Source organism: Vulpes lagopus, chromosome 1 (assembly GCF_018345385.1).
Source record: "Vulpes lagopus strain Blue_001 chromosome 1, ASM1834538v1, whole genome shotgun sequence".
NCBI classification, from domain to species: domain Eukaryota; kingdom Metazoa; phylum Chordata; class Mammalia; order Carnivora; family Canidae; genus Vulpes; species Vulpes lagopus.
Window position 1 is genome coordinate 127753207 of NC_054824.1, and position 144179 is coordinate 127897385.

A 144179-nucleotide genomic window follows, 5' to 3' on the forward strand; every position below is an offset into this window, starting at 1 on the left:
ATATAACAGAATTCCTCGGAAATGATATATAATCTTTCTGAATCAAGAGGGTGTGAGGAAGTGAGGGCCTCTTGTAAAGAATACAGTGTTTTGAAAACTGGACTAGAAATCGTATTTTTGCTTCACTCTGAGACACATTGCCCTGGTGGATCAGATGCATCCAGCCTCACCAAGTTAGAATCACAGAACAGAAATGTGACTAACCTGGTTTGATTCCAATAAAATTCACATCAGTTTTTTTTTCTTCTACTTTTTGCTCTCCCTTTGCCTAACATACTTGAGGCCATACTTGCCTCTCCCCAAGTAACCTTATATAGTTATATATTTGCTTTAACTTGTCTGTGATGATCCATATTGAGAAAAAAAAAGAAACAAATTTCAGTGAGAAATTGAAATTAGGAATTTCTGTGAAATGCCCTTTAGCTTGGAACCTGTCACATCCTGTCAGAGAAAACTTGCATAGTCTATGAGCCAGAATGCCAGTCTCAGCAGAACTCTATAACCAGTATGCACTTTAACTCCACAGATTCAGGTTTACTTCTACACAGGAAGTGAATCTATTAAAGTTCAAATGTAAATCGATCTTTTAATAAATGAAATGTAAATACACTAACATCACGCAGCATATATTTCCCTTAATGTACATTGAAAAGAAAACAAGGAACCCAATACAAATTATGTGGGAATTTAACAGTTTAGTAATTTATTCAGGTGTCTGCGGGCATCATATTGTATCTGTTCGCTTCCAGGGATGTGAACTACTGGCTCAAAATGATCACAGTGCAGATTAACCTCCCACTGTGCTTGCACAGTACACAGGAGACAGAGAACGATTGTGGACGAGATAGGCTGCAGGTTTTCTGCCAATGTTGGGCTTTTTTCAAAACTGGCTTCCAAAGATCCTTCTGCTCTTGGAGTCACATGGACAACAGCAGTGCCAGAGCCTGGCACTGGCCACATGTTTGTGCAGCCCCAGTGTCTCTACCTGCTCACGCTCAAGCACAGCTTAAGGGCGCGTCCTCCACGCTCCTCCACGCGAAGGAAGCAAGGCACTGGGAGCTGGGGAGGTGCAGGCAAGGGCACCCAGCGCCTCCCACCTCGAGGACTTCTGGCAACGCCCAAAGAACACTGCAAAACCAGTTTATCTTGAAGGGAACTATTTTCCTTTTATTGGTGTTATTTTCCATTGTGGTGAAACACACTTAACCTGAGACCTGCCCTCAACCAAGGTTGGCGCACCCAGGACGGTGTTAACCATAAGCACGGCGTCGCGTCCTCATCGTACATGACAAACTATCCATGTGGAACAGTGACTCCCCGGTCCCCCCACCCAGCCCCTGGCAACCACCATTCTCCTGCCTGCTGATTAGTGGTTGCCAAGAGCAAAGGGAGTGGGGAAAGGGGAAAGGCAGCTTAAAAGGTTTGCTTCTTGGAAACTGAAGGATAAAAACGTTCTGCTTGCACAGCGTTCCGAATGAATGTCACTGAACTGTACACTTTCAAATGGTTTAAGTAGAGGCACCTGGCTGGCTGGGCCCCTGCAGCAATGCGACTCTTGATCTCAGGGTTGTATATTTGAGCCCCACGTTGGGTAGAGATTACTTAAAAATCGAATTGTTAAAATGGCTTGAGCAGGTGAATTTTATGCTATGTGAACTTTACCATAATTGAAGGGAAAACAGCAGGAAAGAGGAAACAAAAATCCTGAGGCTCAAATTGATGGCATCAAAATAAGCAATCGGAATAGTGAGACCTGCAAACTTAATCTGGATCCTATTCATTTAAGTCACTGGCCATCTTGTTTTCTGTCCATGCAGCCAACCTTAATCCTAATACAAGAGCCATAAAGAAGTTGTCTGGAGCCAGGATTAACCCTTAAAAAATTTTTAAAATGTTATCACTGCTCATCATAGAAAATGAATACAAAATACAAATCTACCATAATCCATTATCTGAAAAGAATCTGTTCAGATCTTATATATATATATATATATATATATATATATATATATATATATGCATAAACTCTTCCCTAAAGACAGATTGGTGTTACAGTATATTCAACTACATGATTTTATTGCCTATATACCTGAAACATATCTTTTACTATGTATAGGCAGTATTCTATGTGCTATAAATATAGTAACTCACTTAATCATGCCAACAATCCCTTGAGATTGGTACTGTTATTTAATTTTAAAGATGGAAAGATTCAGACTAAGAACGGTAATAAGTAGCCTTTCTAAAGTCACACAGATAGTAAGTGGCCGAGCCAGGATTCAAACGCAAACAGTCTGACTCTAGACTAGACCGTTTCCCTTCTCAACCGCTATGAGCCAATATTTAATCAAGTCAATTCTCCTGGATGCTTGGAATTTTCTGAATTGTTTGATATCAGAAACAAAATTTCAATAAACATTTCTAAAACAAATATTTAGACATAAAAACAATAATCACAATAAAAGTTCCTGAAATTGAGATTGTTGTTCAAGTTACATTACAATGTAAAGCTTTTGATACACGTCTATTTTGAAATGGGTCAGCAGCCTTACCTTTGTGGGAAAGCACTCACACACCCAGGGAAAAGATTCACTGTGAAATACACAGCACCATAATTTGGTTGTGAACACAGTTAAAAGGTCATATATTCTGTAAGTGACAGAACAAAGACTGGAATACCTCTTGCCCTTTTTTTTTGTTGTTGTTGTTAACTCCTAATGTTTCCCCTTGAATATGCTGCTCCAAGTAAGAATGCTATGACAGCATTTTATTTCTGGAACACTCTACAATTGCAACTACCTTCCAATACTTCTTTACCCAATAAAAATCAGACAGAGAGAGAGATACAGATTTTTGATATAATTTGGAAAGCTGTGCCCCAAATAGTGATATCCCCCCACACATAGTTTAATATATAGATAATGTTGACAACTTGGTAATGATTCATTCTCTAAAATATTCCCCAGGAATATAAGGAAGACATTATCAAGGATCTATTTTCCTGCCAGTCTTAAGCACAATTTTATAACAGTTCATCTTGGAATCATTTAATCATTAAAGATAGCAAAGACAAGATATGGAGTTAACAGTTTTATTACATCCTGTGTCTGCATCTATTACTTTACACATCCCCTTTTTACTTATTTTAACCTGCCAGGTTTCTTTAAAAGCAAAGTAACTTCTCTTAATAGCACACTTAAAGTTCTATTAAAAATGCTGCAAACCAAACCTCACTGCATTTTAGACATTTAACTGCTTCCTTATAAAAATATGAAAAAACAACCTGTACATTTACATTAAAAATTCAAGAATATTCACTGGAAAAAATGAAAGCTATTTTCACACTGAAATAACATAATTTCCCCCTTACACATAAAAGGAAAGAATACCACATGTTAAAAATGTTTACATTAAACATAAGACTTTAAAAGGAAAAGCACCCTTTTAAAAGCCTAGGTCTGAAAATCTAGATTTCAGGGGGAAAATTAGAAAACAGGAAATGTGGCATCAGGTAAACAATTTAGATACACACTTAACTGAACACCTTCTATCTCAGTGCCCAGAGGACTGCATAAGGAAGAAAGTATTCCCCATGAATGCCTTGATTGTTCTGCACAGCCAGTTCGGGCCCATCCTGTAAATGCCTGCAGATGCATCACGCAGTCATGCAAGCCCTTCCCTTGATTCCACACTCCAAATAAGGTGAGGTATGGAGAAAGGGTTGGTGATATTCCCCTAAATTCAAATGGGAGCTGCCTTTGGCCTGAGAAAAGAAGCAAAAGGGAGGGACTGGCCTAAGAAAACTTAAGTAGCAGTGTTGTCTTTACTACCAGTGTCCCTTTGTTGGCTCTCTACTTGCCCTTCAAGGCCTGGGTTTTCATGTTGCTGACTGTCCAAATATCCTACTTGGGCTTGCACTCTCCCCAAGCTCCCTGTGTTCTCAAATGATGACTAAGTTTTTTCTTTCCTGTATTCAAAATGCCTGTTTCTTCTATTAACTTGAAAAATCCTTGTAAGAAAGAAATCGCATAAAAATTAAGTCAAACTATAGGGTGATTGACAGCCTGGATCATTTGCCACCTAAGTGTTACTGGCAACACTGGGAGAGAGGTTAAAGAAAGGGGACTGATGGGAGGGCTAGATGTCTTTGATTCACTATGCCAGTTTAAAACAGGGAAGTGAGTGGGGAAATGGCATTTTACAATTTCCAGGCTCAAATTAGAACACAGCAAATGGCAAGGAGTCTTAGGATGGTCATGCCCCTCTCAGTCCCTTTAGTAAGATTTTTGCTCTCACCCTGTTCCCTTTATCCCCTGAAATCTGACCAGCGGAATATGGCTATTTGGCTCTGAATTTTTAAAATGTTGGTAGATAAGAGAGAAAAAGAAAATGGTGATAGAATCCTTTTTCCAGAATTGGGTTTTAAAAAGCTTTCAGTATTAGCTCCAAGAAAAGCACTGCATCTCTGGAACTTTGCCACTGGAAGTCAGGCAGCCCTAGCTCTAACAGCTTTTGCCAGTTTGTGCATGCAGAACCAAACTGCAAAGCAAAGCTACTGTTCCACCTACTTGCCTCCTTCCTTTCCACTGAAACCAGAGAAGGTTAATTAGCTGTATACGATTTTAAAGAAATTATGCAAATGTACATGAACTATCTTCTGATATGCTCAGCTCTGCAGCACAGACCAAAGGCTAAGAGGCTCTCTTAAAATCCTGGATTCCTACTGTAGGACACATCTACCTTATTTTATCAGATTCCCCTTTGGTTTTCATTTTATTTTAAACGTTGCACTAATAGTTTTATATAAATATATATTTATTTATTTGTGTGCATGTGTGTGTGTGTGTTTACCCTTATAGCATTTCTGTGAAAACTTTCTAAGCCAAAATGGCAGAGAGCAAAGAAGCAATCACCATTCATTTATATGGAAATCTTTTTAGTGTTGTCAGATCCAAAAATTAACCATTCTTCGACTTTTCTGATACCTTAGGACACATTTTACTAAGGGATGCACAAAATAAATGGAGATCAAGCACAGATGCTTGCAGACGTCATTCAAAGCCCTGGCAATGGATGCTGAGAAACAGTACAGTTCCTGGGGAAGGCGCTTGGCAAGGCGGCTCTCTGCTCCGGGTGCACGCTGCCTCCCTAAGGCTCACTGCAAGACAATCCCTAAATGCTATTTTCACTTTTTGCCTTTATTCATATAAGTGTAAATCTTCTTCAGGTATCATCAGGTTAGCAAAAACAGTTGCTAATGTAGGTCTTTGTGAAACACAAACTTTTGAAAAGCAGGGGATACCACTGTCTCTCTCTCTCTCTCTCTCTATATATATATATATATGTATATATATATATAGAAAGAGAAAGAAAAAGTCAGGTAAGCCTATATTCATATTGAACATTGTCCCCCATTCTTTATTTGACTGTGAGGCTCACTGTGTGAGTTAGCCCATGTAGTGGCAATGTCACAATTCGTCACAGCTGCAAAATTTTTAAGTTAATTTAGCTTTGTTTCTCTTCCAAAATTTTCTTCAATTGGTGATACATAATATTTCTTCTCTATTTTTTAAACTAACGCATGAAGTGAGTATACAACAATGTGATATGAGATTCTGCATAAGATTAGGTGTTAATTATTTTAAGTTTAAACACCCTCTCTTTAGGGTTTTTTTGCAAGTCCTTTGCAGGGGCTCTATCACATGAACAAATCTGAGCAGCACAAAATTTTAAGCAACAGTTTGAAAGATATTAAAATGATCCGAGGGGTTCTTTAGATTGTTTATAGCATTTTAAAATATTTATCTGCTTTAATAAGGAGCAATTTATGTGAAAATGATAGTGAAAGGAAATGCACACTCAGCCCTCACTGCTACGCATAACTATGACAAGGTCTGTTTCTTCAGAATGTGTGGCGCGGCATACTCCATCTAAGGAGAACATATTCTAATTGCAAATAACTACTATTGAGAGAAAATAAAAAGCCAGATGTGCTAAACTTGCAAATAAAAACATGAAAGTATGATATTAAAAAGAAGAAAAACAACTTTTTCTCAGCATAATGTTCATCACTGCACATTACCAATAGTAGTCCTGAATCTCAGGGAAAAAGATGTTAAGACTTGTGATTACAATCTCAATAGGTCTTTGGTATTTTTCATTAAAAATATGATTACAGTGTAGTCTAACATCATATTTTTTAAGACCTTATTGGGGCAGTCAAGTAGATAGACCTGCTCTTCATGATCTAGTTGCTAGCCAGAAGGAAAATGAAATTCTAGTACTCTCTGGAACTACCAACTTGGTGGTACTGATTCTTTAAAGAGCTAAAAAATGTGACATAATTTAACAAAATGTTTGATATAATCCTATTCGACTTAAATCTAAATCTGGAAAAAGAACAGAATTTCTAGCCCACATAGCTATTCTATATTCAATCAAGTACAGCTTAGCTATCATTGGACTAATATTAACCTAACACATTTATTGGTAAAGTGTCTATGAAGAATGGCAGGTCCTTTATAGACCTTAATTCAAATGCTACAGCATGAGATCTGCTAGCTGTCTATTTACTTGGCAGTAAAGAAGACAAGAGACATTTTAACATTTCAAATTCCTTGGAAAACATTAGCAACAAATTGCTATAAAAATACAACTTGGTAAATAGTACAATCCAAAATTTAGAAAGTTATATACTTTTTTCTAATGTATAGATATATTAGAAATATATCTATATGTATCTTTATATATATTAGAAATTGAAATTGAACTTTACAATATCCCTTTGCTTTTGGAAACCTCCAGAATGTTTGGCAAATACAGGTCTAATTGTAGCACTTTAACATTATCTCTTTGTGCATGTCTCTGCTAATGTAGTAAATTTGGCTCCCAAATTATTTAAAAAGTCAAGGCCATCTTCTTCCTGTTTTTCACTGCAGCAACCCACAGAACCAGCTGGAGATCCTCTTCCTTCATAGTTATATGTAAGGACATAATCTTGAGATGGCACGTGGTCTTCATTCTGGTTACACAGATGCAATTTCTATAAAATAAAAAAAAAAGGATTCTATTATTGTTTTAAACACTCTTAAACATATGAACATAAAATTTATTTTTTTATTTACCTTTTATGTTTAATTTCTAACCAGTGTGTCCTCTAATGGAGTCCTACATACAAAAAATGCACATGATTGGTTGATATCACAACCGTACCAGAAAGTCAGTATATTTTACATTTCTAGTAATCAATATAAATTTTAAAAATTACATATATACAAATGTTATATTTAAGTACATTTAAATTACCATTAAATGCTTAATCTAAATTTTGTACCGAGAGGTGAGGCTAACCCACAAAATGGTGACAGTATGCATGGCAGGCAGTTAAGAATTTGATTCTGGATATTTGAACAGTCCTGACTCTGAGTCATATCTCTGCTTAATCACTATGTATATGACTTTGGGCAAGTTACTACACATCTTGAAGTCTTACTTCTAACTCTCCTTATGTCTAAAACAGGAATATAAAAAAAAAAAAAATAAAAAAATAAAACAGGAATATACACAGTGACTATCTCACAATACGGATGAAATAGAATACTCTTATTTTGCCCAGCACATAGTAAATATTCAATAAACGTGCAATTAATAAAGTAGGCAAGAATTACCACATTGGCTTCAGAATCAAGTTTCCAAGACAGCCCAAACGTGACAAAAGTAGAGAGATGCACAAAGCATTTCAGTGAAATTACAAAGAATCAACATCACTCACGTTGCAAAAACCAGGCCTTGGGAATGGAGTGGACAAGCATTCAGCTACAGCCATCCTCACTGGCTGCTACCCACCTCTCTGCCAACCTATCAAACTCCTTCGGCTCCTTCCTCCTCACTCCCTCCCTAACTACAGTTTTTCTTTCTTTGGCTTATGTTACCAAGTGCCTTTCTTCACAACCATTCCAGCCTCATATCCCATTACCTGCTGTGCACATTAAAAGACACCCTTAAGAGCACTTCTTAGGCTCCACTATTTCCCAACCTGACCTTACATGAATATTGAATAGAAACTTTTAGAAAAGAGATGAACACTTGAATTTGATGGGGAAAAAAATGCTATGGACATGTGATAAAGCCACAGCTGCAGCACAGAATGATGCTATCTGCAGTCCATTAAAGGATTAAGGGTTCTGGTCCACTGTAGGTGTTACAATAGTATCAGTACACTCTGATAAAAAGAAAACTTAGTCCCAGATAGAATATTTAATCCAGTGCTTTCTCTACCCAGGTGGTACATGTGCATCACCTGAGGAGCTTTAAAAATAATAATAATAATAATAATAATAATAATAATAAAAAGCCAAACCAATTAAATGCAAATCTTTCAAGGTGGAGCATTTAAAAGCTTCCCAGGGGATTTTGATGTGTTGCCAGGACAAAATCCATGATTTAATCCCTCTTTTCTTTTATATCCTTGTTTTCCCCTGAATAAAAACACTTTATATTTGAATAGTGCTTTTTACATTAAGTATAGTTCCTATAACTCATATTACTTAACATACCCCCTAGAATTGTGTACGGACGTTTTGTTTTCAGAGAGAAATGCAGATTTGATTGGGGGAGTTTTGTGATTAGAGGGAATGAGATTTTTTTTCACATTTCTCTATATTAAAATAGTTCAGGAGGTAAACAACATCTATAAACAGCATGCAACTTTAGTGGTGATATTAGAAATTTCCAATTCTCATGAGATTTTAGAAATTAAAAGAAACGGGACAGATGGGATTAGATCTCTCTTATGTTAAACAATGTGACAACATCGAAGCACAGTTGGTGGGGGCCATGCAGGGAATGACCAGAGAGTGGAAGAGAAAGGATACATTGAAAAATATGCAAAAACATCTGTGGAAACTCTTATGTCAACTTCAATTTCCTATTGTTCATTTAAATTGCAGATGCAAAACATTCAGGAAAACTCACTTCACCAAGACGGGGCTGAGTGAAACTATGCCACTCGGAGTAGGTGTATCTGCAGTTGTCCACCTCTGTGGGTCCTCCTCTGCAGGAATCCAGGGTGTGATGATGCCCGGTTCCCCGGCAAGATTCCAGTGTCTGGTGTCCACCTTTCACCATTTCAATGGTCTCCTGACCTCCATTTTTCACTCCTGATCCCATAGTACCGCAAAAGCCTTGGCCAGAGTTGTTGACTGTCTGGGTCATAAACCCATTGGCAGAACACTGAAATGAAATAAAATAAGACCATTTGTATTGAGGAAACGGATTCCAAATAAAATTATAAGAAGACAAGGGAGAGAGGATGTTTATTTAGCCTTTTATTGATTCATCCATTCATTAACAGACATTTTTGTTTTCTAATTATGTGCCCAGTGTAGGATGCAAAGATGGACATGATACCTCAGTGGCTCCAAGAAGTTCTTCTTCCAATGAGGCAGAAAAACAGATAATTACTTTAAATACACACACACACACACACACACACACACACACACACACACATACAAACACAGAGTGCTATAGGAACACAGAAGAAGAGCCTTAAAATCCAAGCCCTGGGAAGCCCAGGTGGCTCAGCAGTTTAGTGCTACCTTCAGCTCAGGGTGTGATCCTGGAGACCCGGGATTGAGTCCCACATTGGGCTCCCTGCATGGAGCCTGGTTCTCCCTCTGCCTGTGTCTCTGCCTCTCTCTCTCTGGTATCTCATGAATAAATAAATAAAACCTTTAAAAAAAAATCCAAGCCCAGAGAGAATAAGTGGAGAAGACTAGAAAATACTACACTGAGGGACTTCTGGACTCCTACTTGAGAAATGGGAAAAAGAAAGCACTATCTGCAGGAAGGCCTACACGTAAAGGCAATGGAGTACTTTGGGGGCCTTCAACTTTCAACCTGTTGAGAATGGCTACCACATAGAGTTCACAGTGAGAGAGAAAGTGGAGAGGTCACAAAAGGCCAGAGAACATAAAGATCCATATGCCATGCAAAAATTTAGACTATCCTGAAGATCATGGGGACTCAAAGAAGGATTTTAATAACAGGTAAGGGACATATTTTTTACAATAATTCTGGGCAATAATGTAAAAGACTAATAAGAAGACAAGTTGAATATCATGGATACCAGAGAGGTTTCACTAGGTGAAACATGATAAGGACCAAGCCAAAGTAGAAGCAATGATGATTCAAAGTAGTTGGATCCCATACAAAGTTTACTGGTGGTGAGATGGGTGAAACAGCAAAGGGAAGAGTCAGGAATTATTACTGAGTGCTCTGCTTGCTTGTGCAACTAGACAGATGGTATAAATCACTATACCATGTAGTGATGAAGGATGCACTCATGGGTGAGAGGAGGGTGAACAATTCAGTTTTAAACATAATTACTTTAAGAAATTTGAGAAACCTATGGATGCCCAAAATAAGTACATGGATATGAATTGATGAATCAGTAATGATGAATATGTGAGCCTGGAGTTCGGGTGGGGGAGCTGAGCTGGAGCTATAATACCGGAAGTCATCACCATTTAGGAGGTAGTTGAAGCCATGGGAAGAAATTATAACTCCCAGAGAAAATGGTAGACTAAACAAAAAGAAGGCTAAGAATAGAACTACAATCATGAAATGGGCAAAAGACATGAACAGAAATCTCACAGAGGAAGACATAGACATGGCCAAAATGCACATGAGAAAATGCTCTGCATCACTTGCCATCAGGGAAACACAAACAAAACCACAATGAGATACCACTTCACATCAGTGAGAATGGGGAAAATTAACAAGACAGGAAATCACAAATGTTGGAGAGGATGTGGAGAAAGGGGAACCCTCTTACACTGTTGGTGGGAATGTGAACTGGAGGTTCCTCAAAGAGTTAAAAATAGATCTGCCCTACGACCCAGCAATTGCACTGCTGGGGATAGATACAGATGCAGTGAAACACCGGGACACCTGCACCCTGATGTTTATAGTAGCAATGTCCACAATAGCCAAACTGTGGAAGGAGCCCCAGTCCATCGAAAGATGAATGGATAAAGAAGCTGTGGTCTATGTATACAATGGAATATTACTCAGCCATTAGAAACGACAAATACCCACCATTTGCTTCGATGTGGATGGACCTGGAGGGTATTATGCTGAATGAAGTAAGTCAATCAGAAAAGGACAAACATTATATGGTCTCATTCATTTGGGGAATATAAAAATTAGTGAAAGGGAATAAAGGGAAATGAGAGAAAATGAGTGAAAATATCAGAAAGGGTGACAAAACATGAGAGACTCCTAACTCTGGGAAACGAACAAGGGGTAGTAGAAGGGGAGGTCGGCAGGGGGTTGGGGTAACTGGGTGATGGGCACTGAGGGGGGCACTTGGCAGGATGAACACTGGGTGTTATGCGGTATGTTGGCAAATTGAACTCTAATAAAAAAAAATTTTAAAAAAAGAATAGAACCACAAGGAAAACAAAACAAAACAAAACAAAACATGTTTTAAGGGTGGATAAGCGAATTAGAGGACAGAACTGATCTGAAATAGCTATTGAGAGAACAGAGGAACCCAAGAGGCACAACTCTGAAGTCATGCAGAGAGGATTAGCGTAAGGAGAAAACATCAAAGTAGTTTAAGAACTGGTTCAAATAAAGTAATCCACCTATTAGATTCAAGTAAAAAGGTGGCCATTGGTGACCTCTGTCAAAAGAATTTCCAAGAAGTGCTGAATGAACAGGAAGTAATGCCATGGACAAATCAAGTATAATCTCTCAAAAAGCTGTTTCAAAGAAAAAGAGATAAGAAGGGAACTAGAGGAGAACAGAGTCAAGGGAATGTTTGAAGATAAAAAGACTTGGCTAAGCATCGACGAAGGCCGGAACCTTATATGGAACTCTGGGCTGTAGGTGGGAAGTCTAGTTAGAGCGGTAACCTCAAGCATGTCAATTCTAATTATAAACTATTACTTTCAGACAAGACGTCCATTAAAATCAGGCTCCATTGTGCCATCTTCTTACCAATTTGCTTTTCTTCTATTTAATATGCAGAATCTCGAACTAAACTGGAAGATTTTCAATTTCAGATGATCTGGAGTTTTGGATATTTCAGAATCTGAAATGTCCCTATAGATGTCATACATAATGTCTCACTGCCTTAGAAAATTATACCAGAGAAGAGAACTGAAAGTAGCCATTTGGTGGCACTGCTACCCCATATTTTTTGCTTGGATTGCTCCTACAGTGAAATTCTATTAACAAAAGAAAAAAAAAAATAATCCTGATTATCAAATCTCCTTGATGGTATAGTTTTTGTCATTATACATACATGCTCAGAGATCATGCAAGCTAATACCAGGAGAATTCAAACTAAACTAAAACCAAGGCCTAGCCCACAATGCCATGTTTCACATTCTATTTTCTGTTCCTTCCTGTCACCATGTGCATTCTCACAGGGTATCATATACTCCTTTTCCACACCCATGATTTCCAGATTTAACTTCTCCAGTCCTGACTTTTCAACCAGCGCCTAACCTCTTCTGAACCCCTTTGACTTCAACTTAAGTCCAGAACTAAAGTCATCACCTGTACTCACTGTACAAAAATGAGCTTACACATTCACTATGAAATTCTGTTACATTTTGTAAAAATATACCTAAATCAAACTGCAGTATAAATTAATAATTCTGAGAATTTTGAAAAGTGTTCCTAACAGAGAACAGGCAAAGGTAGGTCTGAGTATGTTATGGTGAAATTACCAATTAATGCCAGCAGCTCTAGTATCAAATGGCAAAGAACAAGTATTACAAATATCTCCATCATTCCCTTCTCAGGTATAAGATAAGAATTTACTAGGAGTTAAAGACTATCAAGGGACTCAATGTATTTTCTGAATGGAGAAATAATTACAAGGTTCCACATGGAGGCATGTCAAGCATAGTGGGCTATGATTTTATGTGATGGTGGGAGGAGGTGAAAGAGGCAAAGTCCTTAAGAAAGGTATCCCAACACAGAGATACAGAAAAGGCTTGAAAGGCTTAATATAAAGTCCTTGTCCTTGGTTATGGCCTCTGTTGCTTTGACTTCATTTTTTATTTTGTTACTCAAAAGCTAACAACCTTATCATTTACACATTTAAAATATTTATTATCCTTATTTTAATTTTCCAGTGACCATTATCCATTCTTGTAGAGTTACCTCCTGCTTCAACTATTGAAAGATTCTAATCCTTTCTCTTTCCTATCCCTAATATCTTCCTCTTCTCACTGATCATCCTACTGACTCAGCATCACACTGCTCCCATTATGCCACTTCTGTGCAGAAAAACCATCGCCTGCTCTTCCTTACCAAGAGAATAAATCCCAAGTCCTTAACAATAGCCCCATCTCCTACTCCTCTCTTCCAAATGCCTAACGAGTTTCAAGCTTCTACTGCAAAACAGCATTTCTTCCATTTCAAATCAATTTCTTTACTATTTGTTGAAGAATCCCTAAACTTTGTCATCTCCTTTTTTTTATTCTTAAGGCTGTTTTCCACCTCTATAGCTATTCCCACCATCTTTCTACTTTCAAACCCTTCCTATTCTTTAAGTTACCAAGGCTTTCACCAAGTCTTTCCAGTTGATCCAGACAACACGAATGCACTTAAGTATCACAAGCACCTTTGAAAGACAACAGTTTTCTATCATATTGGTGCTAACGGTTTACTGGCATGTTCCTACTTATTTTTCCCATAAAAATAGATTCCATTTCTCATCAATACTTTGAAATCTTTTTGAGGGAAGAACATGCCTTGTAAGAACTTTTTAAATATACATCTCCCCAGACAAGAAGCCTAGTACAAAACACCTCAGCAGTCTCAAGAAATCTATATGGAAAGAAAGTGGCAATAATCTTCCAAGTAATCTATCCTCCCCCCACATACTTTTATTAAAAATATGTATCTCTTTGGTATTTTCTTAGTTGATCTTGAAAACTTTTAGTAAGGTTTTTTTTTTCCTATTATCAGTGGTCAAGAGTCAGAAAAACAAATAATATCTGGAAATGTACATTGTGGAGAACAGCTAGAAAATTGGTATTATAATAATTTCACATCAAAGAGCAAGTTTTAAATCATAACACTAGAGAGTGGAAGAATAAGAATGAAAACAACGCATCTGATTTAAGAAGTTCAATAAATGCCACCTACATAAATATTTGAATATTGACAGATAAAATACTTATGCCTATAAAATCTGACCAAACTAAAAATATAAATATTAACTCCTAAATTAAAAAATAACTTCATGAGAATCAGTACAAGAAATTAAGGGAGATACTCAGAGATAAATACTCATTTTAAAAAATTACTTACCACCTTATCATCTCCAGGAGCTTCTGTGTTTGATATAATTAAGTTTTGCTGTGCTAAATCTTCAGGAAAACCTTTTCTTTTTTTGGCACCAACAACTCCACATACCAAAGTTAGCAATACAGCTGCATTGAAAAAAAAGTTTAACAAAATAATCATCTCTTATTTTTTTATTACCTCAGCTACACAGGAGGAAAACCAAGCCAGTAAACATGGTCTTGTGAATTACCTTGGCCTTTCTAAATTAATAGGCTGTGATTTAGCTTAGACTTTCAAATCTGAATTATATGTATATTTTTATTATAGCTCTTTTTAAGAGTTTGAATTCAATCCATAATTTTAAAATATTTACAATTGTAAGTCATACATTTTCAAAAAATTCAATGACATTTATTTAAGACAGAGACTTTAAAGAGATTTACTGATTCCCAAAACACTGATTTGCCTATATGAAAACATGACAGACTTTTCTCCCCAGAACAGATTTATCTCCAAGTATCTTCATTAAAACTACTCTGTATTTTGTCTATTCAAAATTTTCTTTCTAAAAAGAAAATTCAGCATACCTGTGGGAGGTTTAAATATGTGATAATTAAATTAGCAGTAATAATAACGATAGTTCTCACAATGTCCTACAAGCCCCTCTATCAAGGGTGGCCAAACTACAGCCCCAAATCCAGCCCACCACATGTTTTTGTATCATTCATGAATTATGGTTTTTAAAATCAAAAGAATAGAAGTTCAGTGCATGTGAAAATAGTACGACATTCAAATTTTAGCCTCCATAACATTCTACCGGAGCCCAGCCATGCCCATCACTGAAATGTTTTCTGTGGCTACTTTCCTACTAGAAGGGTAGATTTCATTGGTTACAAGTGAAATCACAGGGTCTGCAAAATATAAAATATATACTAACTAGCGCTTGACAGAAAAAGGGTGCCAATCCCCGCCTCCTCTATGTGGTCCCTTGTTACCTTTCTGGTTCCATGTCCAACCCCACTCTCCTGATCCACTCCAGTCCAGCCACACTGGCATCCCTGTCATGCCTTGACTTCTCCAGCCTCCCTTTCACCTAAGAGCCTTCGAGCTGATTTTCTCCTCTGAATGAAAACCTTTCCCCCAAGTACTGTACTTGGCTGACTCTTTCACCCTTCCCCCAAATCGTCAGACAGCCTTGTCAGTTAGCCCTAACCAAACCATCCGCAGACAGCTGCTGTCACTTGCACTGATCCCTCATACTCACTCACATGTGCTCCACAGCACTACAGCTCCTAATTCTTTTGCTCTATTTTTCCCTCCACGGCATTTCATTTATTTATTAGTTCACTGTCACAAGGCACACTGTTTGCATTTGGTTTTGTCTGTTTTGTTCTCTGATGACTCCCAACACCTAGCCAGTTTCTGGCATATAGTGGCATATTTATTTTGTTGACTTGCAGAAAAATATTGAACACTGTACTATTCTAAGCTCTTCACATGCGTTAAAGCAATTAATGCTCAGTGCTGCCCCCTAACGTAGGCTACTCCAATTATTCCCTCTTATAGCTGAGGAAACTGAAGCACCATTAAGTAACTCGTCCCAGGGTGCATGGGTTGCAAATGGTAGAGCAGGGTTACAAATCCAGATAATTTGGTTCCAGAGTCTTGCTCTTAACCCTAGGGCTATCACAGAACAAAGAAACCATTGGTCATCTAGACTGTAGGAGTGGATGGAAATGGAGGGAAAAATATGGTGCCATTGGGAACTACACAACTGGCAAGGAGAGGGTTAAAAGAATTCAAAACAGACAAGATACACGCAAGATGGGATATTGCTGTGATCTGGGTGATTCCCAGAAGCCCTGGGCTGAATGGCGAGAAGAGGTCACAGTGGCTCATAGTGGACTTTTATATTGCAAAAGTTTTGATTGTTTTATTTAGCCCTAATAGGGGTAGTACCAGGACCAAGAAATGAAAACTATTTATTGACAGATTTGGTACGGTCTAAGGAATTTTAAACAGCTCTGTCCAAGTATGAAATCATATCTCAAAAAGGCTCTAGCTTCTCCCACTCCCCAAAAATATTCCATCAGAACTCAGGTAACACAAAAGCAATTTATAAAGAGGACACTCCTGATGGATAGTTGGACAAGATTACTTTTTTTTTTTTTTTACAAGATTACTTTTTAAAGAACTTTTCCTGCACTCACATATTTATGATCCATTTTAACTTTCAGTAAGTAAAAGGACTTACAAAATAGTAATGCTATACCCAGCAGTATTGCTAGGATCGCCCATTTTCCGAGTATTACTCCTGCACTCCTTCGAGCTGCCCGACATTGACTTGGATGAGTACAATCACACAGATTAACTGTCAGGATTTTTGTTGTAGATTGACCTTCTCTATCCTTTACAGTAATAGGAACACTATATTCCTGAAATTCAGCATTTTTCCAATATGAAAGACGAGCAGCTGTATCTGAAAGAAAATGAAAGAATTATATCTTTAATGGACATGTATTTCTCTCTTACCATTTGTTTTGCCACACTTGCTTCTAAACATATTATTCTCAAGGAACCACCTGCCACATGAAAATGAATAAAAATGGACAACTGCCTACAACCTTTTCAGCAAGAACACTACCATGTATGTGTTGTCCATTGTAACTTTTTGCACAAAAGGATTAAAGACATAATTTGACATCGGAGTGACCCAGTAGCATTTCAGTAATATTTAACATTCCTTTACTTTTCCCTTATCTGTAAACCAATGATGCTAGATTGGCCCCTGACATGCACTTCAAGCATTTTTCTACAGTACCAGTTTTTGGTATTCATAAAGAATTAATGCCAATTGTTAGGCACAAAGTATGTCTTAAGTTGACCTTCTCTTATCTATTTACTTTCTGGTATCTGTCCGTTATCTTTTTTTTTTTAACAATTTTATTTATTTATTCATGAGAGACACACACACAGAGAGGCAGAAACACAGGCAGAGGGAGAAGCAAGCTCCATGCAGGAAGCCCGACGTGGGACTCGATCCCGGGACTCCAGGATCACACCCTGGGCTGAAGGCAGGTGCTAAACTGCTGAGCCATCCAGGGATCCCCCCATTATCTTTACATATAAAGTAAATTTTCAAAATACAATAGGCCCTTTGTTATTCTGCCTTCCCTACAGAAGTGATCTCAATACCAGAAAGCTAATTAATGTCACCCAAGCTAGGTATAAGGTTTACATAAAAACAAATGTATCTGTATCATAAAAAAACATTTTTATCAACTATATTTCCCCAGTAGTCTTTATACCTATTTTAATGACTTGATTATCAACTGACCAAAAGCTCTGCCCACTTTTAATGCCAATTACAGCCTTCTGAGTTTTGCAGTAAGTGAAATGACAAAGTAGCACAATGCATATCCTGGAAGTCATCTGTAACTTTTAAGCCTTTCTTAAATGTACTGTTACAACTGATGAGAACTTCAGACTTTTGGCTGCACTTCAAATGCAAAGCTCCCTGGAGGAATGTGGATTACTACTAAGGTTTAGACGGAACCCTCCCAGATCATATTGTGGTTAAGGTAAAATCCTTCAAATTTCTCTCTTCCCTCAAGACATGCTCAGCTCTGGTCACATCTTGTTTGTTCATACAAGTGCAGCAGCCTCTGATAACCCTGCCATTCAACTCTTGCCCTCCTCAATCCTGTCACCAGTGTCACCTTGTTAAGACACAAATCTGGGCACAGCATCCCTTACTGGCACACTCCCAGTGCACACCTGCTGTCACCTACTGAATATAAGTCAGTCTCTTCAGTCATAGATAGGCCCTGCATCCCCAAACTGCACCCATTATCCCACCCAATCTCTCAGCAGTTCTGCTAAAACCTGAACTCTAACAGCACCAGTTTACTTATTCCTCTAGAATTTTCCTTCTTTGTGCAAATATACTAATCAATTATTGATTAAACAAACACTTACTAAGCAGTTAGTATCAACTAAGCTCTAGGCTATGTGCTGGAAATACACAGAAGAATCACAAATATACTGAGAAACTCATATATTGGAGGAGAAAGGTAAACAGATGATAATACAACATGAAAGAAGCCATAATAAAGGTAGAAAAGGTCATGGTGCTACTCCTATTTTGAAAAGGGCTTCATTGACGTGAGCAACCGAGCTGCAGTCATGTCTGTCTTGTTAATCTCTACATACATACCCAGGGTTAGAACAATGCATGATAGATGGCAGGTGCTCCCCAAGTATCATGAATTAGTATCGAACTATGAAATGGGAAAAGTATTCAGAGCAGAAGGGTCAGCATACACAAAATTCCACTTACATGAAAGAGCATAATACAGTAACAAAACAGCAGTGAATGGTGGCTAAAATATAGAATATTCTATTCCCCCAGAAACCACTATCATAGGAGGCTGTCCTGATTGCTCCAATGCTACACCCCTGTCCATACCCCAATATGTTTCCTTCCAGAATACTATTGAGTCCTTGTCTCATACAGCCAGATTCCTCATTTCCAGTTTGCTTATACTAAAATATAAACTAAAATTTATACTAAAATTTAAACTGTCCATCTCTGTTCTCCCCTCACCTCACTGGAGTCACTTTAAAAATACATCAGGGGGGGATCCCTGGGTGGCACAGTGGTTTAGCGCCTGCCTTTGGCCCAGGGCGCGATCCTGGAGACCCAGGATTGAATCCCACGTCAGGCTCCCGGTGCATGGAGCCTGCTTCTCCCTCTGCCTATGTCTCTGCCTCTCTCTCTCTCTCTCTCTCTCTCTGTGTGTGACTATCATAAATAAACAAAAATAAAATAAAATAAAATAAAAATAAAAAAAATACATCAGAGGAACCTGGGTGGCTCAGTGAATTACATTGGACTCTGGATTTTAGCTCAGCTCATGATCTCAGGGTCATGAGAGGCCCACATTGATCTCCATGCTGGGCTACACACTGGGCATGGAGTCTGCTTAAGATTCTCTCCTTCCCTCTACCCCTACCCCATCCTCTTTCTCTTAAAAAAAATAATAATACACCAAAAACAATTTATCTTAATGATAAGCTGCCCAATATTTTAACAAAGCTTTGTCTTTGTTGTAAATGGAAGTTTGCCTTAATAAAAATTTTTTTCATTTTTTATGCAATAAATAACACAGACCACATACAGTATTTGTAAAAGACTGAGTTAGGCTTCTAAAATATATTAATGAGACTATTACAACTAAACAACAAAATCTACTCTCAGTTATTTTAGAGCATGTAAAGCATTACTTTTTATTAAATACTTCAGTGTGCCTGGGTGGCTCAGTTAAGTATCTGACTCTTGGTTTCAGCTCATGTCATGATCTCACGGGTCGTGAGATCCAGCTCTATGTGAGGGCTCTGTGCTCAGTGGGGAATCTGCTTAAAGATTCTCTCCCTCTGACCCTCCCCTCACCTACACACACATGTGCTCTCTCCCTCTCAGCTCTCTCTCTCTCTCTCGAAAGAAAGAAAGAAAGAAAGAAAGAAAGAAAGAAAGAAAGAAAGAAATCTTTAAAAATAAATAAATACCATTAACTTTGGTGAGGGTCCATATTTTGTTCGTTTCTGGAGAAGTGTTTGCCAAGCTGAAATAAAATGGAGCACCATGGATAGGTTCATCAGGATCAACAGCTGAAATGTCTGTATACTTCATCTTGGGTTTGCAAACTGTTACATAACTTTGAAGTACTTCTGGTGGATTATCATTCATATCTTCAATGCTAACAGCAAGTGTTCCAGTACATGATTTACCATCTATGAAAGAAGGAAAAAAAGCTTAGCATAGTTTTTTGCATTCTCTTACAGTTTTCCAATAAAATTAACTACATTCTACATAAGATATATGTTTTCTTAAATAAGCTGATTATTACAGAAAATAGGATGTAAGAATGTAGAAGGATACGTGAAACCTGCAGATCATCTAAAATGAGTACCGTCATGGACAATATCAGCTACAACTGCCAATAAACCCAATAAACCTTACGCCAGGATTATTATCAAATAATAAAAATCAATGTGTGAATTTCAAGCTCTGTATTTTGGGGGAGTTCCTTCTGGTGCAGATGTTAATGAGCAGTAAAGAGGCTACAAAGAGTTATTCCAATCCTGATACATATTTAGGGAGTATTTAGGGGTATGATATATACACTTAGGGAGATTTTCAAAATATATGATGCTCAAGTCCCCAATCCAGGATTCTGATTCAGTGTGTCTAAGTCACATCTACAAAATGATTTTTTAAGTGCCCCAAATTAATTATTATTATTCTAATCATGAATTATTCTAATAATAATTTGAAGCCTGAGTAGAACCCCTGGGTTGTTTTAAGGAACAGAATTCAAGGAAAGGACCACTTTGCCCTAATAATCAGCTGAGTTATTTAAAGATTCTATTTTAAGTGGAATAAAGAGATGTAGAAGAGCCTGGTGAGAACATTTCATCTGATCCCAAACTTAAGTTTCATCTTTGCCGTCTAACACAGGCATCTATAGGCATTTGACGTTCCCCCATACTGCGGATATAAAGATAAATATGACATGGCTTCTTGTTGCTGTGAAAGTTCACCTTGTTAGACAATCAAGAGAAATAGGTAGCCTCCAAAATAATTCCTAACAATTCCAAATACTTATCATAAAAATTCTGCACAATAATAAATGCAGTTTATTTTCCAATTACTTTCTAAAATATCATATTAAAACTTAAAAATAAATGTTTTTTTTTTTCTTTTTACCTTGGTCTATTGCCAGGACTGTAATATTATATAAGTCATTTCTGGGAGCCATGGCCTCCCGGTCCAGGATTTTGGAAGTTATGATCGACCCTGATATCTCATCAATGGTGATCCATCCTTTAGGATCATTCAATTTTTTGTACCTGTTAATATAAAATGAAAAGTCTTTAGTGATACAAAATGTATAAAAATAAATTACTATCTCAACTATCACAAACACATTATCTGTATGTGGTTACAGACTTCTCCGTACCTTAAGTGGTTGCTACTTTTAGTTTCAGGGTCATACGCCTTATAGCCATTGATCTTTGACCCCACTGCTGCATTTTCTGTAATCCGTATGTACTGGGCTGCAGGGCTGCATTCAGGTCCTTCATCCTGATCTCTCACATGAACTGTCACCAAGGCTCTATTCATGGTTGTCATTCTGAGTGCGACATCTCTGGTAAATGGAGCTTCGTTGCCTACTCCAATTTCCAGAATCACCTGATGGTTTTCTTCATAATTCAGTGGCTTTTTAAAGAAGCACATGTATAACAGTATCAGTGTAAAATACATTTGGCATTTCAAATAGCAAGGGACCTTCTTTTTTTGGGGGGGGGACCTTCTTTAAATAAGAACAGTGCTGCATGAGTTCTCTCTTCCTTTTCAATCAGTACTGACTTCAACCCTTTGCTAAAGAGAGAGGGGATTCTTCACTAAGCCTTTAGCAAGAGTGATCTGAAAGTTTCTGCAGGTGGTTTTATGGAGTTGTAGAAAACAATTCCTAAAATATTTCTATTGTTCATTCTTACTGAGGAAAATTATTCTGAATCTGGAGATAATGTAAAAAGATAACAGTGTTTTTACGGCCCTGTCTTATAGCACTGAAGGACCAGCCTGAGGGGCATCTAACTCCAAATGAATCCAATTTTGTTTGACTTACTAACAATGACTTCCTATTGACTATGTCCATTTCCTCAACCACTGTACTATAATCCCCCTGCTACACAATTCTACTTAAATGATTCATCAGCCTCCAAAAATATTTAAGTGAATCCTTTGATTATAATTGATTTTCAGACAACAAATCAAGCAAAACCCATAAAGACATTATTTCACACTGTACTGCAAATTGGAAGCATTTTTTTTCCTTGATTCTCTTTCTGCTTATCAAAATCATCATTGGCTGACCATTGAACGAAATGAAAACAGATGAGTAAAAATTTTACTTTAAACCTTTCCCCATACCTAGCTATTATCAAGCTGAGATATAGTATCATGAGTCCATTAAGGAATGAATCATAATCCACAAAATGTCTGTGAAATTCTTTTTTAGTTTTTATAAACATTCCTGAAAATGGAGGGTCAAGGGGGAAAATGAATTAATATCTGTTTATCTATTGCTAATGAACACTACCTCACAAATTACATGTGTTGGTATGAACATGTAGAGAATGAGAGTATCCACTGGCAATGAGCCATGGATGGAAATTCACAAAACAGCTGCTGCTCTGGAGGAGGTGCAGTTATTCCATCCAGGGCCACTTGCTAAAAAGCTTTAGAATTTCTTTATGTAATTTTTCAAGGCTTATACTGGATATTGCTTTAGAGGCTAAAACTCCACAAGACTGAAAATCTGGTGGGATGTGAAATCAATGATTAATGAAAAAACAAGAATTCTCTTCCACCATAGGGTAAGCTTTATGTTTTAATTATTTTTTTAAAAGTGCAAAAATATCCTATATCTGCACTGAGACGCTATGAACTCCCTAGAAGATGAAGTGCTGCTTTGTGGTGGACCTTCTACATTGAGAATGACCAACAACAATATCTTCTTCACTCAAACCAATGTGCACTACTGCTGCTGCTCAAATGGAAATGAAATGTAGGGATGTCACCCAGGATTGAGCTACTAAAGACTGTATCAGCTCATGCTCTACAGTTCCAGAAAAGCTATCCAATATAGAAAATTGTAACACTAGCCCCACACACATGTAAGACTTCTAAAAATATAATAATAATATCCTATAGTTTACCAAGTGTTTTCATTTTCATTGTTATAATTGAATAGCTATTAGGGAGACAGAGAGAAGTATTTATGATTTATAGATAATACAGAGGCTAACTTTCCATCACATAACTATGCAAAGCAATTTAACATGGTGCTTAAGAGCGTGGTACTTGGAATAAAAGAGATCTAGGTTCAGATCCTGTCCTACTGCATCCTAGCTGCATCACTTTGGGTAAGTGTCTTAATCTCTCTGAAACTCAGTTTTGTCTTCTGCACAACTGTTACAAGAACAAGATTTAATATTGTAAGCCCATAGTGAGTGCTTTATACTATAGGATATAATAATCTCTCAGGCTGCCACACAGACAATTGAAAGAAAACAGTGACATTTTTTGTTAACAGCCAATTTAATGCAATAATAGGAGACATCAACTAGCAAGGCAATGTTTGGAAGCTTTGTTCAGATAAAAGAAGTACATATAAGCAATCTTTGGTTTAACTTCTGATTCTTTAACTCTTTTTGGTATAAATGAATAAAAAAAGTTCATTCCCAGCCATCATTATGTAAGTAGCCTACTGAAAGAATGATGGATTTCAAAATGCCTTGATTATACAGTGTTTGATTTTAAAATAAAAGATGCCTCATCAAGGTTAGAAAGTACTTAAAGATATAACTTAGGTACACAAACACAAATCTTGAGCACGGAAAAGGATTAAGATATCTTTAAAGACCAGTGTGGCTACCAAAGGAGCTATGTGATGAATTCAAGTTTTCTAAGGGTTTGCATAAAATATAGAAAGGAAAGTATACCATGGAAAACGCATATTTTATTGACCAACACGTTAGAGACTATTATGAATGGCTCAAAGAAAGAGAGAAGGTAAAATTCTGAGAGGAGCTAAAAGGAGAGATGAAGAGAGGAAGGAGATAACTTAAGAAATAAAAACATAGAAATAGAAATTAATTCAAGTTTAAAAGAAAATACCCCCTTGTGCAAGTCATGGTTTTATCAAGCTAAGTAACCCACATATGGAAAAGAGGAGAGAGAAAGGGAATGTGACCCAAGAGTCTCCAGCTGGAAGAGCAGTACAGTGGTTGTGAGGAAGGGTTCTGCTTCAGGAATGTCTGAGTTGGCATCTTGGTTCTATCACTTCCTATCTATATGAACTGGGGCAGGTGACTTCACTTCTTTCGACTTAGCCTCCTCATCTGGAAATGGGAAGAATGAGAGGAACAACCACAGGGTTGTTAGAAAGGTTAAAAATAAATCTTTTGAATCTAGCATTTTTTGTTTTGTTTACAATTTCAAAATGTGGGAAAAGAAACAAAATAAATTATTTTTATAAGCCAAGTCAAATACCAATATAAAAACTTAATAGGAATTGTGCAAAAGAAGAAAATTATAAGTATCTTTATAAGTTGTAAAATGGGGATAATAATAATATCTTATCCTAAAGAGGATGCAACAATTAGTTATAAACTACATAAGGTACTTATGTCATTCCCTTGACATGAAAGGTGATCAGTACTTGATAATTGCTTTTAAAATTCTGAAAACACTTCCTAGATATAAGAACTAGGATGTAATTATAAAATATAAGTGCAACTATCTTCTGTTTAAAGATAATGGGAATAAATGTACATAAATTTTATGGTGGGGATTTTCTTTATTCTTCATATGTGAAATTAACTTAAGCTGAACCAAAGACAAAAAAGTAAAGTATCACCATATAATTGCTCTCCCTACTGGGGAATCCTGAGATGGTAACCAGAAGTTGTTCATCAAAAATAAAACAGATTGGGGGGAGGGGGGGCAGCCCGGGTGGCTCAGCGGTTTAGCGCCGCCTTTGGGCCAGGGCCTGATCCTGGAGACCCAGGATCGAGTCCCAAGTCGGGTTCCCTGCATGGGGCCTGCTTCTCCCTCTGCCTGTGCTTCTGCCTCTCTCTCCTCTCTCTGTGTCTCTCATGAATAAATAAATAAAATCTTTAAAAAATAATAATAAAAATAAAACATGTTTATTAGTCACCCAGAGTGGGAAATATTCTAGGATATTATAGGCTATAATTTCTGAAAATATTTGGAAACATTTTTCTTAATGTGATCAACATTCTTTGAGGGGGAAAAAAATCCACTCTGAATATGAAAAAATGGAATGTACTACATTTTTTAGAATATATTCTTTTGAGAAAGTTTATTAAAATTCATTTTGTATTGCTTTAAAAAAACTCAAAAAATTTAATTCCCAGTGTTACTTAAATTTTGCCTTCCAAAGCAAGATGAAATCACTGATTTAAAAATAATAATAATAGGACTTTAATAATGGACTTGAATGAGAGAGAAGTGAGGACTAGTCTTCTAATCAAGCAGCAGATACAGAACATTCTAAAAGGTCTGAGCTTGGGTCTTTGACTTGAGCTACTGCAGTTGGCATAATCTTTCCATCTTAGAATTCAAACTACTCCTTTGACTTACTTCTAGAAAGAAGTTAAGATGGCGGTGAGGGGGGCAAAAGAGGTGTCCAGGAGAAATATTTTACAGAGTATCTGTTGCCAAACACATCAAAATTGATGCCTGACTACATAGGTATGCCTAACTTTGCAAATTGATGCATAGCAGCACTTTTCATAAGAATTATACACCACAGACCTTTAGCCTACCCAACTTCAGCTGCAGCTGTGGTGGACACTCCCCCATTTATGCTGATAGACTCACATCTCAAGCACACAAAGATTCAGCTCTTCACATTCAAAGTCTCTCCAAAGCCAGAGTGCTCTCCCCCTAGCAGACACAGCCAAGCCCAGAAGTGCAGGAAGCGCTGAGGTTCCCTAAAGGCAGCCTTCCACCAATGAGGCATGGGTATCAATGGAGTTGAAGGATAAATGTTCCAGATACCACTTTTGGAGGAGATAATTCTGAAGTACATTCTACGTGGTTTATTGTATGACTGAACACCAGAGGGGACTAGGTCAATAATGCAGACTTGATTGGCTTTTCATTCTTTCCTGTCTTACTTTTCCATTTTTACTCTGGCTTCCTGGAATCCACTTCCTAAATAATTCCTTTCATTGAGGTACCTGTCTTGGGTTCTGCTTTCTGGAGAGTCCAAATAAAACTGGATTGAGGTGTACCAATGAAGAGGAACAATGATCAGTATCATCTGCTTATTTCTTTTCCTACTATTATCAGTTAAAAGTTTCATTTTTCTTAAGTACTTGGTTTTAGTATTCAATTTGAGCATATCATATTAGAGAAAACTGAAATAGAAGTTTAATGTTGAGAGTAATTTGGAACAAATACATTTGACTATTCACATCCAAGTAGAACTTGCCAAGTCTTATTATGTAATCTCTGGAAATTTTTACAGAGCAAATAATTATAACTAGATATTTATGTATCAAAGTCTCCACATTGTTGTTGGCAGGAAAACTTCCTTTATTCAATGGATGACTGCTTCACCTGTCCATAGGACATTTCCTTTCTTATTCTGGGTTACATAGTAAAACCAAGGGTCCTTCCCAAATAGGGCCTTTTCTGCCCTCATAACCTGGACCCTAGAATAAAACAATGCAACCAAAAATATATATACAGGATAAAGAGTCAGCTCCTTCAGTGCTGTCTGATATAACACTATATTTCACCCTCAATTATCACCTATAAAAGATCAGATACAACCAGGCATATATTCCAGAGAAAGAGAGAGAGAGAGAAAGAGAGAGAAGATTATGGGCTTCTAAATTATGTCATGCAAGGAATAAAGGAATTAGGAATATTTATCGTAGAGAAGATAAGTTTCAAATGAAAATAGCAATCTTTTCAAACGAATTCTAGTTCTTCCATTAGCGATGGAACCTAGACCATTAAAGGCAGAATCCAGCCATGGAATATATATATATGGAGAATAATTTGGGGAATATATATATATGGAGAATAATCTGGGCACGGTAGAAATAAGGACTTGTAAGAATGAGAGCTCTCCAAATATGGAATCAGCTGCCAATGGAGATATAGAGATCCTTAGAACTAAGAATGTTCAAGCATAAGCTAGGTGACTAATGACTGGCAGCAAAATTATAGAAGAAAGACTGCATTAGATAGGAACAGTTGGACTAAACAAAGCTCTATTCCAACTTGTGGAGTCTTTGATCTGAAACTATTTAGTTGATTAAACCATTAGGTGAACAGAACTTGTTAGCCTGCCAAGTTGTCAATTATTATTACTGTACCTTTACAACATACAAGACACCTTCATTAGTCTCTTTGTCTGTGCTGATTTTGAAATGTTCATTTTCATTGCCCTTCAAAATGGTAAAATTGGCTCTCCAATTGGCAGTGTTAATTAAATCCTTATCTTCTATAGGTATTCGTAATATCTCCACATTGTACGCATTTTCCTCTACTGATGCTTCATACTGAAACAGAAAGAACTCATTAAAAACTTACTTTATAAAGAGAACTTCTACAAAGAAAGTAAAATATTTTTTCCACTCCAAGAGTATTGGTTCTTACACTTTTTATCTAGTTTATTTTAAAGCCATAAATCACAAGTACTGTCTCATTAAGGGTTATCTTTGAAATGAAAGAACTTCATTATAAATGAGGGCAAATGTTGTTTGTCTTCGACAAGAAGGAGATAATATAAATACTACAATGAATAAGTAAAAGAAATTTCAATGTCAGCCATTTAATTTTATTTATAAAATAAACATACATACCTCAAAGTATGGGATGTATTTTATTAATTCATATTAAATAACCAATCCTGGTTAACAAGAGATAGATTTTGAAACTGTGCACTTACAGTATTTTGTTTGAAAGTAGGTGCGTTGTCATTTGAATCTTTTACCGTTATGATGCAAGTTGATGTACCCACCAATCCAAAATTCTGACCATCCATGTCTTGTACTTTCATTATCAGTGAGTACTTATCTACAGTCTGAAAACAAAACAAGTATTTAATTAGTTTCAAAAACATTTGCTTTGACTCACAAATGAATTTTTTTAAGATTTTATTTATCTATTCATGAAAGGCAGAGAGAGAGAGAGAGAGAGAGAGAGAGAGAGAGAAGCAGAGACACAGGCAGAGGGAGAAGCAGGCTCCATGCAGGGAGCCTGATGCCAGACTTGATCCTGATGCGAGACTTGATCCTTGACTCCAGGATCACGCCCTGAGCCAATGGCAGGCGCTAAACCGCTGAGCCACCCAGGGATCTCCACAAATGAAATTTCAATTGTACCCTCTTCTATTTATGTGTATCCATGCTTTTATTTGATTCTATATTTGCATACTATTTTAAGAATTTGGTAGACAGGGAGAAGCCAAAAAGGTAAACAGAGGTTAAATTACAAAGAGCCATACTAAGAATTTAGATTTATATGTTAAGTAGCAGGTAATAAGGAAAAGTTTTATGGGAGTCATGGGGAGGGGCAGAAAATAAGAACACCTAAGTGTTAAAAAGAAGTTTCTTAAAGAAGATTTACCATAATTTGCAGTAAACTGAGCTGAAAGTCAAAGAAATCAGTTAAAGAACTCTTGAAATGGTGTGAGACAGTTGATGCAAATCTGACACAATGGCCATGAGGACACAGAGAAAGGGTAACAGGCAAGTTCCCTGGGCGTTAACATTTAATAAGATATGATGGTAGATTCTATATAAAATTTAAGAGAAAAGACAGAGCTGAGAATGATGCTTAGCCATCCTATTTGAATAGGCAGAGGATGTATTATCAATCATTGCAGCAAATGCAGAAGGAGAGCCAGTTCTCTGAGGAAGTGAACACTAGCAAAATTAGGAAGCAGGGTCAAAAGGAATGACTTGTGTTTGGGATATACTGGATTGTATGTGCCCATGGCAAATCTAAGGAGAAAGGTTCAGAAGGCACTTGGATGTTTGGCCCCATACTACAAGAGAGTTCATAGCCAGAAATACCAATCTGGGGGTCATTAGTATGTAGATGGTGGTTGAAATTACAGCAGGAATCACATTATCTAGAAGAGGTTAAAGGATGAGGAGAGCTGAAGATTTAAGAACAGCAGCATTTCAAGCATGGGGAAGTAAGACTAGGAAATGACACAAAAAAAGAAAGACCAAAGAAACAGGAACAGAACCAAGGAAAAGATGAGTTTTAGTTAAGTGCCAACAATAGACAGAGGCTTCAGGCAACAGGTGAATGTGGCAATTAAGAGGTCACTATTGACTTCAGTGAAGAGAGTTTTTGCAAATGGTAGAGTGATGATGAAATGAACTCATTATGTTATGACACAATTACCTGTGTTGCCCTTCTCTTCTATTTTTAAGCCACTCCTTTTGTTTTTGCTTTTTTTACTTTTCTCCATTTTCAACTTCCTATTTCTTCCTCCAGTGTTCATTTTCCCCATCACCCTTCCACATTGGCAACAAATATTCCCACCCTGAAATGCTCCTCTTTTAGGCTCACTCACTGATATCTTTCTTTCTCTTCCTCTAAATACACTGTTTTGTTTTGGTTTTTTATCTCCCTTGTTCATTTATTTCCTGTGTTGTCCCCACAACACACTTTGTGGTTGTTCCTTGAAAAATCCTGTTGACTTTTTTTGATCAGGAAAACAGACATGGGGACACCTGAGTGGCTCAGTGGTTGAGCATCTGCCTTCTGCTCAGGGCATGATCCTGGAATCCTGGGATCAAGTCCCATATCGTGTTCCCCATGCGGATGGGGAGCTTCTCCCTCTACTTGTGTCTCTGCCCCTCTCTCTCTGCGTCTCTCATGAATAAAAGGCATAAAATCTTAAAAAAAAAAAAAGGAAAAGAGACGTGGGTCTGACCACAAATCTATACAAGTTGTATATTCTCAAAGTATTTATTTTCTAAGCCTCATTTGTCAGTGTGTAAAAAATGAGGGAAAATGCTTGTTTTCATTTGATTAACTACATACTCTACCTATTGCACATATACAAAAACACACTCATACAGGCCCTCCCTCAATCTCTCCCATTTATTATTACCATCATGTGCTTTCTCACCTAAAATATCCTGACCACACAAACAAATTAAAAAAAATGACAAATAAAACCTTTGTACAAATTTTTATCCCTTTTTATGGGTTCTCATCATCCTTTCCTTTTCTTTGGCTTCAAATTCCACGGATTTCTTCTGTACATTATTTCTCCAAGTCATATTGATCCCTTTATTTGTGTTATTCTAGTTGCAGTGGGAACCACTGAGGTGTTCTAAAAGAGCTATTTTGTACACATGAAATTGATTAACCTGCCTCAGTCAATAGTTCAGGGCTCTGAGTTAAACATAGGCTGACAAAAAAGAGCAACAATAACAAAAATTAGGAGATTCAGTGCATTAATTTGACTTAGGTGAGTTAATCAAGCTTTCTGTCATGTTTGTCCTCTATAGATTGGATGGAATACCCATCTAGTCAAACGAGGAAATTATATAGACCAAATACAATTATGCATAAAGAATTTGAACATAAAGTGCTATATACCTGACAATATTCTAGTACTATCATCCAAACAGTGTTATAGATTTCATAATAATTCATCAACTCATTCATTCCTGATAAAAAACACATATCAATAACTAAATAGGGATCAGTGTATGATCTGAACTCTGAAACAAGGAAATTAATTGTCCCACATGAGAACTGAAGCCTTCACTGAACTGGAATCAACTAGCCACATGTAACAATAGAATAATATTTAACAATAGCAACTTTCATAAGAAATATATATTGTTCCCATTCCTTCTAAACACCAATCTTTAAAAAATAATAATAAAATAAAAAATAAATTAAATTTTTTAAAAAAACAATAGGTAATGTTACCAGAAGTCTTATTGTCTTACACCTAAATAAAATAAAATAAAATAGAAATGCCTAAGACTAAAGGAGAGCAAACTACAGTAAATGGGGTATGGGTCTCAGCTCCCGGAAAAATGATGTTCTATGGAATGGAAAGCTACCTCTCTGTCCAAATAATGAGTGACTGTGGTGATGACACCTGTGCTGGGATGCACAGAGAAGAGCCCAGGGGATCTAGGGGTCTGCTCCAAAATGCTGTACTTCAGGCGTGTATGCATCGTGTCCGGTTCATCTCTGTCTGTGGCACAAACCACTCCCACTGTAGTACCTACATGTTTAAAAAGAGAAAAAAGAGTCTTTAATTTCCAGAAGTGCAAAATACATTTAGGAGTATTACATTTTACAAATTTTAAAAGATTTTATTTATTTATTCATGAGAGACACATACAGAGAAGCAGAGACATAGGCAGAGAGAGAAGTAGGCTCCCTGCAGAGAGCCTGATGTGAGACTTGATCCCAGAACCTCAGGGTAACAATCTGAGCCAAAGGTAGACACACTCAACCACTGAGCCTCCCAGGCACCCTTATTTTTCAAATTTTAACAATGACAGTGGCAATATAATTTTAAATGTTATTTCTTCTCGGAGGTGTTCCATCTTTAGATAGCATCAATGAAGAAGACTTCAAATTTATAATTTAAAACACTATGATGCTGGGAATCAAGGTACACCTTTACTTTGCTCACTGTTAAGAACGTCTGATACTGGGGCACCTGGGTGGCTTAGTTGGCTAAGCGTCTGCCTTCAGCTCAGGTCCTAATCCTAGGGTCCTGGGATGGAGCCCTTTGTCAGGCTCCCTGCTCAGCAGGGAACCTGCTTCTCTCTCTCCCTCTGCCCCTCCCTGCTCATGTAAGCACTCTCTCTCTCTCTCTCTCTCTATCTCTGTCAAATAAATAAATAAATAAACAAATAAATAAATAAATCTTTAAAAAAATGTTTGATAGTAAATCCTAAAAACTTATTTAAATGGCAATCAAGAATAATTACAATACATATATTTGTTGAAATACTGTATTTAAAGGAAATAAAAACCAATTAATGCAAGAAAATATTAGTTTTAAATAATTTTTCACCATAACGTGTCTTTAATATATGTATATATGTATGTGTCTAAATAAATGAATATATATATATACACATATATATAAAAAGAAAGAGAGAATGTCCAATTAGATATTTATAATTATCTAATGACAAGATTTTTGCAGTGGATCAATATGAAGACATGAAGTAATCATGTAATGGTAAGAAAACAAATGATATTCATCTATGTTCGCATAAAAAAAGTTACCGATCTTTGTAAGGCAGAGTATCTTCTTTCTGAAATTTTACCAACAGGACACAAACATTATTTTAATTCTCTGGATAAGAACTGCTTTACTTATCACAGAAAATCTTCCTAAAATCTTGACTTCAGAACCTTTTATGAGTACTATACTTAAATGTTAGTTGAACACCCTTTGTCCAAACTTTTGTGTGTGAGTTATGGCAAATTCAAGCACACCTAGTAGTCCAGAGTATCACAGCCCAAACTGGTCTGAACCTTCTTACATGGGATGCTTCCAGTGCCTCCGGTTAGTCAGGGCATCAAAGTATTTGCCCTGGATTATTGTCTGTCATGATCACAGAGAACAGAATCCTCAAGAAAGACTTTAAAACCAATGATCTCTCTTTGAAAAAAAGAAAAGTTGTACAAGAGTCATAGTCGCTGTGAAGCTAAAAATATTATAGGTCATCTAATGCAATTAACTCCTTTTACAGGCCAGGGAACTCAAAGGGACTGCCACCATTTCCCACAGTGAATTAATAACAGACCCCAAATCAAAAACTAGGTTTCTTAAACTCCAAATGCACAACTTTTATTTTTTTAATTGTACCATATGAGTAATAAAGAGGCTAACATCTCTCACATCAAATCATCAATGTCAAATATAAAGGGGAATAGCAGATATTAAAATCTAGTGAAGATCTAAGTAACTACTAGAAATTTTAATAGGCAAGTGACCAAAACCATCCTTTATGAATGAGTTCACATTCTTTCAACTTTATGTGAATGGTTATTTTCCATTTTTTTAAGTCTCAGAAGACATCATGTATGCCACCATTTTAAGGGCCAACTAACCTGAACACTTGGTTTTCCAAGTGTCTGAACAAGTGTGATGTGTTTCTAAATTTATCCCTGTATTCATTCTAAATTGGAAGCAGTAAAGTGGTAGTTTTAAGAAAAAAAATAATACAAATAAGAGCTTTAAAAAAATTATATTTTCAGTAATGTTGTTTAACACCTCTCTAAAGAAAACCTAATAAAAATATCAGTATTGATTTTAATTTTATTATAATTCTATTCTGTATTCTGTAATTCTATTCTGTCCTCTCTAAGAGATGAGAACAGTGACAAACCCACAAAATGATAAAGTATATAAACTAAATATAATTCAAAGCTTGAAAAACTGTTACCTGCTTGTATAATTAATTGGTATCATATTGACAACACCAAATTCCTGTAATAATCTGTAGGTTATACTCTGTTTGGACATGATAGGATAAGTGTATTCTGGTAAATAGATACTGACTGGTTCAATATCATCAGGACAATCTGGTCTTGGGCATAAAAAAATCCAATGTCTCAAAAAATGTACACAAACATACTTAACATAAGACACTTTATTTTTGAAAGTTTCCTTACCATAAAGTATGAAAGGAAAAGACCACTATGAGTCTAGTAAGGATAGATTTAACTAAATGCAAGTCCTGAGCTTCTTTACCTCAAAAAGTAGCTTTAAGAAAACTGAAAAGTGACAATACACTGTGAAAATATTTGCAGTGTAACAATAGGTTAGTATCCTTAATATGTAAAAAGCATTTTTAAGTAGATTTAAAAAAAACAGTTAAGAGCAAGATAAACACCAAGGAAAGTGAAAACAAAGGAAATGAATATACATTTCCTAGAAGAAAAAATACAAATAACAAAAAAAAGGAAAATACATGCAAAAAAGTTCAATTTAAAAAAATGGTCTTACCAAGTTTGCTACTTTCTGGAACTTCAAAATTATAAATAGCTTCTGTGAAAATAGGGTGGTTGTCATTTTCATCCTCCACTCTGATGGGCAGTGGAAGAGGTAAGTCTGCTGAATACCCATCTGCAGTTGAGGCATAAGCAATCAACTGGAAAACAGGAAAAAGCAAGACCAATAGTTGACTGATATTATATTTTAGCAAGAGGGAACTCTGTGTTTCATCTGCTACCTTCTTTGAAAATCTTTTCAGTAATTGACCACTTAAAATTTCTATTAAATTATTTTTAATCATCAAAGCATCAAATTGAAAAACACTGAAAACGCAGTAAGAGGCATCCAGCATTTGGTAGAAATGGCTACACTTCAAATAAAACTCCAGAGTACAGTAAAGTCAGAGACAACTCTGTCCATTAGACTCAGATTATAGTCCTTATTCTCTCCATAATCAGAAAGCTATATTGGGGAGAATAATTAAACTCACTGCAATTGGAAAGATCCCTACTACATCATCTACTTAGAGCCATAATTCTCCATCCTGTAACTAACAAGCCCTTTTAATTGTTTTACCTCATAGATCACATATTTGTAAGAGATTTTTCTAACAAAACATGTTTACCAGTTTCTGCATTGCCAATTAATCAAAGGGCAATGTAATGGCAAACAGAATGTACTTCTATTCAGCATGTGATTACAACACCAAGTTGAAAATTTTCCACTCAAAATCAATGAAATGTCATGTGGTAAACATCAGTCATATTTGCTGACCAGCATTTCTTCCTTCTTCTAAGAAGAGAATCCCTCTTTCTTATGGAGAAACATCACCCCCCTGTACCACTGGGATGACCACATGACCCCAGAGAATCTACCATATTACACTGAAAACTGAGTTATTCCTCATTGACCATAAGCTAGCTTATCCATATCAGAAGGCTGGCTTATTGACCTTGTTTGGGTTTGGTCTCCCACTTTTGTTTCCTTATTTAGTTCTCAGAAATGATCAGAGGATCACACAAATGGAAGGAAGAACAACAACAAAAACAACAAAAATTAAAGAAAAAACCCAGAGCAGAAGAGGGAAGAAGACCCATCTAATCAATGGTGGCTACATCCTGGAAAAAAATATAGCATGACCAGGGAGAGAAAGTACCTCATAAACAAAACCAACTCTTGGAAATGTACTAGAATTTACATACAAATGCAAATAAACCTCTCTGCTTCATTTTAGGCATATCTAACAGAAGTTAAGATAAAGAGCAGACCAAATATTCCAAAATAGCACAATCTATTTCCTTTGAGTCTAAGAAAAGAATGTAAGAATATAGGAAAGAGTCCATGGAGTAGCAAAAGAAACATAGCTTAATCATTTAAAATCATGTATATCAGTAAAGCTCCTACATCAAAAACATCATATTCTTCACGGTCCACAGGCCGGGTACAATACAGATTTCCAGTGTCTCTTTCTATGAAGAATAAATTTAAAGGTTCTTGGTCAACTCCACGCCCACTTATTGAGTAGAAGATAGTATAGTTCTGTGCTGCATCAGATTGAACCTAAAAGGAAAAGAATATATATGTAAAAATTTTAAGTTAAAATCTGTTAAAATGCTATTTTTTAAAAAATGTAGCTTGTGCATTTATAGTTTTTACTTTTTTTTAATTTTACTAAAGAGCCTTTAGTAAAATTAGAATCACATTTATCACTTCATCAACACCCAAAACAATAAGGAGCATTTGGCAAAAGATTTTTTAAACTGCTCAGATTTAAAGAAAATAATGTTCAACAGAAAGAGTAACCAAAGGAAATGTAATTAAAAACAATAAACCATAATTTCCCATCTAGAGATTTGGCAAAGATACAAAAGAATAATAATACCCATTGTTAGCAGGAGCCATGCCATGTAGGACTCTCATATACTGGTAAAGGAAATACTAATTTGAATGTTCCTTAGAGAGGAAAACTGGCAAAAATTAAAAGAATGACACAGAAGAATAAACAAGGAAGACTCTTCCTGGCCGAGGAAACAAAGTTTTGCCTGGAGTGTTCAAGGAGCAGTAAAGAGGCCACTGTGGTTGGAGCAGAGAAAGCTAGCAGGCAAGAAGTAGGAGATGAGGCCACATCATGTAAGTGATTCCAATGGTGTTGACTATTCCCTGTAGTCAGGTGGGAATCCATTGGAAAATTGAGACCAGAGTAAAATATGTAACTGATATTTTAAAATGATAATACTTGGTGTTTTGTTAAGACTAAAAATGGGTGGATGGGTAAGCAAAAATGCAGAAGGAAGACCATTAGTTACTGCAAGAATTCATGGCAGCAGTAGAGGTGGTGAGAAATGCTTAGATTCTGGATATAATTTGAAGGTACAGCCAGCAGGATTTGCTGATGGGCTGGATGTGTGCTATGAAGATGACATTATGTCAGAGAGTGCGAGTATCTCCTAATATCTACTCTTCCCATGTTCCTTTGTATTAGAATTTATAGCTGAGTGCATGATTGCCCAAAAGAAAGACATTTCTCAGGTTCCTTTACAATTAGGTATGGCACATGAAAAGACTGGGTCAATGGGATATGAGCAAAAATTATATATGCAAGATCTAGACTGTACCCTGGAAAGTGAACTCAGTCAAAAGTTGTGAATAAAAAAGATAAAAGGAAGAATCATCAAGGAAAAGACAAACCTCTCACAGTATCACTCAAAGATTTTCAATCTGAAGATCACATTAGTAAAAAGACTGAGGAAGTAGTTCTGAAAGATGGAAGAATTGAAAGACTAAAGTTGGAACTTGAAAGGAAAGATGCTGAAATCCAGAAGCTGAAAAATGTGATCACTCAGTGGGAGGCAAAGTATAAAGAAGTAAAGGCAAGAAATGCACAGTTACTGAAAATGCTTCAGGAAGGTGAAATGAAAGATAAAGCAGAAATACTTCTGCAAGTTGATGAATCACAGAGTATCAAGAATGAGCTAACTATACAGGTGACTTCACTTCATGCTGCATTAGAACAAGAAAGATCTAAAGTGAAAGTATTACAAGCAGAACTAGCCAAATACCAGGGTGGCAGAAAAGGGAAAAGAAACTCTGAATCCGACCAGTGTAGGTGATTCCATTAGCCTATGAGGTCAACACAAAAATTAAAACTTTCAGGGTTTTGCAAAAATGTATATATTTAATGCTGTGCAACTGCTAAACTATGCAGTTTTTGTTGGAGAAACTTAAAATGATGAGCTCACTAACAGTCTATAATTTTATGTCCTTTTGGCTTAAAGTGGAAAGAAGAAAAATAGAATTCCAGCAGAACTCAATGATTATTGTTTACTATCCATACTTCTTATCACTTTAGTTTTTCATCAGTCAATAAAATTAATTTACTCTTCCAAAAAAAAAAAAAAAAAAAAAAAAAAAAAAAAAAAAAAACCACTTGTATCGTGGCTCTGCTGTACAGAAGGACTCTCGTTTGGTTGGATTTGACTAGATGACATGTATTGAATTGATAGAACATTTAGATTCTGAAGATCTGGCCAAGTTTCCTGAAGTTGTATTTGGTTATTATTCCCCACGTATCATCATCATCAGCACACCAAACTCTGAATTCAATCCCCTGTTTCCAGCATCAACCTTTAGACACTTAGATCACAAATTTGAGTGGAACAGAATGCAGTTTCAGACCTGGGCTTCGGATGTGGCAAATCTCTACAATTACTCAGTAGAGTTTACTGGTGTGGGGTCTCCACCAGCAGGAGCTGAGCATGTTGGGTACTGTACCCAGATAGGGGTCTTCCAGAAAAACGAAGCAAAGGCAACTGAATCATGCATTTCCACACCAGAGGAACATGTTTATGAAACTGTTTTTACAACAGCATATCCCAGTTTACAGGAGAAGAAAAACCTCCTGTTAGTTCTGAGCGCAGAGGTGTTAAGAGCCTCCAACTCTATGAGACTGAGGTTTATCGTCGATCCGAAGAAAAAGGTGAACGGTAGATTGGTGCCAGAAGACAGTTGCGTCCCACGGTACGGATTAATCGTCACCGACGCTCAAAGGGCCCAAATTGAGAGCTCCCCCAAGCCTTACTGTGTGGGAAAGAAATTCTACGTGCCCCTGGAAAGACTCATTACTTTTCCAAAGGTGAACCGCTTGGTTGATAGTGTCGAGCGGCTGCGCAGCCTCCTTTCCGAGGCGCTGAAGCTGAACAGGGATCAGAGTGCCCTCCAGGTGGACTTGCATGATCACTACTCACGGACCATGCTTTCCTACTGAAGCCGCGGACCTTAATGATAGGCTTAGTTTGAAAATTGTACGTTTAGGCAACTTAGTTTTGAATTTCCCTATCCTTGTGTGTTTTCATATGCTTTTTGGGGGTGGTGTAGGGTTCACGTTCACACGTTTCTGTTGTACCCGTGTTAAATGACTTAAATTTGTAAACTATGAAATAAAAATTTTCCACTGGAAAAAAAAAAAAAAAAAAAAAAAAAAAAAAAAAAAAGCACCAAAAGCAATTGAGCAGAAAATAGTATTATGAAGTTTGTTGATGGGCTCTTAAACTACAAACCTGGGATATAAAAAGAACTCCAGTGGGCAGTGTATAAACAAGGAGAAAACCTTATCTAAAAACAACCTGAAAAACTGCAGAGAAAGCAGCATCCTTGAAAAACAATGAGTCATAAAACTTTTTTTTCCCTTCTTCTGATGGACAGAGCATACAAAAAAGGACTAGCATGAATACTGATGATAGGTGTTTGTTTCCATTTTCCTGCCATTTCAGCATGTCTGGGGAAGGCTGAAGATGGTCTGTGTCAGGTTTAAGAAGTCAGGCTGTCTGATTCATCATGAAAAGGAATCCTCCAATTAAACACTTCTGGAAAAAAAAAAAAAAAAAAAAAAAAAAAAAAAAAAAAAGCAAGAGTGGGAATGTAAAGCATAACCTAATTCTCTTTCCTATAGAGATTCTATTTTATTTAAAATCTATTTTTACACTAGTTAGAATCCTGCTTTTTGGCCAAGTACTTGTCTTGCATGTCTGACCTTGCAGAAGCTGGGGTGGATCGTAGCATACTAATTAAGAGAATTAGAAGTAATTTACAAAGCTTGCTCGCTCCTCATTTTCCCATGATCACCTCCATCAAGCAGCCCTACCACCAGCTGGGAGAACAGAGATTTTCAGTACAGGTGGGATAAATGCTCTGAAAGTCTGTGCCCAGAGGAATGAGCAAATAGGCAGATGTTTCCAAACTACTTAAAGGTTTAAAATTTTTTTCCAGAAATAATCTTATCAAGATATATTAAGAAAATGTTTTTGAAAAAGGTCAGAGTCATGTTTGAATTTGACAAAATTACATAAGATACTGTTAGTGTTTTCTTCAGGATGGAAATGAACCACTTAATATATCCGTACTACCCTGAACAGTGAACTTGCATTAAAATAACCAAACTTTGAAAAAAGTTTTTTTTTTTTTTTTTTTTTTTTTTTTTTTTTTTTTTTTTTTTTTGCAAACAAAACAGTTTATTGAAATAGTTTCTAAACAGTGAGGTACTCGAGGTATGATTTGGATGTTTCAGAAATTGTAAGTTGAGTATTTAGAGAATTCAGATTCGTAAGCACTATGAGGGAGTTTATAGTATCTGAATTTGGAAAAGAAAGTAAAATCCCATGACCACTGCAATGCTTAATTCTTCAAGGAGTCTTCTCAGCTGTGAAGACTTGAGAAGCTTGTCTCCTGGCAATTTTCTCCTCAGAAGAAAGAACACCCTCTACTGCCACTATCTGGTACTGCTTATGTTTTAAATTTCCCACAAATTTCCGAAGTTGTTTGAGATTGCTAGCCTCTGTATCTTGCTTTAATAGTTTCTGCATTTCCCGAGAAGGACATCCAGGATCAAATATTAGTAAACATAACGTTCGATTTTTTCTCTCTTCAATTCCAACAACTGTTCGACTATGACCTTGATGCTGAAGATAGATAGGAGGTTTAGATGTACACACTACTTTTGGATTCCCTTCTCTCTCTGAAGAATAATAGTTCAATATCCATTCAAATAAGCGAGGATGGGTACCCAAAGGACCAGTTGACTTATGAAAATCAACAATGTGGCATTTTACCCGTAGGGAGGTCAGGAGTGTATATACTTCACATGCTCCAATCCAGGCCTTTGTTCCCTGTAACCTGTTCTTAAGTTGAGAGGCACCCTGTGGATCAAAACCTTCCTTCCATGCATCTTCAATCATAGACTGAATTTTTGGAATGCAAGGAATTGACATACCTTTCAAGCAATCATCATAAGCATCATTTTGCAGTAATGATGAAAGTAGCATCTGGAAATTTCTGTAACCACAACCCCAACCTTTGTCACCAAAAGATGAATGAAAGTGATCCACCCCTGTGGAAAGCCACACGCGTCTCACATCTGTGGCAGCATTCTGATAGTATCTATAAAGTGCTTCAATAATTCCAGAAGTTTTTGTTTTTCCATCATCAATACCAATAGCTAGAGATTCCATCATATCAGCTTTTCTTCTATGAAAAAGTGTTCCTCCATTTGGACACAACAATGAGCCATCTTAAACCTGCAGAGATGGCTAATCTAAAAAAGAAAGAAGTCTAGGTCCTTGGTGATTTTTCAAATTAGAATCTCTTTACCAGGGATCCCTGGGTGGCGCAGCGGTTTGGCGCCTGTCTTTGGCCCAGGGCGCGATCCTGGAGACCCGGGATCGAATCCCACATCGGGCTCCCGGTGCATGGAGCCTGTGTCTCTCTCTCTCTCTCTCTCTCTCTCTCTCTCTCTCTCTCTCTGTGACTATCATAAATAAAATAAAAAAATTTAAAAAAAAAAAAAAAAAAAAAAAAAAAAAAAAAAAAAAAAAAAAAAGAATCTCTTTACCAGCTCCTACTTTCACAGAACATAAATAAATCTCTTGTCATGCTTAAGCCACTCAGTGGCACTTTGGTTACTAATGAATTAGTGGCTACCCCATCATGGAGAAAACATGTCCCTTGGTTATGGATTCTGCAGTGTAGCCTGGATTCACTCTTGAAAGTTCAACTAAAGTTTGTTTCTTCAGTCCCTCCAACAATTCTGTAAACTACTCATACACTGTAATAAATCTCCATCTGTTAACTACTTAGAAGTATGTTCTCCACAAGCAAAACCTTACCTATCAAACTCTAATACTCCACAACAGAAAGAATGGAGGTGTCATTAACTGGGACAGGAGGATGTGTTTAAGAAAAAATCCAAACTTTTGGTGCTGTGTATGTCAAGTTTGAAATGTCCATTAAGTTTCTAAGTAGAAATATTAATTAGGAAGTCTGTCCCAGAAATATGAGGCCTTAAGTCTCCAACAGACAACAGTACTTAAAGCTATGAGACTGGATGCAATTACCACTAGAGTGAATATAAATAAACAAGAGACAAGATTCATGGGCTGAGCCCAGAACTCTGTCCAAAGTTTGGAGGGGGTAGGCACATAGCAATGAGGAAGAACCAGCAAAACAGCCTAAGAGTGGCCAGTGAGGTAAGCAGAAAACTAGGTGAGTGGCGTCTTACAAGGCAAGTGAAGAAAGTACTGGGAGAAGGAGGGAAGGGTCAGCTATGTCATATGTACACATGTCAAGGAAGTAAGGACTGAGATATAGTGACTGGCTTAGCAAGGCACAGGCTAAAATTAGTTATGATCCGTACAACTCCGGTAATCGGGAATCGCTTCTTAATATGCCTCCAGAGTGGTTAAAGTACAAAATTTGAAAAGAAGGAAAAAGGTATACCACTGAAGTATGAAAGAAACTGAAAGGATAGTTAAAAACATTAACAAGAAGGGGTCAGGTCACACCACTGGAATGAAACCTCAAGTACAGTGATAGAAAAAGGCAAGCAAGCAACCAGAGCCCTACCTTAACAACTGCTTTCAGTGTCTATGTTCCATTTAGATCTTTATGCAAAGTAAACCTGACCTGGTTAAAAATTTCTCCTTGTTTTAGGAAACAGTTAAATTCTCTGACAGGACACACTTGCCCCTTTATGGTTTGACCTCTACTTGCCTCTTGTGCCTCATCTCCCTGCCCCAACCCCATCATACCCAGGAGGACTGAGCTACCCAGGGGGCTGCTAAGGTGTTCGCCTTCACCTCTGTACCTCCCTCTTCTTCTTCTACAATTATCTACATGAACAACACTTCGCCATCCTTTAGGTCCTAGCTCAGATGTTTCCTCCTCAAAGTCTTTTCTTGATTTGTACCACATTTCATCCCAGAACTTGGTGCTGATCCCATGAATTCTCAGATCACCCAAATCATCTCTAATACAGCACCTATCACTCAGTATCGGAACCGTGTGCCTACTTCTGTCTTCCTTACTAGGCTGATGACGTACATGAGAGCCAGGGTATGGCTAAATTTATTTCTAGTGTTGTACTTTGAGCAGTGCCTCTGATGGGACATAGTAGGTGCTCAATAGCCAGCTGCTAAATGAATGAATAAAGTCATAAAGATAATTTAATGGCTGCAGTCCTTCTCATTATTATTAGTAGTTTTTTAGTGATTTTCTCATTTTACTCACTTTTATTATACTTCCTGAATATCTTAAATCAAATCTCTTTCTTTTTAAATGTCTAAAGAGTTATGAAACCTGGACAAAACAAAATCTAGGAATTAAAACACACCCAATCAAAAGAAAGACTGTAAAACTTACTTGTTGAAGAAATAATGGGAATGGGCCCAATGAATTCTCTAGCATTGAGCAGGGAATAGGAGCCCATCTCCTCTTGGAACGCCTGAGAACGGCTTCTTTAGTATGTCTTTTCCTCAGCACCTGAATTTAGAGAAAGAAAATTAAATAAATAAAAGCATCCCAGCCGACTTTATTTGAAAAGAAGTAGACAATCCATAAAGCTCATGCCTCCCTGGAGGCTCAATCTGGGGAGTTTCCACACTGAAGCTACAGGCCAAATAATAAGGTCTTTTTGATTAGATGGGGAAGAAAGAATGTAGTCACATTTTAAAGGTTTCATACTGACGAATTTCATTTTGTATACCATTCTAACCTGACCAAAATTTCAGGTGAGGGAAATCATCACTGCACTGTTTTTCTTCTTTCCTTCATAGAGATAGGGAACAAGTCCTCTTTAGAACATTCTAAAGACAGCCCGTTCTTTCTACTAAAACCTCATGCTCTCAGGAGAACCAGAGCAAGAAAAGGCATGTTCTTCATTCCCTTAACACTCCCATCTGTGCTCTCCAACATGGTAGCTCTAGACATATGTGACTATTTAAACTTAAAATGATTATAATTAAATAAAATATAAAGTGCCACCCTTCGTTTGTAGTAGCCGCATGTCTAGTGCTCATTAACCATTAATATTAGGCTATCATATCAGGTAGTGCAGGTTACAGAACACTTCCATTCCCACAAAAAGCCCCATTGGACTTTTCAGCGATTTCCATCTTATTTCATGGTGTTGCAAGAAAGCCGCTTTATTTCCTGACAATTAATCAATAAATAATTTTCTTGAATATTTATTAATGGGCTAAATAGTCATTTAAATTAATTTTGTCATGAATTCATTTAGCATCCATTCATTGTAATCCAGCCTAAATCTTTAATCATTTTTGTGACTACTTTCACAATGGCATTCCTTATGGACTCAAGATGTAGAATCTAGAACTGCCATGAATGACAGCCAATACTATGCCAAATATACATTCATTCATACTTATCCACACTTCAGGATTTTAACATCACAGTCACTGTGACACTTGAAATCAACCTCTTATGCACCGGAAACCCTGTTCTTAACATTAACATATACCTACTGACTTGAGTTAGGTATTACTGGGGCTATAAGCACAAAAGGGATCAATCAATTCATGCCCTGACATAACAATAGATAAATTGTTTGCACAAATTTAAAAAATCCAAATGCTTATAAAAGAGGGGTAACTAAACTGACAATGACACACAAAAGCAATTAGTTAGACTCCGGGGGGTTGAAGACCCAAAGAAGGTGCCATTTAGATTTAACAAAGCAAAACCCAAAGCCAATGTTTAGCCAGTGTTGGTGGGGGAGAAGTGGGAGACAGAGGGAGGAAGGGAAAGCAAACTGAACGGGAGGGAAAAGAAGAGGATAAAAACTGATTTATCCCTCTGTCCTCTTGGCAATTTCTAATGAAAGTATTTAAAATGAGGGGCACCTGGATGGTTCAGTGGTTGAGCTTTAGCTCAGGTAGTGATCTGGGGTCCCAGGATCGAGTCCCACATTGCGTTCCCGCATGGAGCCTGCTTCTCCCTCTGCCTATGTCTCTGCCTCTCTCTGTGTGTCTCTCATGAATAAATAAATAAAATCTTTTCTTTTAAGAATTTAAATGAAAAGAAAAACATGCCTAGAAATATCACTGCATTTTGAATACCTTCTTCTGATGTTCCAGGAGCACCTTAATCTCTTTCTGTGTCTGTGTCTTAGTGTCAGAAAGCCATATGGTGAAGGATCTTTTCTCATCAGACAACACCACAGGGCTAGCTGTGTAGACTGATCCATCATCTAGAACTCTGAAATCAGGGTCACCCGACTGGATGAGGTCTGCAGACCTGAGGCACTCTTTCAAATTCACTGCAAGCAAAAGTTTCCAAGCAGTAAAGTAGAAACAGAAGCAAAAAAGAAAAAAGAAGTGTGAAAACAATGTATACATTTTCTTCAAAATCATGAAGTAGAATAAAATAAACCAAGTCCTCTGCGTTAACCAAATATCTGAACCCATTTCTTTACATGTATAAAAAAAATGATTAACCTGGGACATCTGAGTAGCTCAGTGGTTGAGAGCATCTGCCTTTGGCTCAGGGTGTGATTCCAGGGTCCTGGGATCGAGTCCCACATTGAGCTCCCTGTGGGGAGCCTGCTTCTCCCTCTGCCTATGTCTCTGCTCTGTTTCTCATGAATAAATAATAAAATCTTTAAAAAATAATAAAATAGGGATCCCTGAGTGGCGCAGCAGTTTGGCGCCTGCCTTTGGCCCAGGGCACAATCCTGGAGACCCGGGATCGAATCCCACGTCGGGCTCCCGGTGCATGGAGCCTGCTTCTCCCTCTGCCTATGTCTCTGCCTCTCTCTCTCTCTCTCTCTCTCTCTCTGTGACTATCTATACTATAAACAAAAATTTAAAAAAAAAATAAAAATAAAATAAAGTAATAAATAAATAAATGATAATTGTCTTTCAGTTAAAAAATAATTCTTGACTTTATACATGTATTGAGTAAGGTGTTTTTATACCTTTATATGCTTCTAAAAGTTAATGAAAATGATGTCCCTATCACAGAGGCGTGTGTGTTGCAATCATGACAAAGCTGTGCTACCCCCCACGCACAGCTGAATAAACAAACAGAGTAGTTTTCCTTAACACTATAGTCTGAGTCATTTAAGACTCAACCAGAAGTTACAGACATGAGCCCAAAGAGGAACAGAGGGAATGAATTTGGTAAATAGTCCAATAAGAAAAGTCTATCACTGAAATCTTCCCACTGGCACTTTTCTGTTACAGGCCTCCTGCCAGTCATCAGCTCCCCTTCCACCCACAGTTCTGTGTGTTCCTATTCCTGACCTTCCAGGACCCCTCACTCAAACTCTAGAGTGTATCTTCTCTCCCTGGAGTTTTCCCTAGTAAAAATAATACAACATAAATATCAATTTAAGCAGTTCAAAACTCCTATCAAGAGTATCAAATTCATCTCATTCTTCAACATTCAGTTTTAACAACAACCAAACTGATACATGAATGCTCATTTAATAACCTCTCAAGGGATTATGGTTACCCATGTAAAGCCTTGTCACTTTAATCCCAATCTGTCACAGATGGAAACATTGGATCAAAAAGAAGTGAACATCTTTAGGAATGATGACATATTTCTCTCATCTTCCCATGTTTAGCATAATGTGAACCTCTTGGCCTCTCCCTGTTCTCTTTTTTACATCCTCTTTTTTCTTCCTTCCCATAGGAATTAAAGTGACCTTTGCTTAATAAAAATCAAATGAGACATTTAACCAGAAAATGGGACACTTTGCTGAAAAGGTGAATTTGGTATGTCTGGGATAAGCTATATCCTTTTAAATAAAACAAAACAAGATGCTTTCCTCTAACATTCCCTACATCACATGTAAAGTCCACCCAGGTAGAGTTTCCCAGCTGTTGGGAAAGTTTATAAAGTTCTCTAATTTCTCCATGTTGAAATGGTTGATTAAGTTCAGTTTTGAATGGAATGGCTCATCTTGTGACATTCCTCAATGCAGCATTAGTATTGATAAAAAAAAAAAAAAAAAAAGCAAACAAAACCTGCTGATTTTCTCAGCAACTTATCTCTACTTCTCTAATGCTTAGAATACTAGGATAATGAAAGGGTTATGTTCTACATTTTACTTTTTTTTATAGATTTTATTTATTTATTTATTTATTTACTTACTTACTTACTTACTTACTTAATTACTTATTTACAGCATGCGTGAGTGGAGGGAGGAGCAGAGGAAGAGAGGGAATCCCAAGCAGATTCTACAGCCGGCACAGAGACCAACGTGGGGCTAGATCTCAGGACCCCAGGATCACGACCTGAACCACCCAGGTGCGCCCTACATGTAACTCTTTATGTAATCCTTAAGCTATTAAAACATAAACAACTACAAAAATGTAGATTAGAACATTTGGAGCAGGATTCAATGGACTTATAAAGAACAGGATAGAATTTAAAAGTATCTTGAATTGTATTTAAGAATAAATAGATTAAGGGTAAAACCAAAAGGCAAAAATTGGATAACATGCACTCTTCTGCATAAGTAAACTAAACTTCTGTTTTAAAAACACTTATTTTGAAATTTCTCACCTCTGCCAACTATTTTGTCTGCCTCTAGCTTGGAAGGTACATTAAATATCACCTTTTTGCAGGCATCACAAGCAAAACTGAAGACCTAGAATTAAAAAAAAAAGTCACATTAATATAGTATAAAATAAAGATAAACAAGAAAAATAAGTCCTAGAGATCTATGTAGCATACTGCCTATAGTTAACAATACTATATTATATACTTAAAATTTTTGCTAACAGGGTAGATCTTATGTTAGGTGCTCTTATCATAAGAAAATAATACAAATAACAAATAAAAAGGATGAAAGGAAACTTTTAGACATGATGGATAGATTTGTCATAGATTGTGGTGATGATTTCACAGATGTATACTTACTCATACTCATCAAGTTGTATATGTTAAATATGTACAGCTTTTTGTATGTCAATACATACAATAAACCACTTCAATAAAGTGGTTTTTAAAAAAATAATAATGAACAAAACACATGATTATCTCAATAGATGCAAGCAATTAACAAAATCTAACCTCTATTTACAATTAAAAGCCGTCAACAAACTAGGAATAGAAAGGAACTTGGTCAACATGATAAAGGGCATCTATGGAAAACTTACAAGCAACATCATACTTAATGGAGAAAGACTGAATGCTTTCCTTGGACATCAGGAACAAAACAATGATGCCCTCTCTCACCAGTTCAACTCAACATTATACGGGGGCTTTCTAGACAGGGCAATTGCACATGCGCACACACAAACTAAAGGCTTCTAGATTGGGAAGGAAGGAGCAAGAGTCTCTATTTGTAGATGATTTGATCTTGTACATAGAAAATCTGAAGGAATCCACTATGAGAACTATCAAAAATAAACGAATTCAGTAAGGTTCCAAGATACAAAATCAACATACAAAAGCCAACTGCATCTCTATATACCAGCAATAAAAAAAAAAAAAATCTGAAAACAAAAGTAAGCAACTATTTCCATTCATAATAGATGTACCATCTTCATGGATCAGAAGATAAATTTCCAAAATTCACCAGAGTCAATGTAATCTCTATTAAAATCCCAAAAAGCTTTTTTCTCAGAAATTAAAAACTAATCCTTATAGAAATGCAAGGGACCTAAAGACCCACATAAACTTGAAAAGCAACAAAGTTGTAGGACTTACATTTCCCAATTTCAAAATTTACCAAAGATATAACAATCAAGACAGAGTGGTACTGGCATAAGGATAAACATATATAGGACTGAAATCCCATAAATTAGCCTTTACATTTGTGGCTAGCCAATTTTGAGCAGACTTCAGAAAGTTCCAAGAGAAATAAATAGTCTTTTCAAGGGTGCTGAGACAATTAAATATCCTCAATAAAAAATGAATTTGTACCCTTACCTCATACCTCATACCTCATATTATATAAGATTAATTCAAACTGGATCACAGACCTAAGGAACTAAAACTATTTATAGGAAAACTGTAGAATAAATCTTTATGATCTTGGGTCAGGCAATGATGTCTTCTAACACCAAAAGCATAAATGATGAAAGAAAAATTAATAGAACTTACTAATCAAATTTAAAACTTTTGCTCTTTAAAAAATAACATACAGAAAATGAAATTACAACCTACAGAATGAGAGAAAATATTTTCTAATCACATGATAAGGACTTCTACCAAAAAAATTTAAAAACATTTAAAACTCAATAATAAAAAGACAAACACCAGAAAAAAAGCGGGTAAAGGATTTGAATAGATGTTATCCAAAGAAAATACATAAATAGTCAATAAGTGGATGAAAAGATGCCAAACATCATTAGGCACTATAGTCATGCAAACTTAAATCACAATGAGATACCCACTAGGATGGCCAAAATAAACAAGATAGAAAAATAACAAGTGTTGCCAAGGATGTAAGAAAACTGGAACCTTCATGCACTACTAGTGGAAACATAAAATGGTGCAGCAAATCTGGAACATAGTTGGACAGTTTCGTAAAAAGCTAATCACATAATTAACATATAATCCAGAAATTTCACTACTACTCACAGGAAATGAAAACCTATATCTACACAAAAACTAGGACATGAATATTCACAGTAACATTATTTACAGTAGCAAAAGAGTGAAAACAATGCATGGGGCTATCTGTAAAAATACAAATAGATAGACAGAATGTGCACATTCAAATGCAATATTATTTAGCCATAAAAAGAGAAAAGGAACTGATGCAATGCTACAACACAAATAAACCTTAAAAACATGCTCATTGAAAGAAATGACACAAAGGAGTACATATTGTATGATTTTGTTTATACTAAATGTCCAAAAAAAGCAAATATATGGAAACAGACTAGAGTAGTTGCATAGCGCTGGGGTAGGACTGGCAAGTGACTGCACATGAGCATGAAGTTTCTTTTTAAGGTGATAGAAATATTCTAAAATTAGATTGTGGTAAAGATTGCACAGTTTGTAAATTTGTGAAAAGCTATTAAACTGTTTACAATACAGGTAAGTCCTTTGGAATATAAAGTATAGCATCAAAAACAGTTTTAAAAAATGGATTACATTGTCATTGATATAAAAAGTATTCTTTGCACGCCCACCTCTACAAATTGGCAGTGAGAAGCACTTTCAAATTTACAAATTTGCATAATTTCAGCAAGACAAAATTGGATAATAACTACAAAGTATTTCATTTCTGATATAATCAAATATAAAACAAATTCCTTTTCAAAATTAAAAGACTTTAAGTCATGGTGGTAACAAACTGTAAATATATATGCATATACATACGCATAACCAAATCTTTACTAATATGTGCTCTAAATGTTACTGCAATGTAAGATCTATCTTATTCCTGCTTGAATTAGTTAAGGAAAACAACTCAAAAATAGATTCAACATATAACAGTGTCATTTAATTTAAATATAACAAAAAAGTCACCCTCACAGAGTCATAATCAGATTGCTGGGAAAATAAAGCAGTAATTTATATGCTGTTAAAAATAACTCAACCATATTAAAAATGCTCAATTGAATATTATCCCTAAGAATATAGTTGTCACCATAGGTGAAAAATGGTTTTATTTAATAATGCACCTATTGATCCAACTATGTGTGAACTCTATAGTTGGTATTTCAGACTATCAAAAGAAAGCCATGTTCAATATATTTTAATCACAACTCTTTAAAAAGTATTTGAGGGACGCCTGGGTAGCTCAGTGGTTGAGCATCTGCCTTAGGCTCAGGTCATGATCCCGGGATCCTGGGATTGAGTCCCACATCCGGCTCCCCATGGGAAGCCTGCTTCTCCCTCTGCCTATCTCTCTGCCTCTCTTCTCTCTGTGTCTCTCATGAATAAATAAAATAAAATCTTTTAAAAAAAGGAGTTTGAAGTTAAATCTGAAATATTTAAGTCAAATAGAACATACTATAATAAATATGCATGTATTTATTTAGATTTTTTAATTAATATTTTGCAATTTTTGCTTCATTTTTTTTTTGTTTTTGTTTGTTGTTTTTAGTAAACTCTACATCCAACATGGGACTCAACCTCATGACCGAAATCAAATGCTTCATGCTCTTCCAACAGAGCCATCCAGGTGCCTTTTTGCTTCATTTTTTAAATTAAAATGTACACATATGTCTATGTTCTACTCCATTTCCATTTCTCTCTCTTAAGGAAGAGTTTTTTCGAATTTGGCATTTATACTTCCTCTGTCAGTTTTTGTACTTATTATTATATATGTATGTGCTTATAAAATATAAGCATATTTATATTATAAATATAATATATTATAATATATTATAAATATATTATATTTAATATAAGCATGCATCCTTTTGCAACTTGCATTTTTCACTCAACAATGAATTTGTTCACTCAACAATGAATACTCACTCAACAATGTATTTAAGATTTTTCTGTGACTATACCACAGTTTATTTTGCTCATTCCCCTATGATAGTCATTTAGATTGTATTCTTATTTTCCATTTTCTCTATTACAAATGACACTGCAATAAACAGCTTTGCAGGTACAGAATATTAAGATAGAAATATATTACTACAATTCCATTAACTATTGCCAAATTGCTGTCCAAATCACTAACATCAATTTATATTACTATCCCCCAGAATATTAGACCCTTCTATTTCTCACATCCTCCACTACAATTAATTATACTTGGCTTTTCTAATTTTTGCCCATTCTATAGGTATCAATTTAATGTGCATTTTCTTAATTTCTAGTGAGATTATAATTTCTTGTGTTAATTTGCCTTGATTATAATTTCTTGTGTTAATTTGCCTTTTACCTTCTGTAAATTATCCATTCCTCTCATTTAATCATTTCATGTATTATTCGTCTATTTTTATTACACTTTACTTGTAGGATATGTAGGTTGCTTTTTTATTCTTTTAGTGGTATCTTTCTGATAAACAGTGCTTCACTTTTAAGGTAGTCAAATTTATTAAGTATTTCCTTCAGGTTTTTTTAAGATTTTATTTATTTATTTAAGAAAGAGAGAGAGCACAAGAGGGGTAGAGGGAGAGAATCTTTAAGCAGACACAAGCAGATAGAGGTGCCCCTCTATCCCCACCTCCCTGCTGAGTCCCACTGAGCCCAACTGGAAGCTTGAGCTCAAAACCCATGAGATCATCATCTGTGCCAAAACCAAGAGTTGGACACTCAACCCACTGAGACACCCAGCACCCCTCCTTTAGTTTTTTTAAGTAGTCAATTTCATTAAACACTTCTCCTAGCTTACACTTTTTGTATTAATATCTCCCCCCTACCCTGTCATAAACATATTATCTAGTATTTTCTTTAAAATTTTTTAAAGTTACTTCCAACAGTTTAATCTTTTACTCATCAAGAGTGTGATGCACTGTAGATATCTAATCTTCTCTTTTGCCATATGGTAGACAACTATCTAGAACCATCACTGAGCAATTCTTTCGTTCTTAACCCACAATAATAAGGCTGCATACATCATATGCATGGACATCAATTACAGAATCTTTTTCTGTACCCTCTGAATTATTTCATCAATATATATGTTTATCTCTACATCAACTATCTATATAGTTTTCATTAATATAGCTTTATTATAAACTTAAGTGTTTGTTATGGTGACCCCAATCCCTATTATATCCTTTAAATTATGTTTGCTTTTGTTAGCGTCCTACTCTTTAAAAAAATTCTTATGATCAGCTAATTCCATAAAAAATCTTTCTATGTTTTTTATCCAGGAAACTTGTTTACTTTTACTAATTCCAGTAGTCTGTCAAGATAGTGTAGGATCTCCCATATAGCCAATCCTATAGCTGGCAAGATGGCAATCAGATTTCTTTCTTTAAATCCTTAACCTCTTTCATTATTACTATTACATATTTTATCTGATATATGTGCTTATCAGGACCTCCAGTAGAATACTGAATAGGAACAGCTATAATGGGCATTGTGGATTTTTTTTCTAACATTAAAGATAATGCTTTTACCATTTCACTATTCATTATGACTTCCTTCCTTCTATCCTTCCTTCCCTTTCCTCTTTTCTTTTCCATTCTTTCTTCCTGTCTTTTTTCGTTAATTAATTTTTGTTAGGCATACTTTAATGTGTTAAAAAAAAAGTTCATTCCCTTACATTCCCAGTCTGCTAAGAATATTTTATAGCAATTAATATAGTTTCTCACTTTTTTGAAACATAGTTTTTCTCTCTGAATATGTTATGTTAAAATACAACAATGGTTTTCTAAGGCACCTGGTGGATCAGTCAGTTAAGTGACCGACTCGTTTTCCACTCAGCTCATGATTTCAGGGTGGCGAGATCAAGATGCACTGGGCTCTATGCTGGGCATGTAACCTGCTTAGGATTCTCTCTCTCCCTCTCTACCCCTCCTCCCACTCATACATGCACACACACACATGATTGGTCTCTCTCTCTCTCAAAAATAAACAAAAAACAAAAAAATCAATAATAGATTTTGTAATATGAAACCATCTTCCCATTACTGAGACAAATCTTACATGGACATGATAGCTTTTTAAATACTCTATTGGTTTGGTTTGCTATTTATTTTATTATTTCAAATATATGTCCATAAGTGAAATCAGGCTACTACTTTTCAATATCATACAATCCCTATAAAATGTTAAAGACAATTCTACTTTTTTCTGTTCTTAGAAACAATTTATATACGGTAGAGATTATCTGTTCCATATAATTATGGAAGAATTTACCTATCACAGTACTGAGCTTGATGGATATGAAGGTGTCTGTGTTTCAAGATATTTAACTTTCAGTTCAATATCTTTAACGGTTTTGAGTCTATTTAGGTTTTGTATATCTCCTTGAGTCAGTTAGTAATTTCTTTTTTGCAGGAAATTTCTCATTATGTCTGTTCAAATTAATTGAAATAACACATTTAAATTAACTATTTATCTAAAACATCTGTCCTCTCTCTGACTATGCCTCCTTTTATTCCTAATATTGCTTTATCTTTGCCTTCTCTATTTTTTACTTGTTCAACCACAGCAGAGTTTATGTATTGTTTCAAAGAATAGCTTTTGGTTTGTTGATCCTCTGTGTTGCTTGTTTCTTTTAACGTTCTTTGTAAGATATAAATACAAAAGGCTATATATATAGCATATAAGCATGTTTTAAAAAGTAATAAAATGAACACTAACATGCTCACCTTCAAAGTTAATAAATAAAATATTACCACTATTTTCAAAGTTTCTATACACTTCTCCTCAGGTGCATTTTCTTCCTTCCCACAACCCCTATAACACAGGTAATCGCTAATGGCTGATTTTTGTGTTAATCAAAGAATTGAAAATTCTTACCAGCTCAAAGGCAAATCAAAAGATTGACTTCTCTGTACTCTCAGTACTTAGATCACACTAATAAATTTCTTTCTAACCTCTTTGTAAGACAGGAATTCTAGTTAAATAGAAAGCATGATTAACTGCAGGTGACCACAGATTCCATATATGGAATGCTAGCTGCCAAGGGGATTACAATAGGACCAAAAAATGTGCATAGGCCTACATATATTTAGTGATTCAGAAAGTGTTTCAGGATCTAGCTGTACCTCAATATGAACATCAACAATTTCCTTTTAAAAAGCTAGGTGACAATGCACCCATCAAATATATATCAAAACTCTGACTCTCTTAGAATCGTGGTTTTAAAATAAACTAGTTCTCATTTACTCCCTTTGTTGGCCTTAGCCTTTTAGTCACTAATGCAAAAGTTAATAGAAATTCTTGTACTCTTATTTTTAGAAGACGAATATGTCAAATGTTATCAAGAACAACAACAAAGAAGTCTGCTAAAGGAGGCACATTATTCTTGTTAATTAATGCTATAAAATCTGAAAAGATAGGATGCCCATTTGTCAGCATAGGTGGCAGGTAGGGAAAACTATGCTATGCTAGAAAGGAAAACATTTTGCATTCTTTTTGAAGAGTCCTTTTAGCAAAATGAAAGATTCACTATGCCCAAGAATATACCATTTAAAATACATAATAAATAACAATTCCCAAAGTGGATTTGATACAGTGAACACTATTAGACGCACATTTGAAAGGAACTCGGTATCTGTAATGTGGCAGGACAGCTGAACAACTGAGCTAATGGAAATTCATTTCAATTTTTGTTACATTCAGAGGAGAAACATTTTAAGAGATATTCAGTATTTTCAACTGTTGTGGGATGGTCTGACATGTTTATTTTCTAGTCCTGGCCCCACTCTTCTTCTTTTTTTCTTCCATTTTTTTTTTCTTCTTGTGTGTATGGTGGGAGCGGTCATTAGGAATTTGTTTTGTAGCAGTAGTTTAGAGTGTAAGGATAGAGAGTTCTTAAAGGGATGCAGGAGATACAGGAGGAGGGTACAAATGAGAAGATTCCTCAGCTTATGGGACATCCGAATGGGAAGGCTAACCTGTTAAAAGCCTCAATTTTGTGTTAAAGACCTGCTTTGAAGAGGTCTCACTTCAAACAAGGAATTGTTTTTCAGAGATCCATGAAAGTATCTATAAAATGAGAAAAGTGTCTCTAAAGTGTTATGCCATTAATACTATGCTGAGAAAGCCGAGGGCCCTATGAGTCGAAAGGAAATGCAAACAGAAGATGGTCAATAGAGGTCTATGGAGGCAGAAAACTGAAGGTATTTGTAGACTGGGGATTTTGGATGAAAGTAATTATTCTACGTACACTCTCCAGTACTCAAGTCTCCAGATATCCCAGTTGGTCTAACCTTTAGGCAATTCCTTTTTAAAATAATCCTAAATGAATATGTCAAATATGACACGCACTTTCTTTCCTTGCCACACCCTAACACCTGCACCACCATCCCTGTCCCCCAGACAGCTCCTTGAATTCCACACCCTCCCCTCCAGCGAATGCACAGGAAATCTTGGGAACACAGGCCCTCTGCAGTTTCTTCTCCCCATTCCCCAATCCCTTCTTTCGCAGAGACAACACAAAACAGGAAAGCCATGCTTTTAAACATAAAAACTGGAAACTCTTCCAAATTCATCACGAAAGAGCACACTCTGAGGGCAGTTCCCACTAGTCAAGAGTCGTTTCATCAGCTGCATTGGAGCAGCTGCCTTGCAGATCACCGCGCTCATCTGTACAATTCGCCGTCCATAAATACCCACCCAATACGTGTAACTCGCTGATTCAAGGGCAAGACAAAGTCTTGATCGGCTCGCCCTGCCCTGCTGGGGCAGAGGAGGAGCAGGAACCCGAGCGGCCAGAGCCAACCTCCTCCCGACTTGGGTGCGCTGGGTCCGGCCCCGGCCGACCCACGCCCATGCCTGGCTGCGCGCACGCGGTCTGCGCTCCTCTCCTCTTCCCGAGAGCAGCCCTGCTGTAGTCTGAAGCTCCGCGCCTAATCGCGCCATCAGAGTTCCGGATTTTTCGCCGAATGTCTCCCAAATTCTCGGAGAACTGTCCCCAATCGCCTCTCCAGGAGAATCTCATCCTGAATCGCGGGTTTCCCGGGCCCAGAAGACCGGCAGCTGGGCCCCGGGCTCGCGTGGTCCTTCCCGGGGCCGGACAATCTACCCCCCAAACCCACGGCTTTCCCCCCTCCACCCACAGGGTGCCCCACCCCTGCAGCCCCCTCCCCGCATCACACCAGTAACCCCAACCCCAGCCCGATCCAGCCTTCGCACGCCCTCGTGCTCGAGGCCCACGTCGCCCCGGGGCCAGGAGGCTCGCGCGGGGGCTCCGAATAACCTTCAGCAGAGGCAGAACCTGGAGGCCGGTTTTCGGAGCTAATTCCACGCGGGGACCCGGGGGCACCGCTCCAGCCCCTCCACGCACTAAGTAAGGTCCCCATCCCAGGCGACCCTGGGGTGGAGCAGCCTCTAGAACCTCATCTCACGTCTGTTTTGCTCCCTCGGGGATCCCGAAATACCTGCCCCGGTGCTGCTCGTCCCCCTCCACCCCGCCGCGCCCCAGATGCCATCACTGGCCCCAGGCGCCCGCCGAGGCTCAGAGGGCGCAGCCCCGCCGGGGCGCCCCGTGCCTCCAGCACTCCCACGCGGCGTCCCAAACGCAAAACTCCGTCCCGAGTCGTCCCTCCAAGGCTGGTTTTCCGCCCTCACCCGCCCGGCCCGAACGTGGCTCGTCCCGCCCGGCAGGACTGAGCGGAGCCGCGGCCCCCAGCTGTGGGTCCGCCCCGCGGGCTCCCACTCACCGCGACGCTCAGCAGCAGCGCGCGCAGCGCTCCGCGCCCGGGGACCCGGGGCCCGGCCGTGGCCATCGGGGCGCCGCGCGGGAGGCGGGAGGCGGGAGGCGGGAGGCGGGAGCCCACGGGGTGCGGCGACTCCTCTTTAAGTCTCCCTGGGCCTCTGTCACGCTCGCCTGCCCGGCAGCGTGTGCGCTCCCCGGACCGGATTGGACCCGGGAGACGCCGAGCCGCCCCTCCTGCTTATTGCCCAAGTTTTATCACGCGGGGAGCCGGGGAGCTGCCCGAGCCTGCCCTCCGCTCCCCGGCGGCCGCGCCGAGCGCTGGCTCGCGGGAAAGCGGTCCCGGCCCCCGCCCCCTCCCCCTCCCCCTCCCCCTCCCCCTCCCCCTCCCCCTCCCCCTCCCCCTCCCCCTCCCCCTCCCCCTCCCCCTCCCCGCCCGCCGGCTTTCCCACGCCCCCCGCCTGCCCGCGGCGCCGCGCCCCGCCCCGCCCCGCCCCGCCGCGCCCCGCCCCGCCCTCCGCGCGCCTCGGCCGCCCAGGTCGGCCCGCGCGCAGTCCCGCTGCGGGACCCGAATCCCGGGCGCCCCGGGGGTCGGGAACGCTTCTGCGATCCGATCACCGGATCCTCCCTTGAGCGCCGCATCCAATGCCGGGCAGTGCCTCCTGGTTAATACAGCATTTATAAAATACTCTTTCCGAATTGGACTACCCTGGGAAGATAAACAAGGGCGGGGGGGCGGGGGGCAGTTGGGGGGCATCCCAAGTGGCGCGAATAAACTGGCATGTGGTAGACCAGAAATTAAAACCAAGTAGAAGAAACTCTGATATCTGACTGTCTTAAATACCTAAAGTTCGAGTGATTGCATTCAGAGCCTTCTTTAAAGAAAAAGATTTAAATATATATATATATATATATATATATATATATATATATATATATACATATATTCATGAGCAACAGAGAGAGAGAGAGAGAGAGAATGAGAGAGAGGCAGGTTAGGCTCCCTGTGGGGAGCCTGATGTGAGTCTTGGTCCCAGCACCCCGGGGATCAGGACCTGAGCTGAAGGCAGCCGCTGAACCACTGAGCCACCCAGGGGCCCCCAGAACTTGCTTTATTGCCAATTTTGTGACCTTACACGAACCTTCTAAGAATGAATTTGTGCTTATATGTAAATATTTGATTTAGTGATTATGTGGCAATTATACTAAGGTGCCATTTTTCAGTTTGCAGTGAAAGGAAAGTATCACAGGAACCCTCTGTTCTAAAATGAGGCTTGCAATGCAATATCACTCAACAAACATGTATCAGGGCTCAAGATGGGTCAGGCATTGAGTGAAGGGCTAGAGGAAGAGAATATAGAAAACCCAGTTCCTGCCCAGAGTAACCCAAATTCTAGAAGAGAGGAAAGGCAAGCATCCTAGCCCAAAATGGTAAATGTTTTAATAGAGAGGTCACGTATAACACCTAGGCACGTTGCTTTATTTATCTCTAGATGAAATTTTATGTTCTTGAAGCCCCTTGCGGATTCAGCCTTAGAAGATTCAGAAAGAATTTCTTAGATGTGTTGCTGCTCCTCAAAGTCGATGTACCAAGTTCCAACGTCAGAATCCTCAGAGAGTCCAGATTAATCATGGAAAATGCCACCACCTTCATTCATCCGGCTCTGGTCTTCCCAGTAGGCTTGTGGACTGAAGTCTGGGGCTTCCCTGAAACTCATAGGCTCTTAGGATTTAGACAGTTACTTCAGCATCCAGTCCCATCTCTGAGGCAACCAGGGCACACATCAGAAATCCTGTCTCACTTCTGGAAGCCTCTGTTTGACAGAGAGGCCTCTGTCTCAGAGAAAGGTCTCCAAACTTCTCTCCGCTTCAGTCATTTTCACCCCACCCAAGATCTCAGGGAAGGTCTATGAGAGATTCCTCTGGCCCCAGCCAGCCTTTAGAAACACATGAATCATGGCTTTCCTGTAATGTAGATGATGCCATGGATTGAACTGTGTCCCTTCAAAATTCATGTGTTGAAGATCTAACCTCTGTATGACTGCATTTCGAGATAGAGCCTATAAGGAAGTAACATTAACAAGGTTCTGATGGTGGGGCCCCGATCCATTGGAATTAGTGTCCCTATGAGAAGAGCTCCCTTTCTCTCTCTTTCTATCTCTCTCCATCTCCGTCTCTATCTCTCTGTCTCTCTCTATCTCTCTCTATGTGTGACACAGTGAGAAGGTGGCTGTCTACAAACCAGAGAGTTCTCATTAAAAATCAAGTAGGAAAAAAAAAAAAAAAAGAAATCAAATAGGCCAGCACTTTACTTTTGGACCTTCAGCCTCCAGAACTGAGAACTAATGCTTGAGATAAGAATCAACAGAGAAAAGGAGAGGGCAGGAGCATGTTGAAGCACTAGAGAGCCCTTCTAAACTGCTTTCTCCAACATGGAAACCAAAAGGGAGTTTTTTCAGAACCCCTGGATTTCAGAAGAAGTCCTATGACTGGGAATTAGGTTAGAAAGATAGGCTTAAAACAAACCAGGCTGAGGAGCTGAATCTCATCCTGGAAAAGATGAAGAACACAATCTGCAAAATGGTTACTAACTACAAGTATGGAATCATCATTTTTGGTGAGTGAATGAACTGGTTAACTTCATCTGTAATCTGTTGTGTCTTCCTATAGCTTTCCCTTAATTCATACAGAATAAAAGTCTTTGAAATGTTTTTCTTTATTCTAAGTAGCCCTACTTTTCAATGATTTTGATTTTGTCATCTGAATGAATCTAACCGGTTTTTTACTGTCATCCAAACGACTAAAACCATAAGATAGCTATTAACTGGTTGTTTCAGCTATACTGTGTAATTGAGGAGATTGCTAAGCCTCCTGACTATGGAACAGTTACTCTGAGCTTCCATTTTTAGCTTCTACAAATTAAAAGTCATAGGCGTCTCTTCCAGAAATACTGCAAGAAAGCATATTGGGGATGTTTTCAATTTATGTGGAAAATTTGAGGTGCAATAAGAGTACTTTATAACTGGAGTCCTGTTTTGCTCTAACATGTGCTTGTCCATCATGAGTAGATTAGACTAAGTTCTAATGAAAAATATATTTTTATAGATTGGAAGAATCATTGTAGGCAGTTATAATTAAAACATAGATGTGACTTGAGGATAAATTAAAATTGCTTTTATTTTTCCTATGTAAATTATAATATAAAATGAGTTTGTTGAAAATCTATTTAAAATACGAGCCTCGGTTTGAATATAGTGAGAACTGGATCTTCTATAATGAAGTTAACTTTAAGTCATCATGAGACATCATGAAGCATAAAGAGTGATTCTGAAATGTCTTTATTTTAATACCCCATTTCCCAAACTACCAAAACAGTTGGAAGCCACTCCTAAAAGGATAATGTAGAAAAATGGAAAAGAAATGTATTATTTTCCCTTGATACTTTCTTAGTTTGAAGGGTAAGAGCAGGAATAATAAAGAATCAAAAAGGGAAGTGATTTTAGGCTGAAATACAAAACTTCAAGAATCCATTCTGGTAAATTTTATCTTCTACAATTTTCAGTAAATTCTAAAATTTTCAGAAGAAAGCAAATTTAAGATTATTAAGAAGAGTTGTGTGTACTTAAGAGGAATCTCTGGCCACAGAAAGGGTAGTGACCTTAAGAGGTGGGAGCTGACCCCTGGCCCACTGAGAAGCCTGCCTTGCAACAACTCCATGCCAACAGGTGCTGGTCTCACACACCTACTCACCTCTGTGGCTTACATAGGCGGTGACATAGCCACTGTGGGTCTCCTCAAACATGCCTATAAAATACAACCAGGGCCACTATATGATGTTTGGAATGAACTTGCTAGTAGGAAAAGAGAAATGGTGAAAAGCTTAAACTAAAACCAAGTAAAAGATTAATCTTGAACAGTCCTTCTTAAGACATAAAATCAATTCTGCATGATACAGTAGCTCAGAAGCACTTTGAGAATGCTGCTTAAAATAAATGGTCATAGTAATAAGCAGTAATTGAACAAATGACTTGTTGGATCAGCTGTGAGGGATACTGTGTTAAATGTGTACTCAAATGCCAGGAGCTCTTGCAGACTTTATTTTTGGAAATTAGCCCTCCTTCATCTATCCACTTACTCTTTCAGAGAGACTCCCTCCTCATACTTGGGAACCAAGTGGTCTTTTTCCTCCAAGAGTAACCATCTCTGCTACAGCCACACAGGTTCCAAGAGAAGACACTGCTTTTTCTGTATCATCTTTCCAAAGTGTGACTAGAGCTCTCCACTAATTTCCCAGAACACCACTGAGAACAGCCTTGACTTTTTGGTCATTTCAAAAAACTACTAGAGACTTGAGGATAATAGACAACTGAAGTTAAGAATGACCTATAAAATTGAAGAAGGAGAAGGAGGAGGAAGAGGAGGGGGTGAAAGGGGGGAGGGAGGCAGAGAAGGAGAAGAAGAACCTCTAAATGCTGCACTGCTGCCCAGGATAAGAGCCATCCCAGAATCCCTGTCTGCCTCCCTCCCTTCCTGTCTTCCCCTGGCAAGTACACCTCCCAGCAATCTCTCCCTCCCCATGGAAATGCTCCAGGCAACTAAGAGAACCTCAAGTCTAGATCAAAATGACTCTGGCCTTACAGGGCAAAGAAGTGGCCACTTTCTCTTTTCTATGTTGCGTCTGTCAGGTCCTTGGTTGACACTCTAGGATTAATTTCTACCCCGAGTGATTGACAGAGGGACTGTACATTCCCTTCAGGAGAAAACTCACTCCTGTCCACAGAGGTGTGGCTTCTCACTATAATCTCAGCAGCAATCGTACAAAATTCAGACATTTGTACATTTCCCCAATTCCAAATTATCTAATATAAGTAACACCATAACAATCATCCAATCCGAATAGAATGTGCCAGGCTCAGAAAGGCTCCTTGTAATCTTTCCTTATTAATTAATGATTAAAGAACTAGTATAATGGATTTACTCTTCTTCCACTAAAATCTTCAGACACCCTTACAAATTTCTTCTACAAACAGGCCTTTTTAAGGCAGGCAAGTGGTCTTCTAGTGACTTCTCACTGGACTGGAAAGAATGGTGATTTCTACACGGAAAACAAAATGCCATTGTATGGCTGATAACTTCTCCCAGGAACCGGCCCAAAGCAGTATAACAAAGCCCTGACACAGGGTGAAATATTAGTCCCTCTCATTGTGGAATTATCCCATAATTCTTCACTTCAGGCTCTTTCAGAATGGAAATCTCCTCCCACTGGGCGAGGCTGTAGTTTCTCCTGGACATTCTCATGTCCCCAGGAGCTCATTGTATGCATCTGTCTGTTCAAAGGCCATTGCTCAAGCATGAAGGTTTACAGGTGTGAGTGGGCTGACTTCCAGATCCCATGTGTCATTTATCTCCACGTCATCCTCTGATTCACTGGCCCATCAGCCTTCTTTTCTCCCACATGTTTAGGAGGACTGTCCCTCAACACCAGCTTGGGGAAGCAGCATATCCCCCAGCTCAGATGCCTGTCAACTAGCTCAGGACTAGAAAAGTAGCTTTTCCCACCAGTTCCCTGTAGGCAGTAAATTATTTACTTCAACCTTTATTGATGTATTGTTATTAACTCTTCTTATTGATTATCAATTACCTATTCATTATTTTTACTTACTCACAATTTATTATTCTTGATTTGTCTTTTCTTTTCAGGCTGCCCAGTTTCCCAAGCCTTTCTGTCACTAGGCAACGTTTTCCATCAATAAGTTATTTTGTGTTTACTAAATTATTTAGCCAATGCCACAACAATAATTGGTTCTTTTCCTGCACTTTTTCAAGTGTCATATTTGTGTTTGTCCTTCACTGTTATAAGCTACTCACTTTCCTAACTGGTAAGCTGTAGTCTTAACTTGCACATAAGGTTATGCCAGATTCTTACTCCTCTAAACAACTCTAATGCAAGGATCCCACCTGAACATTTACAAGAACAAAAACAAAAACTGAAGAACTAGTAATATTCATAGTAGGCATATAGTCAGGTACCAGGAAAGCTATTTTGTTGTCACTTTCTACGAACTTTGCGTTTTAAATTTATTTATTTATTTATTTATTTATTTTATTTTATTTATTCATTCATTCATTCATTCATTTATGTAGGCTCTACACCCAACGTGGGGCTTAAACTCAGGATTCCAAGATGAAGGGTCACATGGTCTTCCAACCAAGCCATCTAAGCACCCCCCCTCCACTTTCTACTAACTTTGTAGTTAGTGTTCTCAACATGTTCAATAAAAGTGACTGTTTCTCACAGGTTCCAAGTTCTGTTCAGATGGTGGTCAGAGGAAGGTCTAATCTTAACTATAATACTTTACTTTTAAAATGAGAATCTTGGGCCAAAATCTCCTTGCCAGGCTCCCAAAGTAATAAATATTGTTGATTAGTGTCAGAATAAGTGATTCCAAACTCAGAGGCCTCCATAAGAACTTCTTTATTTCCTCTTCAAGAGAACATTAAGTAGCAATTGGGTATTATCTGGGGCAGCTTCTCAACCATCTAATGATGAATTATCTGATCTCAACTGCTGTAATGTTCCAAAGGTCTAGGCAGAAACTAGACATCACTGTCTCCCACACTCCTCTCATCCAGGATGGGTGGACAAAAAAAAAAAAGTTGGGAAGGGACAAGCACTATGCATGTGGCTATGCCATCTTTTCTCCTTTATTGTGACCTTCCTTTCTGTAACATTTCCAAGATAATGGACACCAATGTTACCCAATCTCAGCTTTTCCTTTCTCACTCAGTGAATAGGGAGTCAGGTTTTCTCTCTCCAGAGATACTGGAAAGTGATAAGCACACACAAATTCTTATGACATAATGGAAGACATAGGACATCTTACTTTCTGCCCCATTCCTTTGTTGTAACATATAATTGATTCCCTGAGGATAAGGTGGTCTGAGCCTTGCTCTACCAGGCTCTCCTGTGACAGTTTTCCAAATTCATCTATTCACAGAAGAATGTATTATGGCAATTGGCCAGGAATATGCTAGGGCTTTTTCCCCAAGTTTGACCAAAGGCCTCTGGTTCATTCTTTCCCTTAATTTCCTTTTTTAATGTTGAACAAATGGGGACAATATTCTTTAGTTCACAATAAATCTTTGTACTTGACTATTGTGGAGGCAAAATGAAAGAGATTGTTTTGGCAGCAATACAATATGAGTAAAATGAAGAACACCACTTCAAAAATAACAAGAATTCAAAGGGTGCCTGACTGGATTAGTCAGTAGAGCATGTGACTCTTGATTTCAGGGTTGTGAGGTTGTGGCCCATGTTGGGCAAAGAGATTACTTAAAAAAAAAAAGAAAGAAAGAAAAAAGAAAAAACAGTGAACAAAACAAAAAATGAAGTCAATCTGCCCTGAGTACTTTAGCCCTATCTGTTTAGAGATTCTAAGTAAAGTTTTATATTTTTTGTTAATGTGTTTAACATAATTGTCCTATGTAGTTTTAGGATCTCTGGCCTCTCTATCTTGTAAAAATGAATTTTTTTAAAATATTTTTTTCTCGGGATCCCTGGGTGGCGCAGCGGTTTGGCGCCTGCCTTTGGCCCAGGGCGTGATCCTGGAGACCCGGGATCAAATCCCACGTCGGGCTCCCGGTGCATGGAGCCTGCTTCTCCCTCTGCCTGTGTCTCTGCCCTCTGCCTCTCTCTCTCTCTCTTTCTCTGACTATAATAAATAAATAAATAATTAAAAAAAAAAAATTTTTTTCTCTTGCATTTGATCCAGCTATGTGATTGATCTACACTACCTGAGTAGGTCCCAATTTACGTCCTCCAGTTGGTCAAGCAATGATGCCCCTGGACCCTTTTATTTTTCTTTATTGAGGTATAGAAGTAAAATTTATAGACCTCAAATGGACACTTCAATAAGTTTTGACAAATATATATACAAATACTATATTGTGTATATATATATATATATATATATACTATATTGTATTGTATATATGTATATATACTATATACTATATTGTATTGTATATATACTATATTGTATATACTATATATACTATATTGTACATATATATACGATATATACATAAATGTATATATATATATAACACTTATATACATATATATAGGTGTTGCCATCATTCAGATCAGATATAGAACATTTCTTTCACCCAAGTCAATACCCATTCCCACACAGAGGCAACCACTGTTATTTTTTTTAATCACAGAATAGTTTGACTTCCTTGTTATTTCATATAAAAGGGATCACACACTGCATTGTCATTACACATTGCTATCTATTACTGCACCATTTTTTATTTGTTGGATATCATTTTTGCAACATTCCACAACTTCGTTGTTTAAAACAAGAACTTGTTATCTCAAAAAAAAAAAAAAAAAAAGAACTTGTTATCTCACAGTTTCTATAGAATGTAGGCATGGCTTTCTCTGGCTCAGGCACTCTTATAAAGACTGTAGGGTGTTTAGGTGAGATTGCCATCATGTCAAGTCTCCACGGGTATTTCTTAGTGCACTTATGTGAATTTTGGCAGGCTTTCCTTCATGACTGGTTTTTTTTTTTTTTTCCTTCATGACTGGTAACCAGAGATATCAGTTCCTTGCCACATGGTCCTCTCTAGGGCAGTCCATAACATGGATACCTGGCTTCCCTGAGAACAAGCAAGAAAGATGAGGTAACCAAAATGAATACCACAGTCTTTTGAAATCCAGTATCAGAAGTAAAATTCTTTCACTTCTGCCTAATTTTGTTGGCTATAAGTCACCATGCACACTCTAAAATCAACAGAAAGTGATTATGGCAGGACATGAACACTGGGAAGCAGAGATCTTTGGATGCCATCTTAGAGGCTGACCGTATGCTTTTGTGTCTGGTGTCTTTCATTTATCCTACTAATAATTAGAATAATGACTTGCTTTACTTAAAATATAAAACTTTCACAGACAGGGTGAGAATTTTAGTGTTTCCTTCTCTCTTCGCTAGTTTATATTATCAGAATAAAAGAGTTGATAAGCATTTTGTTTGCTTAATTCAAGTTTATATCCATCCACTTTTGAAAAAGTTTTATCAAATTAAATTATACAAAGCAGATAAAAATAATTAGGTATCAGTAAAACAACTGAAGTGGGTTAATTACTATCATTGAGCCCTGAATTTTGCTTGTAACTTTCTGGATATTCAGGCAAGGTATCATACTTCTGGTTTTGGAATTACATAGCTCTCATCATGCAATAAAAGAAAATTGAAAGTTCATCTATAGTGTTAAATTTCATCTTAGCATTGTATTAGCATGTTAAAAGAACCATTAAGTAAAAAAAATGAATCTTGTTTTCAAATATACTTTTTCAAAACATTTAAAACATTTGAATGTGATGTTCCAATATTGAACATCTTCAAATGCAAGCAGCATATATATGTAACTTCTGTCCTATCTCAAATAGGATGACTTTTGAATATAGGGCCATCTCTTTCTACAATATTACGCATTAACACAGGGAGCCCTAGATTATATCAAAGGATCAGCTGGTAGGTCATTTATTTCCTCCTTTCTGAGCAGAGTCAACTTTACAAGGTTTAGTAAGACTTCCTTTAAAGGAAACATGGTAAAATGACTAAACAACAAATGATAGAATATTACCGTTTTAAATTTCTTTCATAAATGCTGAGACTCAAGAGATGAACTTTGTCTAAATCACAAAAGATGAACTTTGTATAAATTGCCAAAAATATTATGGCAACTTTCCTAAAGCCACTCAGACTAAGAAAGCAAAAGGGAGCATCCTTAGGAATTCAGTCAGGTGAAGACAAATGGTACAAATCAAAGCATCAAAAGAGTCCCAGCTTTAAGACAGAAATCTGTGTATTTGCCCACGAAAGACATGCAAATAGGGCCACTTACCAGATTCATGTAGGCGTGGAGCTAAAACCAAATTAATCCAACCACCCTGGTCCTCCCTCTGGTATATAAGCCCACATACCACAGACATTCAAAATACAATCTCCTCAACTTGGAAAACGATTGACGATCAAAGTTTTACTAATGCCAAATTATCATTTCACTCATACTTAACATAGACTCAGACAATTATAATTGGCTATTAAGTATAGTATAACTCCTCATTTTATTGAAGAAACATATATACCCAAAGGAGTTCTATGACTTACTGGAAGATAAGAAGGTTGAGCTAAAACCCCAGAATTTTAGACTTCTATTTTTTTCTCTTAGATAAATGTTATAGAGGTAAATGAGCCAGTTAATCAAAACCAAAATGGTTGAAAGCAATAGTGTTGTTTTCTTTCTTGCTTGCTTAAACCTAAAATGTTTTGGCAGGGTTTAAGTTATTATCATTCTTGGAAGAAATGCTATGTTCAATTAAAACTGGAGAAAACAAAACTGTATGTGCAAGTTAAATCCTGTTCTGGTTTCTAGGAAAATATCCAAATCCTTTTATTTTCCCATAGCTTATTTTCTGAAGCCTTATGTGTAATGAATCATATAGAGCTTTAGAAATATTTTATTAGGGATCCCTGGGTGGTGCAGCGGTTTGGCGCCTGCCTTTGGCCCGGGGCGTGATCCTGGAGACCCGGGATCGAATCCCACATCGGGCTCCCGGTGCATGGAGCCTGCTTCTCCCTCTGCCTATGTCTCTGCCTCTCTCTCTCTCTGTATGACTATCATAAATTAAAAAAAAAAAAAAGAAAGAAATATTTTATTATGTAGAAGGTTTTTAAAATGATCTTATTATAATTTCTATATGCATTATGCAAAAAAGGAATTTAAATTAACTGATGTTTATTTTTAAAATCTTGTAAAATGAAACATTAAAATATAATTATTATAATGTAATGATAGATTTATTTTCTTGCTTCAATTCAGTCATTTACTGTGAATATAGTATGTTCATAATAGGCTTAACATTAGTAAGGCTTAGATTTAAGGGTTTTCTTCACAGGTTGGCAAATCTCCAAAACTCCTAAAGCCTATGAGCTTTTTTTTCTCTTCATTTCATTCTATTAATTTCCCCTGATTTTATAAATAATAATATTCTTTGTAAAATGGAAACACAGAAACATATCATGAAGAAATATTCTCATCATCCAGGGATTACTGCTCAATATTTTAGTTATATTACATACAGTCTGATATTTAAATGAATTTGGGATTATACTGATGTGGAGAATTACTCTATTTTTTTCACCAGCACTATATTTTATGCCTATTCTTATTTAACTAAATAGTCTTCAAAATAAAATGATTGCATGATATTCCCTTATCATCATTATCATAAAAATAGCAGTAGCTACCATTTATTGATATATTTAGGAGTCAAGCACTAAGATAGGATCTTTATATCTATTTCCTCATTTATTCCTATTTTGTTTCCATTTTTTGTGAGTTAGGAATCTGAGACTTCTATGACTTTCCAAGCTTACCCACTTAGTGACACCAAAACTACAATTTGAATTCATGTCTTGCAGACTATGAAGTCAGTATCCATGAACATTGTATACATTATACTCGATTGTGGTATGTATCACAATAACATATTATAATTCATTTACTTTCCTGTCATGGAGCATCTGGCTTATTTCCAATTATCCATGTACTTAATTTCACTGAGATAAACATCCTTGCATGCATATAGGATCTTTGCACCATTATCTTACTTCCTTAGGATAAGTTCTTTTTATCTGATTTGACTGGTAATTTTGCATCGAAGCTTGTATGTTGACACCCATCCCTTGCCCTCCACTTCTGGCTTTCTGCACTTCTCATTCCCTATGAGTTCCCTCACGTTTCTGGTTCTTAGAAATTTTACGATTGGCCTGTCCATGGAAACACTCCTTTAACTGAAAACTCTTGACTCTTCCCTCATGTTCCTTTCCTGTTTCATAGGCCCCTTTGAACGTCCCAGCCATGATAGTCACCCTATAAACATTACCTGTCACCCTACCTGACATGCCTTCCACACAACAGCTTAGCACTGCCAAATAGCTGCCACCTCATGGACAGGTCATCAGAAGCATATGTTATTGGCCTCTCTGGTCCTATTTGTCTCTGGAGATTTGCCAATCCCAATTTGTTTTTGGAATATATGCAATATAATTTGGATGCATCTTATTGGCTAGCCACATTTATGTAGCAAAATTAGTTAACTTCTATTTATTCTTCACTAACTGTACTGGTCCCATGATACTTTCTTATGATTGTGCCTCTGGTTCACCTCTGTGTGGTAAGTAAGAGCCATGGAGTAGAGAGTACATTCTGAAATGGTTCCTTTACTGAAAGTGTAGAATTTTACTAATCTGTATTTACTAATCTAAGTGTATGTTTTACTAATCTAGTACTAATCTGTACTAATTAGTACAGTTCTATCATCTTGTTTAACGCATCTTATGTGAAGAAGGAAGCTGAAAATGCTTAAGTGTCATAACCTCTAAACCATCACATAGACCCAGTCAATAAATCCCCATCAATGGTTCTCAAATTTCAGAGGATATAAATAAAAGTGGCCTAGAAAACTTACTGAGAAATGAAGGCTTTTATCCTTCTTCCCTGTCATCCTTGTGATTCTGATTTCATAGGGGACCTTTATTTTGACAGACACCACAGGTGATTGGATGGAGACAATCTGTGCACCTATTTCAGCGAACTTGTTCTAATCCTTGTCAACTGCAAAAGAAACAATATTCTGTTCTGTCCTCTTTCCTGCATCCTAACATAAGAACTAAAAAAAAAAAAAAAAAAGGCAGCTAGTAGAAACTCCACAGTTTTAAACTCTTAGGTATGCCCAGATTTCCTGTTGGAGCATGAGGGTACAGTCACAAAGGAGCTAAACAGTGGCAAAAAAAATAGCCCTTGACTTCCTTTGCACTGTTGCTACCAACAGAGGGCCACCACTGAGATTCTCCTTAGTCTCATATATACCTGGAACTTAAAACATACCAAATGGGTTTGAAAGTAAGGAGTATGTCCCAAAGCCATGACACAGTCATGGTCCTCTATAAAATAAGATGTGGGTCTTTTTTTCATAAAAGCTCAAAATGTTTTTCATAAGCTCAAAATGTTCTGCTTACTACACTAGCTATATGCAAAGCACTAGTTTCCTTTTCATTTCCTATTTTGTCAGCACTATGTTGTTTTGTTTGACATGAAGACTCTATGCTGTGTGTTTAATTTAAAATGCAGCTGGGTAATGCATTGATTTGCTCTCTTGTAAAAAGTTGAGGAAAAGTGACTTAAGCTGTTCTGTAGCTGTTGGGGTAGTAATGGGCAGGGGATGAGGACAGAGGACCCACCCAGGAAGGAAAAACAAGATCTCACATTTTAAGATTTCAGTTCTTAGACTGAAACCAAGACCCGGGACAGAGGAAATAAAAAGGCATATGAATGATTACTAAAAGCCAAAAAAACAGAAGCATAGCTGACTTGTTATTTACTAAGTCTAGCCCACCCTTCACTGGTTGGGTCCATTCCTTAAAACAACAGGGCAGGCATTTCTGTCTTGTGTTATCTTCAGGCCACATTATCAGCTCACACTGCAATAGATAGAGTCACTGCCTCCCAAACTCATAGCTACATGTGTCTTTTCCTTTCCCCTCAGTTTCCTTCTGGTGGTGCACTTGAGCACCGTGGTGTCCTGTTACAGAATGTTGTCCTGCTCTAACTCCCAGGAAGCTCTTGAGATCTGCATCACTTTTCATGTCTTCTGGTTTCTCAAGATACTTCCAGAGTCTAGGCCTGACTTTCAAGTTTATAGATAATTAACTTGGTTTTGGCAAACCCATAATAATCATTTCTAAAATATGAATGGCTCTTTGTTGATTTTCCCCAGTGGGGCGGGGTGGTTAGCCCCTTAACAAAATTTATTTTCACTAGTGTTAGAATATGTTGTAATGAGAAGATGGTAAAAAAAAAAAAAAAAAAAGATTTACACATTGCTCAATGAGTTTCACATTGAGGAAGAAATGGCTTTAAAAAATTTTTTTTTTAATCAAGTAAACTCTACCCCCAATATGGGGCTTGAACTCATGACCCCCAGACCAAGAGTCACATACTCTACTGACTGAGCCAGCTAAGTGCCTTGGAGATAAATGGTTCCTTAGGCAAAGCTGCTGTCTAATCTCAGTCAGGTATCTACATGAATTAATTCATTCATTCATATAACAAACGTATAATAAGTCTACTGTTTTATATGCTGAGCATACAGTGGTGAAGATGAACAAGAACAATCAAGGGCTATATTTCAGTGTCGTGTAGCTGGTTCTGAGGTTAGGCAATTGTTGGAGGTAGGAAGGAATTAACTAACCTGAACCAGAATTTGCCACTCCCACCACCGCAAGGGAGAAGCAGAAGGCATTCCAAAACCTCACCATTTCACTTTTTAAGTAGTGAATGTGAATGTTTGATGGTCTATGTATTCAATGTCCCAATGGTGAAAAAAGAATTCAATGCAGAATCTAATATACATCACATCTCAAATAGAAAATTTATGTCAAGGGACTATTAGATAGTTTGCTAGGAATCAAATAACTTAATTTATAATCTTCCTCTTTTTTCCTTTGTGATGTGGGCAATACAATTTGACTCACCAGAATGTACCGATGGACCAGAGTTTGATGTGCATACAAATGGGAACACCTTTCCTTGTCTTCAATAAGCTTCCCATATGAAAAGAACACACACACACACACACACACACACACACACATACACTTATGCATGCATATACACACATGACTATACACCTATAAGTGAAAATTTTGTAAAATTTTGTGTCTAGAGCAATGTGCCCTAGACACATAAATGTCATGTAGCTAGAAGAGATGGTTTTTGAACTAAATCTTTTAAAAAGTCATATTTTTTTTTCAAGAAAGAAGTGGATAATGAGTAGACACTGCAAAAGCAGGCCTTATTATGAGCAAGGCACAAGACAGAGTATGCGTGTGGGGGGCAAGGGAAGATTGGTATTTGAGTGTGATTTGCATTTCAAATTTATCCTCTAAAATCACAGAAGGCCCTATGCAGGAGAATGCCATGATCATATTTGTTCTTTGGCAACAGGTGAAAGGATGGAAGAGGGAAGAGTTTGGAGGTACAACCACTGTTGGAGCTGAGAGATGCTGAGGATCTGAGCAAGGATACTGTGGAAGAAACATATGAAGAGGAATGGAGGACAATAAAGGTAGGGTACTCATGCTCATGAACACTGGACTTGGGAGTAATGGAAACAACTTGACTCACTAGAATAGTAAAGTTCTTTTGCATCATCTGGAATTTTCTTTATTTGTATTGAGCACTTACCATGTGCCAAGTATCATGTGATGTGTTTTACAAGCATTGGACCATTCCATATTCACAACCACTCAAAACTACATTGTACCACGTCTTGCAGTAAAGTATGTGGGTGGGAAGAGTAGCTAATTCATCTTGTACCTTGTCATACCAGCACAATCTGTGTTACAAAGGCCTCAGATGGCTGTACTGGGAAGGCATTAAATGACCATATATAAATGAATGAATAAATAAACTTGTATTTAAAATTCTCAGAAAGTTCAGCAGTTGGGGCAACAAACAGAATGTGCTATGCAAACAAGATAAAAAAGGAATTGAATTTTATGATGTCTGCATGGGGGTCTTGGAGCTTCAATTATTCAAGGCAGTTATAAGTATGATGGCTGTAGACACACACAAAAAAAATATTGGATTTCCAGTGCGTTGCTGCCTAAGGGGTTGACCAGGGCAAAGTCTGGTGTCAAGACTTCAATGTGGAACCCAAGAAAAGCTGGAGATGGAGACTAAAAGGGAGGCCTATAGTCAAAGTCAGATTCTGCACAACATGATCAGGAACAAGATAAAAAAATATCTTTAAGATAGGGGATCCAAAAAAAAAAGCAGAAAATGATTTCAGGGATAACCCAAATACAGACTAAATCGAACTAACAATACAGCTCTGTTGCCTTCCACCTGTTGAAGTAGCCCTTCCCATTTCTTAGGGGAAATCTCTCAAGGAGGCAAAATCTGATTACTAGAAATTTTATCTGTTTTTTATTTAAGTCTCAAGACCTATCACACTGATTTGTGGTCTATGGATAAGATGTAGCTTTCTGAATACCAAGAATGAGAGATCTAGAAACAATTATGAACCATGAAGTTCCCAAAGGCCATCACAGGTAAAATACAAGTCACGCTTCTGGGAAAGATGAATGGGAATATGATGGCAAAATGTCAGCTGTAAGGCACAATGCAACTTGAGACTGAAGCTATGATTATCCCAACTAAGGCATTTTCTTCTCTTACGATAATAATAGCAGCTAATGTATATTGAGTGCTCCTTCTGCACCAATTCTTTCCGTGAATTAACTCTTTTAACTCTGACAACAAAATTATAAAATAGACTTCTACAATCCTTTCAAATATAGATCATATAGTAGAGGAAACTAGACTCAAAGTTAAGTGACTACTCAAATCCCACAATTAGTAAGGGTGGCGTTGGGATTCGCATCAAGGCACTCTCTGGAGTCTTTGTACTTTCAGGGTTACTATGGTGACTGCCAACTGCCTTAAATTCCCTGGCAAGCAACTGCTTGTCTCAGAGACAAGGAATCTCTCTAGCTAGAAGTGAAGCCCAGAAAGGGCATGACAGGAAGAGTCTTAAGAATATGTAAGTTTTATAGGGTTTTAGAATTCGTGCCCATTTTAAGAAGTAGATGTTCTCCTTTCCATCCAATTTAAACTAAATAGTTTCATAGTATTTCAAATTAAGCAATCCTTCTCAGATGCTTCAGAAATCTTTGCAATATATGATCTGAACCACTGGATCTATAAGACCCTGTCATGAGGTAATCATATGAAGAGACATATTCTCAAATTAACAGACATTCTAAAGTAAAGCAAAACAACTTTCAATTATCCTATTTTAGTTGATTTTTGTTAATATGAATCAGGATGTACATGTGACATATTTTAATCATTTAGTATTATAGGAGTGCCTTTTAGGTGGACCACTCTATATGAATTTCATGCTTAAAAGCTATTTTTTATTCAAATGTCTTACAGTCACCCTAGGAAAGGAATTATATTACCATCCCCCATTTTATGATGAAATTTTGAAAAAAACCACACAGACACAGAGAAACTATGTAACCAATATCCCGTAGCATCACAACCTTTAGAATAGCAAAATTATATACATTTGGTGATAACAATGGACCAGTGATCTCTCCACATCAAACTGTAAAATTCTAAAAATGTAGAACACGATTCTAAAGAACAGACTCATTTCTCAAAGTAAAACAAATGCAATCTTATAAGGTCATATCAGACACATGATTAACAAACTCACACTAATATTTTAAAACTACTTGATTTACTTTCTCATAGCTAGTAATACACACATTGTGGACATGATTTATTTAAAACTTTGAGAAATAGTATTTTGACTGAACAATAATAAAACTATTAAAAAGATAAATTGATAATGGAATAATTACCCAATGTTAACCTTTAAAAATAATTGTTACAAGCCAAACTTGTGAATTTTAGATAGGCACATTATTAACAATTGTAACTATCAGAAATACATTTAAAATGTCCATGCAGTTAGTATACATAAAAAATTCATTAGCTGAAATCAGCTGTGAAACATGGTCTGAAATTTGGTTGGCTGTTAAGTTTAATTTTGTCTTATTGTTTCAAAATATAAATAGATTGGCCCATTCTACATTTGTTAAAAACTGTAATCTTAAAATATGAAACAAAAAACTCTGATAGATATGACTAGGCATTTCATCTAAAAAGCTGTAAAATACTTATTCCTGGAGAACTTTCACAATCCCTGTACCTCAAAGCTTATTTCAAAACCATCATTATTTCTCATTTAAAAACTATACCCTTGCATTGAAGATATAAACTGTAAATATGCTATTATATACTAACCACATATGCCAATTTTAAATACCCTTTTGTTAACATAGAATATTGCATCTAATAAAAGCATGACTTATTTTTACATTTTCAATGGCAAAGTTAAAGTTCTTTTGTTGAGGAAATAATAAAGCAATGACCAAGATATCTGAAACGTCAACATTATAACATTACTCCGATAAACAGAGAATACTACACTTAAATAAAACACAAACAGAATCACTCACTTTAGAAGAGAAGAGAGATGGCTTTTTAAAATACTAGACTCTCCAACCCAAGTAGAAATTTAAAAAATAAAGAGAAGAGAAAGATAGTGAGAGAGAGAAGTGTACACACACACACACACACACACACACACATATAGAGAGAGAGAGAGAGAGAAAAAAAGAGAGAGAGAGAGAGAGAGAGAGGTATCAAAGACCAAAACCATGCAGAAGTAAAAATACATTCTAGCAGTTTTTAAATTTAAATTTTGCTGACAAGAGTGGTTAAGAGAGAAACATAGACTCAGTGCAGGATTTTATATAGAATAAAACATAGAAACTAAACTCTACCAAATGGAATTGTATTAATAGTTAATGCCTGCCTGGGATTCTCTCTTTGCATTAAAAAGAAAGGTAATGTTGTAAGAAGAAAACATTATCAAGAATGCAATATACATTTTATAATGTTTAGGAGAATGGCAGTTTTCAAGCACCACACGATTAGCTAATTAGGTAAGTGAAGATAATATTAAAGCAAGTTATTGACAATTTTCTATTAGGTTATACTTTAAGTAGTCTATGACATACACTTGAATTCATTACATTTTATTGCACTATAAAGTGGTTATTATCATTAGACTCAAATGTAAACAATAATGCAGACTTCCTTAATTTTCCTATCTGTAGGTCTCCTTGGGTGGAAGACACTAATAAATAGCTTTGTAAAACTTGGGAAATTTGGATACATATTTATAGCATTATCTTGTAAACATGCATTTGGCTAAAGAGATCCCATCAAAATAAAGAGGGGAAAACCCAAAACATAACATCTTGTATTTTTTTTTAAATCTGGCTGGTAATGAAAAAAGTAGTGGTTGGAAGGAGATAAAGTCACTGGGTTTTGTAGATTTATCAGAATACACTCATCTCTTGATGCATGCTTCTGCTAGTGTCCTAAATTTGGGTTCCAAATGATCCAAAAATTCAAGCCCATCTTCTTCTTGTCGTTCACTGCAACAACCTATAGAACCAGCCACGGATCCTTTTCCTTCATAGTTATATGTAAGGACATAGTCTTGAGCATGCTTATGCTTGTCATCTTGATTACACAGTTGCACCTTCTGCCAGGGGAGAAACACAATATATTTTATTATTATTATTTTAAACACCAAAACTTACTAACATAAAAATAATTGCTTTGATTTACCTTTCATTGTTTAATTTTTAATCAGAGTGTGTCCTCTAATGGATTCCTACATATAAAAAATGCACATGATTGGTCTATATCATAAATCATCTCTAAATTCACTATACAGCATGCTTCTAAAAACTCACACGCAGCAACAAGTATACAAGGATTCATATTAAGTAATCATTAGTTTCCCTTTCAAAATCATGTCTAAAGTGAAATGCACCCATTAAACTGAACCCAAGTTGATATGGGCCCAGATCTTTCCAGATAGGCTTAGTGACCATAAGACTTTAATTGCCTCGTACCACATTTCTGGTTTCTGTGATATGATTTGTCATGTGGGAAATAGTAATACAAAGTCATGGAAAAAAATAATTTAAGTATCATCCCACAGATAGTTTCTATATTTTAAAAATAAAAACATATAAACTGGGATAAAGATTCTTTTCAATTGTTCTTGTACCAAATAAATATGGCATTTCATGTCCAATACATAAATAAATAAATATCTAACACTATTTCGTAAGAATTAAACACCAAACAAAATAAGAGGAAAAATAAATACCCACTTAATATCTGAGCATTACTAAATTGAAATTAAGGAATAACAATTTTCCAATTAATAGATTTAATATTTAATGGAAAATAAAGGTCAGGCCACTAAATTGTAGTGGTTTAGAAAGTTGAAGAGAAATGAAAATAAATTCGTAGGACACTCAGGGAAACTCAAACTCACTTCACCAAGGCGGGGCTGAGTGAAATTATGCCATTCGGAGTAGGTGTATCTGCAGGTGTCCACCTCCACATGTCCTCCCCTACAGGAATCCAGGGTGTGATGATGCCCAGTCCCCCGGCATGATTCCAGGGTCTGATGTCCACCTTTCACCATTTCAATGCTCTCCTGCCCTCCATTTTTCACTCCTGATCCCATGGTGCCACACACTCCCTGAGCCGAACTGCCCACAGTATGGGTTGTGAAGCCATCCGTGGAACACTGAAATGAAAACAATTTGTGTACAAATTGTAAGACGAACAACAATAACATGCAGATAATGTCATACATTTTTGTGTTAGAAGGTAGGCTCTCTGAGAGCAAGAACTAAATCTTGCTCTCTTCACAATCCTGAGTCTCACCCAGGACTTGATGCGGTATCCAATGCATCTGCAAACTGCAGATATCAAGTGGTCTAAACCTTGAAACAAATCAGAAAGCTGAATATATATTCCTTCTTTAAATATTTCTTAGAATACTGTACATTGTTGTTTGTTAAATCCTTCCAAAATCTCAAGGCTCAAAATGAGGATTCCAGTATCAATGCCTCACGTATATTTACCCTGTTTGTTTTAAATTCACTCCTTCACCTGACTAGAGCAGAAACAGAAATGATGATGAGTATTCTTATTCAGTGTCTAATCTCGTTTCCCTTGACTAGAACAAAAAATACAGGAAAAAGAGTTGCCATAAAAATCTTAGCTTCAGTATTAAACCCTTGTGATCTCAATAAATACAAATAAATCAGCAGGGAAAATAAGAACACCAACGTTCTGGTCACTAATTTTCTATGCTGTGCTTTTGTAGGAAAGTCTAAGGTGTTTTTTTCCAATACTTTATTAAATGTCAACACTTTTATTTTTAAATGTCACTTTTGCTTTCTAAATCTTTCCTGTTCTTATCATTATGATTTTTGTAAAAAATTTACATGTTCCTCATCCAGGTAGTAGGCTAGAAATCAAAGTTGGAGCTCTGTAGTCACTTGCTAGCAATGCTGTTTCATATATTTGACCTCAGGCTTCTTTCTAACCATATTAGAACCAGGAAGACTCCATTAAAGTTCTTCCCACACTGATCAAAGCTTGCAGTCATTTTATTGCTGCTGCCAGAAAAAAATAAAATAAAATAAAATAATTATGCTGATGACCTGTGAATAATTAAATGAAATATTTTTACAGCACAAACAGCAGTTTCAATATTTAAAAAAGACTGGATTTAAAGTTGAAATCATGAAACATTTTAAGTAGAAATAATAACGATGTGCTAAAGGATTTTTACTATTAAGGAACACCATATGACCACATTGAAAGGCCACACACCACCATGAGAATCAAGGTCATTTTATCAATTCCATAGGGCTGATGAAATTTTATATATTCTAAGTCACCTGATCAAAAGGACTTCTCTTAGAAAAGAATTGATTAAACCAAGTTTGTCCTTTGTATTTATTTTAAAAAGAACAAACTACTTACTATTTTGTCATCTCCTGGAGCTTCTGTATTTGACACAATGAGGTTCTGCTGGGCTAAATCATCAGGAAATACTTTGGGCTGTTTAGCTGCCCCAGTACCCCCACAGACTAAGGTAAATAGGATACCTGGAGGATGAAAGAAGTTATTTCAGTTTATCATAAAACAATGTGGAGTTGTAATTCAGGATGACTAATACAAAGATGATTTTCCAGAAAACATAAATATGATGGCTTGTGGAGAAGTAGCACACAATAGGAAAGTTTGCCCTAACCAGGTATGCCACAAAGACGTGCTAAATGCCGTATTTCTGCACTAAATTTTATGTCTATGCTGAGATAACACTAGAACAGTACTTTCAGTGTATAAATTAAATGTGTTGTGTTGAAGCATCTGGGTGGCTCACTCAGTTAAGCATCTGCCTTTAACTCAGGTCATGATCCTGGCTCCTGGGACCCAGCCCCACCTGCTTCTCTCTCTCCCTGGCCCTGCTCATGTTCCCTCTCTCTCTCAAATAAACAAAATCTTTTTTAAAAAACAAAAATAAATATGTTGTATTAAATAGAAATAGAACTATATACAAATGAATAGCTACAGATAGCAGTGCTGATTCTAAGAATGTGTCTCGAAAGTTATTTCAAAGGCTGTTATTTGAGTTGGTGAAGGAACTTACAAAAGAGCAATGCTATGCCCAACAATATTGCAAGGATGGCCCACTTTCCAAGTCTCACATCTCCGCCACCGGTCCTCGCATCTGTGCGAAGCGTGCAGTCATTTTCAGTAACACAGTCACATAAAAGTACGTTTAACGGAGTGATGAGTGACCGGCCATGTCTATCTGCAACTCTGACAGATATTCGATATGTTCCAAATGGAAGGTCCTTCTCATAGAAAAGACGAGCTGCCGTATCTGAAAGAAAATAAAACAGAGTGATAGAGAATGTCACTAATCTCTCCTAGTGGTAGGATATTTACCCTATTTCCCAACAAATGTATCTTCCTGATGGGAAGGCACAATTGCTACAGGATTGAGAAGATGAGTGGACTGGAAGTTCTAATCTAGAGCAACGGTAAACATACTACGTATATAAGTTTCTCTCTTCTCCCTCTTACATGAATGTCCTTTGGCTTTTATAGTAATATATCTTTCTGTCCATAAACAGACCTTCTATCATAAGTAATAGGCTTGTTAAGACATTGGTTTTGGGATGCCTGGATGGCTCAGTGGTTGAGCATCTGCCTTCAGCTCAGGACATGATCCCAGGGTCCTAGAGTCCTGGGATCAAGTCCCACATCAGGCTCCCTGCAGGGAGTCTGCTTCTCTCTCTGCCTATGTCTTTGCCACCCTCTCTGTGTCTCTCATAAATAAATAAATAAAATCTTCAGAAGAAAAAAAAAGACACTGGTCTTTACCACATCTTTGAAAATATTTGCCTGCAGTGCAATTTTCTTTTATACATGGCTCATCTCAGGGTAATAGTCTGCAATTCTGGATGTTTCCCCTTACTTTGTTTTCATATATTGTGCCAAACAAACATAAAAAAACAGTTGTGGCTTACTGTCAGCCTGATTCTGACAACTCAGAACATGGCTGACCTTGAACATACTGGCAGACATGAATTATCCTGCTGCTGTACCATCTCATCATTCTATAAGACCCTGAAACCAACTGTCTAGTTTTTAGTTTTGATGTATTTTTCTTGGTCAAGGATAGGAAATATCCAGGTCAATCTCTAATTCAGTCTTGGGTACAGATCCAAAGATATAATACTATTCTGAATATAAATGCTGCATGCCAATGCCTAAGAATAATCTCTCCTCACTTAACTGGCCTAGTGTGATAGTCCCATTTATTTTTAGGGTGTTTGAAGCTCTAAATATAAATTTGGGGGTTCAGGCAAAGAAATCAGTGAATAAGTCCATTTTAAAAGAAAGCATGGTTAAGTTGGTAAGTCTATGTGTAAAAAATAAGACTAACAAAACCAAAATTTATGATGCGTAATGTGTCATGGGCTGATGCATTAATTATCTTGTTTACTCCCCCAAATAATCCCATTTTACAGATGAGTAAATTAAGGCCCAAAGAGAATAAATAGCACGGTAATATTTATATCACTAATAAACAGTGGAGCCGGCATTTAACATAGCCTATCTTGACTTCAAAGCCTCTTTAGGATTCATTATTCTTAACTTGATGTTTCCCAGACTTTTGTGTTATTTCACAGATGAGTAGAACTTTAAAGTCACAAAGTTTTGACCAACATAATCTTACCAATGTTTTACTCTATGAAGTAGGAACACTAAATACATAAAGAAATAAATAAATAAATAAATAAATAAATAAATAAATAACTTATTTCATATGATCTAAAAAGAAATGATGTTATGACTACACAATCAGTAGAAAGCAGGAAATCTAAAAATAAGGTTAGTTCTTCTCAAGAAAGTTGATAACCTTACATACACACACACCAGAATATTGTTAAAAATACTGAAAATGTTATCCATTCACAGAGCAGGATTTGGGACATGGGGCTGTAACTTGTCACCGTGGCTTCTATGCATCCTCGATTTTCTTCTCCCTTCCCGTTCCTCTTCCCCTGGCTTGCAATTTAGTTTTCTAATTTGCCTTCAGAGAAAATGGAGAAATATTCATCGGAAGCCTGGGGTTAAAATTCGCATTCAAGGACACTTTAAAGGCAAACCCCCTCAGTTTACAGCAGATCTGAAAGTTGTGAACGCTGGAGTGCTGGGGGACCAGGACTTCAGGGCCAGTGTGTAGGACAGTCAGGACATGTGGAAGACACTAAAGAGTTTACAGCTGATGGAGGGAGTGGTGCAGCTAAATGGATAGGGGGCCCCTCCATTTTTGCCATTCTTGTCACCATAGTTCCTCTCATGGTTAAAGTCAGAAGTACAGACTAAGAGCTAAATTGGTATTAATGATATTTACATACCGTTAATTTTTGTTAATCTCCATGTTCTTTCTATGTCTGAATCAGGAATATTCTCCAATGTGAAGTCAAAGGGTGGGCCATTGATAGGCTCATCAGGGTCTATAGCAACAATGTCCGCAGATGGTGACAAGACGGTTTTGCAGATTACCACTGTGTGTTTTGGTATTGATGGGCCATTATCGTTCACATCTTGAAGTATAATTCCCAGTGTCCCAGTGCATGTTCTCCCATCTGAAATATTGGACATAATAATATAATTATTTTTAATGTTCTGAGTTTTCACTGGGAAGTTATACATTGAAAAAATAGTTTTAAAAATGAATGTGGCACTTGTAACCTAGAAATGGCAGTGACAAAGACAGTCACAGGCTACTCCCTTAAGGAATGTTAAAAAAAAAAAAATGATCACTTTCAATAGGTTGTGCTGTTTGACATAACTGCTATTAGATTTGTCCTTCATGAAGACTCCTAACTCTGGGAAACGAACTAGGGGTGGTGGAAGGGGAGGAGGGTGGGGGGTGGGGATGAATGGGTGACGGGCACTGAGGGGGGCACTTGACGGGATGAGCACTGGGTGTTATTCTGTATGTTGGCAAATTGAACACCAATAAAAAATAAATTTATCATTAAAAAAAGATTTGTCCTTCATTCACTAAATAGTTGCAACAGACATGGAAACTTTTATGGAGGTTGATTTTTGACTGATTTTTGAAAGGAGAAAATGTGAACAAGGGCACTTCTGGTACTTTAAAAGCACAGAGAAATCTGAGGAGGTGGAAAATCCCAAGGTACACATCCATGTTCTAGACATAATGAAGGGGAAGGCAGAGTGGTTAGAAGTGACATGGCAGAGAAGAGCCAAGAGTCCCTGAACACCAACCTAGGAACCTGGAATTTCATATGCATATAGAAAGTGCATAAGGCTTTGGAGCAGGGGAACTGAAAGGTAGAAGATACGGATATGGAAGATGAGAACAAAATAGTACACAGAAACATCTGAAGGGGAGCCCCTGGGTGGCTCCGTGGTGAGCATCTGCCTTTGGCTCAGGTCATGATCCTAGAGTCCTGGGATCGGAGCCTGCTTCTCCCCTTGCCTGTGTCTCTGCCTCTCTGTGTGTCTCTCATGAATAAATAAATAAAATATTTTAAAAAAAGAAGAAATGTTTGAAGGGTGAAAAGACTCCAGAAGTGGAAAATCACTTGTAAACCAAACTAACCACAATGGCTGTAGCCTAAGGAGAGCATCTGTCTATCTATTTAATAAGAATTTACTTAATAACTACTTTGTACTGGGCACCATACTAGAAAATCTATGGGATTCAAAGATGAATCAGACATGGGTCCAGGCCATAAATCACTCACACAGTGGTGAAGTCTGAAGCTGAACACAAATCCTGGACTTTTGTCTCTAAATTGCTGCTTCTTTTTGCTTAATCAGGAGGCCTTGAGACATCAAGGATGGACAAGAGGATAAACGGACTTGCTGCTGTTGGCTGGGGCTGTGTCTTATGTGAAGCTGCCAGCCTAGGAAAGTGGACACCCCAGGCGCAGCCCTGCAGTCACAACCTCAACCACGACAACAGGATCTGTGATACTCATAGTGTCACTGATGGACAGGAGAACTGGTTCTGAAATGTGGGCCACAGAAAAGGACAAGGTGGAGGCAACAATAAGACTGCATGACGTTGGGCAGCCCGGGAGACTCAGCGGTTTAGCATCGCCTTCAGCCTGATCCTGGAGACCCAGGATGGAGTTCCATGTCAGGCTCCCTGCATGGAGCCTGCTTCTCCCTCTGCCTGTGTCTCTGCCTCTCTCTGTGTGTGTCTCTCATGAATAAATAAATAAAATCTTAAAAAAAAGACTGCATGGGGTGAAGTGAGAGAGAGGAATGAATAAAACCAGAAAGCAAACCGAACGCCTCCTAGAGAACAGAAGCCTGTAGATGGAAATTCCAGAATGAGCAAGATCAATGCTAAAAGGAAAACCAACAAAACCACCCATCAGAAGATGAATTCTCTCTCTGCAAGGCATTTCTGAAACCTGTATATTTAGTATCTCCAAAGACATAACAAAATGGTACCTGTGTAGACAACAATGAAATTATAGCTTAAATTCCAGTAACAGTAAGACAGCAACATTCCTCTAATAGGGACTCTAGAAGAAGAGGATAAATAGAATGGCAGGGAAGCACTCTTCAAAGAGATAATTGCTGAGAATATCCCAGAATTAAAGAGAAAGATGGATTTTTTTTAATATATTCTGACTGCAGTGCTACCTACACACAAATAAACTCACATCATAAAGATTGTATTAAAACTATAGAAGAAAAAAAAAACTATAGAAGACAACCTAGAGAGCCAAAAAAAGGTGCCTAGACATATCACCTACAAATGGGCAATCACAAGATTGGCAGTAGAATAAACCTCAGTGGCAGGAGATACCAGAAGATAATGGAGGACAACCTGAGCAGTGCTGAGGGAAAAAACAACAACAAACAAACTTAACTCAAAGCTTTACGTCAAGTCAAATGCTCAAATCAGGCATGAGAATGATGTTACAATATTTTCCAGAATAAGATGCATAGGGTTTATCACCCACACCACACCATCTGAAGAACTTAGTAAAAGACGTAGACCAGCAAGAAGAAAAGGGAAGAAGAAATGAGATGTAAGAAAAATACAACCATCTCTTGCTTTGGACCATTTAAAAGAAGAGAGATGAGCAGGGGGATGTGTATTTTCTCCAGCTGGCATACTTTTCATAGGGCAAAACAATTTTACCTCTCAAAATCTCTTGTTCTCAGACTACACACTGTTTTCTTGATCTCTCTGAAAACCGGGGTTGTGGAACATCCTGAACATCTCTTCCCATTGGAGTCCACCCACAGAGTTGAAAACACATGGCTCACTGACTGAATCCGGTTAATTGCATTGTCTTTAAAAACTGACCTCCACGATGTCTGCTCTTCTACCGTTGTGCTAAATGCCTGAACTTCCCTTCCATTAAACGTTTAGAGTTGTGCAATACACTCTATTTTTTTTTGGCACGTTGTGATTAGTATTGGTGTACAATATTTAAACCAAAGCTCTTAGGCATCAAATTCAGTTTCACGGCTCTGTTTCTCATGTTAGTTAAATAAATCACACTCTTATTCACTGGAGTGTATGCATGCCATGCTCCCTCTCTAATATTAATGCGATTCTACGTGAGTAATTACTAATTCTGAATACGAAGTCATGGAGAATGAACTACCCATGGTTTCATGATTTTTTGTGGCTGTACACTCCTACTCAATGTTTCAAATATTTTGAAACCACACTCCTGCTCTCCAAAGCAGGAATAACACAACAACACAGACACCTAAAACTGAGTTATATAGAAGAGATATCTGAGTGACACTGCCAAGAGAGTTTAATTTGAGAAGATACTGAGAAGAAGAGAGAAACTGAACCCAAAGCTGAAGAAATCGCTCTGCTCAGGTGAGTGGAAAGTACTACCAGAAAGCACAGGGACGAGAGAGGAAAGTGTGGAAACCTGTACACACACAAACCTTGCAAAAGAGTTTTAGAAAGAGGAAGCAAGTGCTGCAGAAAAGCGGAGGATGGAGAGTGAGAATAGGCCCGAATTCAGTGCTCACAAGACAGCATCTTTCATTAAGAGCAGTAGGGAGGGTCCAAATGAAATTAGCCAGTATAGATTTTAGAAAAGATAAAAACAAGGTCCCACGACATATTTATTCCATTCTACAATGATGATTAGCTCATCTAAACTCCATACAAATATTTGATCTCTCAATTATTTTATTTCCTCTGCAACAAAGGAAAATATAGAATAAAATTATATCCCAAATCTCTAATTCCAGACAGTAATTTTATCTGACCTAACAACAAGCTATTTGTCATGTGCTGTTAAAAACGTAAGAAGATGGGATCCCTGGGTGGCTCAGCGGTTTGGTGCCTGCCTTTGGCCCAGGGCGCGATCCTGGAGTCCCGGGATCGCATCCTACATCAGGCTCCCGGCATGAAGCCTGCTTCTCCCTCCTCCTGTGTCTCTGCCTCTCTCTCTCTCTCTCTCTCTCTCTCTCTCTCTCTCTCTCTATGTCTATCATAAATAAATAAATCTTAGAAAAGAAAATGTAACAAGAACAGATTTGATTTTCATCTGCCTTTGACCAAAAAGCATGTCCTGACAAAGGGATAAAGGAAGCTGAGGCCTTAAGGGACAGTCTTTAATGAATCAAAGTTGAATTAATAATAATCACAACCTTACCAATTCAGTCAATGGATATAAACCATTTCTCACTTTAGAGAGAACTGAAATACCTAAAACATCTTCCAAAATCACTTCTAGACTCTAATGTTGTAAGCTATAGTGTAATAACTGATGTTTACTGTAGTCAACATATTTAGTTTACGGATGCACAAAGGCCAAATGTAACTCATATGGATCTCATAACCACTGTGTTCACATTTCTCTCCATTTTGTAGCACTCATAGAACATTTTACACTTTATATGGTTTTATGGATTCACAGTGTTTAATTTTATAAGATACTGTTAATCATGACTATGATTATTTTTATATAATGTTCTTAATCAGAATTCTAACCTCCACGTACACTGATAGTTCCCTGTAAAAAGACAAAAACAGTTTTCTAGGAATGCGCTATGGGGCAATAAGTATGTGCTCCCTGCAACGAACTCTCCTGCCAAAGTGAGTATTTTAAAAGATACGACTAGATAAATTGAAGCTAATTTTACTAGAGTAACTGTCTCACTTTTCAATGATTGTTTACTTTTAATAAATTATGGTTTCCAGTATTTCTATTACTAAATTTTATAATTACATAAAACTGAGGGTGTTATTAGGAAACATCCATGTGTTAATAAACTACATAAAACCTTTCAATTGCTCCATGTCTTCCAGGGAGAAATATATTTCGAGAATACATGCAGCTGACTTAAAATCAATGTGGTTGGCTTAAGAACTGAGGGTGAAAGTAGGGGGAAACTGATGTAGCTGGCTTAGAAACAAAGTTCTTACCTTTGTCTGATGCAAGAATTGTAATATTATATATACCACCTCTGATCATCTCTGCCTCTCGATCCAGGTTTCTGGAAATTGTAATGATTCCTGTGTTTTCATTTATTCTGACCCAGTCTTTCGGATCACTTAATCTCCTGTACCTGTTAATAATGAAGTAAAATAACAACTGTATCATAGGCCCAATTATAATTTTGGCATCAAATTATGAATTTTAAAAACATGGTAAATTTGGAGTTAACCAAAACAGGATACCTTATGCCACTGCTACTTCTTGTTTCGGGGTCATACGCTTTGTATCCTTGATTCTCTGTCCCCACTGGCACATTTTCTTTAATTTCAATGGTTTGTACTCGAGGGCTACACTCAGGGCCCTCATCTTGATTTTTTACATTAACAGTAACTGTTGCTGTGCTCATGGTAGATCGTAAGCTAGCCTCTTTCGAGTATGGAGCTTCATTAACTACAACAATCTGTAGGTCCACCTGTTGTCTTTCTTCATAATTCAGGGGCTACAGGAAAAAAAAATTGTGTGGAAAATGAGCTCAAGACAGCTAATATTTGGCAATGCTAACTGGCATGCATAACTAATCTTGAGAATAGTCAGGAGAATATTAAATATATACCCAGAAATGCAGAGGTGATTGGAGGAGGGGAATCCAACTGATTCAGGATTTGGGTGGAACCAGAAAAAACAAACCAAACCAAACCAAACCAAACCAAAACTTTTCCTCAACTGCCAGTTATGTCAGAGGTCCTGATAATGAATTAAAAAACTATTTAATAAAAAGGTGTTTCAAGGTTAACCCTTGAGAGATAACTTCACACACTACATACCCTAACCAAAAGTTATCTACTATATGTTCATTTTGGGACAGCTTATCCTATCCTTCTGAAATGAATAAAATTATTTGTACCTGGTTTGGAGTAGAAAATGTAGGCCAAATTTTATCAAATGTTTTTCAGAGAGAAAAAATAGAAAGCTTATGGACATTACACTCTCCTTTTTCAGCTCTTCCATCTCAGTTACTTTTTGAAGAACTGGCAGTACCAAATTTAATGGAAGGTTTTTATTTTATCTTGCCTGATATGTAGTTGTAATGAGAATAGGTAATAGGAATTTCCTGCAAGACAGAAATCCTGTGAGGTCTTGGACTTCACAGAGATAAAATTGTTTCTTAGGATATGAAGGGTTAGGGCAGGAGTTAGGTGAGGAAAGAGATAGGATTCAAAGGATATTTCTTTGCTGTTCTGAAACAGAGAAATGAACCCACAAACTGCAGTTAATTTTCATCATTACAATTTCTTACAAGAAAAAGAATTTGTCATTTTTAATTCATGTTCTTTGTGAATAGGTACAAAAGGGAAACTGCATGAACCCAGGATAGAATCATGTTCTAGTTAAAGATTTATTTTATTTTTAATTTATTTATGATAGTCACAGAGAGAGAGAGAGGCAGAGACACAGGCAGAGGGAGAAGCAGGCTCCACGCACTGGGAGCCTGATGTGGGACTCGATCCCGGGTCTCCAGGATCACGCCCTGGGCCAAAGGCAGGCGCCAAACCGCTGCACCACCCAGGGATTCCTAGTTAAAGATTTAGCAGAAATAAGCCTATGACTGTGTCCAAAGCAAAAGGAGCTCAGGTGGCTTTAGGGGCTAACTGGCTCCTAAATTAGCAATGAGATCTTCTGAGATGTTGCAGAATAGTATTAGAAGGAGGTTTTACAAATATTTGCATCTTTGAATGGTTGAGGATTCCCATTCTCAACCCAGAAGCTAAGGCTGTAATGTATGCTAGGTATAGATGAACAGATCTACAAATGTTGCCCCAGAGGGTGAATAACTCACCATTTGGGAAATTCAATAAATAAGTGGAGGCACCCTCACCCAGCTACAGAAAGAATGGGCTACAGAAATTTGGCACTGTCCCATGGGCATCAAAGCTATGCCCATTTTTTAATTATTAAGAGATGTGGGATCCCTGGGTGGCGCAGTGGTTTGGCGCCTGCCTTTGGCCCAGGGCGCGATCCTGGAGACCCGGGATCGAATCCCACATCAGGCTCCCGGCGCATGGAGCCTGCTTCTCCCTCCGCCTGTGTCTCTGCCTCTCTCTCTCTCTCTCTCTGTGACTATCATAAATAAATAAAAATTAAAAAAAAAAAATTATTAAGAGATGTTGGTTTCAAAGTGGATACTATTGGACACACATACATATATAATATTATCTTAAATACCATTAGTTTATAAAAGGTTCTCCAATTTGAATATACTCATCTCATTATAAATATGGAGAACATAGCATTTATATTTACCTGTATATCTATTTTATTTCTCTATTTACCAGAATTCCTTTTTTTTTTTTATTAAGCTCTATTATGCTTATCTATGAGATTATAAGATACAAAGAACTAATTTACTAATTTATTCTTACCTTAACCACACACAGAATTCCTTCATTGGTTTTCGGGTCTGTTACTATTTTAAAATTCTCATTTTCATTACCCTTTAAAATGGTATAATTAGCTCTCCAATTCGCAGTATTCATTAAATCCTTATCCTCAACAGTAACACGGAGGATTTCGACATCAACAGTATTTTCTTCCACTGATGCCACATACTGAAATAATAAAAACAACAAAAGAGCCTTAATTAGTAACTATTACAAATAGAACACTCTGGGAAACAAACTCAGTTTTTCTAATTTCCAAGGCCTATGTTTACATGATTGTAACTGTCACGTGGTTGGGGATACTGCATTTGAAATCATGGGATGTGGATGGAGTTATGAATGTTTAACAGTTCACACAGGGTCATACATTTTTCTTTTATTACTATCATGTACTTACAGAAGTACGGGTAAATGTTGGCAAGTTGTCATTTACATCATCAATATTAATGATGCAAATTGAAGTTGTCTGCAAACCGAAATATTGACCATCCATATCTTGTACTTTTATTTTCAACTGGTATTTATCAATTAGCTGAAAAGAAAGAATTTCATTACTGAGTGAAAGCAACATTATAAATGAAATCTTAATTCACACTCTGTAATTTTTCTTGCATTAAAAATATAAGAATTACACCATTAAATTTCATAGTTTTTAGGTACTGGCAAAAGAATAATTTCCTCACACTAGTCATTTTCTATTAATTTATGAAAATAGATTAGTTTTTCAAATTTAAAGTGCTACTCTATATAGAATATAGAAAAATTGGTTTTGGTTTTACTCTTTCTGGTGAGTAAATGAGCACATTTTAAAGTGCCTAGCAGTTAATCAAAATCTTTATTTCCTATCCAAAATACATTCTCATGTTGAAAACTACATAGCAGTGACTCTCATACCAGTCTTTTAATAATGAGGTAAAATACTCTCTCATAAAAAGGGCAGATTTTAAATATTTACATTTATAGAAAGATCTGGAACTGTAATTTCTTTTCTCTCTATGGAAAACGTAATCTGGTTCTTAGGGTTTTATATTCATCAGGAATTGTGGAAGTCTCATTGCTAATGAAAAAAAAATAGTTTCTCCTCATAATGGTTTCATTTATCCTAAGTAAAGCATGAAAGGATTAAAAGCAACTCTAATAATAAAGCCCTCTGGACGAATTTAGAAGCTTTGGGTTCTTTTCCTAACTCTAAAAATAACAAATGTAATCTTTCTGGCAGTTGGAAAAGTCTTTTTAAGCTAGATTTTCTCTTCTATAAAATGATGATGCTAATACCTTTCCTATATAATTCATCTCTTTTCAAAGGACAAAATAATATGTAAAAAACCATCCTACCCTTCTACCAAGAATGTTTACCTTTCTCTTAATTTCATCACTTCTTAAACTTTCTTTTCCCTTATGTCTTACCTAAAATAAAACTAAAATTTCTCTATCTCTATGCTTTTGACACATAATTTTCCTGATTTACTCTTCTCTCATAATCACATCTGCAGAGTTGAAAAATACTGGCCTCATTTAAAAACTCATGCTAGTATACTTTAGGAGAAAATACATATTTTGTTTAATTAAGATTTACTCAAAATAATCAACTGGCTGATAAAAAAGCAAAAGCAATGAAGTTTGGGACATAAATATGCACTTGCAAGATCTTCAGATGGAATAAAAATTGTGACACTTAAAGCGCTTAAGGGATTGAAGTGAAGAGATGAAAGCTGGAATCCTGGCATCAGTATGTGTCTCCAGAGCACTCTTAAGTAAAAACACCGCAAGATTCCTTCATTAGTCCAATGTTTTCAACTGACTTATTAGAAAGGGATATTCAAGATTTGATAATAAAAGAGGACTTGGTCTATATTCTGCTTTTCCTAAGCACATAAATTCTATGAAGAATCTGTATAGCTCCTGGAGCTATAATACAGAGCAATTCATTCATTCATTTATTCTGCAAATGATACTGTATTCTTCACTGGCACATACAGTAAAAATAAATGAATTTATAAATAAAATACAATTATAATAAAATAAAATAAAATTTCACTTAGAAATGTCCTTGTAGATGCAGTAAAAAATTATAATTTTACTAAATTTTATTAAATTTCAACCCATTAGTCTAGGGAAGAAATGGGAGGTATGAATAAAGCAGTTCTGCTACATAACATAGCATGATGTTCTTCTCAAGGGAGGTACTTGTGTGATTATTTATGAGCTGAACTAGCCATTGTTTTGGGGTTCTTATTCCATAAAATACCACTTTTACATAAAAGATATCTATCATTATTCAGACTAGTGTATTTGGAAGACATTTTTTTTTAAGATTTTATTTATTCATGAGAGACACATACACAGAGAGAGGCAGAGACATAGGCAGAGAGAGAGAGAAGCAGGCTCTATGCAGGGAGCCCAATGTGGGACTCGATCCCAGGGCTCCAGGATCATGCCCTGGGCCAAAGGCAGGCACTCAACTGCTGAGCCACCCAGGCTGCCCTGGAAGACATTCTGTTACACATAAAGTGAATCTGTCACTTCAAGGAAAAAAACTATTTGTTGCCAATGATAAAATGGAGTTTCAAACAAAAATGAGACTTCTTGAAAAATTTTATCAGCCATTGTAGTATCAATAGAGGTGAGAAGGTGACTTTTTTCCTATATTGCTTAATGGAATGTGTCAATATATGGAAGATCCACATAACTCAGTGAAACTATTTTCCAAATGGTCAACACATGATGTTACAAAATCAAACATGGGTAAATTGTCGACTCAGAGTACAAGATAGACCCATGGATTTTAATGTAACAAATTATGAAAGCTCATTGACAACAGGCTTCAGAATGCCCACTGCAAAAGACGCATTTATGAAACTAGCATTTACAAAACAAAACTTGTCAAGTTTTGGTGTAGTATCAAAAGAGTAGCCACAATGATGTGAAATTACTATTAAAATACTCCTCTTTTGGGGTGCCTGGGTGGCCCAATGGTTGAGTGCCTGCCTTTGGCTCAGGTCATGATCCCAGAGTCCTGGGATGGAGTCCTGAATCAGGCTCCCTGCAGGGAGTCTGCTTCTCCCTCTGCCTCTGCCTCTCTATGTCTCTTATGAATAAAAAAAAAAAAAAAATACTCCTTTCTCTTATAACTTCATATCATGTTGGGTTTTCTTTATATATTTTAGCTAAAGCTACATATTATAACAAACTGAATACAGAAAGAGATAAGAGAATCCACCAGTCTTATATTAAGTCAGGTATTAAAGATACTTGGAAAAATGCATTATAGCTTCAGTCTTATCAGTAAATTATTTACTGTTTTGGAAAATGTAATTTTTTAATAAAAATGTTATTTATGATAGCATGTAATATATTTATGATTTTTAAAATGGGTGAATAAAGAAATATTTTAAACTTGTGTCAGCTTTAAATGCTAATGGAGTAAATATCAATAAATATTAACTCACATAAACAAAAGATCTTTGGAATCTTCCATAAGATTGTAAAAGATCCTGAGACCAGAAAATTTGAGGACCACTACTCTAATCCATGAGGATAAAGGAGAGGAAAATGAAATGAATCTGGTATGAAGTTTTAAGAATCAAGGAAATACCTGACAAACATGTATTACTATAGTTTAAGGATTATAAATGTAATAAGTAGGCCAGATAAACTGCTATAAGAATTCAGATGAATAAATGCTTGGTGAAGAGGCAAAAGTTAAATAACCATGTGAATGACTCACTACATTAGGATAGTTACAGTGGAAATGGACAGAATATAAACAAAGACAATTTTGGAAGTAAGTGATCTGATCGAGGGAACAAGAGGAATCATCAAATACAATTTTGAGAATGTAAATTCAAGGTGTCAATATAAAAATTATCAACAAGAAAAGAATGTATTAATGTCTTTTTAACTAGAAAACATAGCAAGGAGAAAACATGTTTAGAAGGAAAAAAAAGAGTTCGATTTTACATGAGTTGCAACTTTGGTACCTGTGAAACATCTGAATAAGGATTTCAAATAGTCAGTTGAAAATGGTAAACTAGCGATAAAAGGGAAATAAATTTACTTTTAATCAAATATATAAGGGGAAGAATATAGATGAGATTGTTGGGGAAGGGATGACACAGGCAAAACCAAAGAAACATTGTTATCTGTAAATAACAAATTTCTGCACATTTTCAAAAGTTTCACTTTTCCCATTTGATGTTTCTTGTTTTTACTACTATTCTATAAAAATGTTAATATTGGGAAACTTGACTTTGTAAAACATACATATTTCAAGAGAGAACAAATTAGCAGTTCAAAATTGGCACATTGCAAAATTAATGACCTCCATTGGCATACTTAAAATATAACTTTTCTAAAATTGGATTTACAACATGCTTTTCACAAACAAATCCACAGGTGCTCTACAGAGATATACAGATATGATTAAATGGCGATGTGATAATCAGGTTTTGGCTGCTAATATTTATGTTACCTCTCTGTCTAGCTGAGATGAGGACGTGGTGATCACGCCTGTAGTTGGATGCATGGAAAATAGTGTGGGATACGCTGGCAACTGCTCGATGATGGAGTATTTGAGACGTGTGTGCATCGTGTCAGGTTCATCTTTGTCAGTTGCACACACCTGTCCCACCGTAGAACCTACATATGGGAAAAATCCTTTTCAATTTCCAAAACTTTTACCTTTCCAACTCTCCTTTTATTTCACTCCTTTCCATTTACCTCAAAAAGCTTTTGGGCCATCTGCAGACTTCTATATGAAGTATTATTTTTAAAAATTATCCCAGCATTGTAACATTATTGAATTTGGGGACCATATCTGTATTTATTGTATTTAATGTATGATTTTTATAAATGTTGATAATATCCCTCCATTGCCTTTGTATCTCTAGACAAAAGAATTCTAACTACTCTTTACCCTTTTGCTATTTGTAGGTCTGCCCTTAATTTGATCAAATGATCAAAAATTTGTCCAAAACTCTTAATTTAGTTAGATCTTTCTGGGAGACTCAAAAATGGCATTCTGACTTCCAGCTGTTATGGTCCATTGACATAAGCTTAAGAAAACATTTGTATTATTTTCAATGATCTTTATGATAATGCTCAGAATATTGTCAATCACTTAACCAGTACAGAATATCAATAGATCTCTTCAAGGCTAAGACTTCAATTGCACAAAGACATTCTTTTCAGAGTATGTGCTCTTAAAAGTATTTATCTCACACAGAAAGGCAAAATAACATGTATCAAGTAATTTCTCTAGTTTTCGGGCACTAAGCTTGGCATTTCAGGTTTATGATGTGTCATCAGTCTTCATAACAATCTTGCATATCAATAACCCATTTTACAGATAAGGAAATAAGGCTTGTCAAGACCAGGAAACTTGACCAGTCTTACAGAACACAGCTAGTGAAAGGCAGAACAAATTCCACCCACAGCAGCCCTGATTGGCAAGTCCCTTGTTCTTGCCAGCAGGATATGCTTCCTCCCAATAGCCAAAGTGAAATTCAACTTATGAATTAAAACACTAACTTGCACACATTGTTAAGGTAGATACGCACCAACTCTGCAATTTTCAGAAATTGTAAAAACATAAGTTTTTTCTGTAAAAATTGGGTAGTTGTCATTTTCATCCTCAATTCTGATTACCAGTGGCAGTGGAAGTTCTGGAGTGTATCCGTCTGGAGTTGTGGCAAAGGCAATTAGCTGTGAAGAGTTAAATAAGGAAAAAAAGCAAAATCAAAATATGGTTCCAATTTCCTCTGGCTTTAATTTGGAGACTGTTCAGCATTGCAGTCTGAGTTTCACCATTTGTTATTGTCTGGGGATGTGGACATAACCTTAATGTCACAGGAGGTAGTTAATCTCATGGTGTACAATAGCATTTTGTTTAAGTTTATCTAATATAATAACATAGGTAATTTTGGTTTCTTTACTAGTGCTGTACTGTTGATGAGTGTTAAAGCTTTTATTATTATTTTCCCAGAACAGTCTTAAAGATTATTTTGTGGGTTTTTTGCTTTGTTTTATTAAATTTCTTATTTTAACTCCATTGTTAACATAGTGTTATATCAATTTCAGGTGGACTATAGTGATTCAACACTTCCATACAAACACCCAGTGCTCATCACAAGTGCCCTCCTAATCTCCATTACTTATTTCACCTCCCACCCACCTGTAACCATCAGTTTATTCTCTAGTTAAGTCTGTTTCTTGATTTGCCTCTCTTTTATTTTTCTCTTTGCATGCTTGTTTTGTTTCTTATTTGTTTAAATATTTTATTTATTTATTCATGAGAGACACAGAGAGAGTGGCAGAGACACAGGCAGAGGGAGAAGCAGGCTTCATGCAGGGAGCCCAATGTGGAACTCGATCCCGGAACTCCAGGATCATGCCCTGCGCCAAAGGCAGACGCTCGACCACTGGCCACCCAGGCATCCCTGTTTTTGTTTTGTTTCTTAAATTCCAAGTAAGTGAAATTATATGGTATTCGTCTTTCTCTGACTAACTTATTTCATTCAGCATTATATTCTCTAGCTCCATCCATGTCATTCATGTCATTGCAATGGCAAGATTTCATTCTTTCTTATGATTGAATGATAATTCATTGCAAATATATATATATATATTTATACCATATATATTTATACTATATATATGTGTGTGTGTATATATATATATATATATATATATATATATATATATATATACCACTCTTCTTTATTCACTTATCTATCATTGGAAACGGAGTTGCTTCCATAATTTGTAAATAATGCTGCTATAAACATAGGGGAGCTTGTGTCCTTTTGAATTAGTGTTTTTGTATTTTTGAGGTAGATACCAAGTAGTGTGATTACTGGATTGTGGATAGTTCTATTTTTAACTTTTTGAGGAATCCCCATACTGTTTCCTTTGGTGGCTGCACCAGTCTGCATCCTCATCATAAATGCAAAAAGGTTCAATGTGCCTAGTTAGCTTAAACAGTCAAGTATTTGACTTCAGCTCAGATCATGATCTCAGGGTCCCGAGATTGAGCCCTGTGTAGGGCTCCCTGCCCAGAAGGTAATCTGCCTCTCCTTCTCCTTCTCCTTCTGCCCTCCCCCAACACATGCTCGCTCTCTCTGTCTCTCTCAAATAAATATATAAAATAAAATATTTAATTAAAAAAATGGAAGAAGGTTCTTTTTTCTCCACATCCTCACCAACAGTTGTTGTTTCCTGTGTTTTGATTCTAGCCATACTGACAGGTGTAGAGTGATATCTTATTGTGGTTTTGATTTGTATTTCCCTGATGATGAGCAATGTTGAGCATCTTTTCATGTGTTTGTTGGCCATCTGTATGTCTTCTTTGGAGAAATATCTGTTCCTGCCTTTTGTCCATTTTTAATTGGGTTATTTGTTTTTTGAGTGTTGAGTTTTATAAGTTCTTTATGTATTTTAGATACTATCATCTATGTCATTTACAAATATCTTCTCCCATTCAATAGGTTGCCTTTTAGTTTTGTTAATTGTTTTCTTCATTGTGTAGAAGCTTTTCATTTTGATGTAATTCCAATAGTTTGTTTTTGCTTTTATTTCCTTTGCCTCAGGAGACATATCTAGAAAAAAGTTGCTATGGCCAATATCAGAGAAATTATTGCCTGTGTGTTCTTGGATTTTTATGGTTTCAGGTCTCACATGTAATCCATTTTGAGTTTATCTTTGTATATTGTATAAGAAAGTGTTCCAATTTCATTCTTTTCATGTTTTTGCATTCTTTTGCAGGTAGCCGGCCAGTTTTCCCAACACCACTTGTTGAAGAGACTTTTCCCTATTGTATAACATTCTTCCTTTATTGAAGATTAATTGACCATATAATTGTAGGTTTGGGTTTATTTCTTGGGTTTTCTATCCTATTCCATTGATACGTCTCTATTTTCTTTTTAAGATTTCATCCATTTATTCATGAGAGACACAGAGAGAGCAAGAGGCAGAGACACAGGCAGAGGGAAAAGCAGGCTCCATGCAGGAGCCCGACGTGGAACTTGATCCCAGGACTCCAGAATCACCCCCTGGGCCGAAGGCAGGCGCCAAACCGCTGAGCTACCCAGGGATCTCCAGATATGTCTCTATTTTTATGCCAATACTATATTGTTCTGATTAGTATAACTTTGTTTATTTTTAAAGATTTTTTTAAGTAATCTCTACACCCAGCATCAGCTTAACCTCACAACCCTGAGATCAAGTCACATGTTTCACCAAATGAGGCAGCCAGGTGCCCTGATTAGTACAGCATTGTAATATAACTTGAAATCTGGGCTTTTTTTTTTTCTTTTTCAAGACTGCTTTAACTATTCAAGGTCTTTTGTTGTTCTATAAAAATTTTCGGACTGTTTGTTCTAGTTCTGTGAAAAATGCTGCTGGTGTTTTGATAGTGACTGCATTAAATCTATAGATTGCTTTGCATAGTATAGACATTTTAACAATATTTGTTCTTCCAATGCATGAGCCTGAAATCTTTCCATTTCTCTATTATTTTGTTTTGTTTTAAAGTTTCAGGTGCATAGATTTTTTTTTTTTTGTGCATAGATTTTCAATATCACTTTCTGGATCTTTGTTAACTTTGGACTCTTAGAACTCCAAACTCCCCAGGTACAGTTAACTAGAATATTATCTTAATACTTACTATATTATCTTACTATCCTTAGTAAGTAGAATTTTATGCATATTGGTAGTTATATTTAGATAATTCTCTTCATGAGGATTTTTTAATTTAAAAAGGGAAAGTCAGAGGGTTTTTTAATTTAAAAAGGGAAAATCAGGGATCCCTGGGTGGCGCAGCGGTTTGGCGCCTGCCTTTGGCCCAGAGCGCGATCCTGGAGACCCGGGATTGAATGCCACATCGGGCTCCCGGCGCATGGAGCCTGCTTCTCCCTCTGCCTGTGTCTCTGCCTGTCTCTCTCTCTCTCTCTCTGTGACTATCATAAGTAAATAAAAATTTTAAAAAAAAGGGAAAGTCAGAAATAGAATAAATGCACAGCTATAAATTTCGCATGGAATGCAATTTCTTTCTCTTAATTTTATAATACGAATTTCAATTCCAATTTTTCTCATAACAGTTCTCAGAGAAAGTAGAATATCTCAAGTACTTAGAAGGCCATCTTGTAGCAGTTCTAAACTAAATGTTCAATTCTAGGGGTGCCTCAGTGGCTCAGTTGGTTAGCATCTGACTCTTGGTTTCAGCTCAGGTCATGATCTCAGGGTTGTGAGGTTGTGAGGTTGTGAGATTGAGTCTTGTGTAGGGCACTGTGCTCAGTGTGGAGTCTGTATGAGATTCTTTCCCTCTCCCTCTGCTCCCCCCTCCTTACTCAGGATCTCTCTCTCTCTCTCTCTCTTTCTCTCTAAAATAAATAAATAAATAAATAAATAAATAAATAAATAAATAAATAAAATATTTTTTTAAAAAGTAACATTACCATACCAAGATCAATCTAAGAATCTAATGGTATTTCTTTTTGTTTCAAATTTGTGCTATCAGATGTAACCAGAGCATAGACAAGCTCAGAGAACAGAAAAAGGTAAATAAATTGAGAATGAGAGATTAAATAGCCAAGCTTAATAATCATTATACAATATGTAAACTTCAGACTTTACCTCAAAGGATTCATATTCCTCACGATCTACAGGACGAGTACAAAACAGATTTCCAGTATCTCTCTCTACATAAAATAAATTCTTAGGTTCTCGGTCCACCCCAGGTCCTCTTATGGAATAGAATATAGTGTAGTTTTGTGCGGTGTCAGATTGAATCTAAAAAGTAGATATTATATGCATAAGAGACAAATTTTTATTTCAGCAAAACTTTCATCTATATATATTTCTCCAATCACGTCGCCATGTTTGTTGCAATAAGTAACTGTCCCCTATATTATCATGTATGAGTAAGAAATAGCAATAAAATAAGGAAGACTCATAACTGAGAAATTTCAAGAGCAAGGCATGAGGCCAACAATGTAGTAGTGTCTTAGTTTTCCAGAATAACTGAGAAATGCTTTAAAGGCTAAATGGATACTATGTGGACCAAACATTTAAGACTTTAACTGTCAGAGAAAAAGTATTCTGAGCGTGAAAAATTACCCTTTTGTCAATTTTTTAAGCTTGAGTTTGTATTATACATAACATCTGAGACACTCGGTTTAAAGTTACTGTCTACAGGACAAAAACATGGGAAATGCCTTCCTTAATTAGTTTCTGCTATTTGTCAGCATCTTTTTTTACTATAGAAGCTGAAGTGAAAGAAGGGGTGGAAATGGATATGAGTGAGAATAGAAATGACATAATATCCTGGTAAGTGTTATATTCTGGTAAAAGCCAGTATTTCCCCTCGTTCTTTTGATCCTCTTAGTAAGATCTTAACTGTATGTCAGGATGACTAACAATTATTTTCAAATTATTTCTTTCCCAAATTTAATATGCTCTTCTCTCAGCTACATTAAATTTGTTGGTAGGAAATAAAGAAGAGTTCTCTCTCAAATTTCAAGAACTGAGAAAAAAAGAAGCCTAAGTCAAAGATTGAATGGTAGTGGCTGTGGATATTGGAAGAAGGCAAGATTTGCTGAGGTTGCTACTAAAAGTTAAAAGAGAGAGAAAATATGGATCCAGTATGATTTAAGTAGTGGACTTGAGAAAAAACAATAGAAAGGATGTATGTGTCTTTTCCCCTTCATGGCATTTGTCTTTGTGTCAGCAATTTCATCTATTATGGAATATGGGGGTTGCTAGACTATGTCCAGGCAACACGCTTGCTAACATGAAAATTCATTAAGGAACCATGTGTTTGAGAGTGCTAGATGGGTTTTACAATTTCATAAATGGTCTTTGCATGACTAAACTACAAAAAACTGTATGCTAGTATAAAAATATATATTTATATCCATTTATTGAAACATATAATACACATACTGATGTATTCATATGCAACTGTTTTTAAAATAACTGCATATTCATTGTCCAAATTTAAAAAGAAAAAAAAGGAAATCATTGACTTTCACAGTGAAAGTATAGTAAATTGTACCTGTTGAAGAAAAAGTGGGAAAGGACCCAAAGAATTCTCTTGCATTGAACAAGGAATAGGAGCCCATCTTCTCTTGGCACGTCTTAGAACTTTTTCTTTAGAATGTCTTTTCTTTAGTACCTCAATTTAGAACACAGGAAAAAAAAATAAAGTCAATGATTACTTTATTCACAAACGTTGGAATTCTGACACATCTCTCATGAGGATTAACTGGGAAGGTGTAAGACCATGGTCGTGCTTGAAAACCAAACTAAATATCAACACTGCAAAAAGGTAACAAAAAAATAATAACTGTCTTAACTGTTATTACATCAATCCTCTTGAGAAAATAACTTGGTACAAATATGGAAAAAAAAAGAGATGGAATTGGAAGCCTAGAAGCAAATTTTAAAAACAAAACAAAATAAAACCAATGTTACTGCTGCCATACTGCATACATGCAAAACCATGGGAGGAGAGAGATGCAAGAGAAAGGGAATATACAGTTGAATGACCTTCTAAATCCAGCATATGCACCTTCCACTCACCAGCAGCTAGGAAGAGCCACAGGCCAAAAGAGAGATCTGTGTCAGAATGAGGAGAAAAAAAAGGGTGATAACTCTCAAGCTGCTGCAGTGAATAATGGCCAATGGTTGAACAGAAGTCATCTGGATCTCTAGTACCAGAATACAGGAAGCATGTGTGAGGTCTTGACCTCAAACTAACACAGCCATTTACTGTTTAAGACTACAAATTATGCTGTCCGAGACACAGAAGACCTCCAGAGATAGAGTTTCAAAACTTGTGTTTTGAAAGGAAAGATCAAGCAATGTGTCTTTGTACCTGATCTCAAGTTCTCATGCTGCAGCATCCCCATTTCTCCATTCATGTCCCAAATGAAAAGGAATTACAACCTAGAATAACTGATGTGGTGACTTTCCATCGTTTGAACACTTTTAAAGTGCATGATGGTTTCCATTCTTCACCAAGCTGAGCTATCCCACATCTTCTCTGATTCCACATCTTCCCTGGTAATGCTACAGCTGCAGAAAACAATTCATTATACTTCATTCCTATAGTGTGGCATACCTTAGTTTGATGCTGTAAAAGAACAAGTATTTTCTTTTCTTCTTGGTTCTCAGTGTTGGAAAGTAATATGCTAAAACTTCTCTCCTCTGAAGACAAAACAGCATTTGTTGTATAGACTGAACCATCTTCTAAAATTTGGAAATCAGGATCACTCGAATGAATCAGATTTGCAGACTGAAAGCACTCCTTCAGGTTAACTGTAGAAAATACACACAGCAATCATTTGTAAGGAAAAACAAAACAATATATGGTATTAACAGTAATCTATGCATTTGTGGGGGGGGCAAAAACTTAAAATTCATTACACTGATTCTTGTAAAAGTTGCATTTTTAAAAGCACATATGAAACTATATGGTTAATTAAACTGTGCATAAACACATACATCACTTCTAATACCTACTTTACACCCTTTAAAAAAAAAAAAGATATTTGTCCTGAAATAAAGGCATGTAAGGTCCAGTTTTTGAATATGTATACCAAACCAAAAAAAGTTTTTCTTTATTAACTGAAATTAACTATAGAGTAACACATGTGAGAACTTAAAGGGAATCTAGAGACTTAATCAGTAGTTTTTAAGCTAACTCTTTGTAACTACTGTTAGTCATTATATTCTGTGTTCTCACTGGTCTGCTCTTTCCTTGTACATTTTGAGTTTTGTGAAAAAACTAATTGATAAGGGGTGTCTGGGTGGCTCAGTTGGTTAAATGTGGGACTCGACTTCAGCTCAGGTCATGATCTCAGGGTCGTAGGGTCCAGCCCTGTGTCAAGGCCCTCTGCCTAGGATACTCTCTCCCTCTGCCTCTGTCCCTCCCCTGCACTTGTGCATGCACTCTTTCTCTCTCTCTCCCTTTCTCTCTCTTCTGCACACACACACAAAAAAATGATATAAAGCTATATGTGGAAATACATATCGGTGAGAAGCCAAAATGTTTTATGATTAAATCCAAAAACAACACTTTTAAACTCAAGAAATAGTTTCAATACTATTTCCCAGCTTCATAGAAGAATGTTATCACGTATACCGTACTTTGCATCTAGTATAAATATTAATAATTATTTATTACTCAAACTAAATCTTTTTATCTACTTCATAGAATCATGTTTTTCAAAAAAAGGAATATTCCTTTTATTGAAATGACACCAAATGTATTACAAATGATAATGTATTATGTTAGTTTTAACTATGAATTCCAATAGTTATCCTTCTAAAAATTACATTAATTTTACAATATAATATCAAGTAAGATTTATTACACATTTAATCTGTTTCTTACCTCTACCGACAAATTTCTCAGCATCTAGTTTGGAGGGGACATGTAGTATGACTTTTTTGCAGGCATCACAGGTAAATGTTAAGATCTAAAATATCAAATCAATATTATGCATTTAAAAAATATCCTTTTAGTGTGCATATAGTTTACATAAATTAGAAATTAGTGTAATTATAAATTAGTTTATACAATGAGAAAAATAAAATTTAAAAACATAACACTGGGAACGCCTGGGTGGCTCAGCGGTTGAGCGAGAGCCTTGGGCTCAGGGCATGATTCCGGGATCTCGGATCGAGTCCCACATCAGGCTCCCTGCATGGAGCCTGCTTCTCCCTCTGCCTATGTCTCTGCCTCTCTGTGTGTCTCTCATGAATAAATAAATAAAATACTTTAAAAAAACAAAACATAACACTGTAGTAGAAATCAGGACAAAATTGTATGGAAACAAAGAATAAAACAATAGACCAAGGGATGCCTCAGTGGCTCAGCGGTTGAACATCTGCCTTTGGCTCAGGGCATGATTCCGGGTCATGGCTCCCTCCTTCACAAAGCATGTAAAATCCAGGATTCCGGGACTCCTCCGTGGCTCCGTGGTTGAGCATCTGCCTTCGGCCCAGGGCGTGATCCCGGGGTCCTGGGATCGAGTCCCACATCGGGCTCGCTGTGAGGAGCCTGCTTCTCCCTCTGCCTGTGTCTGCCTCTCTCTGTGTGTGTCTCTCATGAATAAATAAATAAATCTTTTAAAAAAAAATCCAGGAATTCCTTACCCTCTTGGGTTTTGTTTCTTATTCTGTAAAAAAGAATTAATAGTAAATTCACTGACTAATTTAGTGAGTATATCCAGGAACGAATGACACCCTGTGTCAGAGAATAGTAACAATTCAGGAAGGCAGCACAGGTATGCGAATAGGAAGGAGAAACAAAAACAAATTTCCAGAGTCAGCAAAGTGTTTCAATTGTCAATTGCCTATGAGCTATGGTACCAAATCAATAATATCTTAAACAAAACCCAATGCTTTACAGAGAAGCATGAACTCATTATCACAGAGCAACTTGGAGATTATTTATCTATGACCCCATACAAACAAGCATATAACTTTGAAATATGAATTTATTTTGGAGGCACATCTTCTCATAAATGATCAGTAAGGTCATTTTATAAAACATTCCACTTAAAATTTTTTAAATGAGTTAGTGATTTATGGCAACCAATTCCAATACTATATGTATTTGAACACACTGAAATTTAATTCTGTTCTAAAACTGTATAATGCACACTTCTGAAAGACTCACAATTCTATAGTTTTGCAAAGGCTTTTGGCCAAAAGCAAGATAGCTGACTAGCACTGACACTGTATTTACAAAGTCTATAAACACAAATTAGAATTTGGATTAAAATATTTACGTCTAAGACACATTTTATTTCCATGACACATGCCAATATACATTTAATTATCCAAGTTAAATTATATAGGAAGTGATTACATGTCATTTGGAAATTAATGGATGGACACAGTGAAGAGCCTAATTGGAAATTAAAAGTTGAGAAGAGTGTTTGTTTGTTGGCTGTATCATCTTAGAACAGGAATAAAACGAGATGTGTGAAGAGTCCATACAAGGTGGTTGAAAGCATGTATCTACTTATTCATTCAACCCCCATTTACTGGTTGCTTACTAGGCGCAAGGCAATGCTCAGCAGTGAACAAAGCAAAGTCCTTGACCTCACAGAGACTACCTTATGTTGATTGACAGACAAAAAAATAAATACACAAAGGTCATATAATGCCAAAAGATAAACATTAAAGCAGGGAGAAAAGGTGATAAAGGGAAAACCAGAAGCCTGAATGAAATAAGGAAGCAAACCAGTTCACTAAATAGGGAAAAGTCTTCCAGGTGGAAGAAAAATCAGAACAAAGACCCCAGAAGAGGATTTTACCTGGTGTGTTAAAAGAACAAAAAGGCAGTCATGGAAGGAATGCACAGTGAGGGAAGAGTGATACAAGATGATATTAAAGGGACAATCATGGACATATTATGTGGGATCTAAAAGGCCATAATGGGAGTGCAGATTTTATTCTGAGTGCAAAGAGAAGCAGCCATAGGTTTAGAAGCTATGGAGTGGCATAATGTGGTGAGCATTTACAAAGACTCATTCTGGTGGCCCCATGAGAATGGACTACAGAGAAGCAAGAGTAGAAGCAAGAAGACCAGCTGGGAGGTTCCAACAGAAATCTAAGACAGGGGAGATCCCTGGGTGGCTCAGCGGTTTGGCAACTGCCTTTGGCCCAGGGCGCGATCCTGGAGACCCGGGATCAAATGCCGCATCGGGCTCCCGGCATGGAGCCTGCTTCTCCCTCTGCCTGTGTCTCTCCCTCTCTCTCTCTCTCTCTCTCTCTCTATCATAAATAAATAAATAAATAAATAAATAAATAAATAAATAAATAAATCTTGAAAAAAGAAAAAAAGAAATCTAAGAGAGGGAGAATGGTGACTTAGACTAAGATAAAAAGAGCAGACAGAGAAGGTGAGAAATGTCAGATTATGTCAATACTTTAGAGAACAGTATCCCGGACATCCATTCATTTATGCATTTAACTAATATTTACTAACATTACTGAATGTCTACTATGTACCAGACACAGAGCAATAAACCCAATCTTCATGAAACATTGAGTTCAAGGATAAGATATAGTTGTAATTTCAATAAAGGAGGATAAATGCTCTAAGAGAGAGATATAGGATGCTATAGGATAGCAGGGGAACTGGCCTCATCTAAGAGCCAGAGGAGGTCACCAGAAGAGGGGCTATATATTAGCCATGCCAAGAGCTTATATGTTCCAAACATAGAAATGGAATACGTGAAGCCCAGAAATGACACAGATCTTCTTTTATGGGCCATTTTTATTACTTTATGGCACCTTCTCACATCCATGCTCATGCTGGACTATTTAATTTATGAGAGCTCTTTATATACTTGTAGATAAGCCTTTTAAAATATGATCTGCATTTCTTTTTCCAATTTGAGTTACCTTTGACTTTGCTTTTAATACTTTGGTTTGGTTTGGGTTTTTTTTGCCATGGACAAGTGTGTATATGTCTTAATATAATTGATTTATATTATTAATAATATATTTACATTAATTATTATAACAATATAATTGCTTTTCTCGATATTAATAAATGGCCTTTGAAATCTAAGCCATGTGAACCAAAGATAGGCCTTCCTGACTCCAACTTAAATAGGAATTCACCATGTCTCCTATTATCTGTATGGTATCATATGTTACATACAAATCTTTCATCTGTTTGGACTTCTTCTGTGGTGCCCTGCATGAGGTATGGGTTCAACACACAACTTTATTCACTGTGACATTATTTGTAATAGCAAAAAGTAATAGCAGAGGTGATGTATAGAAGCAGAGATATCCGCAAGGTAACTCTGAATGTAGATTTAATGGGACTTAATGATGGATTGGGGGTGGGGAGCAGTGAAGAAGGAAAAACAAACAGCTTCCAAACTTCCTACCTGAGCAACAAGGTGTATGGTAGTGTCATTCACTGAAATACAGGACTCAAGAAAAGCAGCATTGTTTGAGAAGATAATAACTGCTGTGTCACACATCATATTAGGTAGACATAGACTTACTGTTCGAGGAAGACATCCCAACTAACAAATTTAGTATAAGGAGGCACCTATACTACTTATACTAAGTCCTATTAGTATAAGGCACCTATACTACTTATACTACTTATACTAAGTCCTATTCAAGGACAGGACCTAGAATAGAGATTCTCATTCTGAGTAGTCAGAAACAGAAAGGTCAAAAGAAAAAAGGGAGTGAGTTTCAATAAAGGCACAATCTACACGGTGGAATCCTATAAGGAATGGTTTATAATTAGCAAGGGAGATCCCTATGACCTTAGAAAGCGAGCAGCCTAATTCGGTGTTTAGGTAGAAACCAGAGTTCAAATGGTTAAGACATGTGTGAGGTAAAACCAAAATCAGGAAGCAGGAGAAGCCCATTCGTGGAATAGTGAAGGATTAATTGGGTACACGGAGAGAAGGAAATGTAAAGGGTGTTTCTCCAGTGAATAGGAATTGTTCACTCTTATTTAATAATATCTTCTACTCAAATGCTCTTTACACATCTATCATACTTGAAGCTCCCAACCACAAGAACCGTCTGAGGCTGGCAGGACTTTGCCCAGATATGCACACGAACACCAGAACAACCTGAAGAACTCACACCACACCTTCCAGCTAGAATGTAGCAGGATAAGGGGTGTACCCAGAGCCAGCGCTTTTTTCTATCTATCCCACTTCTGGCTAAACCAGCTTTGAAGCTAAGAAAAGCCAAGGAATGAGGATTGGGAATAGATTAGGAAAAAGCCAAGGAATGAGGAAAGAATCCCCTTTCGTTTATATACTTTATTGTTTTTCTTCTCAAAAGGATCTGAGATCACACAGAGAAAGTTTTGTGCGTAAGCATATGTGAAGCAATGCTATTTATTGCCCATACGTATTATTGTCCAAGCTTAATTACTCCTTTTCCTTCAAAGAATGATGGCCAGTGGTTTAAAAAGAAGTGGCAATTTTATTAGGGATCTAACCAAAGTTCTTTGTCATTGACTACATATTTTGCGACCGTTATTTATTCCATTCTTAGTTTTCTGAACGGTAAAATATTAATTGCTATGCACCTGGCGCTTTCTGTGATACCAATGTGCCCTGGGAACTTAACAAAGGGTTTGAGTCCATAGGATTCCTAGAGAAAGACGTTAATGATAGTAACAACGACAATTGACAATTTCGGGGCTTAAAATTTTAAAGAATTCACCGTCAACTAAGAGCAGTTGAGAAGTGAAGTAATTCGAGTATTTCCTCCCCCCTGTTCCAGCACTCCCAGAAGGAATCTTCCTGCTGTCTGTTCTTCAGGTGTGTCCCCTTGTCCTTCAGGGAACTTTTTTTTTTTTTTTAAGATTTTATTTATTTATTCATGAGAGACACAGAGACATAGGCAGAGGGCAGAGGGAGAAGCAAGCTCCCTGCATGGAACCTGATGTGGGACTTGACTCCAGGACCCAGGGATCAGGACCTGAGTCACCCGGGTGCCCCTCCTTCAGAGAACTTGGGGCTCAACAGGAAAGGTCACACCGGGTTGAGCACTCTTTGGCACCTGGTCTATTTAATTTTTCTCTTCCTAGGGGACTCAGGAAATCCAGTCTGGGAAACCTCTGATCCCAAACTCTCCCAGGGGCTGTCCATCGGCTTTGAATTCCCCTACCTTCTGCCTCCCCCTCACTCCCCCTGCCCTGGCCCAGCCCTGAGATCCCAGTCTCTTCTGCCAATGAGGGGGACTGTCCCTCCCCAAATAAAACCACCCCTTCTCGCTCCGAAGACTGGGTGCGTGGAGTCACTGCTACAGTGTTCCTTAACATGGGAAAGAAGTCAGAGCCAGAGGGCCTAGGAAGAGACTCTCGATGCCTCTGTGCACAAGACATCCGGACGAACATTTCCCTAAAAGATGAAGGTGGGGCAGCCGGGGTGGCTCAGCGGTTGAGCGCCTGCCTTCAGCCCAGAGCCTGATCCTGGGGTCCCAGGATCGAGTCCCACGTCGGGCTCCCTGCATGGAGCCTGCTTCTCCCCCTGCCTGTGTCTCTGCCTCTCTCTCTCTCTGTCTCTCATGAATAAATAAACAAAATCTTTAAAAAAAAAAAAAAAAAAGGTCCAGATGAAGGCAACCGCACAGGCCGACAAACAACGGGACCACAGGAAGGGTCGCCCAGGGCCCGCCCCTGCACCGTCTCCTGCGCGCGCACCCCCACTGCGAGCCGCCCCTGGAAGGGCGCCCCCCGCCCTCCCTTGGACCCAGGCGAGCGCTTCCCGCCGCGGCCTCCGCGCCGGGCCCCCGGGCAGGAGCGCCCGCGCCTCCCCCCGACGGCAGGCGCCCCACGAGCCGCGCGGCCCGCTCCTGCCCAGAGGCCACGGTCTGGGATGGGCGTTTGCGGCTGGCGTCTGTCTCCCGCCGCCCGCGCCGATTACATCTGCGGCCGACACCCTCCTCCCCGCCTCCGGGATCGCGGCGCCCAGGCCGCCCGCCTCGTGCTGGCAACCTGCCCCCGATTCCGCTGCGCCCGGGAGCAGCCCGGCCGCGCGCCCCCGCCCCCGCCCCCGCCCCCGCGCCCCCCAGGCGGCCGCGGCCACTCACCGCGAGGGTCAGCAGCAGTTGCGCGCGGAGGGCTCCGCTGGCGGAGCGGGTGGCGCGGGCTGGCGCCATGGGGCCCTGCGGGGCCCGGCGAGCTCCCCTGCGGAGGCGCCCGCGGCGGGCTGGGCGGGCTGGGCGGGCTGGGCGGGCTGGGCGAGGCCGAAGGCCGCGGCCGGAGCGCGGGAGGCTGCGAGGGTTTCTCGGGGGCGCCCGCCGCGCAGCCAAGGGCTTTTCCTCTGGCCGGGGGTGGGGCTCCAGGCGCGGCCGAAGGACACGGATCGGCCCCTCCTCGCTCTTTTCTCAAGTCTTCATTTCTGGAGGAGCGCAGCAGGTGGGAACCGCCGTCGCCTCCGCCCGGTCGCCCGCGCTAGTGTTCTCAGCCGCGGTCGCCACCTATATGCCCCATCACCCCCTCCCCCGCCCCGGTGTCCGCCTGGGAGATCGGCCGCCGGCCCTGCCCAGCCGGAGCCCTGACGGTGGCAAGACTCACTCCCCGGGCGCTCCCGGCCCCGCCCCGCCCCGCGCGCTGCCCTCGGCCCCGCGGCTGCGAGCTCGGGGCCGCGGGGCCTCCCGGCTGGAGCTCAGCGGGGACCTCAGCGGCAGCCCCGTCCCGCAGACGCCCAAGGTGCGGTTCAGAAGAGAGGGCTTTCTTCCGTGGCACGCCTCTCTCTGGTTTTAGAAACTGCATGGCCGACAGAGCAGAGATGCAAGAAAATTACCATGACTTAAAGACGTTAATTAATTACCTAAGGGATTCCAGGCTACAAAAAAAAAAAAAAAATTTTAACAAAATCAAGGGTAAGCTACTACAGAAAACGCATCTCTCCAGATCCTGGATGTTGACTAAATGTGCGCTATGGCTCTACTCCAAGACCTTCCCTTGTCCCAAGGTAAAGCCACCCACTGACCTTGTACCTGTCTCCTAAACTGAACTCCTGGACACCTACTGGAGATTTCACTCTTCCTTTCCTACCACCAAAACCAGAATTTGCAGTGAGAAAAGAAATAGAATGGGACACAATTTATGTTTGGTTTGCGGTTTACTTAAATTTCTGCAGTCCTTAGCCTAGACGATTAAAATATGAAAGCAATATGCTTGTGCCCTCCAGAAAACAATGACAGGGCCTTGTGACTCACCTTCCTGCACCTCTTTTCAACTACTGGCTTAAACCAGGAAAAGCCTGACCACAAAGGAGAAACCTGTCGGTTCCATTTCATTTGGTTCCTCTCCCCTCGGATGTTTGGAGAAACCTGTTTGAAAAGCCTACCATGTCACTCACACCATTTCCATTCCTGAAAACAGGTACCATCCTATACCATTATTCACAGAGTCAAAACTATTATAATACTGACATACAGCTAAACTCAAAAGTAACGTCAAGCACTACATGGCTTACATTCTATGTATTAGTCCCATGCTCTTTTCTATTAATGAATGACACATAGTGAGCTATTCTGTTATTTCCATAGCCACAAAATATATCATTGAACTTTGGCTAATAAAATAGGCCTGGGTCATCGGCATGAGTCTATAGTTGACGCGCTTCTGTTTCCATGTTTTTTAACCCTCGTGTTTGACCGGCAATGATTTCATAAACACACCTCATCCTATTAGTGACATCATGAAGCTTTCCAAAGGATAGAGAAGCAAGCTAGTTTCAGGTTCTAGAAATCTACTCAGTCTATCATCATAGTACTTGACAATAGAACATTTCCAAACTCTTCCCTACCTTTCAACCCCTAATGCCTTGAGGGTAGCTTGTGTTTTTCCTCATTCCAGAAAAGGGTGGAAGAGCAATCTGAAAAGAATTCATCTTAGATACTTATTTTCATCTTTCACACCAAGCGCCTAATCGAAGGTATTAAAATGGTGATGGGGGGGGTGGGAGTGTATTGTGACCTTTTTTTTAAACGAGTGGCCCAATTTATTTAAGGATTTCGATTAGATTATATGGTCACTGAAATGGATTCCTCTGTAATACAATTTTGAAATAACAGGTATAAATTTGAAGAGACCATGAAATGGGTGTAGAGGAATTTTTTTTAAGAATGTCTTTTGGTCTTTTGGAGGGTTCCCGAGTGGCTCAGTTGGTTAAGCCTCTGCTTTCTGCTCAAGTCATGATCTCAGGGTCCTGGGATCCAGCCCCATATCTTTGAGCTCCCAGCTTCTTTCTCTACTCTTCCCTGCTGCTTGCTGCTTATGCTCACAGTCTCTCTCTTTCTCAAATAAATAAATAAATAATCTTTTATGTTTTTAAAGAAAAAGAATGTCTTTTGGCTGAGAAGATAACTCTGCTATCTTGAACTGGATTCCCAAAGTGCAGCAGCAAAGCCTGCACCAGACCAAAAGTCAGAAATAACCTAAAGGGAGTCGCAGAGAGATGAGATCATTAAAGTAACACCGGCTGCTATCTATAGCGTCCCCTTGTAAAATTAAACTACTTAGACCTCTTGTGGCTGCTTTCTTGCAAAGCTTAGCTGGAAATGGATGTTGATACATTCTACATGGAAAGTCAGAATCAGAGTAGTCCTTTGAGAGAAGAACAAACAGCAACCCCAGGTCCCTGGGGGCACATCCAGGGCACCCAGCTTCATAGTTTTCTAATTTCAGAAACCAGCAAGTACGCACATTAATGGTGACAAAAACATCTCAGTTACTCACTGAAGTGAGTAACATAGAGATAGCTCTTCCTGAGTTGTATGATTTCTGCCAGTCTTCCCGCTACTGGAAGCTGGGGAGGAGGGTCCACATGCATAGGTGACCCTCAGGGCAAATCTATCTGGGGGTGGTGTAGGGCCCAGAATGGAACCCAAAAAGTAAAGGAATCACAGACTTCCTGAGAAAAGAAAAGAAAAAAGAATAAAGGACATTTCTAGTTACTTTAGAGGTGTGGGTACAGAGGGAAACAACTGATAACCACAGTAAAATGAGTACAATTAGAGCATTTACCTCCCAGAGTTGTTGCAAAATTAAAGGACTTGAAAGGCATGCAGAGCGTGCTGGGCTGGCTCAGTCAGTTAAGCATTTGCCTTCAGCTCAGGTCATGATCCTGGGGTCCTGGGATTGAGTCTGAGCAGGGATCCTGATGTGGGGACTCTGCTTCTCCCTCTGTCCTTCCCCTCTGCTCATGCTCCCTCTCTCTCTCTCTCTGCCTCAAATAAATAAATAAAATACTTTTTTTAAAGGAAGAAAGAAAGACCTCTAGAATAAAATCTGGCATGTGCTAAGCATTCCCTAAGTGTTAGTTTGGTATCCCTCCTGGGCTACTTTACCTCTACAACCCCCTCGTACCCCCACCCAACCTCATCTCTACCGCAGCTCCCTGGTTCCTGTTCTTCCAGGACCCACCTCAGATCCAGGTCTAGGGCTAACCCCCAGGGTCAAGTCACTCACCGACTCAAACTCTTCAACCACCATCCCCTCAACATGACCCCCAGACTTTGCTCCAAATGGATCAGGTATGCAATACCAAGATGAGATGCCACAACGTGCTGCTGTGTACTTTCTGAAAATTTAGACCATTTTTTTCCTAAAAAGAATCCTTTTATGTAATGGGAGAAATGTTTTTAAAATGTTGTTTTTTGTCCAGTAAATCAAATTTTCATTTTGTCAATGCTGCCCATATTTCTTTGAAGTTCTCTTTTTAAAACTGGCCTGAATAAAGCATGGAGTACTAATCAAACTCAATTTCCATGCCATTTCAAAGTATATTTTTGAACTAATTAGAGTGTGAAATAAATTATAAATCAATTCTTATTACAGTACTTTTGACTTAATAGACCCTCCATAAAAACAAGGCAGTGAAAGAATTTTGAGGCAGTTGTGTTGAACATGATCAGAGATGGTTCATGACACCTGCTCCACCTTTACTAGATGCCACTTGTATATGGCCCCCAGAAGTGCTATGAACAAAATTACAAAAGTAATTTTGCAGTAAAACTGCAAAACTTTCATTTGTTTGCCCTACTAACTCATTTGACAAGTATTTATTGACAACCTATTATGTCTCAGGCATTGTTCTTGGCATTGGGAATGCTCTGGTGAGCAAGACAGGGGCCATGCTCAAGGGAAACACATAGGGAAAAATAAAATAACCCAGTAGGATAAAAAGTACCATCTGAGATAAACATCCTGCTGACTCTTTTGTAAAAGGAAAAGAGAAGGTTAATCTCAAGTTAAGTACAAAAAGATATATATACAGCACTCTACAAAGATGAAAAAATCACCAATATAAACATAATTTATTAAATCCGTTCATGGATTATGAACTGTTACCCTCTTCCTCAAAGGACCTAAAGACAAGAGATGCATTGCTTTGTGAGATAGTCTAGCCTGGAGCATACTTGCTCTTGGCTTCTTTGACAGTGTGTCCTGTTTCCTCTTCCCTTGCTGGCTGTGCTTACACACTCTCGTTGGCTAGCTCCTGCTCTGACTCCTAAATATCGACACACAAACATACCTGCATTTTTCAGACCTTTGCACTCAGGCCCTTTCTATCACAGGTGCTTTGTACATGCTCTTTCCTCTACCTGGAACTTTCTTCCATCTCGCTAGGCTGGTTACCTCCTGTCCATCCTACAAATATTACCTTTTATTTTACCTCTCTTCTACAAGGTCAAACTCTCTGTATGAAGTCAAGCCTTCCTCACTAAACAGCAACTCTCATTTAGAGTACTTGTCACAATTACAACATTAAGTTTGTTTGAATCATTATTTGACTAATGTTTGTTTCTCATCAAAGACTCCACGGTTTCATGATTTCAGTGACTTGCTTTTTCTCACTCAACCTTCCGTCTCCAGCTCTATCCATCATGAATCCTGACCCATAGACACCTAATGATTTTTGAATGAGCGAGTAAATGAATGAATAAATGAGTAATGCCTGAGCACTTTTTTGATCAATAGTTCTTTGTTTTTTCATTCTCTATTTTTAATATTTATTGGCCTATAAAAATGATGTCTTGGATCAAATTTAGCAAGGTGAGAGTTCCTAATCTGATCTCATATATTATGGACATGTATTAGAATATTTGTTAACATGTGAGATGGACTTATCAAGAATTTCTAGTTTTTTGTTGTTTTGTTTTGTTTTGTTTTGCACAAGAACAAATAAGCTAATGAATTTTAACTTAGAACTCAGAAAGAGACCAATGCATAACCGGGAACTTAATATCTGATAAAATGGGGACAGCACATACTATTGAGAAGAGGAGAGATTATTTAGTGGTGACATTAGGAAAACTGAATTGTTATTGGAGAAAAACATAATTGATTCCCTACTAAATACCACATACAAAGTGGCCTCCAGGTGGGTTAAACTTTCCTGTGGTGACAAAGACACAAAATCCATGGAAAATGGATATAGGAGAATATCTATGTGATGCAGAGGTAGAGAAAGATTTTTGAAATGATACTCCAAAAACATGTATCATATGAGAATAGTAATAAAATAAGATAAATTCAATTACATTAAAGTCAGGCTTTCTATTCAACAAAGGACACCATGAATAAAGTTAAGTTCCCGATGACAGAATGGGAAAGATATTAATTATGATTAAAACCAACAAGGGAGTGATGTCTAGAACATGCAAGGAACTCCCACACATCGATGGGAACATGACAGAAACCTCAATAGAAAAACAATGGGCAGATATGGCCAGGCATTTTACAATAGGAGAATCTCAAAGCCTGCAAAGTATATTTTTAAAAATTAGGGAATCCATGTTAAAATCATAAAATATTCCTTTACACCTGTTGAACTGACAAAGTCAGAAGCTGATTGTCCCTTATCAAAGTTACTACCCAATTAAATTGAACTCTCCAGCTTCCCAGCGACTGCATACTCACCACCGAATGTGGCTGAAGATGAACTCATACACAATTCAAGAGTTTCACGTTAAGGTCGTGATCAGTGTCTTAAGCTGCAGTTAATATTGCCCACAGCCTTACCCTACCTGCCTTGTCCACCCACTCCCCCATTTTCCTTGGCAATTTTTTTTCAAAACCTCCTTTTCTCTACTCCAACCTCCTAGATACCCCCTCGATTCTCACTTTTTATTCTGACTTAGTTTTCCATGTCACAGAGAAAAAAGGAACTGTCAAGAACTTCTGCGAGCTGCCCCACACCCACCACCTGCCTGCATCTGTACCATCCACGTGGCCTTTTCTTCTGTGCTATGGATGAACTAGCTCTGTTCACAGCTAAGGTCACCTTCCCCCTCTGTGCATTCATTCCCATCACCTCCCACCTACTCAAGGGCTTTGTCGGCGTAGTTCTGCTCCTTGTCTCCAACATCACCAATTTAATCCATCACTATATAAACTAAACTAATCAAAAATAAAAACAAAAACAGCAGCAACAACAACCAAAATACCAGAAATCCCTACCTTCCAACGTCCTATCTCTCCATCCAGCTAACATGCCCCATTTCTCAGCTCTTCTTTTACAGAAAAGAACTCTAGGAAAAGATGTTTTATGTTCACTGTCTTCAATTTCTTTCCTCGTTCTCTCTTGCACTCTTTCTAATCAGATTTTCTCACTTATTGTTTCACTAAAAGTGTTTTGACAAAGAGTTGCAGAAACTTCATGTTGCTCTAAGAGACCTTTTCAGCTTCACATTATTGTCTTAATTGCGGAGAGTTTGCACACTGTCTTTGAAACACATTGTTCACTTGTTTCTCTTTTCCCTTCTGTGCCTCACTGATTGATTCTTCCTCCCCTCCATGATCTCTAATGATCAAGTGCCCCAGGACTCGGTGATCTGACCTTCTGGTTCCATCCCTGCTCACTTCCTCATTGATCTCACCAAGGTTGCTGACTGGGAACACCATCTCCATGCTGACTGGCAAACTGAAATCTCTCTACCCCACCTTTCCCTGAAACTCCCAGCTCCAGCTGTCCATGTGACATTTTAGTGTAAATGTCCAGAGGCACTGCAAAGTTAATCTTTCCAATTCTAAGTCCCTCTTCTCCCCCATTGACGATGCCCACCGCTCAGTCCCTTCTCTTTCAATAAATGGCAACTGCATCCTTCAACTTGTTTCCATCAAAACTTCTTACAGACTTCCTCTTTTTCTCTTCTACTCGAAATCCATTCCTTCCATAAATCCTATGAAATCTACCTTTAAAACATACTTAGAATCCCCCTTTTCCCACCATGTCCATCACATCCAGATCACTGTTGTCTCCCACCCAGGTTACTGGAAAAAAAAAATCACCTAATTGGTCTTTCTGCTTCCAGGATGCCTCACTTCAGTCTGCTTTCAATCCAGCAGCCAGACTGTCACTGGGGATAAATAGGTCAGATCATGACATTTCTCTACCCAAACTCCTCCACAATGATTGCAAAGGTAAAAGATTAAAAAAAAAAAAAATTCCTCAAAGGCTTCTCATCTTGTTTAGATCAAATCCAGAGTTTGGCCAGTGGTCCACAGGACCTTACACATTCCACACACAACACTCCTCCCTCAGATGGCCACATTATTCCCTCTCTCACCTCCTTCAGCTTCTGACTCTCATGCTCCCTTCTCCTTGAGGCCTTCCCAGTTCACATTACTGGAATTCAAACCTCTGATTACTTTCTATGTATTTTAACTAAGAGCCTGGTAAGTTCACTGTGGCTCCTTCCCCTGGCAGGTTTTGTCTCCTGCACTGTGAGATGGTGGAAACGACTTTTGGTTTATCAGAGCATTTTGCTTTTGTTAGCTTCCTGTCCCATGTAGGTTTAGAACTCAGCAAATGTCCCCAAGGGAAAATCAGAGGTATGTGCAATCCCTTGAGTGTCACTGTCACTCTAGCCCTACCCAGTTGCTAAAAGCTCCCCATTTCTCTCTTCCCATGCAGTGGCCTTCTGCTTTGACAAAGCCTGGGTTCTTAGCAGCTAGCTAGTGTCCAGTAGCTTCAAATGCTCCCTGGGGAAAAAGCTAAGTTTTCTTATGGAAGATAAACTCCTCATTCCCTGGTAATCAGCTTCTGTTGCTCTTGTTGATTCTGCAACTTTCTGATATCTCAAAACAGATACCTTTTTAATTTATCTGGCTGGTCTTGGTGGGAGCTTTGGTCTCCCACAAACCACTCCGTCCTACCATCTGTCTCTCATATTTTACTTATTTTGCTTTCTTGGTCTATTTCTGTCTATTAGAATGGCATTTTCATGAGGTTTTAAAGTGCTCTCCACTTTCAGTTGCTACAGCTGTGCCTGTCACAATGTGGGCCCTTGGTAAATATTGGTTGAACAAATATAATATGCTATCAAATGACCTGTAATCCATTGACTAATTATTAAAAGATTATGATGTTACTTTGAGATAAACATATGTAAAATATCAGCTATAAGCAAACCTTAAATTTACACTCAGGCATCTGAGAAGTCATACTATATAGAGGCTATTATCCTTCAACACAACTGATAATGTAGGCATGAGAGATTTATGTAATTTCCAGTTGCAGAAAGCATATGAAAAACATTAATGAACATAGTGGTCAGAAACATGAGGGTCAAATAAAAAATAACAAGTCCTGGGATTCTTAACTATAAGCATTGGTTTGCAACAAAGCTGTATTCCATATAAACAACTCTATGGAGCTTGCTCCAGAGACAGTAACAGCAGGAATTAATGTATTTAACTATGGTTGAGTTTTTCATCTAATCAGTTTTGGGGAAGCCAACTAGTAAATATTGGGTAGATATAGAGATAGCTAGATGAACAGATAGATAGGCAGATAGAGCTATAGATATAGATAACTATCCTGATGATGATTAAAGTGTGACTATCAGGGGCTACGAGGTAGGGGAGAGATGGAGATGCCAGTCAAAGGGTACAAGCCTTCAGTTATGAAATGAATAAGGCTTGGAGATCTAATGTACAGCCTAGTGATGATAGTTAATAACACTGTATTGTGTATTTGCAATTTGCTAAGCAGGTAGACCTTAAAGTATTCTTACCATACCTATAAAACCAAACAAGGTGCCTCTAAAAATTGATGGATTTGTCAATTAACCTGATTCTGGTAATTAAAGTATATGTATAGTAAATCACATTGTATATATAAATTTTATTTGCCAGTTATACCTCAATAAAACTGAAGAGCAAAACCAAAAACAAATGCCATCATCCCCCCAACATTTGTCTGGCCAATGACTGTACCAGCACTCCTAGCCACCCACATCAGGTCCAGCCTCAGCCAAATGGGAACATGGTCAGACACAAACCTGCTCAAGAACTTCTCTAGCCTTCTCAATAGGTATTCTTATTATGCTGCAACCATCTTTAAAATTTTTCTCTTCCTTCTCAATGTTCTATGTTCAGTTTCTAGCTGCTCTCTGAAAATTTGAATATAACTTTTTCTTTTTTTCTACTTCTCAACAACTATCACCATAAATTAAAATAAACTACCTCCTCATTCTTTGAGCTCTTCTTTTTTTCTTTCTTTTTTTATAACACATTTCTTGAGACATAATTCACAACCTTCTTTCTCACATTCATCTTACTTCACTCAATAGTAATCCTCACTAGCATGTTGCTGGTTGGCTTGATTTTCACAACAAATCCTAGCGTGTAGAGGATGAAAGGGTACTGGAAAGGAGGCAAGAAAGAGGTGTTAAGGGGGAAATGCTTAAGTGGTCCTGGATGAGCAGAAGAAAGACAAGAAGTTTTGAATATTTGTACAGATAAAAAAAAATATTTGCACCACTAGTTACTTAGATAGAAAGCTAATTTAAAAAGTGGCCCCTGCCCTAAATGAACACCCAATATTTAGGGATGGATAACCTGGATATTAAGTAATAAAAGGTGGGAGGTGGAGGTGGGGAGCATCAATTATGTCCTTTCCAACTTTGAGACAGGACATACCTCCTTGGAATTCCCACAGATACTTAAAGTTTAAAATGTCTCAAACCAAAGCCATTGTCTTTCCATAACAAAAACCACTTTGCTTTTCTCTTCCTTGTAGTCAATGGTTTCATGATCCTCCCACTTACTCAAGAAAGAAACCAGGGAGTCATCCTAGACAGTGTCTCTGCCTCATACTCACATCCATCAGTCTTCAGGTTAATTACTGTATTTGATTCCTCATCTCTCATGTAGACCACCTTCATTGGTCTTCCAGCTCTACAAGCCTTCCAATCCATCCTCTGTAACAGTGGTTTTCAAATTGTGTTTTTGGGAACTCCAGTCATTCTTGTTTTTTGTTTGTTTTGTTTTGCTTTTGGTTGTTTTGGGAATCCTTATTTCCACCCTAACTAGAGTGCCTCTTTCCACCTTGCTCATGGAGTCTTCCCTAACTGTAGGGAATAGCACTTCCAGGTCTTCTGTGTGCATACAGGCTTTGACATGTGCCTCTGTTATCTGTAATCTGACCCAAGTGTTGTAATTACTTGATTTATAAATCTGTTTCCTCTGGGCGTGCATTAATTTTCTATTCTTCATATGCCCAGATAATTGCAGTTTGATAGATATTTGGACAAAGAGTGGACGATACCGGTAGTAACAAAGATAAGGAGAGCAGCAAAGTGCTCGTTTGTGAAGGCACTAAATAATTTGCTTTTGATGATACAGAGTTTGATATTTCTGTGAGTCAGAGCTGGAAATAATTAGTAAGGAATGTGGATGTGGAATTCAAGAGACATCCAATCTGGAGATGCAAACTTGATTATTATCAATATACGCATAACTAGCACAATTCCAAATGGAAATAATTCATCTACTTAACCCATAGATTCTGGTGCAGAGAGAATTCCTCTGAAGTAAGAAAGACTATGTTTTGTCATCCTCCTACCCACAGAAATTTACCAGCTGACGATTAAAATTTACATTTCAATGAGCAACTTAGATTCACAGGAAGCATAATTTTCTTTTAGAACTAAGAAGTAAAAAACTTTTTTTTTTCCATTGCATTACTGATATTGAGAGCCATTCGAAGAGAAATGTTCAGGATGGAATCATTAGTCAGACTCACATTTCAATTTTGGCTCCTGGAAACCTAGCTAGCAATCTGAGCTTGTTTGAGTCAACTAACTTTTCTCAACCTCAGTTTTCTTATTAGTAAATAGGAATAATGATATATAAATTGGAAGTATGCTGTAAATAGTTTCAATGAAATAATATTTGTGAAAAGAGCATTCTGGAATGCTTGCACATAGTAGGCACTTAATAAATTTCTTCAAAAAACATTTATTCAGTTCTCTTTAAGGTGTTGTGCACTGTTCTGGTGGAGCTTACACTCAAATGCAGGGAGAGGAGAGAAAACAATAAACAATGAACACAGGGAAGAAGTAAATGATCTAGTATGTCAGACGGCAACACAATTCATTTTGTATTGAAACTCATATAGTGCAAGTAGCTACAAACTTCAATGCCTGCAGGGGTCAGGAAAGAAATTAAAATAAGTCAGTCATGTTGGTTGAAACAAAGCAGCCCTTTTTAATTATTTTGAAATTATTTTGAAAAAGATAGAAGTCCAAAAAAATCTTGTTTCTTTTCTCTTCTTAAATATACCTTCAGAAAATAATAGTACAGTGCTTGCTTCAGCAGCACATGTACTAAAATTGGAACGATGCAGAGAAGATTAACATGGCCCTGCAGAGGGATGACAGGCAAATTCATGAAGCGTTCCATATTTTAAAAGAAAGAAAGAGAGAGGGAGGGTGGGAGAGAGGGAGAAGAAAGAAAAGTCTAAGTGTCCTAATAAATGGTAGGCAAAGCCTTCCTATCATGAATGGCAAGTTTCAGAGGGCACTGGCGTTGGCAGAGGGCACCAGGAATGCCACTTTCCCTTCCAGCCAATTGGAATATAGACTCAGTGTCACCAGAATTGCCAGTTTTTTTTAAAAGAAGTCACAAATTTACATTTTGGGTAAGAATGGAATTGATTGGAATATAGTAATGTATTTATTGGAATACAGTAATGTATTTGGAATACATTGGAATATAGTAATGTATTTATAATTATTTTCAAAACATTTGCTAGCTATATCTTGGCCTGCAGATGTAATCAAGGTTTAATCTCTAAAAAACTTTTAGCTTGGGCAGCCCGGGTGGCGCAGCGGTTTAACGCCGCCTGCAGCCCAGGGTGTGATTCTGGAGACTAGGGATAGAGTCCCAAGTTGGGCTCCCTGCATGGGGCTTGCTTCTCCCCTCTGCCTGCCTCTCTCTCTCTCTGAATGAATAAATAAATAAATCTTAAAAAAAAATACTTTTAGCTTTACTTATGTGATTTTTTTAAAATAAGTTTTTGTTCTGCAGTATTTTGTAAAACTTGGCAATTGAAAGAGTGCATCTCTCCACTATACAGTCCCTTAACGATTATATAAGGAATAAACATTTCGCTAAGAATCATATTGATCTGAGGCAGAGTAACATTGGTTAAAAATAAGAACCAATATTCCTCCTGCACATTTGTCCCCAGATTACCTCATGTCATTATTAAGCATCTTCCTTAGTTACTGTGCCCTGATTTTGCTCAGCTGAAAAATCACTTTTCTTACTTTCTTTCAGATGGGGATGAACATGTGACTAAGTTCTCCCAAGTATATGAGAAGTTGTTGGAGAGAGCTTCTGGAAATGTGCCCTAAAAAACAGTCTATTTTCCTGTTATAGACACAGATGTGATGGCTGGAGCTGCATTATGCATTTTGTGACTGGGAAGCAATTTGTACAAAAAGGTGGTTGGGCAGAAAAGTAAAGGTTCCTGGGACATTAAGAAGCATCCACACAGAAGAAAAAAAAAACCCACAAAACAACAAAAAAGTCCCAAACCCCAAAATTTATACTTCACATGACAAAAAGAATACAGAGAATAAAGAGTACATGATGAAAACATTTCTTTCTCATAAGAAAACAAGTCCTACTTGTAAAATGTAACCATTAATCAAAGCATTTTTATGTAACCTACCAAAAATCTTCTGAACAATTTCAAGTATTTTATGAGATATTCTATTCCTCCATAATTTATCCTGAATATATGTACTAAAAAATTGTTTAATTTGAATGAAAGTTATACAGTAGTAAACATGTTTAATTTTTCATTGTTTTAAATCAGTGAGTTTAGAATATTTTCATTTGTTCAAATGAAATTTAATTGTCCTTTCTTCTGTGAATGATCTGTTTATATTCTTTACCTATTTTACTAATGATTTATTATTTTCATGTCATCTTATGAAATTCATTAGTATATTACTAACAGTAATATATTGTCTCTCACAAATGCTTTTTTTTCCCCTAATTTTCTTGTTTTTTTACTTAGTTTCAGGTATCTATTCCTCTGGAAAAATGTTTAGACTTAATGGATTCAAATCTGTAAAGTTTTCCTGTCACGGCAATTCTAAAACAAATGTTTTAAAAACAGTAAAAAATTTTTAAAAAGAAGCATCCATACAAGTCCAAGATTTTGAGCTTGTTTTACATTAGTGAAAATAAACTTTTATATTGTCTAAGCCACTTTATTTCTGTTACCAAGTGCTGCTCTAAAGCAAGTCCTAACCAATTCACTAAGATCATTTTTAAAATACATTTTTATATAGGCACTAATGTAAAAAAAGCTGAATTCCAACTGAGTCTATTAGCATATGGAATCATCATTTGTCATATAGCAAAACCATAACATTGTCTTTGTCACATGCGGAAACCTCTGTAATTTCCTGTGTTTGTCAAACACATCTTTACTCATTTTGAGGTCTATTTGAGTTGGCACAAGAACAGTTTTAGATTATAATAGAAATTCATTGGATTAATGGAAAAATAAATTGTATTTACCTACATATTAATTAACTGAAACACGAGAACATGTCTTAGGCTATTAGAATGGAAGAAAATATTGAATCTTTCAGACTTTCTAGGAGGATGCAATGGTAGAAGTAGTACGCAACATTTAAAAATGTGTCTTGGGGCACCTGGGTGGCTCACTGGGTTAAGCGTCTGCCTTCAGCTCAGGTTATGATTCCAGGGTCCTGGGATCTAGCCCATCATCGGGCTCCCTGCTTCTCCTTCTACAACCCCCCCCCCCCATGCTCTCTCTCTAGCTTTTTTCTCTCTCTCTCAATAAATAAAAATTCTAAAGAAATTTTTTTAAAAATGTGTCTTGGGGCACCTGGGTAACTCAATTTGTTAAGTGTTAAGTGTCAATTTGTTAAGTGTTTGTATGCAGCTCTGGGCATAATCTTCGAGTGATGCAATTGAGTCCTGCAGGGGCTCTGCTTTCAGCCCTGAGTCTTCTTGAGATTCTCTCTCCCTCTTCATCTGCCCCTCTCCCCACCCTGATTTTGAGCATGGTTTCTCTCTTTCTAAATAAATAAATAAATAAATAAATAAATAAATAAATAAATAAAACAAAAAGAAAGAAAAAAAAAAGAAAACTCTGAAATGTCTTCAAGACTAAACATTTCTAAAATCTTAGCCCAAAGAAAATGATTTTCCAGTTTATTGAATCATGACTTAGGTGAATTAATTATTTCCACTCAGTCTCTGTTTTCTCCCTATATCAGACAAGATTCAGCTACATTTAATAGAAAATTTAAAATTTCATTGCTTAAACACACAACGATTTTTCGCTTGAGTGAACAAGTCTAGACATGGGAAATCCAGGGCAGGCTTGGAGATTCCACAAAGCTACCAGGGATTCAACCTCCTTCTATCTTTATGCTCTTCCATTCTCAACAAATGGCTGATGGGTTCCAACCTGAAGATCATAAGGTTGTTTGGGCATGGGGTGGGGGTGGGGAGCATCACATCTGTGTTCTAGACATCATGAAATACAATTGGGGGAATCCGGGGTACCTGGATGGCTCAGTCCGTAGAGCATGGGACTCTTGATCTTGGGGTTGTTGAGTCCAAGCCCAACAATGGATGTAGTTTCTCTCTCTCTCTCTCTCTCTCTCTCTCTCTCTCTCTCTCTCTCTCTCTCTCTCTCTCTCTCTCTCTCTCTCTCTCTCTCTCTCTCTCTCTCTCTCTCTCTCTCTCTCTCTCTCTCTCTCTCTCTCTCTCTCTCTCTCTCTCTCTCTCTCTCTCTCTCTCTCTCTCTCTCTCTCTCTCTCTCTCTCTCTCTCTCTCTCTCTCTCTCTCTCTCTCTCTCTCTCTCTCTCTCTCTCTCTCTCTCTCTCTCTCTCTCTCTCTCTCTCTCTCTCTCTCTCTCTCTCTCTCTCTCTCTCTCTCTCTCTCTCTCTCTCTCTCTCTCTCTCTCTCTCTCTCTCTCTCTCTCTCTCTCTCTCTCTCTCTCTCTCTCTCTCTCTCTCTCTCTCTCTCTCTCTCTCTCTCTCTCTCTCTCTCTCTCTCTCTCTCTCTCTCTCTCTCTCTCTCTCTCTCTCTCTCTCTCTCTCTCTCTCTCTCTCTCTCTCTCTCTCTCTCTCTCTCTCTCTCTCTCTCTCTCTCTCTCTCTCTCTCTCTCTCTCTCTCTCTCTCTCTCTCTCTCTCTCTCTCTCTCTCTCTCTCTCTCTCTCTCTCTCTCTCTCTCTCTCTCTCTCTCTCTCTCTCTCTCTCTCTCTCTCTCTCTCTCTCTCTCTCTCTCTCTCTCTCTCTCTCTCTCTCTCTCTCTCTCTCTCTCTCTCTCTCTCTCTCTCTCTCTCTCTCTCTCTCTCTCTCTCTCTCTCTCTCTCTCTCTCTCTCTCTCTCTCTCTCTCTCTCTCTCTCTCTCTCTCTCTCTCTCTCTCTCTCTCTCTCTCTCTCTCTCTCTCTCTCTCTCTCTCTCTCTCTCTCTCTCTCTCTCTCTCTCTCTCTCTCTCTCTCTCTCTCTCTCTCTCTCTCTCTCTCTCTCTCTCTCTCTCTCTCTCTCTCTCTCTCTCTCTCTCTCTCTCTCTCTCTCTCTCTCTCTCTCTCTCTCTCTCTCTCTCTCTCTCTCTCTCTCTCTCTCTCTCTCTCTACTCTCTCTCTAGCTTGTTTCTCCTCTCTCCAATAAATAAAAATTCTAAAGAAATTTTTTTAAAAATGTGTCTTGGGGCACCCTGGGTAACTCAATTTGTTAAGTGTTAAGTGTCAATTTGTTAAGTGTTTGTATGCAGTCTGGGCATAATCTTCGGAGTGATGAAATTGAGTCTGCAGGGGCTCTGCTTCAGCCCTGAGTCTTCTTGAGATTCTCTCTCTCCCTCTTCATCTGCCCCTCTCCCCACCCTGCTTTTGAGCATGGTTCTCTCTTTCTAAATAATAAATAAATAAATAAATAAATAAATAAATTAAAAAAACAAAAGAAAGAAAAAAAAAGAAAAACTCTGAAATGTCTTCAAGACTAAACATTTCTAAAATCTTAGCCCAAAGAAAAATGATTTTTCCAAAATCATGACTTAGGTGATTAATTATTTCCACTCAGTCTCTGTTTTCTCCCTATATCAGACAAGATTCAGCTACATTTAATAGAAAATTTAAAATTTCATTGCTTAAACACACAACGATTTTTCGCTTGAGTGAACAAGTCTAGACATGGGAAATCCAGGGCAGGCTTGGAGATTCCACAAAGCTACCAGGGATTCAACCTCCTTCTATCTTTATGCTCTTCCATTCTCAACAAATGGCTGATGGGTTCCAACCTGAAGATCATAAGGTTGTTTGGGCATGGGGTGGGGGTGGGGAGCATCACATCTGTGTTCTAGACATCATGAAATACAATTGGGGGAATCCGGGGTACCTGGATGGCTCAGTCCGTAGAGCATGGGACTCTTGATCTTGGGGTTGTTGAGTCCAAGCCCAACAATGGATGTAGAGCTTACTTAAAAAAAAACAAAACGAAACAAAAAGCAATTGGGAGAAGAACAAAAATTCTTCCAGCTGAATCAGCTCCTTTAAGACATCTTTAAGACATCTACTCAGAAATATTATACATAGCATTTCACTTCTTACTGGCCAGAATTTAGGGGTTGTCACAATTGGTTCAAGGGGTTTGGGAAATAGTGGTCTCTCAGTGAGGCACATAGCCAACCCAAATGAAATCAGAGCTCCATCTCCAATGAAGAACTAAGTTAGGAGATAGTTGGTGAACAGCCAGCAGTCTCTGACATGACTCTCACAAAATACCAAGGGACATGTGTTTGTAAGTGTCAATAGTCTACTTAATGTTTAACTTCACACATATTTAATATAAAAACATCAACGTCAAATTAGTATTTAATATTAACAGTTAATATTTAACACATGTAATAACTATATTCTATATTTCTATGGTATTATATATTTAATATTAATAATGTACTATATTAAAATAAAATATTAAAATTAAAACAACTCTGAGAATTTGTCTTAATTTGATTCTACCCAATATGAAACAAAAAGAAATAATTATGACAGGTTTTAGTTACTTAATATAACATCACTGGTTCTGACAGGTTCTCAGCCACACCTATAATACTCAAAGTCGGCTACACCCAGAAAAATAAAACGTTATAAATGTACATGGAGATAAATTGGCTCAGGAAGAAAAGAATACATCAAGACACATATTTGCCAAAATGAAATCAGGAAACTGTGAGTGTATTGCTTAAACTATCAGAATTATTCAGGTTGATTTTTAAGCACAGTTTAGTAAATTTATTGGATAGGCTTGATCAAAAATAATATCAAAAAGTGATTTTTTTTAAATTTTGAGTTAGCAAAATAAATTTAGTAAATAAAGTGACAATGAAACATGCCATCTACCTAAATTTGGTTGCCTTACACATCATTGTATATTCTCCAATTCAAAGCAGTTTTCGGTATAAAGTTCACAGAGTCGATTACCCAGGTACACAAGAACAGAGTGGGAGGTTCTGCTTTCTGGATGGTGAGAGGCAAGCGGGCTTGAATTTAGGCCACCAGGTGAACTGCGACAATTTCCCTACCAGATGGCAGCTACAGACCTGCTTCCTGAGGCTACTTGTGTAGCTTGCTCTAATTGGCTAATTGTGTTGTCCACAGATTAGTTTTTGCAGGTTCCCCTCAGGGGACCAACTGCACACACTAATCAAAGTTTCCTGTGCCTGTAGACCTCCTGGGGATCTTGTTGAAATGCAGATTTTGATTCAACACGTCTGGGGGTGGGGCCTGAACCCTCGGTCCTCACCAGCTCTCAGGTGGTGTGAAGAAGCAGAGTAGCAAAGAACTAGTACTGTGAATTTGTTAAATCAAAAGCAATGCCCAGAGGACCTCACTGTCCCTTTCCTGTCTAAAGGAACTGGGGGAGGGACTCCAAAATTAGTATTTCTTTTTTTTATTATTATTTTTATTTATTCATGAGAGACATAGAAAGAGGCAGAGACAGAAGCACGCTCCCTGCGGGAAGCCCGATATGGGACTCGATCCCAGGACTCCGGGATGAAGACCTAAACTAAAGGCAGTTGCTCAACCATTGAGCCACCCAGGTACCCCAGAATTAGCATTTTTAACAAGTTCCTTTGTAATGTGGATGCTTCTGGTCCAGGAATCAGGTTTCAAGAAGCACTGATAATAGAATTTCAGTATAGATCTCAGATAGGTAAGAAATATGGAAGACACAGAAGTAGCATATCCATCTTAGAGAATACCTGCTATGGACAAAATGTCTTTGTGAATTTCAGTTTTAAATTTTAGATACATAAGCTATACGAATGCCATCCACCCTTATTTCCTAAATTTTCTATATACATTAGGAGAGGCAAAGCCATAGCAAGAAAATTCTTTAACTTTGGATTACAGAGTTCCTTTTAGCTTTTCTTGAACTATATCTGGCAGGAAATAAAGCTATGTGAATTTTTGGTATGAATTCTACATAAAACCTCAACTGTCTCAAAGGAAGCTTTGAAGTTTCTTTCTAACATTAATGATTCCATATTATTGCATTTAAAGGTCCCTAAATATAGACAAGTAAAAACACTACAAAATTACAAGTATTAATTATAGCACATTGAAAACTAAATTTTAAGTGTTTTCTCAGGGTCCTGGGCCTCTGTGTTCAGTGGGGGAGTCCACTTGGGATTCTCTTTCTCCCTCTGCCCCTCTGGTTCTCAGTCTCACTCTCTCTCTCTCTCTCCTTCTCTCTCTCTCTCTCTCAAATAAATAAGTAAATCTTTTAAAAAAAATGTTGAAATCCTATGTCTTCTTGGGCCAAATACAGAGGAACTCCACACTCGTTTATTTTTTTTTTTTTTTTCTCTACTGTTTGGAAATAAACAACATCTAACTCTGTAGATTGGTCTTATCAAAGGGGATTTTATTACTATCAATCAAAAGAGTTACTTTAAATAGTGTTGGGAAAGAAACAACAGACCCTAAATGGTGCCATTTGCCACCCCCCCCCCCCCCCCCCCCCCCCGCCCATGGCAATCCAGGACTTAATTGCACTTTCAGACTTTCCCAGATATGTGTGATCTTTAAAGAATCAATCTGAAATTTCCTATCAGCATTAGTGAGATGATCTGTATAATAATGCTTGGCCCAGAACAATCCTTTATTTTCTTTTGCTAATGACTTTGTCCCCAGCCCCTTCTGCCTGTAAAAACCTTCCACTTGGGATATCTGGGTGGCTCAGCGGTTAACGGGCTGCTTTCAACTCAGGTCAGGATCTTAGGGTCCTGGGAGGGAGCCCTGCCTTGGTCTCCCCACTCAGCTGAGATCCTACTTCTCCCTCTCCCTCTGCCCTTCCCCTCCGCACATGCACATGCGTGTGTTTTCTCTCTCTCTTCTCTCAAATTAATAAACAAAATACTAAAAAGAAAGAAGAAAAAAGAAAAAGAAAGAGAAAGAAAGAAAGAAAGAAAGAAAGAAAGAAAGAAAAAGAAAGAAGAAAGAAAGAAAGAAAGAAAGAAAGAAAGAAAGAAAGAAAGAAAGAAAGAAAGAAAGAAAAAAAAAAAAGAAAGAAAGAAAGAAAGAAAGAAAGAAAGAAAGAAAGAAAGAAAGAAAGAAAGAAAGAAAGAAAGGAAAAAGAAAGAAAGAGCCTACCCTTTTACAAACTGCTTCCAGCACCTGTCTTTACTAGAGGGGATGCTGATAGATTCATGAGTCCTTGAACAAAGCCAATTACATCTTCAAATCTACTCAGTTAAATTTTTGTTCTTTAACAGTAAGGATTTTAAAATAAAAAAAAAAAAGGATTTTAAAATAATTCTATCCATCTTTACAAAGTGTGTGTTATGAATGTACATCACACATTTGTTTTTATGATGCTTCTTGTAAAGTCTATTCCTATATTTGATAATGGTTATTTCACTGTTAGTGGTAAGGCTTTGAGATTGAGTGTGTTTTGTTTTTGTTTTTGTTTTTGGGTCTTTTTGTTTGTTTGTTTTATGCAACACTATCCTTTCAAAGGGTTTTTAAAAGTGATGCTCACTTAATTTTACTGAATCTTACAAAATATACAGGGGTCTATCCATTCTTTGCAACACGTTCTCCTGCTACAGTTTTATTTTCTTTTCCCTGTGTAGGTAGAAAGACAAATGCAGGGTCTGTCCAAATGCAGTATTCCTTCAGATTTATTAGAAAAGCAGATAAGAGACCAGATGCATGCAGAAATAAGAAATATACAGTTTGTTTTGTTTCATTACCCTAATCTAATTAAGGATTTTCAACTGGTACAGGACTTTTATAGCTGAGACACCACAAAATGGAGTTAGCTTTTCTTTTCTATGAGAATAAAAATCTTCAACTCTAGAACATCTATTGTGAACAATTTCCAAATAAGAGCATATTCCATTTTCTTAAAGTAAATATAAGCATAGATATCAAGTTTTATAAAATATTTTTAATAAACTTAGGAGAATTGAAAGCTCAGTAAAGTTAAGGAGGTATTTAATAAAGCTAATTTATAATAATTATATCAATTTTCATCACTCTGGTGTTCCCATGGAATTTTTTTACATGAAATATTTTTCAAATCTGAATCAAGAAAAACTTAATTGTATGTTTTCCCTAACTACAGATTTAATAAAATAAGAAGAATTCATAATGATTTACTTATTGACAATTGATATTTAACTTATATTAAATAATCCATAAAATACAATGTTTTATTAACAAACTAAATTTGTAAATAGGCCAGTGGAGTTTCATGAATTTTATCAATTGTACAAATAATGTTTAATTTTGAGTGTAAACAGAATGTGAATTTCCTAAATAAAAGACAAGTCAAGTTCCTCTGAGATAAATTTTAATAATATTTGAAAATATTTAAAATAGCCAAAACTACTTAATACAAATTCATTTTCTGTACTTCCTAAAGATTCTGGTTTGCTAAAATTTGGCCTTTAATTGTACTTAATGTTCAGATATAAAATTTATCTTTCCTATTTAAGTAAATATAAGAAATGAAAACATAAAGAGATATTAATATTCAGCTAATGATTTTTAGTTGCTCAGAGAATGTTCTATATCTACATTCAAGAATATAACATGGCATGACTTATTTCCAAATTTTTAATATTAAACTTAAAAATCTCCAAACTGGTACCATTGTGAAACAACAGAAATTGCATTCCCCCAAAATTATTTTATTCACAATTGCTATAAAAATCATACATTGTGAACATCCTATACAATGAAATATTTCTTTATTATAACTACTTTTTTATTCTGCTCTAATGTCCAATTTCACATCAAGAAACAGTTTTAATCAGAAGCTATAATTGAGAATAAGAAGAGTAATTACAAAATTTTTAAAAAATCAACCACTCTTTTTTCAATAATGAACTAGTTAATAGATTTTTAAAAATGAAAGTTTTTTTTTGTCTGAATGAGAAATTTCCATATGATATATACTGTTACTGTTTGTAAATTTAGAAAGTTTGGTACAAAAGATTATTAAAATATTGTTTATATATAGCTTCTTTCTAAATCAATACAACATAATATCCCATTAAGATGTTATATGTTCAAAACAAATTATTTACTCACGTTCATTCATTTAACCATCATTTAACAAATGTTTGGTTAAGTGTTGCTTTCATAAATCTCCATATTTTAACATTTACATGCTAGAAATGCATTTTTTCTGATTTTCCATTTTCTTAAAGTAATTACCAAGGTAGTCAGAGTATTACATTCCAATATGAATGCTCATTCCATTTTTAACGTATTTATAAAAGGCTAAGCACTGTGGATCAGGGTTGCAAGTCTAATGCCTGCCAGGCTGGTTTCACAAATGCTTAAAGATGGTAGGCCTCTGTCAAAGTAGACAGTGCATGTTCTGGCCAAGGTATTTATATTTTAAAAAGGTAATAGTATATCTGGGTGGGCAAACAAAACCTATTTGTGAGTCTAAGTCAAACCATGGACATCAAGGCTGCAATTCTTTCTTGTAAATCCTTCCATCTGATCCTAACAAAATCTTTGTGGCTCAAATTGTTGTGAGTTTGTTCTGGTCCGTTTCTTTCCAACAATCCTAGAAACTGTAGGAACCTGATTATGCATCCATATGGGCAGAGATCCAAGGACCAAGCGCTGAAGGTTCCTGAAAGCAAACGGTGCTGGGAGCACCTCCGCAGTGTGAAAAGTATAGTGAGAAATGGATATTTATTTACCAAACTGAATTTTGCACCAAAGAATACTTAAGTGTCCTTCAATACATAGCCGCTCAGGTAGAGGATTCAATGCTCTGGCACCAAGAACAATATTTCTAAGAGCATTTCTAAGAGCAATCTCCTGGGAATTTTGAAGAAAATATTTAATTTTCATCTCAAATTAAAATCCATTGCTCATTAGCCTTGGCAATACCCAGCTCTCCCACCACACGCTTTCATAGCATTCAAAGTAAGTTTTCAAAGAGAAGATGCAAGAATGGACATTTGCAGAGTCCTGCAAAGGGCAATATATACATGCATAAAAAAAGAAAATTAACACATGAAACTCTTCTTTCTAGAGAATATGGAATTTATATCAGACGAGGAGAATTTAGCAGAGCTTTGTATTTATAGTATTCTTATCTATACATGACTCAAAGTTTACCTCCAATAAACAAATATATTAGCAGATGCTGCTATGGTTTTATATTCGATGAACTCCTACATATGAATTTGTAGATGTTTCTCTTTTAAAACACACAATTATTTCTTTGCACATGTCTTTGCTAGCGTCCTAAATTTGGGTTCCAGATGATCTAGAAACTCAAGCCCTTCTTCTTCCTGCCGATCACTGCAGCAGCCTACAGAGCCAGCCACAGATCCTTTTCCTTCATAGTTATACGAACGAACGTAGTCTTCAGAATGTTTATGCTCCTCGTCTTGTCCACACAGATACACCTTCTGTATCAAAAGAGAGCACATTTTATTATTTTTTTAAAGACACCTAAACATATTAGCATAAAAATAATGTCTTTGATTTACCTTTTACTGTTTAATTTTTAATCAGAGTGTGTCCTCTAATGGATTCCTACATATAAAAAATGCACATGATTGGTCTGTATTATATTCATTCTGAAAATATAGCAGATATATAAATGCTCCTAGTGAACACATTTATGAAAATTAAAGATATACACATATCACAAAGCTAACTTACAATATCCCCATTTGGACATAATATTTGTACAGTTCCAATGTATCTTTGTAGCTTCTTCACATATTTGGGGGAACCAATAGAGACTATGATTCTTCTGTTTATATATGGTTATATGGTGGCAATAATGTAATACATGTAACTGGCTAGTAGTAACCAATATTGATTACTCTGAACATAAAACAAGGAACTAAAACCCCAAATAAAAGCTAAACAGCCTATGTGGTTGATGTTGATAGCCAGGTCTTCATAACTACACAGAGAATTCAGTATACTTAAAAAAAAATGTTTGAAATTTATGATCCATGCGGCACTCTATACAAATCTTTCACTCCAGGTGACTTTCCCTGGTAATTTGAGGGGGAAAGCCTTCTTATACTTCCTAAACATGTCTACATATGCCGCTTCTAGATAGTTTTGCAGTTTTGTGAACCTTATTTTAAACATTAAACCTTAAAACATAATTTTTCCCTTTGGGTTTGGACCTGAAATCTGTATCTATGATATAATGAAACATTAAAAAGGTGATGAGTTCCAAGTGCCTGAGGAATAAAACTCTGGGGAAATCCTTATGCATAATCATCTTTAACTTGTATGTAATATGAACTCGAAGACACTGGCACTCACTTCGCCAAGCCGAGGTTGGGTGAAGCTGTGCCAGTCGGTATATGTATATCTGCCAGCATCCGTTACTCCTTGTCCTGCTCCCTTGACGGATTCCAAGGTCTGCTGGCCACCTCCTTTGTTGGAATCCAAAGTGTAGCCGCCTTTGACCATCTCGAAGCTTTGCTGTGTTTTGACTCCTTGGCCACCAAGAGTGCCCACAGACATGCTTGTGTCACAAATGTTGGATGTCTGTGTGGGCAGTCTAATATTTGCTTCCTAAAAATAAAGTTAGAGTTATAAAATAAATGAATCACACTGTAACTAAATAATTTGCTTTCATTTATCTTTCTCAACAAAATTCATACATTGAAATCCTAACCCTCCATGCTTAGAATGTGATCTTGTTTGAAAATAGGTCATTACATATGCATTTTGTTAAATTAGAATGAGACCATACTCAATTAGGGTGGGCAAGGTGAAATGCCATTAAGAAGAATGAAATATGAAAATTTGATTTGTGCTGCCATAAGTCTGGGAACTATGATTTTGTGATTCTTTGCAGTCTTATGAAACCAATACAATAGGGTTATGAGGTTCAAATGACTTAATGCATGCAGAACATGTGGAGTTAGTGCTCAATAAACATTAGCTGTTATTATTATTATTACTATTATTATGTAAGAATCAGCTGTTATCATTGGATCACTGTACAATTCATATGAAAGTGAAATCTAATTTACCATCACTTCTTCTCCGGGTCCTTCAGTATTTGACACAATTAAATTTTGCTGGGCTACATCTGGAAAACATTTCTTTACTGTTCTCTTAGCAGTAACACAGAAACAAGTAAAGAGAATGCCTAAAAAAATAAAAATTATGTAAGTAAAATAGTATTTTTCTTCAGGCTGCTATATATTAAATCACCCGTCATGATTTTTTTAAAGTTTCTTCACAGAATTTTTAAAAATTTGATCTCTTCAGGTCATGAAATTTAAAACAGAATATTAACAAACATTTAGTATATAGAGCAGCTCTGTTTTACTGAGATAATGTTATTAGGCAAAATGATAAAGGAATCAATAAAACCTAAGAAGGATGAAGTGAGCATAGTTAATTAACAGGTCACTTCCCAAGTCCAGGATTAACTTAAATGCTTCTCTTGTTTCTTCCACACTGAATAGTAGCTCCCTTTGATTGAAATTTCAGCTAGTATTATTGATAGTTCAAATCCATAGAGAACATGCTCAAAGGGCATCAGACATAAGCACAAACTTGAAAGATAGTTACATAAAATCTGTGCTCAGTTTTGAAAGTGCATGTTAACTAATCACAGTGATACAGGGAGTATCCAGTTTAACCTGAACCTCAACTCAATGAATTAGGACACAGTAAAGATTCTGGGGCAAGTCTGTCAAACTAACTACAGGTTCTGTAGTCAATTAAAGTGATAAAAAAGAAAGGAAAACAGGAGGAAGTATGAGTGGGAAGGAGAGATAAAAGAATTGTGGGCAACAATTTCCATCACTTTTGCATCTTGAAAAAAGCAGTTTGCAGAATGCAAAATCTTGACACTCTTTTCATGCATTACTTTTCCAGTGGCCCACCATATGATCATTTACCACTAACAGTCTTTCTTCCTCTTCTTCTTCTTCTAACAATTCCAATTTTCTTTTTTAAGTTTATTTATTTATTTTTAAGTAATCTCTACACCCAAAGTGGGGCTCAAACTCTTGACCCCGAGATCGGGAGTCATGTGCTGTTTTGATTGAACCAGCCAGGTGTACTTGTTGGAGTTTTAGGATATGGGTTAAGTTGCTTCATTAATAACAGTGAGCATAAACATCTAGTCAAATTTTGGAAGTATTCTTCACTAATTCTTCCTGTGCATAAATTTGGCTGATTAAAAGACTATGTTTTGTATGGGAGGGAATCTTAACCAAACTCTGTATTTTACTTGTGGAAAAATGATCTCAAAGAAGAGAAAATGATCTATCCAGTGTCTCACAGCTTCTTATTGGAAGAACTAAGAATACACTTCTGAAAATTACTTTAAATTTAATCTGCTCTTACTGATATGTGTCCTCTTCTGTGAACCCTCAGTCATATAGTACACACAAGATTTTTAGAAGGACACATTTACCAAGGCTATTAAATAAAGAAGTACCAAATATATATATATATATATATATATATATTAAATATTAGATAAGCCTTCACCTAACACATTCTCAATAATCATACTTACATAACAGCAATGCAGAACCCAAAACCATGGCAAGAATAGCCCATCTCCCAAGTATTACATTTGATGGCTTAACATCTCTCACGTTTTTAACATTCATTTTACAGTCAGACGGGGTTGTACAGTCACATACTTTCACTGTTAACATATGTTTTGCATGTAAACCATGTCTATCTTTTATTATGATAGGCACAGTATAATAGTTATAATCAAGAATTTGCCGCTGATGAAGAATGGCAGTTTTACCTAGAGGGGAAAAAGCAGAATATATATTTACATGACCTTTCAATAGCAATATTATTCCTACTTAGTATGATTGGTGTGGAGTGGGGGCAGAGGGGAGGGAAGGTGCAGAATTTAGCTTAAAGGAAAAAGTCTAGTGGGTTTATTTGTTTGCCTGTTTGTTTGAGGGAGAGACAGAGAGAGAGAGAAGGGGCAGCATACAGCCTGATGCAGGTCTCAATCTCTCAACCCTGAGATCATGACGAAGCAAGATCAAGAGTCTGACAGATATTTAACTTACTGAGCCACCCAGGAGGCCCTCACTTTTATTTCTTAAAAATGACTTAGATTTCTTGAAAAACCAGGAAAATTAATTAATATTGCTCTACACTTACATTAGACTAATATATATGATGTTATTCAAATATTATATTAAAATGGATTTATAGGGACACCTGGGTGGCTCAGTGGTTGAGCATCTGCCTTCAGGAGATCCCAGGGTCCTGGGATCAAATCCCACATCAAGATCCCAGTCAGGGAACCTGCTTCTCCCTCTGCCCATGTCTCTGCCTCTCTCTGTGGGTCTCTTATGAATAAATAAATAAAATCTTAAAATAAAATAAAATAATAAAATGGATTTATATGTTTTCTTAAAAGATATTTGGAATAAGAGTCTAAACATAAATATATTATCCACTGCTTTAAAAAAAGTAAGGTATTATTCTTTCATCTGGGCTGCCAACACACCATCTAGACTGAGGGAGACTTGGAAACTTTGGGACCATGGGAGCCATGGACACATCTGCATCAGCAAACATGAAGCACCCAGGAGGCCAGTGTAATGCTGGTGGAATGCACCACCATAAGATTAACTTCAACAGATATCACCTACATGACTTTTAAAAAGTTGGTATGAGGCATTAGCACTTAAAGAGGAAACAGCTTCTGCCCAACTGTCAACCTTGACAAACTGTGGACCTTGGTCAGTAATAAGACATGGATAACTGCTGACAAAAACAAGACTGGAGCTGCTCCTATCATTGATGTGCTGTGACCCAGCTTCTGCAAAGTTTTAGGGAAGGGAAAGCTCTCCAAATGGCCTGTTACTATGAAGGCCAGATTCTTCAGTGGGAGAGCAGGGAAGATTAAAGGGCATGTGTGGGGGCCGGGGAGGGAGGACAAGACTGTGTCCTGGTAGCTCGAAGCCATGTGGAGGGAGGTTCATTAGATGCAAACAAGAGCTTTTCAAAATAATAATAATAATAATAATAATAATAAATAGCAAGGTATTATCCTTTTGGGGGATCAATAAAATAATTTCCTAAAATGAATATTTACCATAATGAACTAAGGTGAATGTCAAAACCATCAGCCAGTTTAACTTCCTACTGATTAGAAGATTTAGCATAATTACATACCATCCTTTGTTTCTAAATTCCAAAGTTTGTTGGCAGAATTATCCAGAAAGAATTGAAAAGGTGGACCATTCTCAGGTCCATCAGGATCTACAGGTTTGAGGACAGCATAATCCTTAGCATTCTGACAAATTGTCACTTCTTTTTCAATTTGTGGTGGGTGATCATTATTATCTTCCAATAAAACTACTAATGTTCCCGTGCAAGATCTGCCATCTAAGAAAGATTAAAAATAAGATATCCTTCAATTAAAATTTTATTTTCAATATATCTACATTAAGCAGCTGGCATCTGCTTTCTACTAGCCTTCTGAACTTGAATTTCACACAATTTTGGATCACAAATATCATTGCTACAAGTACAAAATAGTAAGTAACATGTCACTCTTCCTTGAAGTTTAATGGCTGTATCAGGTGATATCCTGAGGCTCTTTTTAAAATGAAAAGGTATGAGATGATGAGCGATATTACTACGGAATATCCAGTTGAAAATACAATTGATTTCTTACATCATTCTTTGTGAAGAGCATATGTTCATCTTGAATGTACAAAGACTTCACATTTGGTCATCAATCACTTCCTTTGACTTCCACCTCTGACTCATTTCCTCACATACTCTTTGCTCAGACTTTGTAAAACTTCTCATCAAACCCACTAGGTGCACGCTTTCCTCTCTGCTTTGGTACATTCTGTTGCCACTGCTGGGAATACTTTTCTCTTTCTCTTTGCCTGATAATACTTTATTATCCTTCAAGAACCCACTCAAATATCAAATATCACCTCCTCTGAAACTTGTCGTAACTTCTATGGACAATGGCAGCAATATTCTCCTTTGATTTCTCAGAACACTTTGATGATCGCTGACTCATTGTACTGTGAACATGTTAGTCCTAAGAGCTAAGTCATATTCATCTTGAGAACCTGATGACCTGCCTGGTATTTCTTGGCTAACTTACAACTTCCTATTGATACCTTGAACATAATGCAATTACTATTTTATACTTTCCAAAAAGTAAGCTCTAGAATTAACCTTGGAGAAGGATTGCAAACCATAGCAAAAGACTAAAGAGTCATCATTTTACCATTTCTTAAGAAATAGGATATATATTTTGTTCCCCATTAAGAGAAGCTCAGAACAGACCTACCTTGAACCCAACTGCTTTAGGAGGGCAAAACCCTTTCAGCAAGTTCAAACCATAATACTCTAAATACTTACTCCTGAAAACAATAGAGATCCTGGAGGATGCCACCCTGTCTTTGGCCATTCATCATCACCTCTTAGCTTTGTATTACTGATGCACTGGAGCTGACATTGGGTGGCCTCCAATAAATTGAGCAATCCATGCAAACATGTTTTCCATTAAATTTTGATATGAAAATAAACAAAGTTCACCCCAGGATTTCCTTAAAAATATATCCTATATTTCTAGAAAATTGCACTCACCTGTATCCATCGCAACCACAGAAACATTGTATTGGTCATTTTTAACAAATTTTGATTCTCTATCTAGTACTTTTATAGTTCTCAAGTCACCAGTGTGTTCATTAATTTCAAACCAGTTATCTTCATCTCCTATCTTCTTATACCTAATTTTTAGAAATCAAATGTAAATACTCAAACCAAAGATTGGACAAAATCTCAAAATATATCATTTTGAAGAATATTTTACCTTAAGCCTTCACCACTAAGTGTTTCTGGATCCAACGCTTTGTATCCACGCAATTCTTCTCCAGCAGGGAGGCCATCTTTACTCTGAACAACTTTTACTGGTGGTTGGCATTCAGGGCCCTCATCACTGTCTTTAATTTTAACAGTGACAGTTGTAGTGCACATAGTAGGAGCTTTTGAATTTGCTGCTTTAGTGAATTGTGCTTCATTAAGGACACCAATTTGCAAAACAACTTGGCGATTGACTTCATAGTTCAATGGCTATTCAATAAACATACTTTGGTTAGTCAATTTGTAACATTATTTATGGAAGATTTATAATTATGATTCCAAGTTTGAGCACAAAAAGGAATATCATTTTTTATTATAAAATGTTACCAAAAAGCAGGTGCTAATGTAGTTAAAGACTAATAGTTGACTTCCTATAATAATAAACACTATCAATTGCAAAATTGTTGACAATTCGACCAATTTTTCTTCTCACTTTTCTTCAGAAAGCTCTTGCCTTCATTTTTTTTTTCATTACAAGTTTAAATATTAATAGAAATAAAGAATAAATGTTTGAATAACTCCAAAGTATCATGTGGGATAACAGTAATAACTAAGACAACAGAAGTACATAAAGAGTATGAGAAGAAATATATAAAATAATTAGATTATTACAACACGAGATTTGGTTATAAGGGAGCAGTTACCCTGAGTGTATGCATAAAAATTATAATGATACTATCTAGCAGCATCTTTTGGAAGCACATTATATTTAGGGGTTTTAAAAAAATTTGTTATACATAGGTTTTTATAGCTCCTAATCACAGTGCTCAGTCCTGAACTGAATAATAAGAATCTTGAAACAACAGTTAAACAATTAGAGACTGAATCTATCAAGATAACAAAAATGGACAGCAGGAGAAACTGAGACCCCCTAAAAAACAATCAATAAGAAACAAAAACTCCAGTAAGTAAAAGAGAAAGTGACTGAAAAAATAAGTAAAATGATTAAAGGAAATTCTCTAAAAATCTTAGGAGGAAAGTACAACTTGTGCATGCAGCTTCTAAGAAAATACATTGTCCCTAAGAAATTAATCAAGGAAAATACGTAAAAGGTTAGAAAGAGCTACTGATAGAAGGACTCAGAAAGGAACCAAGTGTCTACCAGCATACCACCCTGAATACGCCTGATCTTATCTGATCTCAGAAGGTAAACAGGGTCAGGCCTGGTTGGTTCTTGGAAAGGAGAAAGGATCCAGATTTAGTTTTTCATTCTGGGTGCCAGTAATTGCGGCTGAATTTTTAAAATCACAAATCACAACCTCAAATATGGGAGGATTAATGGGAATAGCTGCTGAATATTTAATAAATAGTCTGTCTTCTACATCATAAGAGCATGAAGGCAATTGAAAAGTCAAAAGGTTTGATTTCCAGTAGTGATTCTTCCATTTCTGTCTTGCTTTCCATAAAATAAGACAAGTGGGTGTCTAAGATGCCTCCTAAGGCTAATATTTAATTATAAATACAATATTTCTCTGCCTTCGTTTCCCCCATGTGTAGAACAATGTGTTTTGTGCCTGCAGTGTCCATCTTCTAAGAAAGAAGATGAGGGTAAAATAATAATAATAATGATGATAATAATAATAATAAATTTATGTGAACCATTGTAAATAATTTCAGCATTTCATTGCAATTCTCTAGTCATAAATATACAGAAATTACTATAGAGATATACAGTACATAGGATATAGATATGTAGATGATATGCCCAAGTATACATTAGTATTTTTTAAAGTATTGCCTGATTGTTTTCTTTTTCTTTTTTTTTTTTTTGCCTGATTGTTTTCTTGTTGTTGTTTACCTTGACTACACACAAGACTGCTTCATTCGTATTGGGGTCTGTGCTAATTTTGAAGTTTCCATTTTCATTTCCCTGTAGAATCTGGTAGACAGCCTTTGAGTGAGGAGTGTTTGGCAAGTCCTGGTCATGTACCGCCATTCGTAAAATCTCGACATCAATTCTGTTTTCTTCTACTTCTGCAAAATACTAAAACAATTTCCTCTGGTTATTATAAATTCATAGCTTTAACAATCTGATTTTCTACTCTAAAACTTACACTTAAAGAAAAGGGAAATAAAATGATATGGGAAGGAGCAATCATATATTGGAAAGAATTTACAAATTTAATGCATTGCTTACTTCTCTCCTCCTAAACTGCTTTTTCAAATCTTATCCATTCTTCAAAGACTAATTCATGTCTTAACTCCTAAACTTTTCTGAAATCATTCAAGCCCTCAGAATTGTCTCTATTCTGAATCTCCTCAGTATTTACCGTCTACGGTCCCTCTTATATTAACATATTAAGCCTTTAATATTTATGATAATTAAAACCTACATTGATTTCTTATTATTACTGACTTGTTACTATGCCAATTTTTGTTTTTAATTTCCTTCTGAATCCCTAGCAAACATTTTAAGGAAAAAGTTTTTCCTTTTTTGAGAAATTAAATCACATTTTTCCCGTTTTCCCTTCAAAAAAGAAATACAGTTACAGAAGCATATTATATTAAAAGACTTTAAAAAGTAGTAAATCATAATCTTCTAGAGATAAGATGAATTCATGGAAGTATGATAACCTGATAGCTATTGGAGTACAACAAATCTTGATTATCTTGATTCTAATCCCAGTTTTTCCTCTTACATGGTCTATATGTATGAGATCATAAGCAAGTTATTTAACTGACTTTTCATTTTCCCAATAAAATATGGGATACACGTATCCTTACAAGCAGTAGGGATTCATATAAAACATTGAATAAATGTGCCTATCACTGGAGGTGGTAATAGGCACCACCTTAACTTGTTCTCTTCCTTAACTTGTTCTCTGGTAGAGACTGATGAAAAAATGAAGATTACTTACTAAAAGTTCAGGAAAGAAGAGCCATTTCCTGGAAGTATCATCCTATATATATATTTCTTGTTTTGTGTAGAGGGAAAAGTTCACTCATACATGATGTTGAGAGAATCTGCATATAAATAATGGGAGGGCCACACTGTACTACTGACGTCCCAGCAAAGCAGAAGATATTCAGCTAGTCTCTTTTTCATCTTAGGAAGTGGAAGTGCAAAGAATACCAGGGAGAGAGCCTCTTTTCTTGCGCTCCATAAAATAAACTTAAATCCAAGGCATCCAATAACAGACCTTGGCATCCAAGAAAACAATGAATACATAACAGTATCAAGCTCTTCCATGACCAAGAGAGTAGCTTTTATCCTAGCATTTAGAAATAACTGCTCCTTCAATTATTTTTACAGAAATCATATTTTTGGCATGTTATCTGTAAGTGGTAGCTCTCAAAAAACCAAAATATGTAATCTCACAGAACTATCAAATAACTCGTGTTTTTTTGAAAAAGTAAATGAACTTAGAGAAATGAATACAAAGACACACTTACAGAAGTTTCAGTAAAATATGGTGGATTGTCATTTTCATCATCAAGTGAAATAGTAATTGTTCCTGTATTAAATAAACCAAAAGGTTGGCCCCCCATGTCTCGCACTTCCATTATTAACTTGTATGTATCACAATTCTGAAAAGAAAAGAAAAAGGTACATTGATGAACGCTTCTATTTCCTGTAACTTTAAATTCTCACAGCCATTGCTTAAATTCTGATTATTTCACATTCATTTTTTATTTATTTATTACCAAAAAAGAGGTATTTAAATATAAATACAGAACAAGAGACTGGCTAGTCAGTACAATAGAAACTTGATATGTCTAACATAATATTTCAAAATTTAAAGCTATTTCATATTGACACATCAGATCAGGTCAATGATCTTAAGTGAGAACTTGTCTAATATCTTGTACCTTCCCCCACATCTCTGTAGAGATGAAGGAAGTATCCAGAGAAGCCCTAAGCACGGCCTGTACAGAAGCGAGTTGGAGAGGTGGCCAAACTCCTCTGGGAGTTCATTATCAACTTAAATATAGTTTAGTGACTGTAAAATTAGTTAATCAGTTCATTACTTCTCTATCCAGTAAAGGTGTAGTTGTGGTGATGACACCTGTATCTGGATGTATGGAGAAATGCTTTGGATGATCTGGGATTTGCTGTAAGATTTTATATTTCAGACGAGTATGCAGAGTGTCAGGTTCATCAAGGTCTATGGCGGTCACTTGTCCCACTGAAGTTCCTGTTCAGATAAATCCCATATTGTCAACAGTTTAAAAGAGCAATATAACTGAATCACAAACAAACAAGGTATGTTTGTAGCATATTCTCCCCAAAATGACAAGTATACTGACTTTACAGATAAGCGGAGTGTCTTAAAAGCTCTCCCGAGCTCCAAGCTCCCCTCACCGGGAAACTTCAATTATGTGGGTATTCTGAATAACATGATTTATATTCCACATGTATGAGAACATCCACCCCACCCTTAGGAAGACTGTTTCTCAAATTCTTCCCCTCAACCCATCATCCTAGTTCACAGGCCACTTTTGGATGGGACCTTCTTTGCATGTCTTATTTCTTTTACAAGCCAACTTGATAATATTAGTTAGAGGAATAGCACAGCTTTGAGTATGATAACAAAGATTTTACACCTTGATATTTTAATACATGTGCTGAACTGTTAATATATGCAAGTAATTATTAATATATGAAAAACAAACATTGTGTAGCTGTCTCAGTATCACTTGGACAATATTTACAGCCCAGAAATCCAAGTATGAGAAATGTTGTATTAGCAAACCACTGACTGTGAAAGAACAATATTAAACATGCATACCTACAAAATGACAATAGAATAGAGGAGGCATTTCTTGTAACTTTTTTATTTTTAAGATAAACTGGATAGGCTTACGCCCATTAATGCACCTAGGTCACAATCTTGGCTGCCTATAACATCAAACCAGTTTAATTTTTTAAATTTGTCTGGAAAACATGCCAAGTAAGCAATGTGTATATTGTTATAAGTCAGATAAACATCCATGAGATGATGTATTTCTGGGTCCTTGAAAACATATTGAAACTTTGTAAAGATTCACATTATATTGCTTTATTTATTTTTATTTTTTTAATTTATTGCTTTGTAAATGCATCTGTGACACCTACGTACATGGTTAAAACAGAAAATATGAATAGCATTTGTCTGTCCACATTCATATGCATTGTGGATTAATCTAACAAAGTTAATAACTTCATGTATTAGCTGCCTTTTATATGTGAACAGCAAAAATGAACACCAAAAGGTTTGCCTTTGAAGAGTATATGAATAGTTTTAGATAGAATATCCTTGACACTCGAGCATTTTTAAATGTTTTGCATAATTGTGTTTAAAACATTAGTGAGGAATTGAATTGAAGCAAAAATCTAGTGTTTTCCTAAGATATGAACTTACCAGTTCGACAATTTTCAGGCACATTAAAGATCGTCACCTTGTTTTCAAAATATGGAGCATTATCATTATCATCTTCAACTTTGAATAGCAAAGGGAGTGGGTACTCTGGGGCATAACCGTCTGCTGTTGTGGCATAGGCGTAGAGCTGAAAGGTAGACAAACACCATCAGCTTGTTCTCAAATGACAAATTATATACAAAATTAAGCCTAGCAGTTGGGGAAAGACATAGTGTTTAAAAAGTCATCCACAAAAGAATATGTGACTAAGAACTTATGCGACGAACAACACACCAGCATAGTGGATGCTGTCAAATGGCTTCAATCTCTTACAGCGTTCACATTATTTATTTTCCCCACCAAGTACCATACACCCCAGCTAAATGAGGCTGCTCCCTTCTCTGAATTACCCGCCTGCCCTTCTGCTTGTTAGAATATATGTAAACTTCTGTCAGTTATGCTAATAACAAGTATTCTTTTAATTTATAAAAGATATGATTCCATTTATCTATGGATTTGCATGTACAGGTAAAAAGAATTAAAAATTCTTTACCTGCATTTTCTCATTATTCTATCATAAACATATTTCTTGTGTAATAAAAGTACCTATAAAATCATATACACACTCCAAATATCATCTCAGAATGATATATCTTGGTCCCAAAGGCCAGGATTTAATGTCCTTTTTTTTTTTCAAAGACCATCAATTTATTTCTGCACTCTTCTTATGTGGTTTTTGCAGAAGTGCTCAATAAAAAGTTGTTGAGTTAAAAAGATTTTCTTTACTGACAGCACCAACTAAACATGCTCAAGGTGGATTCTCTATTAATTCAATCCTTCACCAAAATAAATTCTTCCATATTTTCCTTCTGTAATCATCTTCCAAAATGAACCAGGGTTAAAATTCCAGGTATCTACCTCCTTCCTGTCCTTCATTAGCCTTATTAGACAGTTGCCAAGCTCTAGAGATTATGATAGTTCTGTGTCTCTGCCACTCATTATCTCTTTTTTATTCCTAATGCCAACATTCTCATGAGACTCCAAATGTATCCTACATATTATCCTACCAATTTTCCTGCAATTGTTCTAATTGAACTTTTCCAATTTCTGTAGC

The 144179-nt window shown here is 37.2% G+C and overlaps 6 protein-coding genes and 1 non-coding gene across 12 annotated transcripts in view; 3 read left to right on the forward strand and 4 right to left on the reverse strand.

The window, feature by feature from the left end:
• Positions 1–3077: 3077 nt before the first annotated feature.
• On the reverse strand, positions 3078–56773 carry DSC3 (desmocollin 3). 3 transcript variants are annotated; one of them, XM_041724282.1, is made up of 17 exons: positions 56489–56773; positions 46794–46878; positions 44339–44538; positions 42624–42743; positions 35340–35495; positions 33948–34092; positions 31030–31196; positions 27876–28010; positions 27301–27486; positions 21336–21595; positions 21083–21225; positions 19882–20106; positions 16568–16792; positions 14338–14459; positions 8974–9231; positions 7125–7167; positions 6905–7042 (listed from the first exon to the last, which is right to left on the reverse strand). In XM_041724282.1, the coding sequence occupies exons 1-16, from the start codon at positions 56552–56554 to the stop codon at positions 7141–7143; spliced, it is 2520 nt and encodes an 839-aa protein (XP_041580216.1). In that variant the 5' UTR covers positions 56555–56773; the 3' UTR covers positions 6905–7042; positions 7125–7140. The 3 variants fall into 3 exon arrangements, with proteins under 3 accessions (XP_041580206.1, XP_041580226.1, XP_041580216.1); XM_041724272.1 differs by lacking the exon at positions 7125–7167 and having other exon boundaries at positions 3078–7042; XM_041724292.1 differs by lacking the exons at positions 7125–7167; positions 44339–44538; positions 56489–56773 and having other exon boundaries at positions 3078–7042; positions 46794–46840.
• Positions 36195–37342, forward strand: LOC121472544 (G kinase-anchoring protein 1-like). The gene is made up of 2 exons (XM_041723736.1): positions 36195–36375; positions 36561–37342. The coding sequence occupies exons 1-2, from the start codon at positions 36195–36197 to the stop codon at positions 37043–37045; spliced, it is 666 nt and encodes a 221-aa protein (XP_041579670.1). The 3' UTR covers positions 37046–37342.
• Positions 37366–38371, forward strand: LOC121472562 (small RNA 2'-O-methyltransferase-like; the record flags this gene model as incomplete). The annotated part of the gene is given in 1 exon segment (XM_041723777.1): positions 37366–38371. A coding segment is annotated over 1 exon segment (834 nt), but the record flags the coding sequence as incomplete, so codon positions are not given.
• LOC121472601 (zinc finger-containing ubiquitin peptidase 1-like) lies at positions 39428–42176 on the reverse strand. Its single transcript, XM_041723845.1, has 2 exons — positions 42014–42176; positions 39428–40470 (listed from the first exon to the last, which is right to left on the reverse strand). Exons 1-2 carry the CDS (start codon positions 42174–42176, stop codon positions 39614–39616), a joined length of 1020 nt encoding a protein of 339 aa, XP_041579779.1. The 3' UTR covers positions 39428–39613.
• A 16863-nt stretch (positions 56774–73636) lies between the features above and the next one.
• DSC2 (desmocollin 2) lies at positions 73637–108241 on the reverse strand. Of its 4 annotated transcripts, none has more exons than XM_041774173.1 (17): positions 108110–108241; positions 101904–101988; positions 100629–100825; positions 99561–99671; positions 98141–98296; positions 94069–94213; positions 92982–93148; positions 88908–89042; positions 88493–88678; positions 86315–86571; positions 86060–86202; positions 81018–81248; positions 78734–78970; positions 78064–78188; positions 76556–76813; positions 75835–75880; positions 75607–75748 (listed from the first exon to the last, which is right to left on the reverse strand). In XM_041774173.1, exons 1-16 carry the CDS (start codon positions 108176–108178, stop codon positions 75845–75847), a joined length of 2538 nt encoding a protein of 845 aa, XP_041630107.1. In that variant the 5' UTR covers positions 108179–108241; the 3' UTR covers positions 75607–75748; positions 75835–75844. The 4 variants fall into 4 exon arrangements, with proteins under 4 accessions (XP_041630086.1, XP_041630076.1, XP_041630107.1 ...); XM_041774162.1 differs by having other exon boundaries at positions 99561–99680; XM_041774152.1 differs by lacking the exon at positions 75835–75880 and having other exon boundaries at positions 73637–75748.
• An 11382-nt stretch (positions 108242–119623) lies between these two features.
• LOC121474873 lies at positions 119624–119729 on the forward strand. The gene has a single exon (XR_005983564.1). It is a non-coding gene; the product is annotated as a U6 spliceosomal RNA (small nuclear RNA).
• Positions 119730–129770: 10041 nt separating this feature from the next.
• DSC1 (desmocollin 1) overlaps positions 129771–144179 on the reverse strand; it is a 25988-nt gene continuing 11579 nt past the window's right edge. The window contains exons 6-16 of the mRNA XM_041767472.1: positions 143069–143213; positions 141696–141862; positions 141120–141254; positions 139525–139710; positions 137677–137936; positions 137451–137593; positions 136011–136223; positions 134374–134616; positions 132869–132987; positions 132150–132404; positions 129771–131269 (exon numbers count right to left, since the gene is read on the reverse strand). Of these exons, the coding sequence (XP_041623406.1) occupies positions 131072–131269; positions 132150–132404; positions 132869–132987; positions 134374–134616; positions 136011–136223; positions 137451–137593; positions 137677–137936; positions 139525–139710; positions 141120–141254; positions 141696–141862; positions 143069–143213 (2064 nt within the window). The 3' untranslated portion in view covers positions 129771–131071. The remainder of the gene's footprint in view (positions 131270–132149; positions 132405–132868; positions 132988–134373; positions 134617–136010; positions 136224–137450; positions 137594–137676; positions 137937–139524; positions 139711–141119; positions 141255–141695; positions 141863–143068; positions 143214–144179) is intronic.

Coding starts and splice junctions, on each gene's coding strand:
- LOC121472601 (XM_041723845.1), bottom strand. CDS start 42,176: ATGTGGTACAAATCAAGAAAAGACTTTGAGGAGGAAACATCTGAGCTA. Junction 40,471..42,013: donor GGGTAGCTCAGTCCTCCTGG/GTATGATGGGGT, acceptor GTCCAAATGGAG/GAACACTTTTTCATAGAAGA.
- DSC3 (XM_041724272.1), bottom strand. CDS start 56,554: ATGGCCACGGCCGGGCCCCGGGTCCCCGGGCGCGGAGCGCTGCGCGCG. Junction 28,011..31,029: donor CTCATTATTTGGACAGAGAG/GTAGCTTTCCAT, acceptor TTTTGTTTTCAG/ACTGTAGATAAGTACTCACT. Junction 7,043..8,973: donor CTCAGCCCCGTCTTGGTGAA/GTGAGTTTTCCT, acceptor TTTATTTTATAG/AAATTGCATCTGTGTAACCA.
- LOC121472544 (XM_041723736.1), top strand. CDS start 36,195: ATGGGTGGATGGGTAAGCAAAAATGCAGAAGGAAGACCATTAGTTACT. Junction 36,376..36,560: donor CATTATGTCAGAGAGTGCGA/GTATCTCCTAAT, acceptor ACCCTGGAAAGT/GAACTCAGTCAAAAGTTGTG.
- DSC2 (XM_041774142.1), bottom strand. CDS start 108,178: ATGGCGCCAGCCCGCGCCACCCGCTCCGCCAGCGGAGCCCTCCGCGCG. Junction 86,572..88,492: donor GAATTCTGTGTGTGGTTAAG/GTAAGAATAAAT, acceptor TTTTTCCTGTAG/CCCCTGAATTATGAAGAAAG. Junction 86,203..86,314: donor AGAAGTAGCAGTGGCATAAG/GTATCCTGTTTT, acceptor CATTATTAACAG/GTACAGGAGATTAAGTGATC.